Source organism: Hemicordylus capensis, chromosome 2 (genome assembly GCF_027244095.1).
Source record: "Hemicordylus capensis ecotype Gifberg chromosome 2, rHemCap1.1.pri, whole genome shotgun sequence".
NCBI classification, from domain to species: Eukaryota; Metazoa; Chordata; class Lepidosauria; order Squamata; family Cordylidae; genus Hemicordylus; species Hemicordylus capensis.
In genome coordinates this window covers 135628943-135773121 of record NC_069658.1, presented here as the reverse complement: position 1 = coordinate 135773121, position 144179 = coordinate 135628943, and the positions used below count along the sequence as shown (strand labels likewise).

The following is a 144179-nucleotide window of genomic DNA, read 5'->3' as shown; positions in this document are numbered from 1 at the left end:
GGGACAAACCCTAATGTTTGGAGTGTACCAAATACTGGATAAGAAGTTCCGTGGGTGGGGGCCATTCCTGACCCACTCCTACCTGCTCCCTAAAGTCCCGGAAAGCCCTGCACTGCCTACTATATGTGGCCCGGGTGCTCGGAGCCAAAGAGGCCAGGATGGTGTTATGTGCTTCTAGGCGACAAGGCTCCACAGCCAACGTTACCTGTCGGGTAACATCTCTGCCTCCAGTACCAGCTGATGAAAGTGGTGCAACAAGACAGGGCATCCGCCAAGCTGATCTGAACCCCCGGCACGTGACGGGACACAAACAAGATGTTATTAGTCAGGCATGCCATCATGAACACCCTCACCAGTGTCATAACCCTAGGGGACTCTGATGTTGGTTAATGACATGCACTGGTGGCCTGGTTATCACACCAGAAATGCATGGTTGCATCCCGGAACAGGTCAGCCCAGAGGTGGACAGCCACCACTATAGGGAAGAACTCAAGGAAAATGCGGTCCTTAGTCTCCCATGCTTCTGGCCACTTCTTGGAGCACCAGCACCCTCAAAAGTATATCCCAAAACCTAGTCCCCCAGCGGTATCCAACTGGACCTGAAACTTGGTCTCTAACAGCTGAGAGTACTGCCAGAAGGACACCCCATTATAGGAGTCCATAAAGGCTGTCCATAGCCCCTAATCAGCCCGCATGGGGGCTGTGACCTCAATGTGATGATGGGCTTCCTTAACGCCTATGGTGGCATCACAGAGGCATCTCAAGAATGGCCGCCCTGGGGCAACTACCCTACATGCAAAATTAAGGTGACCTATAAGCTTTTGCAGCTGATGAAGCGTGACCCTGAATGCCTGAGTGCATTCTGCCAAGAGGCCCCTCAACACTGCCAACTTAGCCTTGAAGAGTCTGGAACATCCCAACTATGTATCCAGTTCAATATCCAAAAATGTGAGGACGAGGGCAGAATTCTCAGTCTTATCCTGCACCAGGGGAACACCCAACTGAGAACACAAAACCTGAAAAGACTCTAACAGGTACATGCACTGACCAGACCCTGCCCTTCCTGCAAAAAGGAAGTCATCTAGGAGTGAGCCATTGTCTAAAGCCCCACCCTGTACCAAAGCACCCACTCCAACATGGAGCTGAATGCCTCGAAGGCAGTGCAGGAAACCAAGCAACCCATGGGCAAGGCACTATTGATGTAATATCGGCCCTGGAAGGCGAAGCTGAGAACGTTAAAATCGTCTGGGCGCACTGGCAGTAAGCAGAATGCGGACTCAATGTCATACTTCGCAAAAAGTGCACTCAGCCCTCACAAGCAGACCATGTGGATTGCCTCATCAAACTAGGTGTACCAAACTGAGCAGAGCTCAGCCGGAATTCCATCATTCACTGAAGACCCATGGGGGAAAGACAGATGGTGTATAAGTCAAGTCAGCAAGTCAAGTTTATTTATAGTCAAAGACCAGAAATCATGTGCATTAGTCTGTATCCCCAGGGGCCTTCTTGACACCACCCCCACAGGGAAGATCCGTAAGTTGGGTATAGGCAGTTCCTCGAATGGGCCAAGCACCCACCCAGAGCCACCTCCTTCTGGATCTTCTTTAGCATCACACCTTCCATGCCCAGGATGGAACTCAAATTAGGGGCTGAACAATGCTTTCTTGGAATGGAACAAGGAATACGAAACCCATAACTGAAACCCACCCATAAGTGCCCTGCCTGATCTTTGCAAGGGTAGCCATCCAAATAGTGTGCCAGCACCGGGAGCCTAATTGGGCTGGGACCCTTTCCCAGCAGCGTTCCCTTGCTGTGCGCCTCCACCTTTTCCACCACCTGACTGTTTGTCCTTAAAGCCCCCCTGGAATCCCCTGGCCCTTTGACAGTACGCTCTGGCATGTTTTCACTACAGAACCCACATTCATGCCGAAAATGGTAGGGTGAATGATTACATTTCCCCCCATCGTTGAACTCTCAGCACAGCAGGGGACTTTGAACACCCAGCTACAGGAGTTTTAGAAATCATATGGCTGCTATTGGAATGTTCACCTTGAATGGGTCTGGATGGTGTCATAATAACAAGCCACAACTCCTGATACTATTTATCCCACAATTCAGGGAAGCCCTGAGGCGAAAGGAATGGTTTTAGGCTCCCGGGTGTTCCCCATGAAGTCCATATAGCCCCTGTGAATTATATCCAGATATTTAACAAGAGCAGGGCCCTTGGAGGGGTGTACCTGAAGAACAACGCCCATATATACGGTATAAGCAGACAACCAATTAGTCCAATTGTGCTCTATAAGTTTGTGCTTAGATTTTTCTTCCTCCCTTTTTTGCTCCCCTTCTTTGACTACTGGCTCAGGCTCCTGGAAGAGCAACTTGAAAATATCAACAAACTCCCACTGCCAGATACGCTCCTTCACTGCCCGCAGTAAATGGTCCCCTAATGGGAGAAAAGTGTTGCCTGGAGGATACAGGTCCTGGGGCAGTGGCATAGCTGCCACCGGGGAAAGCACAGCTGGGTTCCCAGGCAATGTAGCTGTACCCGTGCCAGATGTGTGTGCTTACACCATAGGGGGTAGTCTGTCCATAAGGGCCTGGTTGCCACCCATAGGGGCCATACAGGGATCTGAAGGTGGGCCATGCAGTCTGTGCCAACTCACCTTGCCCAGCACTGTCCAACTCATGACTGTCACCCCCCGATGTGCCTGGCGTAGGCATGGACCCCGTCTTGTCTGTAGGGTTTTTTGTAGGGTTTTTTGTAAGTTTTTCTGTAGGGTTTTTTGTAGTCTTGTCTGTAGTCTGTAGGTGGACCCTGTCTTGTCTGTGGTCTGTAGGTTTTTTCATCTCCAGTGTGTCTAGCCTGTCAGACAGTGATTGAATTAATTTTGCTTTCTTAGCACCTCTGGTGAGCTTCTTGGGCCCAGCCGGAACCCCCAAAGGCCCACCCTTATCTTTCCCCTCAGAAGCCACTTGCTTTTTCTTTTCAAGAGCATCTATGAGTGCTCTAATGGTGCCCAAATTGTTGTCCTCATGAGAAGATTAGTCAGTCACAGGAGCAGGCCTCCTGGGGGGGGGGAGTCTAACAGGCTTACCACCTGACTTCCCTTTGGCCTTCTTGGGCCCCATGGTCAAGCCTCAATGCCCCTACTGTCCAAGGAAGAAGCCACTCAGACAACCAGCCACAGCCCAGAGATTCCCAATGTGCCGCCCCCAGGGAGTAACCCCCAGAAAACCCTGGGCCACAGGCCCCATGCACTCCTCCCATGCCCCCAACCTATTGGGGGAGCAGAGCCCGACCAGAAGACATGCCCTCCCCCAGGGCCTGACAAGCCTGCTCCAAACCATGGGTTGTTGTTGTTTTGTCAAACTGCCCCCAACTCTCACCGCCCCCGGGATCGCCGCCGCCACCTCCAAGGTGGGAAACCCTGCCACCCAGAACACCACCGCAACCCGGAAAGAGGAGGCCAAAGCCTCCCAACTCAGCTCCATTGTTGCCGGCTGCAGCCCTGACCTCCACGTCCACTCCTGCTGCCTGCTAAGAACGGATTGAGGAGGTCGGACACAGAAGCCAGCCGCGCAGCCATAGCCATGCCCCCGCATGGGCTGGGCAGCCAATAGACTTTGCCTGAGCCTCATGCCTCTTGGGAGGGGGCTGGGGCAAACAGGCTGTGCCCCCCATTTAGGCGGCGAACAGCCTGATTTCAGTAAACAGCGAGGCTCAGTTACATATCCATCCCACAGCTTGGTAAAATCAATGGATCTTTGTGTCTGCAATTCTCTTAAAAACTATTTACATATATTTAGTTTTATATTCTGCTGTAATGAGCAAAACAATTCCTTTTCAGCAGAAGACATTTAAAGGCAATCATGATGTGCAAAATCGCTTAATGAGAAAGTCATTATATAAATGAATATAATCGGCACTGCAGATTCAGCGTGGAAAATGAACAAAATAATTATGCTCCCTATTTTAAACTTAACAATCTCTGAGGAGTGTGTGGTCTTATGCTATTAATAACACACCATGTAGAAGGAAACAGAATAAATCATAACTGCTGATTTAGTAGTTGTCTTCTATAGTGCAGAACCCATTTCTAAGGGCAGACCTCCCCTTTCCCCCTTGAGAATTGCTGTTTCCAAAAGCTTAGACATATATGAGTCAGTAGTCATTGTTGTTCTTCCTTTGTACATGACATTCATTTGATGCCAATCTTTTGGGTGTCAGACCCAGTACTGTGAAATTCAGGCAGGGCAGAGGGGCAACACAGCAAAGACAGTCTCTAGTCAGTAAGAGCAGGTCTCCTCATTGCTTGGAGTAGGGGTTCCCAAATGGTGTTGGACTATGACTCCCATCATCCCTGGCCACAATATTTCATTCATTCATTCATTCATTCATTCGATTTTTATACCTCCCTTCCAAAGAGGCTCAGGGATTTGTTTTACAATTAAAACAATGGTTTTGTTTTACAATTAAAACAAAACCATTAAAAACAATAACAGTTAAAAAAATATATAAACAATATAAAACACCAATTAACAATTAAAACATCATATAAAACAATTAAACAACCAGAACAATTAAAACCCTCTGAAAACCAGGTTATAGCATTAAAACAATTAAAACTAATTAAAAACCCTGGAAGGCCAGGCCAAACAGATAGGTTTTAAGGGCTCTCCTGAAGGACAGCAATGATCTCAAATTATGAATTTCTGCTGGGAGTGCACTCCACAGCCCAGGAGCAGCTACAGAGAAGGCCCGCCTCTGAGTTGCCACCAAAGAAACTGGTGGTAACTGGAGACGGACCTCCTCAAATGACCTTAACGTGCAGTAGGGATCATGTAGAAGAAGGCGCTCTCTAAGATAACTTGGACCCAAGCCATTCAGGGCATTAAAGGTAATAAACAGCACTTTGTATTTTGCCTGGAAACATATCGGCAGCCAGTGTAACTGTTTCAAAACAGGCATGATATGGTCTCTCTGGGTTGCCCCAGAGACCAGTCTGGCTGCTGCATTCTGAACTAACTGAAGTTCTGGACTACGTGCAAAGGCAGCCCCACGTAGAGCACATTGCAGTAGTCAAGGAGGGAGGTTACCAGCTGATGTACCACTGTTTTGAGGTCATCCTCTTCAAGGAATATCAATTGTGGCTGGGGATGGGAATTGTAGTCCAATACCACCTGGGGACCTAAGGTTGGGAATGCTTGGCTTAGAACAGGGCTGCTCAACTTCAGCCCTCCTGCAGATGTTGGCCTACAATTTCCATAATCCCTGGCTATTGGCCACTGTGACTGGGGATTATAGCAGTTGTAGTCCCAAAAGAGATCGCAGGCCTAAATTTAGCAGGCCTGTCTTAGACCATCAAACAAACCTGACCTGGAGGCTTTTACAGCAATCAGGAAGTCTTCATTGACTGCAACCTATGGGTGCAGCCACAAAGTTTCCTTGACTCACCTATCTGAAGTTTGCTTCTGTGGCCAGAATAAGGTGAAGATGCATGGGATAAATCCCTGCCTATACATAAGATCACCATTTGAAGATCCACTGTAAGCTTGAGTGTTTTTGTTCAGCAACTGTTCATATAGGGTAGCTCAGTAGTTTTTATTCTTCGTAAATAGTAATCATGTCAATCACCCACATAGTGTTTATGCACTTCTGTAGCTCTATTCTTGATCTACATATGTTACTTTTTTTATCACTCCATCATCCATGACCATCTTTCTTTTAGACTATGATAATCTGCCTCCATATATTCTGAGCCCTTTTTCATGAGCAAAAGTTGTTATGCATGATAAATGACCAAACCAGAGATTTCTGCACTGTCTGTATGTGTGTGTCAAGTATTTAATAGAAGACAAGTAGAACTGTGTAAAAATGATGACACTAAAATGATAGCAATAAACCCTCAAGTATATAGCAGCAAATCACCATCTACAGAGAGTTAGGATAAGAATGTTGTACAGTGATTTTGGAATATTATTTGGATTCCAGAGCACCATTCATTTCTATAACTGTGCAGAACCCTACTTTGATATAGGTGCCATAAAATAACAGTAGACCGATTAGTTCTTTCACCCCACTCTCGCTTTGGGATCTTAAAGGAAGTTCACTTGCCTTTCCAGTAAGCATTTTCTGATGCTTACTCCATGGACTGGATGACTGAAAAAAAACCCTGTTCTGGATAGGGTCAAACTCCCCTGTAGGGACCTCTGTCCTGTCCTTACCAGGTGTATAGCATGGGGGGGTTCTACTGGATCTCTTAGGCGGTCCAGGCACTGGGCCTCTATGATAGGGATGTGCACAGAACCAGCGGTTCTGCCAGTTCAAAGGCAGCGGGGGGTCTCCCTTTAAGAGTGAGGGAAGAGTGCACTTACCCCTCCCTCTGCTTTCCCCCCATTGGCGTCAGTTTTTTAAAAAGCCCATCAAGGGGCTCCCTGCCTCCCCGTTGCCCTCATCTTCCAGATATGTCCAGAAGTCACCAGCATGCCTGCATGCACCGGGCACGGGCACGCGTGCATGTGTGACATGCGCGCGCCCATGAGCAATGAGCATGCAGGTGTGTCAGCGACTTCCAGTCATATTTGGAAGACACGGGCAACTGGGCAGCAGGGACTTACTCTATAACACCCCCCCTGCTCCTAAAGGAGCACCCAGTCTGGACTCTCTGCTCACAGGAGGGTCCAGGAATAAGACAGTGGCTGCATTCACACATTACACAAAACCATAGGTGAAGGGACCTCCAGTTTTGGAAACTGTACATCCAAATGAGGCAACCGCAGCTCCATCAACAAATGGACCTACAGTTTCCCTCCCTGGACTGTGCTTTGTACCTTCAGTTTTCAGTGAGGTCTACCGCCTTGACTTCTAGTTCTGCAGTGTCAGCATTACATCTGAATGCTGGCATCGCAGTCTAGTTGCTCTACAATCAGAGTTGAGGGAACAAACTTCTCCCTCGATCTGGCTGCTATTGTAGATGGTGATTTGTAGCCAGCAATACTGTAGAGAGGGAACTCTCTGTTTCATCCAAATTTGGATGGGTGAGCGGGGGGTGGGGGTGGATCCATGGGTCCATTGGACCCATGGTTCTGCATTATGTCTGAAGGCATCCAGAGCTTATCACTGTACATAGGAGCATCACAGGGAGACCAGTGAAGGAAGGAACATAGGAACATAGGAAACTGCCATATACTGAGTCAGACCATTGGTCTATCTAGCTCAGTATTGTCTTCACAGACTGGCAGCGGCTTCTCCAAGGTTGCAGGCAGGAATCTCTCTCAGCCCTTTCTTGGAGATGTTGCCAGGGAGGGAACTTGGAACCTTCTGCTCTTCCCAGAGCAGCTCTGTCCCCTAAGGGGAATATCTTGTAGTGCTCACACACCAAGTCTCCCATTCAGATGCAACCAGGGCAGACCCTGCTTAGCTATGGGGACAAGTCATGCTTGCTACCACAAGGAGCTTCATAGCAGCTCACTGCTTTATAGGAGCCTGAACTGGGCGCTTGGAAAACCCCAAATGGGCTTCCTATATGGGGACTCTAGCACTCCTGAGACACCAAGGCTAGGCAGTCATGACTTACCCCTTACCTAGTCATATCACTGCCCTCCTGACCTCTGCACTGATGTCAGCTCAGTCACGTCTTTTGAATAATCCGAAATCCCCAAAGTTAATATCCAGCAACCATCTCATGAAATCCCATCAGTCCAGAGAAGCCCATTTCCAGCATGCAGCCCTCACTGCACAAAGCATCTTTCACTCTATTAAAATAGCTAGCAAAAACCTCTCCAACTTTCACTAGGGATGCGCAAAGAGGTTCGATGGTTTGGGGTCGAACTGAACCAGCCCCCGTTCAGTCTGTCCCCAAACTGAACACCTCCTGACTGTGTTTTTGGGGGGTCACAGACTGGTTTATTTTAATTTATTTTTTTTAACTTACCCCCTTTGGGGGAGTTATTGGAGGTGGCGGGGGAGGGGTCCACGGAGGTTCTGCCTCCCCCTGCCCGCCTCCTTTTTCACTGCCACTGGCCATTCGGCCAGCTCTTTGGCTCATTCGGGCCTTCCCCCTCTGGTGCGGTGGCCATTTTGGAGGCCACCGCACCTGCAGAATTGGCCTCTGCATGGCCTGGGTCAAAGAGCCGATAATGTGGCCAAGTTTTGCTTAATAACTAGCAAAATTCATTTAGAGTTTAATAAGAAATAAACATTTTAACGCCTGTATGTATGTATGTTGTGTCCACTGGTTGGATATGATTTTGTCTTACATATCATAGAATACAAAATTTTATGAGATTTGTCGGGATGCCATGTTACTTGGTCGCTTGGGTGGCCCTGTGGAGGCTGGAGAAGGACATGACATCCCTCCTCTAAGGCTTTTGTTCCCTTTAGGGGGCAGTGGGGATGAGAAGGGCCCCGGCTGGTTGGATCCCAGTAGGATTGAGAGAGCAAGGCAGGGAGAGCTGCAGGAAACAGCTCCAGAGAGTCAGCTAGGTTGGGTGTGGCAGGAAAGAGGAAGCAAAGTCAGGAAGGGGGAGGGGCTGGAAGCAGACTTTAAGCCCTATCAGCTCTGCACTGGGGTATTTAAAGACAAGGCCCCTGATGAGGAGGAGCTGCTTCTGAGTATGGGAGCCAGGAGTTCTCTTGGAGAGGGAAGTGGCTGGATGCAGCAAGCCAGGAGGAGGACTCGGGTGACAAGCTAACCGCCTCCCCTGGCTGTTCCTGAAGTTGACCTTTTCGGAGGTGCTCCAGTGTTTCTGGAGTTCAATAAAAGCTAGGAGCCCACCTCGTCCCCTGGGAGTCTGACAGATCTAACATCGTTCTGTATCAGGCACATAATTTTGATATCTTTCCACCTTTATACTCAGTATCATTCTGACCCTAGTGTTGATTAATATTATATAGTTTCTGCTCATAGTCTTAACTTTTAGTTTGCTTTCACTGTATTATGTTTTAGGTAACTTATAGAGATCCCTTGTAGGATACTAGATAGGATAGTAGTAGGATAGAGATACTTGTAGGAGTAGGTTGTCTTAATTGTTTCATGTTTATTTTGCTGTTATGCTGGTCATAGACCGAAATAAAGTCTTGACTTGACTACCCTGATTCCACTTTCTGGTTCCCAGCAAACTCCTGTAATTAGCATCAGCCTGCCCTCACTGGCTCCCCACTTTCCTCAGAGACCAAGGCACAGAGGTAGGGCTCAGTCCTTGCCTCACATTCCACTGGAGTGAAGCTGTCACCCCTTCAATCAAGTAAGGAGCCATTTTCCTCCCTGCTTGCTGTTTTTTCTCCTCAGCATCAAAATGCAGAATGAATTGATCACCGTCTACTGTTTCCCTTTCCCCTCTCTGTTTGCAATAGCCACAACCTTCTATTCATACTTATAGCAGAGGTAAAGCGCAGTGGGGAAATTACGTGATTATCAAGCCAGAGGTTGTCGATTCGAATCCCCACTGGTATGTTTCCCAGATTATGGGAAACACCTATATCAGGCAGCAGCGATATAGTAGATGCTGAAAGGCACCATCTCATACTGCGTGGGAGGAGGCAATGGTAAACCCCTCCAAAGACAACCACAGGGCTCTGTGGTCACCAGGAGTCAACACTGAGTCAAGGGCACACTTTACTTTACTAAAGCATTAAGATCAGACACACTTCCATCACAGTGGCTGAGTCACATGGAAAGTCCCTCTTTAGCATTGTAGACAAGCCTCTTATTTTGTACTGTATTCAATAAAGAAACATTTCTATTTGAATTTAAGTCTGTGGTTGTGACTTCCTTGGGAAACCGCCTTGTTTTATAACTGCACTCAAAGGTCCCACGTGTGAGGTAAGGGTTCCCCATGTAACAGATCCATCATTGCTCCTGGATCCCCAAGTGGCCAGTATAACCCAGAGTGCCTTTTATCTGGTTTGTCAGCTAGGTCCGCTGCTGCAAGATGAAAATCTAGTCACTGTCATTCAGTGTCATGACAGGGACTTGGCCACTAGCATCACTTTCATTTTGACTTCCAGATTAGAATCTCTGTGGGGTTGACTATGAAGGTTATACAATTCAGCTAGAGTAGAATGTGGTAGTCCACTTGTTAAAAGGTGTTGGCAAACACACCGGTGCGCGTGCGCGCGTGCGCACACACACACACACACACACACCATTTTGAAACATCTGCAATATCTGCTAGTTAGTTTCTGGACTCCATTCAAAGTGTTGATTCTTACCTTTAAAGCCCTGATCAACTTGGGTACTGATTGTTTCAAGGAATGTCTCTTCCTATATGGGCTTCCCCAGCAATTAAGTTCACCAGACAAGGCATGTGCACAAACTGCGGAGAAACTTCTCTTCTTTTATAAAAACCCATTTGGTTTCTCTTGAAAATGGGCAATTTTGGGAAGTTTTGTAAAAATGGCTTAAAATGGTGAAATCTGGCTTGTTTTGAGCCAGATCTTTACAAAAACATCTGAAACTGAGTACCTTCCTTGTATCGTCATTTCACCAGCATGTGAAGGAATCTGTCCTTTGCCTTCATCAAAAGGGATGCCCCCTTTGCCCCCCCTTTATATTTCTGTAATTGATTGGAATATGGTTATGAAATCTGGCACACATGAAGTCCACATTGGCAGGACTCTGTCAATTATTTCTTGGACTCTGTGTTATTCCTTTCAAAGCTATGGGTCATTACCCTGATCTTTGGGGTATTTTTGAAAATTCTCTTTAAAATGGCTAAAAATTGTGTAATCTGTCTTGTTTCAAGCTAGAACTTCACAAGAGGTTCTGGATCTGAAGCCCCTCTTTGGGCCATCATTCCACCTCCATGTGGAGGAAAAATGATATTCCTTTGATTTTATATTATGTTTTTCTTCCCCATTGCAGGAATAGGCATACCTTTTAAAAGGGATTTAAAAACTTCACACCTTTTAATCCCTTAATGGCTGGAATGGAAAGTGAGGAATTCTTTCTAACCACAGAAGAAGAAACATTAAAATACTTTGACTTTTACTGACTGAGTGCTTCTGCAATGAGGAAAACAAAAATTAATATAAAATCAAAGGATTTCCTCCACATAGGGATGGAATAATGGTCATACGGAGGGCATCAAATTCAGAACATTTCATAAAGTTCTGGCTTGAAACAAGCCAGTTTTAGCTCTTTTCCTATTTTTCTTCTTCCCCAGTTTCCCCCAAATTCAGATGACTTACGCATAGCTGGGGCAGGGGCACAATATCCTGTGAATGTGGACTTCATTTGTGCCAGATTTCATAATGATATGCTGTCCATTGCGGGGGGGGGGGGGGCGGGGAGGCAAAGGAGCATGCTGTTATCCCTGTTCATGAAGGCAAAAGTCAGATTCCTTCACATGATGTTGGAATTATGGCCCAAGGGGAGTGTCCAGTTTCAGGAGTTTTTGTAAGGTTTTGGCTTGAAACAAGCCAGATTTTGCAATTTTTAGCCATTTCCCCCCAAACATTCAAAAATCCACTGACAATCAGGTGATTGACCAATTGTTGTAACATTCACTACAGCAGGCTATGACCTCCTTCCTCACATGTGTGGCATATTTCAAAGTTCTAGGACCAACCAATAAGTTTTGGTGATATTTTAAATATTTCCCCATTCACCTCTATGGGGAAAAATTCTGTTCCATTTTGCTAATTCCAAAATTGTAAAGTATTTTCAAAATTAATTTCAATATTTCAGAATTAATTCCAACTTTATGGATCTGATTTATTTATTTTTAAGTATCTGGATTTTTACTGATTTGGGGCAATTTCAGATAAAATCTGAATTTTCAAATCTGAATTTGCACACGCCTCTGCTCCAACACAGCATTGGTCATGTGTAGGCCCAACTGATTTCAGTAAGATTTAAACACATGTAACAGTACTGGACTGTAATCATTAACTCATAAACCACCTACGGAGATTCTCAGATAATTCTCTTTTTCCTTAAGCATATTTTTAGCTTTGAATATATTTTGAATTTCAAATAAATATACTTTGCTAAAAGTGATTTTTCTGTCAAGTCCAGAAACAAAATGACTGGATATTCAACAATCAATTTTAATATTCATGTACTTTGGCATTAAGTGCATCTCTAGAGTAAAAGATTATTCAAGAGCTAATTTTACTATGTGCAATATTCTTGTCTTGCAGAGATATCTGATATTAATTGCCCTAATTTGAAAACTACAACAAAAATCAATTAGATGTTTCTTGTTAAATTAAAGCTCCTTGAGAATACTTGATGAATTCCATATTGCATTAATTAATTTAAATCTGCTCTCTTTGCAGTTTGGAGGAATAATGAGCCACACAGCCCTTAACTCATAGCAAAGAGAGTACTAATGTACATCCAAGAAAGACTGAGCACGTGTATGTGTGTGTGTAGATAGATATTGACATACACACCAACATACACATTCTACTAGAGTATTACTACTTATGTATGAATAAATGTTGGGGGTGATACTCTCAAGGATCTTCATGGATTCCTACACCCTCATTTAGGGTGTTTCTAGACAGCAGAAAAAAGAACTGGAACATGTAGTAAAGTGTATTTAACATAACTATGGGAACTAAAAGTTTAATAGTTGTAGGACAGGCTTCTATTACCAGAGGTGTCTGGAAAGAACTTCCTGATTGGTATGTGTGTGTGAGCTACAAGATGGCCGAAAAGGATCAGAAGCTCCTGTTCTATATATGTATTCTTTAGTCTGTTAAATAAACACCTCTAACTTAATCTCAGCAGAAGAAAGTTTTGTTCAATGGTGAGAGTTACAGGAACTGGAAATTCAGTTACAACAGAACACCGCTTTTGCAGGCATGGTTTTACTCATTTTCCACATGCACCACAGCAGATTTTCATTGTCCAAGTGTGCATGAATCAACATTTTGTCCAAGTGGCCACAAGGCTCCTAGTGCAATTTTCTCAGTGTTGCATGCTGGCCAGCCCTTCCACTCTGTGAAGAACCACAATTTGCCTTCATGGGATGCAAGAGCTTGCCAGCAGATGGTGCTGAGAAAATCACACCAGGAACCTGCTGTCCATCTGGAGAAAGCATCGATTTGCACAGGCTCTGGCAATGAAAGCCTGCGTGTGTGTGTGTGAAAGCAAGTAAAATCACTCTTGCAAAAGTGCTGTTCCAGTGCTTTCTCCTAGTCTCAAAATACCAAATAAGTAGATCATACTGAGACTTCAGAGGGTAAGGTGACTAGGGGTGCTGTAGGGGATTAAAGCCTTTGTCTCAGAGCAAGCCCACGAGAGGGGAAGAACAATGCTGAATCATTCCCTCTACGCTTTCTGAGCAAGACTTTTCCTTAAACTTTTGTGTATTTCTTGTATTTTCAAAAATGGCTGCCACCACCAGCCCACTTTTTCTCAGAGTTTGACCTTCCCTGGGCTTGGGGTGGAAATCCCTGGGGGAAACTCTGTTTATGTTGCTTTAAACTAAATGCATAAACCTTCCACTTGCAAGCCTACATGTGGTGAGGAAACTGATCCAGGTGGACCAAGACTGAGGCGTGTTTGTACCAAAGTAAAATCCCCTTTTATGCCCCCCTCCTCCTGAGCCAAAAATGCTCTCAGAGAGGCTTGTAAAATGCAAATAACAAAAAAGGTGGGGGAAAGCTTTATTCAAATGCTACAGACTGCTTCCATCTGAAGCTCTCTCAGCTTTTAGTTGCAGGTAAAAAATACTCAATGCTTACAAGAATACTTCAAAAAGCACCTCAGATGATGTTGCTGCAGCACACATTAAAAATCGTGGTTACCCAGTTGCAAGGAACAGGTATGTAGGAAAATACAAAAGCACCTTTAAAAGCTTACAGTCTTTTGCCACGACCTGGCTGGATGGGTGAAGGCTAGTGGTTATTAGTTTAGTTATGTTACAGGTAAATAATAATAGACCAGTATCAGGAATATACAAAGCGCATGAAAGAAAACCAAAGTCTAGTGCCAAATCTGACAAAATTAACTTTTAACTAGACTACTACCCAAAGCCAAAAGCCCTGGCTTCCTTTTCTTCTTGAACTCACCAAACAGTGGTAGAGGATTCAAGCTTCTTGCCCTCCTGACTTCCCCAGGGCCTGCCCAAGGGACATTTCCCTGCAGCCTTAATGGCCACATGTCCTCCTATGCACTCCCAGCCAGCTTCTTCTAACAAAGAAACTCTCCTTCCTCCCACATCTCTCTCAGTCCCACCCACCTGGTGTGCTGATTGGCTGAGCTCTGGAGTTCACTAGCCTGTCAGTCAGGACATGGTTCACTTTCGGTTAATTCTTTAGGGCAGGGTGGCTGGTCATGACAGGTGACATCCTACACTTCAGGTGAGAAGGACACAAAGAGATATCAGTGGAAGGAAACCAGAGTCATAGCACTTGTTGAAGGCATGTTCTTTGATGTATCCAAAACAAAATTTCAAAAAGCAGCCATCATAGGAATCATATGTGCATAGAGGTAGATTTTTTACAAAGGGTGATTTTTCAGGCCAAGCCAGCACTTGGCTCTGTGCCTGCATAGCTCCATCAAAACAAGCTGTAATTGCACTGGGCAGCTGTTTGGGAAGGAAATAAAAGTATCCTAAGAACAATTATTATGGTTACTTTTTATTAGGCCTGTGCATGGCAAAATATATTGGATCAATTTTGATCCGACCCAACAGAGAAATATTGAGAGTACTGACATGCCCCACCAAACCCTATCCTGTTGGATTGGGATAGACATTTCTCGGACATTGTCAGATCCTGCCTCTCACCCCAACTGCCCTCTCCACATCCCTCTCCCCTCTCCTATCTTCTCCCACCTTTCTTCTTAAACACCTTAGAAATGTGTGTTTTAAAACTGAAGTCATGGAAAGAGGCAATTAACCAGGCAGCTAGCTCCGGCCTCCAGAGGATGACAGCATGCCGTGTTCCTCAGATGTAGGTAAGGTAGGGGAATGGGAGAGGGCAGTGGAAAGGAGGGTCTTTGCAGTCTTCATGGCTGAGCAGGAGTTTGGACTTGAGTCATCTGTATACCCTTGTATCCCTGAGTCTAAACACCTGACATACAAATTTTGGCCTCAAATTTGGGGGTAGCAAACAAAAGGAGGGGAGATGCTAAACCTGCAGTGATTTGGAGGGGCATGAAGACATTCTGAGAAAATTGAGGGGGTAGCTTATCATTGGTTGGTGGTAGGCAGATGCTCTTTATTCCTTAAATGTTTTCTAAGTGATGACAGCAACAGTACTGTGGATCTCTCCTTGGCAGCTAGCTGTCATGAATTCCCCCTCCACAGAAGGCTTTGCAGATGATGCTAATCATGATGTAGTCTGCAGTGTGATTCCAAGGGGGCCTACTGGGAGAAATTGGCAACCTTCAGTGGGTTGAGAAAGTCTCAGTTGAGAAATGTCTCAGCTCCACAAAATTTGCCAAAATGACCCCCCCCCCATTTTTTCTGAAACGAGACCATTGGGGCATTCTAAATCAGCACTGCAGTATTCAAGCTACTGCCGTATTGGCTCCTATTTAAACACATATATACTTATTTATTTATTATTATTTTATTATTTATCTCATACATTTCTATACCACCCCAAACCAAAGTCTCGGGGCGGTTCACAATAATAAAACAATACAAAAGCACAAAACATTAAAATCAATTAAAACTCCAAAAAGCTGCCTAGAAACAAAAACACTTTACAACATTTAAAATTACAGAAGTTAAAAGGCCTGGTTAAAAAGATGAGTCTTCAAAGCTCTTTTAAAAACTGCTTAAAATGCACTTATATCATATAGGGATGTGCACAAACTGGTTCGTGCACTCCAGGGAGGTGAGAGGGTCTTTATCTGCCCCACTGCCTCCACCCCGCCAGTGCTCTCCCCCAAAGTGTTGGCGTGGGGCTGCAGTGCACCTCCCTGCAGCCCTGGTCAGCGTTGTGCCAGAAATGGCTGATGCATGTGCGCACGCCCGCTGGCCACTTCTGGTACAACACTGACCGGGGCTGCAGGGAGGTACACTGCAGCCCCACGCCAACACTTTGGGGGAGAGCACCAGTGGGGGAGAAGCAGGGGGGCAGGTAAGGGCACTCTTCCTGCCCCTTAAAGGAACCCCACCTACAAACCAGCTTGAACACCGGACTTTCGAACCAGTTCAGTGCTCTAGAAGAGGCGTGCCAACACATCCCTAATTTGGTCCTCTTATGCAAACTGAAATGAACAAATGAATGAGACAGAACATGCATTTTTTTTTCGGGGTTTAATCAGCTTTTTCTTAAGAGATGAATGCTTTTGCACCATACAAATTTTTGAACCACATGCACTACAACTCCTGGACAATGGGTCTTCCCTCTTTACTGCAGTGGAAGTGGAACTGCATGACATACACACGACTGTTCCTCCCATTGAAGCAAACAGAAAACGTTCGGTGGGTGGCACACCTCTACATGTGCCCTGGAGCTCCTGCAAGGTGCTTGTTATATGAGGAAAAGTGTGTCTAGTACAATGCAAGGGAAAGGATGCCAATCAAACTTAACAATAAATAGAGCTGTTTTGGCAAGGGAAGCGGAGAAAATATGCAGTCAGTGGACCCTGATGATTGAAAGAATGTTTTCTGAGGGTTATGTCTGTATCTTTAAGCCTATGAAAATACCCTCGGAAACTGACAAGATGTCTGTTGATCATGATGTCTGTTGATCATGTTACAGCACCTACTCTCAGATAAGAACAAGATCTTGTCATTATCCATTTTTTCACAAAGTCTTCTGGAATTTCACTTAGGCCTTGACAAATGATGGAAACAAAATCTATTACTGTTTGTAAACTTGGGGATTTTGCTACTAAAGTGGTGATGCTCTGTACGCTGAAAATAAGCACCGTTGGTTTCAGTGGGACCTATTTCTGAGTAAATATGTATAGACTGAGACTAAAAACCTGCAAAAAGCAAGGGCTGATTCATATCAAGTGAGAATTTGACTGTGGGGGGAGAATCTGCAAGCATCTGTAGGAATTCCAATAGCAGTTAAAATAATTTTGGAAAGGTTAGTGAAAGTTCATAGAGACATTTGCACATTTCTTATTTTCCATCAAATTTCTTATTTCACTATATACATAAAAATAGAAATATAGAGTTAAGAGCGGCATTAAAACAGAGACACTGACAATGTTCAACAAAATATGTCAACATCAACAATGGCAAAACGTTTGTCTTCATCAATTAACAACTTGCATATGATAACACCTTGCACCTTATCAGCATCCACATATGGACCTATGATTTATATAAATATCTCTTTCTTTTCATGCTATATAAATGTTAGACCTAATTTAGCAGCAAAAATGGTTTGTGTGTGTAGTGGGCAGCCAGCCAGCCAGAACTGATAGAGTTAACTGGGAAAATGTAGTTGACCTTGATTGATAGACTGGAGACCCTAAGTCATGACCAAATCGGTTAACTAGTGGGCAGGACTAAAGGGCTCCTGAGGGTCTTCTGGGGAGAAGTGTGCACCCAGGTGAGAGAGGAGCAATGGAGTCTTGCCAGATTATCACAGGGTGGATTCTGCAAATCCATGAGGGTCAGAGATTTCAGGGATTGGTCTGACCTAGGTCCTGGTGAGGTCCAAGGGAAGGAAGTCAAGGCTTATAGTTTCAGAAGGTTAGACTTATTGTTTTAGTAAGTGTTTAGTAAGTGTTTTAGTAAGACTTGCATTAGAAGTTATTTTCTTTTGTGTGTTGCTTTACATCCCCAATAATCTGCATTTGCAATTACCTATCTTCAACTTCAGTCTAGTAATGAATAGGGATGTGCATGGTCCGGAGCAGTCCAGACCGGCACCGAAGGGGGGGCCTTCCTTTTAGGGCGGGGAGGGCTTGCTTACCCCTCCCACCTCTTTGCCCCCGCCAGAGGCCATATTTCACAGAGTAATGGGGGCGCTGGAAACCAGCCGCCCCCGCCCCCGCCGCCCCCCCGCCGCGAGCAGATTAAGGCAAAAGCTACCGCTACCACTGCCGCTGTCGCCCGCCAGCCCTCCCTCCCTCCCTCCCAGCCACCCGCCCGCCCGAGTCCTCACCCGATGCTGTTGTAAACAAAGAGAGGAGCTACCGAACAGAGCTCCTCTCGCTTTGAAGTGCTGGAGGCTACTGAGGCTTTGCGCGTGCGCATGCGCACACCGCAAAGGACGCCGATCGCCGGAGGCCCGGTCTACCCGGCCTTTTCCCGGCGGGTAGACCGGGCCTCTGGCGATCGGCATCCTTTGCGGTGCACGCATGCACACGCGCAAAGCCTCAGTAGCCTCCAGCACTTCAAAGCGAGAGGAGCTCTGTTCGGTAGCTCCTCTCTTTGTTTACAGCAGCATTGGGTGAGGACTCGGGTGGGCGGGTGGGTGGCTGGGAGGGAGGGAGGGAGGGCTGGCGGGCGACGGCAGCAGTGGTAGCGGTAGCTTTTGCCTTAATCTGCTAGCAGCGGGGGGGCGGCGGGGGGGGCAGGGGGGCTGGTTTCCAGCGCACCCATTACTCTGTGAAATACGGCCTCTGGCGGGGGCAAAGAGGCAGGAGGAGTAAGCAAGCCCTCCCCGCCCTTAAAGAAATACCCCCCACCCGGACCCGAACCAGCCAGGTCCGAACCGGTCCGGCAGTTCGGAGGCCTTTAGAATGGCCTCCGGACCGGTTCGGACACACCCCTAGTAATGAACAAGTTAAGCACCACCTGAGAACATCTGGGCATTTTGAATACACTTGTAACCACTAAGCTAATATGTAAAGATGAGACTGGAAGTTTTATCGCTCTCTTCTAGTTAGGAAAAATTACTAAGGTGCAATTGGTGGCAGTGATACAATCTACCAGAGATTCTTCTTTTTTTTAAAATTAATTTTAAACCCAGTTAGCTCACCAGGTAACAGGGAGGGGTGACTCAGCGATTATACCTCTCACGTGAGTTGGTTGGCTGAGTCTGTTTCTTACAGTGTGAGTCAATATATATTCTATAATAAGAGCTCATATGCTGTATGAAAGTTTTCCAGGACCAATCAAGCATTAAGCAGGGCATGTGCTTAAGGCTACCATGCCACCTTGCTATAGCCACCTTGCTAAGCAGATCTGGGTCTGGTCAGTGCCTGGATAGATGACTGCTTAGGAAGCCTATGTATGGCCTCTTGAGCTCCATAATGGAGCAAAGGGGGGATATAAAGGTAATAAACACTAGCCGACCCACACAGAGCATCTGTGCGCTCTTTGGGGTGGCTGTTCCCCCCTCCCTCCTGCCCCATTCTCCCTCCCCCTCCCTCCCTCCTGCCCCACTTTCTTGCCCCTCTTCCCCTCCCTCCCACCCAATTTTCTCTTGCCCTCGCTCCCACCCAGTTATCTATTGCCCTCCCTCCCCCTCCCAATTCTCTCTTACCCTCCCCTCCCCCTCCCACCCAATTCTCCTGCCCTTCCTTTCCCCTCCTGGCCCACTCTCTCCTGCCCTCCCTCCCTTCTCCCTGCCCCATCTCTCCTGCCCTCCCTCCCCTCCCCCTGCCCCACTCTCTCTTGTCCTCCACCCTCCCCCTGACCAACTCTCTCTTGCCGTCCCCCCGCCCCACTCTCTCTTGTCCTCCACCCTCCCCCTGACCAACTCTCTCTTGCCCTCCCCCGCCCCACTCTCTCTTGCCCCCTCCCCCTTGCTCTCCCTTCCCCCCTCCCCCTCCCTCTTGCCCATCCCTTCCCCTTGCCACCCCCCCTCCCTGAGTACCTTACCTCCAGTGCCACAGGCCAGGCCCTCCTTACCAGGTGGAGGGTGGCCAAAAAGGCCCCCGCTGCCATTCCTCCTCCTGGGTGGCAAACAGGGAAGCTCCGCCACCCAGTTCCCTCCTGCCCCGGCCTCCCACAGGCACCTTGGGTGGCTCCGTGGCCAGCCTGCCCGCTACCTCACCTCTTCAACCTGGCCCGCAGGCCTGCTGCCAGGCCGAGTACCGGCTCCGCAGCCCGCTGCTTGCCTCCCAGTGCCAGCTATTTCCAGCGGGCCGGCCCACCGCTGCCTCCGCAGCTGAGTACCGGTTCTGCGGCCTGCTGCTGGCCTCCGCAGCCACTGCTTGCCTCCCAGTCACAGTGCCAGCCAGTCCCAGCAGGCCGGCCCACCACCGCCATTGGCCTGCACCCCAGCCAATCAGTTGGCTTGCCAGGACTTCATGGCACATCCAGGAGAAATAAATATATATATTACACATTGAGAAGCAGCCACTCAAATGGTCCCATATGTTCAGCTGTCTATATGGGGCCTCTGCTCAGGCATTCAAAAATGTGTGAAGAGTAGGGGCAGAGCCCGCCATCCACATTTACTGAATGCATGGATAACATCGGAATAGGACTTGGGTCTACCAGATTCAGGTCTACTGGGCCACTAGGGTAGCTTGTTTACCTGCAGTAGCTAATCACTTTGGTTTGTTTTCTAATATATGCTGATTTATATACATGATGACCTTGACAATAAAGAGACAATTTGCACACTGAGTAGATCAGCAAGGAGAGAAAGCCAATTTCACTTAAAAGGTTACAAGCTTTCAGACAGAATGATTTGGAGTCACTACAGATTTACACAGTGTATGTAATCACCGATATACATCTTGGGAGAAAACGTCAAGAAGCATATGTCCAGCAAACATGGAACACCGTTATGTAATAAATTATTGGAAATTTATTGCTAGAATGATGAATTAAAAACTGAAGGTCCTTTGACTAAAGAAATGCATTGACTGAAGCAGTAATCACACTGACAGGCAAATAGCATTATTCTAAATGCTTGAACAGGCGCGTAACAACGATCGGGCAAGGGGAGACAGTTGTCTGGGGGCCCCACTGCCTGGAGGGCCCCCCCAGAGGCACCTCACGTGACTCCCCATTGCCCCCTGCCCAGCCCCAAGGCCCCTCAGCCACTTGCCCTGTTCGCCGTCTCTCCAGCTTGTTCTCCTGGCCGGCAATCCAGGCAGCAGACAAGCTGCAAAGAGCTCCTTTTGTCCCGCCTCTCAGCTGATCGGTGGCTGGGCGGGGCTTCCAGGGAGGCCTCGTGTAGGCCTCTGTGAAGCCTGAACTCCAGTAGGGCCCAAGCCAGCCAGGAAGGAGGAGGCAGCCAGAGTGGCCACCACTGGTCTCTGCAGCAGAAGACCCCTTGCTGCCAGGTAGAGTGTGAACTCCTTTTTGTGGTTACCTCCCCCCCCCCCCCGCCCTGGATATATAGGCATCTGCTTGCCATAGAGCTTTGATATGGCGGGGGGGAGGGACTGAGAAGTCTCTGAATATTTATTTTTAAACAGCTTGGAAAATTTGCTGGCTTAAAAAAAACTATCTAAAAAGTCCTATAAGTGGCTTGTTTCATGGCAAAAAATTACAAAAACTTCTGGAAGAAATAGTATTATATTTATTTTATTCATTCATTTATAAATGCACTTATGTTCAAGTTGTTTTGCAACCCAGAAGGTCTGAGTGAGAACTGTGAAGCATGTCTTGTGCTTTTATTTTATTTTATTTTTCTTGTGTGTGAACTGCTCCCCAATAACTCGCAGGGACCTCAGGGTAAATCTGGCCAACCTGTGAATGCAGCACCTCCATTCCAGAGGAGATGTGTGTTAAAGGGCTTTAAAAGCCTCCTGTGAAAAATCTCCTGGAATCGAACTTGACTGAATTTGTTCAGAATTCTGAGAAAACAAACATAGGCTCACCCTGCATGGTTGAAAGTCTCCTTTGCTAATCTGCAGCGAGGGGCCCATTTTAATCATTCATCTTTCTAGTGTGTTCTAGGCATTAAAAGTAAAACAAATGTATAGTACTCAATGTATATCACTATATATTGTGACGTGTGCGTGTGTGTATTCAGTGAAATGTATTTCCAGGCAGCATACTTATTTTGGAATATCAGACTTAAATCCTTGGGGGCCTGGGGTGTGCGGAGGCCCTGGACTTTGAGTGGGGGGGGGCATTTTAAAATCTTGTCTCTGGGCCCACTCCAACCTTGCTACGCCCCTGTGCTTGAATGAGTAGACCATTAGAAATATTCCTCAGGACTAATTAAAAAATGATAGATTAGGTGCTCCCCTTGGCTTCTAGTTAGGTTTTCCATGTCTCCTGAAGTTCAGATCCAGAGACAAGGAGGAAAGCCTGAGTGATCAGGTGGAGGACCTGTCAGGGCAGCAATGGAATCTTGGTGTGTCTAGTAGAGCCAAGTGGTTGAAGCAAGTGAACCAGCTGGATGAGGTGAGAAGTGTGTGATGGGTCATGGGTAGAATCGGATGGACAATGAGGTGGAGCCAAAAGCGAAAGCTTGAGCCAAGATGCTGTACACAATTCTTACCCTCACTGTTTATGGTGGGGAAGTCGCATGAAGATGGGCTCTGAGGGAAACAGTCTGCCCTGTTGCTTTTGGGCCCTCACCCTGAGTTTTATGCTTTGCCTGGAACCTCCTCAAAAGAGGCCATAACTCTAAATGTTTGGAGCAAGCTATGAGATTTAGAAACCCTCCTCCCTTTCTCCAGGACTCTTCTATATGGGGATTTAGTTCCCGCTATGATGATGCTCCTTAGAAGTTCAAAACAAGGATGCAACAGATATCTGGGACATTAGTTTTAGGATGCAAACTTTGTATATACTGTATTGGTGAGGTGGGGGTGGGAGTTCCCTGAATATAGCCGGAGGTTTTGGAGCAGAAATCAGGAAGCTGTGAAAATCATTTTTAAGAAGTGGAAGATGCCAGTTTCACAGAATGGGGTAGGGTACCCCAAAGACCAGCATAATAGCAAGCTGGTCAGATTACTTAATGGTGATGAGAAACAGCTTGATATTGTATGCAACAGCAAAACAATCATCAGCTTGAATAGAGATTGAAGGGAGCAAGAGCCCAGAAAAGTCACATTATAATGAGAAACAAGAATTAATCTCCCAATTTTTAACCTCAGCAGATATTTAGCTAAACAAGAAGGCCTTTAAAACAAGGATTCAGCTCTAGAGGATGGCTAGTGATGCTCTGAAAGCTTTCAAAGTTTGACTGGAGGAAGGGCCATAGCTTGGTAGTAGACAACATGATTTGTTTGAATGTCTAAGGCTCTAAGACAGCCCATTGAGGTCACTTGAGGAGATCCGTCTCCAGTTGCCGCCATCCCGTTTGGTGGCTACACAGAGACGGGCCTTCTCAGCTGCTGCCCCGAGATTGTGGAATGCGCTCGCTACTAAGATATGAGCCTCCCCATCTCTGGCAATTTTTAAAGAAACTTCTGAAAACACATCTCTTCAACCAAGCTTTCTCAGCTTTTAAAAACTTATTTTTAAATTGTTGTGGCTATTTAATTGGTGTTTTATGATGTTTTAATTGTTAATTATTATTTTATGCCGTTTTATAATTTCTGTTTTAATTGTTAATTGATTTTAATGGTGTTTTAATGTAAACCACCCTGAGCCTTTTGGAAGGGTGGTATAAAATTTTTAATAATAAATAATAAATAATTGGGAAAGACCTTAGCCTGAGATGTCAGCTGACCACATGAGCAATAGCAAACTTCTGATAAGCCCTATTCAGACATTAAGGTCATTCTCATGACTGTTCTGGGAAGCGCTGGGGAGGGCGGGGGGAAGTCAGGACACAACCTACCCTCCCCCACATGATCCACAGTGCTATATGATCACTCGTGCTGCTGCCCACACTAGGGCATGAGCAATCACCAGCCTGCTGCATCCCACAATGCACTGTGCGAGAAGCGTGATGCATTGGGGGATTTCCCCACTGCCAGATGCTCTAGCCACCAGGCTCTGTGGCTGCTCAGACTGTAGACAGCCCAAACATCCACATGACAAGGAACTGGGGTAGAAAGGCACACCCTTCTACCTCAGTAAAATCCTGGGGATAAAATCTGGGCTACCTGGCAGTGCAGGGCCAGGATCAGGTGAGATCCCAGCACTCACACAAGCAGCCCTACCTGGGTAGGGCTGTGCAAGCCCAGGTACAGCTACTTGTGTGTGCAGCTCCATTATGTTGTACCTATGATCAGATGCCCATACACTCATACAAGTTTCTGTGTGTATGACTGTACCTGCACTCATTTTAAAAGTGAACCTGGGTAGCAGTCTCTCAAATGCAGGGTGCAGATAGAGACTGCATTCAACATAGCATGTGGGTTATGAATAGCAGTATCTGTTTGCTTATCTGTACCTGTAAACCCTATACACAGTTTGCAGTAGTGTTATGTAACATAATGTTTCATTCTAGCACTGCATTTGCTGAGTCATGCAGTGTAATACAGGAGACCTTTGTTTTTCACGGGTTCTCCCATGGTTTCTGCTCTTCGCAGTTGGACTATAGACCAGGCACTCAATTTCCATTATTGTGGGTGTGATTTTCAGTTACGCACAGTTCCTGTATGCATGTTTCACTCTTCCAGTGTCATTTCCAGCTTGGAGGCAGCATGGAGCCATGTTGGGGCTCCCCCCCCCCCACCGCACAGTATTTAGAGGATGTCTTGATGAGGGTTTTTTGGCAAAATTGAGAGGATTTGGGGGTTTGAGGGTCCATTGCTGGAGAGCTGGATGGTCCACAGTACTGTGCTGCATTCCTCTTATTTCTGCTTCCCTTCCTTTTTGGTTATTTTTAGCACTTAAAAATGGGCTGAGGAACCTAACCTCAAGATTCCCATAGGTACAGAAGCTATTCACATGGACAGGGGAAACTGGGCTAAGGAAGCCCAGCCCAGTTTTGCCTGCATGTGTGTACTGCCGGAATTATGCCTGAACCTGACAGCACCTTGGTGGCAAATCTGCCTCTGGAGCTACCTTCTTAAACAGGGTTAGGAGGACAAGCGTCTCCTAACCTCGTTTTACTGATCATCTGCCAGCCCAGAGGAGGGGAGGGGGATTCCCACAATACACCGGACACTTGCGCGGTGCATTATGGAAGTTCCAGGGAGGAGGGCAATGTGGGGCCATGCATCCTGGCAGCCCGAGCTACTGGCAGAAGCCGGCAATCATCTGGGCAATTGATCCAGCCACCTAGCAAGAAGAGGATCGTCTAAGGGGGAGCTAAGCTTTGGGGGGCTTGCTTCTCTTTCCCCTTTGAACCCTTCTCATGGATCATGAGAAATAGCTCACAAGGTTTCCAATATTGTGGTTTTGCCATTTGTTGTTGTAGGCAAAATCCCTGCAAAAAATGTAATCCCTGTGAAAAAAATGAAGGCCTCCTTTATCTCTGCTTTAAAACTTGCTCCCAAAAGCATTCCAGCTGGGAAGGGCTTGATACAATTCTACTGATTCCGCTTCCCACAAGCAATGTTCCTTCTGAGGCCCCTGTTGTGTTGTTGCATCTTGATTTGAAGCATGTATCCTCACTCTTGTTCCCTGACAGAAATACAAGAGCCAAGGTGCATTGCAGTGGAAGAACAGCTTTGTGCTTACGCCCTCTGTCAGAAGGTTCTGCTAGCACTAGTTGGGAAACTAAAAGGTTGAAGGCCACTAAGGTCCAGTGTGTTCTGAACTGGAAGGCAATGGAGATTGGGTTCTGATGAGGTTTTCCCAGGCAGATGAAGAAACTACAAAAGCTTCATTCAAACCCATTGAATTCTACAAAGAGGCCGAAAACCAATACAGATGCAAAAACTGACCCCGAGGTTTCTGACCCCGAGGTTTCTCCTTTGTGATGTTCATGATATGCCAACTGCCAAATGTCTCTTTAAATTTGACAAACACTTTGAAGAAGCAGCCTTTGTGCAAGTTCAGAGTCACAGTTTGCTTTCACGGAGATGTATCATTTCGTCGTCACAGTTGACACTTCCATAAAAGTTTCCATCACTCTGTGTGATGCCTCCCTTGAAAATGCAGCAACTCAAACAACATTTGAACAAAAGAACTCACACTGTTCATGAAACCAGTCTGAATTAAGATGGGTCCTATCATGAATAAGTGACTCAGTGTAAACTGGAAGTAGCTATATCGTAATGTGGCTGGTGCCAACGCTTTCCACTGGTGTTTGACATTCGCCCAACATAGTTATGAGAAGATGATTTTACCCATTCCTCCTCTAAAGAATGCAATGAAGCAATGGGGCTACATTGGCTAGTCATCACAAGACAATCACCAATGGGAAGGGGCATGGTGAGAATACTGACTGAATGCACTCACACCTTCCCCATAGCCTCTGTGCTGGGTAAAGTTACCTCTTGCCCATCCACTTGATTTATTGCAGTGTAAGCTTAACTGGGCATCATAGGGGGCAAGCAGCATATTTTGCTTATGTCCCTAACTGGCCACAGGAAGTGATGGTTTACCTGATCTGCACTGATAGTCAAGTGGGTGTTAAAGAATTGTTTGCTGGTAAGGTTGTGTCTAGATTGCAACAGACAAAGAGTGAGTAGGTGGAGAAGTACATAATCCATGGTAAACACTTTGAGACACAGTAGTGAAGGGAGACTTAGGTTAACCAACCTCTCACATCTTTCCAGCTCAAAGGGAACTGGGAAGAGGGTCACCCTCAGACACTGACAAGATACCTCACTAAACCCAGTATCATCTGGATCTGATGATACTGCCAAGAGCTTTTTTGGAATACTTTTAGGTGGTCCAGAAATGAGGAACAAAGGTCAACTTCAGGACATCTGAGGCCTTCAGCCAGGGGTCACCAAGCAAGACAGACAGCAGAAGATTCCAATTCCTAGCTCTCACCCTAAAACTAGGTGCCTTTAATGAGGGAGAGGTGAAAGAAATTATCTACCATATTTGTTTACCACCTTTTCACAAAAAAATACACCAAAGGTAGTTCACTTAGCCTGAAAAGGGGGTGAAATCTTTCACAAAAAGTGCCCTTCTATTTCTGAACCAGCCCTAAAAGTGTATTCATAAATGGTCACTTGTGTTTCATTCTGCATTGACTTTGGTTGTCAGGAGGATAAGTTGAGATCTACACAGAACTGGCACAAAATTAAGGCTGGAGGTGAGACGTTATCCAGTTTGTGGGCTGAAGGAACTTACCCAGGTTGGCAGTGCCAGCAACATCATTTGCCATTTTATTTGCTGTGTATCTTTGGATGGCAGAGTTATAGCACTGTAAGCACTGGTTGACTTGACTCCCAGTGGTTCCTCCACCTAGCTACCATTTAGTTTCCCCTGAATGCTCCAGGAATGCCACTATATTGTGATTCTTGAAGAACTTTGACCCATCCCCAAAATTCCCAAATGAGCCACCGCCCCCTTTTCACTTTTCACAGCCAAGTGAAAATGTCGTGTGTGTGCGCGCACACACACGCCGGGGGGCTCATTTGGCAATTTTTACTAATCTAAGTTCTCAATGATTTCTAATTATATCAGTTAAGCCACTGTGCTATCACCTCAGTTACAGCATCCATCCTTGCTACATAATGTACGTAGAAATAAGACATGGCACTTCACTTCATATTCCATCACATTCTCTTATACATGCTGCAGCATAAGCTTTTCCATCATGATTGTCCTGTTTATCATACAAAGGAGGGAAATGACAGTTGCTCAAGGAGCTCTGCTAATCAAGTTATTTCAGGAAATGCATTTCTGTTATAATATATATATGTATTTAGAGTAATCCAGATTTACAATGTGCCTGCTTATATGGCCACTTGGGGTGTTCCCCCCTACAAGCATTTAATTATATGACAAGTTTTCTTTATGAAAACGACTATTTATATATTGTAATTAGCATGTATATCTTCACAAGCAGTGTTTTCCCCTCTACTTTATAATCAGTCTGTTGGGGATTACATTTGATTTAAACAACCACTTAGACTGTGTACTTTGTGGTAGCTAATAAGCATATGCAACAGATAACATAACATGCATACACAATGGACTACATCCATATACATGTTACAAAAGGAAACAAGTCGTTCTGGTAAGAACTAATCTGCCTACTTTCCTTTCACTATAATGTTAATTGATAATTTCCATTCTCCCAAGAAGTTAGTCCTCTTCAGCCTTAAACATTCACACATCCACCATCTTGAACTGGGGTGGATGACATCATCACAAACGATGCCATTGAGGTGTCCCTATGTGTCACTCACCACAACTGTTCCAAATTTGGTTCAAATCAGTTAGGTGGTTCACAAGTTAGTCCAATTGTGCCTTAAACACTCATGCATCCACCATCTTGAAATGAGGTGGATGACATCATCACAAACTATGCCATTGAGGTGTCCTTATGTTTCACTCATTACAACTGTTCCAAATTTGGTTCAAATCAGTTATGTGGTTCACAAGTTAGTCCACTTGTGCCTCAAACGTTTACGTGTCTGCCATCTTGAATCAGAGTGGATAACATCATGGCAAACCACACCATTGAGGTGTCCCTGCAACTGTACCCAATTTGGTTCATATTGGTCCAGGCATTGCAAAGTTGATAGGGGACACATGCACACGTGCGCGTGCACACACACACACACAGAGAATGCTCATAAGTTTACTTTCCTTAAGTAAAGTAGGCTAAAAAGTAAGATGTTTACATTCATAAATGTTACATATAAAAAGGACAGTGTAGGTCTCTGGCAGCAGGATGTATTAGCCTTATGTTTAGTACTATCCAGTGCCATCTAGATGATGACCAGAGAAGGCACTGGTGCTCTTCAGCCATGTCATATCAGGTGAACAGGGGAACCAATAGGGGCCTGGCTGATATTTCAGTCTGATCGACCTTTTGGTGTAGTATGAGGAGCCACACAGTCACCTAGGTTTCAACTCATCTCTCCTTCTTCTCCTTCTCCCAGACTGCCATCTTTGGGAGCCCAACTGCTTGCCTGACCTTGATGACATACATTCCAGAACTCTGTTCAATGTAGTGGACTTTATCTTTTCTCTGACCTTCAGCTCCTTTGATTCCTGCCTGCCTGCTCCAGAATATGATGATGATGATGATGATGATGATGATGTCGAATCGGTTCCGTTTGACTGTTCAGGGTCAAACTGAACCACCCCCAGTCCAACCCTGGACTTAAACCCCGCTCCCAGCCAGTTCGGGGGGACTGCAAGCTTAAATTTTTTTAACCCTCCCAAAAAACTTACCCCCTCCAAAGTTGTCCGAGGCAGTGGGGTGTGTGTCCGTGGAGGTTCTGCCTCCCCCACTGGCCTCCCTTAGTAAAGAAATCAGCCATTCTGCAGCCAGTTTTCAGGCTCCCCCCACCCCTGGTGTGTTGGCCATTTTGGAGGCCACCACTCCTGCACAATGGATGGCCTGGCATGACCCAGGCTATGCAGAGGCCCATTGCGCAGGCACAGCGGCCTCCAAAATGGCCAACGCACTGGGGGGAGGCAGAAAACTGGCTGCAGAATGACCGATTTTTTTTACTAAGGGAGGCCAGCGGGGGTGGGGAGGGGGAACCTCCACAGACACACACCCCACCACCTTGGAAAACTCCCTCAGAGGGGATAAGTTTTGGGGGGGGGGATTTAAAAATAAGCTCGCAAACCCTCCCAGACCAAACTTGGGGGTGGGTGGGTTTTGATGTGGTGCCCGACCGAACTGGCCCGGTCCGTTTTGGGTTTAGTTTGGACTCAAACCAGACCAGACCAGTACACCCCTATCCAGAACTTGGCCTGACCCTTGTGGAGCCTTGCAGTAAAATGCTGTGTCAAGAGGGGAATGTGTTAAACTTCCTCACCAGGCCAAGAAATGTCACTTAGTCTGGTTCCCTCAAAATTCCTCAGATGTTTTTGTCTGAGCAGGAACTCCCAAATTAGCTTCAAATGTCATTGGTGAAAGGCAAATGTTTGAAGTAATTCTAGATGTCATGTCCAGCTATGACAGTACACCATAAACTAGGAAGAGTTACGGTTATCCTTTCTACTAGAATGCCTTGCCCCATAAGAAAAAAATGCTGTATGTTAACCCTTTCTATCACAAAACTGAGCAGAAGTTCCTAGGATATGTTGCCCAAATGCACCTCAAATTCTACTTAAGGTGAAATATGCCACGTAAAAGGGCACAATTGGTAGATTCAGTGTAGATTAGTAGAGTTCACAGGTGAGTACCTCAAGTGGTAAGAGGAAGCTTACTCACACTAGCCTCTCTAATTTATTGACTTGAGGAGATTGGGCACAGAAAGCTATCCTTGGGCCTTGACATACTTAAAGGTAAAGTGTGCTGTCGAATTGGTGTCGACTTCTGGCAACCACAGAGCCTAAAACTCACCAGCTGGAAGGCTATTGATGCTGCCAGGTCCTGTTTAGTCTATCTTTGGTGTGTGAAGAACAAAGAACAATTATATTACTGGTCCAGTCTTCAGAGATCAGTGGTATCCTCCAAACCAAGTAGGCAGCAGGTGATGTTTACAGGTCGAGAATCCTTTGTCTGGACTGCTTGGGACCAGAGGTCTTCTGGATTTTGGATTTTTCCGGATTTTGGAATATTTTCATAAATGAGATATCTTGGGCATGAAAGGCTACTGGTTGTTTTTTTTTATAAAGGTTTTATTTAAAGTATATAATCAAATAAGCATTGAATTTACTCAAACATGGCATTTTAGGTGGAAATGAAACTCAGATGAAAATAATCTCATCATCATGAGAAGGAACATCAGAAGCAGTTGAGGGACCAGATAGTGGGTCCTCTAGGGATGAGAAGTCATTCTGCTGGGTGGCTTTTTTGAACGTTTCCTGTTGGAAGCGAAGCTTGAGAGGCAGTAAACAAAAGGCAGATAGCAAAGCCTGAGGGGAAGAACTAAAAGGGGAGCTAACGAGCTGAGGAAGCAACAACAGCGAGTTTAGGGGGCGTAAGCAATCGCTCCTGCAAACTGCGCATCCCGCCCAATCCCAGACCCAATGCTTCCCAGCCGATTATAGAGCCACCACTCCAGCTAGGGAGTTCGTCAGAGCTCTGGATCGGCCACTTTCAGTCCTGTCTCCATTCAGTCCGGTCTCCGTTCGCCATTGTAGACAAAGCCCTGGGTGCTGCTTTGTCTCTCTGGCCCCTGCCCTGCCTGCAAGTGCCTTGAAATGTGCCCGTCCATGTGGGAAGGGAGGAGGAGCTGAGGCTGGGGAGGGGGCTGGGCAACTGCCACTGCAGACGGGACCGCGGAGCTCCACCATTGCAGATGGAGCTGCTTTGATGTTCTCTCTGTGAGTTGCGGGCTTTTTGCTGCTTTGTTATACAGTACTATATATACTCTGTTAGCTGCTGAGTTGGGAGCAGGATTAGTTTGAGGGCTGAGGGGGGTTTTTTGGTGAGAGAGAGGTTGATGCTACAAGCATTTTTTCCCCCCTCTCGGTGTGGTGTCTGGATTTTGGAGCTTTACGGATTTGGGGAGTCTGGATAAAGGATTCCCAACCTGTTGCTTGGATAGCAAGTATGCCTATACTAAGACAGAGAGAAGCAAGCAGTTATTAGTGGACTACATTGCAGATCAGATATGGACTTAAAGTTGTGGCCAATTGTAAATCAATGTATTGCATTGTGCTTTCAATTTATTGTGCCTTCATACCCAGGCATGGGGGCAAATGTATTTTAGGGCATCGCCTATGTTCTTTACACCCTTGTGTAAAGAAAGCTTGGAATCCAGTTACTGCTGTCTTGTTTGACCAATACTTCATACTGAAGCTGGGGCGGGGGGGGGAATCATAAGAGAACTGTGAGTCAGCCCTCTTGAATAGCAGTATTGACATGCTCTCCATTCTCAAAGTTGTTGTGAACTTAACCCATTTATCTCTTGTTTTATCATCTATCTATATAATTAATTCTCTTCACCTGCATGCGTGTCCAGGATTTGGCAACAGAACTCTCATGACACGCTGTGAGAGTTCCAGCGAGAGGCCCGGCTGAGAGAGGAGGGAGGAGGAGAGGGGGAAGAAAGTGGTGGCGGGGTGGGCGGAGGAGTGGGGGAGTGAAAAGCGGGGATGGGGATGGCGGCGGGAGAAGAGAAAAGCGGTGGTGGGCGGGCGGAGGGGGGAGAGAAAAGAGGCAGTGGTGGCGGGCAGATGGGAGGGAGAAAAAAACAGCGTAGGCGGGTGGGCGACGGGGCCATTTTTGGTCGGCCTCCGCCAGATGAGGCTCTGTGTGGGGTGAGGAACAGGAGGGGGGCTGGAGAGCACGGGGCTGGAGGGAAGGGGAAGAGAGGAGAGACCAGGGCATGAGGGAGAGGGAGGGGGAAACAGCTGGCCCCAAAGTGCCGCACAGATGCTCTGTGCAGGGTCGACTATTATATATATATAATACACTAAGGTCGTATGTGGCAAGTCCTGCCCCCACCGCAGCCACAACCAATGAAAATGTGGGGGCAGGGATTGCACATACAACCTTTGTCCGAGGCAGGAATGGTGGTGGAGATGGCGACGACAGGGCCTGGCACTGGAGGTGGAGGGGGCTGTGAAAGCTGCTTCCATACACCCACATCTCTGAGATAGCCCCGAAATGCACTGTGAACGTCCCAACCTGTCATTTGGGCAGCAGATGGGCCCATGAAAGGAGCTTTTGCCACCATCTCTGCCGTGAGCACTCCATTGTTGCCTGTGCTCTTTGCTGCAGTGGGGCGGATTAAGGCAGGGGGAGGTAGGGCAGGGGGTTGAATCTGCTGGTGGGGAACCAGAAGCAGGTTTCACCACCTCCACTGCCATCCCGGATGGCAGGGGGTGGCTGGGGAACGTGGAAGGCAGCACAAGGAGCCAGATCAGCAGTGGGGAGGAGAAAGACAGGGAGAACTGTTGCGCAGATGCTCCTCACTGGGCCAGCTAGTATTGCAATAAATTAGTAATGTGACTCTGCATATTTAAAACTAAACAGGAAGCCACAGTGGAGGGCAGGAGATCAGGCTTGGGAACATGGTTCTCTGTGAGTGTCTATTTAACTCTTTCCTAATGTAACATGGACCCAGTAAAAATCATACCTCCAAAACTGCTGTTAACCCTGGGAGGGAACTTTCCCCTTTCTGGGGCTAATGGCAACTTCAGAGTGAAGTTTTCACCAGGGACATGGTGGGAAGAGATTATATATATATATATATATATATATGCCAATCCTGCCCCTGTGTGCTGCATTCCTGGTGCTGATCAGATGCCAATGCTTCTATTTATTTATTTATTTATTTATTTAAAAACATGTAAGCCCAAATTACAAATTTATCATAACAAAGGACTAGTTTAAAAAAAGAATTGCACTCACAGACTAACTGAAAGGATTATAAAATGGTTTGATATTGCATAAGCTTTCATGGGTGACAAGCCACTTTGTCAGATGCTGAGTTGAACGATCTGTACCCGAAACGGCTGATTTCGGGTGATTCGGATCCGAACCGAATCACCCTTGAAGCCCCCCAAAATTATTCGGATCCGAAACAAATCACCCCTGTTTTGGATCTGAAATATTTGTTGTTTCGGCCCTCCATTTTGTGGCCAATAAATGGCTTCTTCTTCCCCCTCCATTTTAAGCAATGACATCAATTTGAATTTCCCGCCTTTTTGCCTCCCATTGACTTCAATGCAAAAAGGTCTGATGTGATGTCTACTCGAATTTTGGGTCCCAGGGCCAAAAGAGTGGGGTGGGGTGGTAGTGCCTAATGGGTGGAGGCTACCACCCCAATTGCAGAGGGATTGGGCAGAGGGCTGATTTTTGGTGAATTTCTCAAGTTTTAGTGTCTTCCGAGCAGATTGGGGGCATAATGTGGGATCTGGGGCAGAAGAGTGGGGTGGGGTGGTAGTGCCCAATGGGTGGAGGCTACCACCCCAATTGCAGAGTGATTGGGCAAAGGGCTGATTTTTGGTGAATTGTTGAAGTTTATGTGTCTTTAAGGTTTTTCCCCATTAGGTATAATAGAGGGTGTATTGCTTCACATCGGGGGGAAAGGGGTGGCCCAGAGTTGTGTGGGGTTGGTGGTAGTACAAGATAGGGGCAAGGAAGCTACCAGATTTTTTTCAAAGGATTTGGGCAGAAGGCTGATTTTTGGTGAATTGTTGAAGTTTACACGTCTTTAAGGTTTTTCCTCATAAGGTATAATGGAGGTTTCAGCAGCCCCATAAGTGCTCTTGGGGGCTGCTGGGGTGGCCCAGAGTGAGTGGTGGTGTAGTGCACATAGGGTGCCAACCACCCTCATGGGTTTCTAACCCATGGGGTACAGGGTTCTGTTGTTTCTTAGATGTTCTGAGTGTAGATTCTATGATAGCAAATGAGAATGGATTCATAGTGTCTCATTGAAAATCTCATTTGCTATCATTTGCTATCATGCTCAGAACACCTCAGAAGCAACAATAAAGTCACCAAAAATCAGCTCTCTGCCCAAATCCTTTGGAAAAAATTCAGGTATCTTCCTTGCCCCTACCCTGCACTACCACCAACCCCACACAGCTCTAGGCCACCCCTTTCCCCCCGACCTGAAGCAATACACCCTCCATTATACCTAATGGGGGAAAACCTTAAAAATGCTTAAACTTCAGAAATTCACCAAAAATTGGGGTGGTAGCCTCCACACATTGGGCACTACCACCCCACCCCACTCTTTTGGCCCAGATCCCACGTTATGCCCCCAATCTGCCCCAAAGACACTAAAACTTCAAAAATTCACCAAAAATCAGCCCTTTGGCCAATCCCTCTGCAATCTGGGTGGTAGCTTCCACCCATTAGGCACTACCACCTCACCCCACTCTTTTGGCCCCAGGACCCGTTTTTTAATCCAAATCGATTTGTTTTTGGATTCTGATTAATTCGGATCCGAATCGAATCGGGGTGATTCGGATGGGCCAGATTCAGATACAAAACAGAACAGGGGTGTTTCGATTCAGATCCAAATCGAAACACCGAAAATCCGAATTGCACACCCCTATTATGGCCTTTGTGGAAAATCCTATTCTTGCTTTATTTTATTTTGGACCATTTTAACCAAAATATTTGCCTTTCATCTTTATTGTTTTGAAGTCATTATTGCTTTGAAATGACAATAACTTGGAAAGACTACAAATGTGTTGACTCAGAATCATATGTATAGGCTTATATTTAAGAATAAAATACAATATGAATTCAGCAAAAAGAGGAGTTTTGGCACAGAAGCAGTTGACAGCTTCGACAATGCCTGTGGTAGAGCCAGCCTAATTGAGAAATTGCAGTGACACCCTCTGCAAAAAAACCTGTTTGAGTCAGTACTCTGCAGTGACAGTGTGCGGGTTTCCAGAGAGAATCCCTAAGGTACAGTGACCTAAAACCTTCTGGCACTGGTCAATGACAATAAAAGTGAGTCTGGAATCTTATGGATGAATTTGTACATGGAAATAGAATTAACTAGATCTGTAAGGGGCGGGGGCAAGTATATTCGCATAATCGGGGTTGGGTGAACCCTCTGTTTAAACAAATAAAGTTAGGAATATAGGAAGCTGCCTTCTATCAAGTCAGACCATTGGTCCATCTCTCTCAGTTTTGCCTACACAGACTGGCAGCAGCTTCTCCAAGGTTGCAGGCAAGAGTCTCTCTCAGCCCTATCTTGGAGATGCCAAGGAGGGAACTTGGAATCTTCTGCATGCAAGCATGTAGGTGCTCATCCCAGAGTGGCCCCATCACTTAAGGCTGGGGTGGGCAAACTGGGCCCCCCAGGTGTTGTTGACCTACAACTCCCATCATCCCCAGCCACCCTAGCCCTAAGGAGAATATCCTACAGTGCTCATAGATGTAGTTTCCCACTCAAATGTAAACCAGGGTGGCCCCTGCTTAGCAAAGAGGACAAATAATGCTTGCTTCCACAAGACCCAGACCAACTGAGGCAGTTCTAATTCACTGCTAGGAAATCTGAACTTGTAACTTGAACAGAGGGAGTGTGGAGTTATTATACCGGACATGTACCAGTTTCCCTTATACAGGAGAACCTAGTTAATCATGGGTTCAGGACCCATGGTTCTGTGTATCCACAGTCAGATAATGGACACCCTACCTCGGTATATGCAAGAAAAAATGGGGGGGGGGGTGTTAAACCAATGTATCTGTGGGTCAGGGATGGCTGGAAATGACCTTGGAGGTCATTTCTGGCCGCCATCTTGTGTTCAGGAGCCCATTTTTTAAAATGGGAAAATACCAGGTGATTTCTGCCCAAATTCCGGCACTGTTTGGATTCTTATTCAACTTGCAAAGGACAGAGGTGCATGATAGGGCACTGTATTTGGCCTGTTTACTGATTTGAAGGGTAGTTTGGGGGCAATTTTGGGCAGTCCGGGAACCTACCCCCCTGATTCCAATAGCCCTAATGCATAGCCCATAATCCACAGATTCACTATCCACCCCCCACCCCCATGGAACAGAATCCCCAGGAATAACAGGGTTCTTCTGTACATACTGGACAGTCCATTGTGATTTATGTGCACTTTGCTCATCTGATGGAATGATGATCCCCTCTCATGGATACAGAAACTCTCCAAACTACCTTCCTCTGTGCCAGGAGGTAGCAAAAATCTGGGGCTTTGGAGAAGGGCCTATCGTTCAGCAGTAGAACACATTTTTGCATGCAGGAAGAATCAAGTTCCATGCCAAGCATCTCTAAAGAAAGATCAGGTAGTAGGACTGGGGTAGGCTTCTGCTTGGGACTGGAGAGCTATTGCCAATCAGACTAGATTGCACTGGGTCAGATGGATCAAAGCTCAGACTTAGGATAAGGCAGCTTCATATGTTCTTATTAAATGGAATATTTCTGGAAGGATGTTTCAAAGGAGTACAACTGATATTCTTCCTCATCAAAGCTGCCCAGGTTTGTGCAGCTGAAAGTACAGTGCAATATAACAGTTGTGCCCAAATGCTGCATGGTTTGCCATATCATACCTAGTAATACAAAGAATGCCCATTCTTCTGTTTGTTAGTGACTAACAGTCCCATTATTTTCTCAGCTTCTTTTTGTCATGATGCTTGTTTTCTCTCATTCTGTGAAATTAGGAACGTTTCGATACCAAAGTAGTGCTTCAGGAGTCTCTTAAGAGTGAGCAGGTAGGAAGATGATGATAGATGGTGTTGGAGAAAATACTTCCCTTCTTCAGCACCTAGAATTGCAAGATATTCCTCTCAGGGGATGAAACCGCTCTGGGAAGAGCAGAAGGTTTCAAGTTCCCTCCCTGGCTTCTCCAAGATAGGGCTGAGAGAGATTCCTGCCTGCAACCTTGGAGAAGCCGCTGCCAGTCTGTGAAGACAATACTGGCTAGATAGACCACTGGTCTGACTCAGCATAAGGCAGCTTCCTATGTTCCTATGTTCCTAAAGGTGATAGATTTGCCAGTCTTCCAGTTAGCAAAACATTTATGGACTGCATTCATTCATTGCTAGTATATTTATTATTTTTAATATATATATATGCTTCTACAGCAACACTTTGTTAATGTGCAGCTTCTGGGAATATGTGTCAGAAATCTACAATATCTCTTCATCCCATCAGATGCTTTCTTTAAGACAAGTCTTTTTATAGACAAACCAAGAGCTTCTGAAAATTTGTACAGGTGTATCTAGAGATTATGGTCCTAAAAGACAAATTCCAGAAGATCAACCATGTTAACCTGTTGCAGCAAAAACAACAAACTGTTTTGTAATACCCCGAAACTGAACAGAGCTATGGATAAAAGTAGTAGGATTCTGTGTTGGTCTATTGGCGGGGAGGGGGAGAAGCTCAAGATTATATGGCTTTAATAAGGTTTTAGAAGATTATGCCTTTTTGATTTACTGATTTCTGTCTATTGATCTATCTGTGATCTCTTTCTATGATCTATGTACATACATACATCAGGAGTGCTCCCAGTTCTCTTACCCTGACTTGCCACTCCTCCTACCCAGATCAGGATCTTGTGAACAAGCCTATTGTGTGTGAAACAAATGGTGTATATAAATTAGCATTTATCAAGTATACAGTATGAGTATACTATAAAGGGAAAGTTGTGCCGTCGGGTCCTGGCAACCACAGAGCCCTGTGGTTGTCTTTGGTAGAATACAGGAGGGGTTTACCACTGCCATCTCCACACAGTATGAGATGATGCCTTTCAGCATCTTCCTATATCACTGCTGCCTGATATATGTGTTTCCCATAGTCTGGGAAATATACCAGCAGGGATTCGAACCAGCAATCTCTTGCTCCCTAGCCAAGTCTCTTCCCCGCTGCACCATTAGGTGGCTATTACCTATATATCCTATACATATAACCATGTGGTAGGTCAGATATCTGTAATGTCCTGTGAAGTGATAAATATTAACTTTTCCACTCCTCCATTTTCCTAGGCTTCAGGTGCAGATACGCAGTAACACCTTCCTTTCCACTTAGCAGGATAATACTGATTAATATCAACAGTTGGATGTGTGCATACTGGCTGACGTTCTGCACAGTGGAACACCAGTGTTAGGGATCTGCTGAAGCTGCTGTGCACATGGGAGGCAGGCAGCCCCAATGGTGTTGCACAACAGGACATTTGCAGAATGCCTTAAAACAGCATCCACACGGTTGCACAGAACTAATTCCATTGGAAACACTGTTGTTGTTTTCTAAATTGTTGCTGTGGATGATGGGAGTTGTAATTTAGCAACATCTGGAGTACCACAGGTTGGGAACCCCTGGTTTAAGGCACAACTGCCTGGTTGTGCAATGCTGTCAGGGCCATCTGCCATGTGCACAGCAGCCCTGTTAGCAGAGGAACTCTTCCCCCTGGACTTCGGGGCCAAAGTCCAGGGCTCCACAGCCCCTGGGGCCCCTCAAACCCTGCTTAGTCTCTCCCGGGTGGTGTGGTTGTCCAGCCGAGCATGATAATGCTTAATTTGCAGGGGAGTGGGGGCCTCGAAAGGCCTTTAGGTCCAGGCTCCAAAATTGCCTTGGTGCACCTCTGCCCGTTAGGTCCCTGACCCTGACATTCCACTGTAGGAATGTGCACAGACCGGTTCGGAGGCCATTCTAAAGGCCTCCAGACCGGTCCGGTCACTGGGTGGTTTTGGTTCGGGTGGGGAGTTTGGGGGCTTCCATTAAGGGCGGGGGGGGGGCTTTACTTACCCCTCCCGCGCTTTCCACACACTGCTGCCGTAATTATTGAAGAAATTGCTCCTCCGATGGCTGTTCCTATTTTAAAAAATGGCTGCCCCCTTGAAGCCCTGGCCCCCTGCTGCTGCCTTGAAGCCCCCTCCCACCCCCTTAAATCTCGCCCCGGGCCCTTAAATCATGCCCCGATAACATTAAGAGGCGGCGCGCGCGCAGAAGCCTTCCTAAAGTCTTTTGCAGCCTAGCAGGGAAGGGGGCGGGAGGACATCTCCCCGCCGCCCGCCTCTTAATGTTATCGGGGCATGATTTAAGGGCCCGGGGCGAGATTTAAGGGGGTGGGAGGGGGCTTCAAGGCAGCAGCAGGGGGCCAGGGCTTCAAGGGGGCAGCCATTTTTTAAAATAGGAACAGCCATCGGAGGAGCAATTTCTTCAATAATTACGGCGGCAGTGTGTGGAAAGCGCGGGAGGGGTAAGTAAAGCCCCCCCCCCGCCCTTAATGGAACCCCCCACCCCAGTGCCGGACCGCAGCTCCGCGGTTCCGTGCACACCCCTATTCCACTGCACGGAATGTCACCCACTGTTTTAAGTCACTAGTTGGTAAACAGATGCTGAGGCGCTGCACATGATCCGTGTGAAGCGCCTTACCGGGCTCTGCGAGGAGAGCGGGCTTAGCCTGCTCTCCCTGCAGACGATTCTGCCCGGAGCCCTGGGCAGCTGGATTGGCCACCCACACGACTACTGGTTCTGTCACAGAACCGTGAGAGCTACGGGGATTGGGGGCCGCCTGGCCCCTGGAAGCAAGTGTGCAGGGCATCCTAGAGAGAACCCAGGGGCCGGGAGGCTTATTTTAGCATCCCGGCGGGGGTCTTCTCGTGTGTGCAGCAGCACACAATAAACTAAACGGGGTTAGCAGAGCACTTGCTCCGTTAACCTCGTTTAAGGGGAGGGGTAGTTTTGGTAGTTTGCTTCCAGGAGCCACACAGCTCCCATGCAGGGGCGTATCTAGAGTGGGGCAGGTAGGGCATGTGCCCCGGGCACCACTTGAAGGGGCGCCATTATTAAAAATTAAAACATTTTAGAAAATGGCCACCACACATGCTCAAATGGCCTCTGTGAGGCCCTACGCCATGCCAGGCCTCACAGAGACCATTTGAGTATGCATGGCGGCCATTTTGTTTTCAGCGGCCATTTTTTAAAAAAAATATTAGAAAATGGCCACCTCACATGCTCAAATGGTCCCTGTGAGTCCCTAGATGCCACATAGTATTTGGGTATTTAATGAGCCCCAGCATACTGAAATTTGTAGTTTTCCAGCATTTTTTTGGTCTGGCTACGGCCACTGCTAAATAGTTTTTGAAAGATTAAAAGATTAATGAGCTTGACTTGTATTTCTGAGCTGATATTATGGTAAAGTTATCTGAAAGATGGGTGTCAGATGTTTCGATAGGGGGTGCAATTTCAGTGCTTCCCCTAGGCGCTATTTTCCCTAGATACGCCTCTGTTTTCAGAGCTCAGCTCTGTGCAAATTCATATGCCCATTGATTAGGCTTAGGCACATGATTAGATTTCAGGCTGAAAATTGTTCTTGATCTGATTAATAATTTTGTATGCCACTATGAGATTATGCAGGCTGAGCACTGTGATATATGCATATAAAAACAAATGAAAGCCCTTTGAACAGGAAGCATGTCTTCTGTGAAGATTATATATTAGATGGAGCTGGTGAATTTGCACACATTATTTTAAAATCACATTTTATTCTGGTTGCACAACCTTATCCTTTTTTGTTGTTGGGTCTGGAGACTTGGAAATAGGCTTAATCTGGGGGGAAAACTGCTTAGTCACATTGAAACCACTTGAATGAACATCCTGTTTCTAAATGTATACATAGATTTAAGTCCCACTGAATTCAGTAGGACTGATTTTCAAGTAACTGTTTAAGTGCATAAACCCCACTGGCTTTCAGATAATTCAGGAGGTTTACATTTCCCTGGATTTCATCCATTATGGGTGTAAAAGTGAAAAGAAAGATAGTACAGAGAGTTTCCTTTCTTCTGCTCCATGCCATTAGTGACTACTGGTGAAAGTCAAAGAAACTTACTACATGATGCTCTCACTTAATATGGTGAATTTTGCTTCATATTAGAGCCAGGGCTGGAAAGCCCACCACCACAGAGATGCTGTTTTTAGGGGCATCTTTGAAGTGAGAATAACAGGGAGATCAGCTCTGAGTATCACAAGGAGATTTGAGAATTTTACTACCCACATGCTCTTTGCTATCTGAAACATTAGCAGATGCTGTACTGCTCAAATATTTTAAGGCTTTTCTCTGCAAAAATTGAAGAGACACTCTATTTATCTTAAATGAAAGCTCAGATTGTTCTATTTATTGTTGATAGCAGTATCCAGCATACAATCAAGACAGGACAGCTTTCACTACCCTGGATATCAGCCAGGAAGTGTTCCAAGATCATCCTGAACTCTTCATTTGAATGAACAGGAACAGAACCTTAGCATAATGATCAATAATGCTGAGAAGTAAACACTTCTGAATGTAGACTGCATAAACAATGCTCATGATCATAGTATAAAAGTTTGGATTTTTACCTGAGATTGTGGACAACAGGACCAAGGTCCCATTCTCTTTCCAGTGGGCATCATCTATTCCTTCATAAAAACAGGCAGCCCCTTGGTTGCACCAGAAAGGTTCAGGCACATTAGGCCAGAGATGTGGAAATGTGCAGTTTCCTAGTTGGAAGAGTTCATACCACTCCATTGTATAGTTCTTCCCAGTTAAGGAGCTCTTGAAACCAACAGAATCATGCATGATTTTCTGAAAGAGAGAAACAACCAAACTGGTTTAGGCAATGGTGAAATCATAAGAAGAGCCTGGCTGGCTCAGACCAAAGACTTATCTAGCCCAGCATCTTATAGAGTAGAGTGGCTAGGACATTAGCCACAGTGGCTGGCCAAATGCTTCTGGGAAGCTCACAATGGGGGTTTTGGTCACACTGGCTTAAACTGATTATGTACGTTAACTTTGAAAACAGGATATTGCTGCTAAAATAATGAAGAGTGAATATAGTATATATGATTTAGAAAGCTGCACAAAGTTATGGTGTTTCACTAAGTGGAGCAACCAGGAATGTTTTCTTTTTTTCTGGACGTGTACAAAATTGCGTGGTGTGTTGCATAGCCGGTTGTCAACATCTCCTGCTAGCTCAAGGACTAGTCTGGAACACACATTCCCTTTTTTTGTGCTAAGTGCTAGTGCTAGCACAACCCCATCACACTAATGCATGTCCAGAGCTCTCTTGGATGTATTTGCATGTACTGTTTCAAACAACAGTAGATTCCTCAAAAATGTTGCTCTCCCAATTAAGTGAGGAGTAAACTGCTGCTGTTCTCCACTGTTTTATCCCCAGAGCAGCAGTGGCTGTCCCTTGCAATAAGGAAAGGAGGGTGAAAGAGTCTGGGAGGGCAGAACTAGCTACACTCCACTCTTGTGTTGTCTTTCAAGCATCTCATGGGGAACAGAAGTAAGCTAATTTTATATACATGATGACTTTTGCTCATCAGCTGTCACTCCTGTGTTGGTAAGAGACATCCAGCAGTAATTCGGGGTCAATCGTCAGTGCAAATGCACCCATTGTTTACGTGATCATGTATACAGGATGAAAGAGAGGTGCATCATGAGCCTATGTTGTTGCTTGGGCTTGTGGATTCTCTCAGCTTGCTTTTGAGAGATTCTCTCTCTTCAGTCTCTGATTTGCTACTTGAATGTCTACACAGAGGCTGAAGTGAATGTAGAGATTGTTAGCCCAGGATGAGACATCAGGAGGAGAGCTGGTCTTGTGGTACTAAGCATGAATTGTCCTCTTTGCTAAGCAGGATCTGCCCTGGTTTGCATTTGAATGAGAGGCTACATGTGTGAGCACTGTAAGATATTTCCCTTAGGGCATGGGGCCACTCTGGGAAGAGCACTTGCATGCAGAAAGTTCCAAGTTCTCTCCCTGGCTTCTCCAAGATAAGGCTGAGAGAGACTCCTGCCTGCAACTTGGAGAAGCCACTGCCAGTCTGGGTAGACAATCCTGAGCAAGATTGACCCATGGTCTGACTCTGTATAAGGCAGGTTCTTATGTTCCTATGACATCCAATAAGACTGAAGTGGCTGTCATGCAGATTTATTCCTTCCTTCCTTCCTCATTTTGGAAAGCTTCCCGAACATTGCCAGAAAAGCCCAGAATTGTTAAACAAGAGTATATATTTTATATTCTGAGAAAAATTAACTAATCCTTTAGTATGAAATGCTTGGGAAGGTTCCTGTATAATCATCCTCTTTTTACAACTAGTGGTTCTAGCTGTGTTTCCATGTTTAAGCACACAGTAAGCAAGCCCCACTAAATTCTATGGCATTTACTTCTTAGTAAATATGCATTAGATATAATGTTCTGAAACCTAGGGAATGTGTATGTTATCTGGTCATTGCATATGAGGATTAAGCATGAAGGCCAAATAGTGCCCACTAAAATATCTATTTTGGGGACTGAAAGAAACCTACAAAAGCATTATTTATAGAGAAACTGAGACCTGACATTAATGCTCAGGAGCCATGAAGTTTGTTAACCTCTGAGAAAAATCAGGTGTTCCCCTTCTCTCCCCACCCATTATCTCTCCACCAGTCAGGAAACTGTGTTATCATGTCTAAGGAATTCAACATGCTCATTTGTTTTAACTTAACTGAGGCTGGTGTGTCACACCAAAATGTCTTATGGTTTTATGTTTACCAAGTTTTTGTTTTTCTTTGCACAGTAAAAGGTCTTTTTGTTGAGAGTTTGAAGTTAATATGCACATTGCATTGCTGAGATATCGACTGATTAATAAAAATTAAATTGGAAAACAAAATCTTCATCCCTTCCCTGTTCACCACTTTACCCTGATTAAGTGTTACATTCTCATAGACCAGTTCAGACAATCTTCCTAACCATGGTTTGGAGGTTAGTCCTAACCATGGTAGTGGTTAGAGGCAATGAGGAAATGGAATAGAGGAAGGAAACCTGTAGCATGTTTTGAACCGCTAAATGTTAGTTTGGAGTACTGTTTTATTGAGGCAAGGCGGATGTAATTTTAACCATGGATAGCACTAAAAAGGAAAGGAAGGTGAACTCATGTTTTGATTTATTATCATAGCAAGGGTAAATTTTATAGTTGTGTCAAAGAAATGTGAGCGGGAAGTCCTCCTTTTTTGTGTGTATTTTTAATGAATGATAATATTGTTATTGTTAAAATCAATAAAAATTGAATTTGAAAAAAAAAGGAAAGGAAGGAAGAGTGTGAGTAGGAGAGATGAAAGGGAAGGGTTATGTAAAGCTGAAGGCATTCCTATTATCTTAGCTATGGCTAAAGTGAGTGTGATTTAATGCAGAATTGCAAATGGGCAGTGTGTACTTTTAGAAAATTGTAAAAATAATTATTTAATTATTTTAAAAAGTCTAAAGTCCCTTAGACTTTTAAGATCTTTACTGACTATTATGAAGAAATGTTATGGTTCTTGTAAGAGATCCAAGAGCCACACATGGTTTTCTGCACATGCAAGGGTTGCCTCCAGAGTCAGGAAATATTGTAGAATGGCATTCTATTAGGCACTACTGGATTCTGCAACCAACCAATCGGAAAGTCTTTCATGCATGTGTCTTGCTAAATCCTGGCCATGGTCAAAATCTATTCTGTCTTTCACTATGTATTGTAGAGATCACCAGTTGTCCAAGGGCCATACTAGCAGCTCCCAATTCCTACTCACTGCTTGCCTCCTAGTAGACATGGTCTCAGGTAGCATCTCAGTTCCAGACAGTCCTGGATGAATTTGATTACTTAGATCCTTTCCAGTCTGTCTTCTGATCTGGACACACAATGGAAACTGCCTTGGTCGCCCTGGTGGATGATCTACAACGCAAGATAAACAGAGGGAGTGTGACTCTGTTGATTCTCCTGGATCTCTCAGCAGCTGCTGATACCATCAACCATGGTTGGGAGCATGGTTATATGGTGGCTCTGCTCCTACCTGGAGGGTTGTATTCAAAAGTGGTGCTGGGAAATGCCTATTCCACCCCTTGGCCTTTAGCATGTGGGGTGCCACAGGGATCTATTCTGTGGTGTTTCCCTATCCCTATGATGTTTTACATCTACAGAATCCTGGGAGAGGTCATCCGTGGGTGTGGGCTGAAGTGCCATCAATACACTGATGACACCCAGCTCTACCTATCTTTTAAATCAGTAGACACCAGGGAGGCAGTGGATGCTCTGAACCAGGGCTTGGAGGCTATTCTGCTATGGATGGGGGCAAACAAGCTGAAACTTTATTCAGGTAAGACGGAAGTGCTCTGGGTTTGTAAAACCGACCATCCGAGTAGTGAAGTAAATCTGGTATTGGATGGGGTAACACTTCCTCTGAAAGACAAAGTCCTCAGCTTGGGGGTGTTTCTGGACCCAACGAAACTGGTACGCCAGCTGCAACCCTACTTGGAGAAGTTGGACCTGACCTCAGTCACTCATGCTTTAGTAACGTCCAGATTGCGCTCTACTGTATGTGGGGCTGCCATTGAAGACAGTTCAGAAGCTTCAGCTGGTCCAGAATGCTGCTGTGGCTGCTGTAAGATTATGTAAACTCAGTGGAGTGCTGTGGTTGCTGCCTGTGCTCTCGCTCAGTGGGAGACAGGTGGGCTACTGCTGCCTCAATACGTTTTGAAGGCATTATTGTGATGTAGTAATATCTTTGGGTTTGAGTCAGTCCAGGATCAAACCCTTGCTCAGCTGTGAATCAGTGCCCTCAGTGCCCTCTCAGTGCCCCCAGTCCGGCCCTTATGGCACGACCTTCTTCTCCCCCTCCAAATATTCAAATCTCTAGCTTATGTGTTTGGGGTTTGTGTTTTTCAGTAAGCAATCAATACCTTTGGAAAATCCATGAAGCTTGGTCAAGCAGTAGAAATTAGTCCAAGTGTTTTTACAGAACAGCTCACAAGCTGTGATAGGATATCACAAGCTGCTTCAGCTGATTCCTTGCTGCTATCCACCTTAAAAGCTTCCCCGTCCAACTCCCTGGGTGCTGGGCTACCATGCAATGCATCGAGTGTTCTGGCCCCCTGAGAGGCTGGAGCTCTTGCTCCACCTTCATAAATAAGTGTGCGAATAAGTGTGAGAATAAGATTAAACAATAGCTTTTGCTCAAAGTTAGAAGGAAAGAACATCTTGAAAATTTATTTTCATTCTTTATTACAACCCATCAGAACCAAACATTCCTTCCAAAATAAACATGTCCTTAATGCATAGACCAAATTACTAATCTAAAGTAAAGATAAAGTGTGCCGTCAAGTCGGTGTCAACTCCTGGGGACAGTTGCTAATTGCAACTAGAAAAGGGCATCTGTTGCTTAAGAGCAGTCAGGCAGTATTTTGAACTCTAGTGTCACATTGTAGCCATCTGTACATTCTCATCCTCACTCCTATCCCAGCACTCCCAATGCAGACACTAACTACACAAACGAGCGTAGCCAGAGAGAGGGGTGAACACAGGCCACTTAGGAGTTAGGGAGATAATGAAGAAGATAAGGAGGTGGAGGTGGGAGGCCCTCAGGAGTGTGAGGGTCTGGGTTCTTTGAACCCACCCACTCAATTATAGCTACACCCCTGCACACAAATGCATTTTCTGAAGGTGTCTAGATCTTTTAAGATGCCCTGTTGGGTCTCCTCAAGGAATCTTCTCATTCAGAAGGAATGCAGTAGAGCAAGAAAAACAGTATTTCAACAGAACACATCCCCAAGCAGGAAAGCACTACTATTTGAGAACAAAAAGAAACAATAACACAATCCTGTAACCTACCACTTTTGTCAGTTTAATTGACAAAACATGAACAGGTGTTAAATCTTGTTAATAATTAACAGACTGCAATTATTTTGAAAGCAAAGTTGTCATGAGATTCTGGCAGTGTGAAATGTACAAAAAGTTGGTCATGAACTAATTGTTTCCAGAACATATTAACTCTTGTCTGGGAATATGATATATTATTCCATTCACACACCTGACAAACTCTTATTTATCTTGAGCTATTCTCTCTCAAGTTTTGAAGATTTTTAGTCCTATCTTCTTGCCATGGTTGGGGAGAGAAAGGAAAACTATCTAACATTAATATTTCATGTTTTTCTACAAAGACATCTGCATTAGTGCTTTCCCAAAGGTTTAGAGATGGCACTATTCCTGCAATATCCCTAGTACTGTTAGGATTGCTCTTCTATGGCATCACATCCAATATAGTCACTCTGAAAGATTCAGCACTAAAGCACTCCAAGGAGTCAGTTGAGTAGAGCAATTATGGTTCTGGATTCAGAGAATCCAAAAATTATTCTGAAGAGGAAGAACTTGCTTCACATCTTTATCAAAACTTAATTCCCTCAACCCTGCCCCTTTATTCACTGCAGTGGAATATGGTCAAGCCATTCCTAGCTTGAAAAGCAGACACTGTATAGGGATGTGCACTGAACCAGCTGGCCTGGTTTAGTTCAAGTCCAGACCGGACTCAAACCCGACCATACCAGTTCAGTCCAGCACCCCGTTGAAACCCCCCTTGTTTGGTTGGGGGGGGGCATTGTGAATGTTATACTGTCTTTAAAAAATATTTTTTACCTTTACTCCCCTCTGGGGAATTTCTGGAAGCGGGAGTCTGTGGAGGTTCCCCCCCTCCCGCCGGCCTTCAACATGCCCCCCTCTGGCCGGTTCAGCCAGCTTTTCGCCTGTCAGGTGCTATTTGGCTGGTTTTCGGCCTTCTCCTGGTGTCGCAGCTGCCATTTTGGAGGCCACGCGCCTGGGCACTGAGCCTCTGTGTGTCCCGGGCCACACATGCCCTTGTGACATTGCCCTTGACAGTTGGGTCACAGAGACAAGCCAGGACATACTCCTCCCGGTCACCCAACTCATTGACCAGTCTGTTGACAACCCCAGTCCTCAACCTTCCAGCCAGAGCACACCCCTCTGTGGCCAGCAAGGTCTGGAGTTCACCCATCAGCTTCTCCAGGAGAAGAGCCGTGGACAGGGTCTGACTCAGAAGAGTGCTGTTGCCACACAAGCTCTTCATGGCAAACAGGAAGGGCTCGAGTGCCAACACCATCTCGGACATGAGCTTCCATTTCACATTGGATAAGTCACACACGCCCAAGGACCCGTCCCTTGCCAGGTTATTGAGGGCTGCCTCCTCCTGCAGCAGGCACTGGAACAAGAGGAAGGTGCAGTTCAACTGGGTATCCACATCTGTGGGCATGGGATGTTTTGGAAGCCCATGGATGCGCTGTCACTGGCAGAGCAGGAGGCGCCTGGACTTCTCACTCTGGTGGAAATGGGCTGCAATCTTGTGGGACTTCTCCATAAGTGCAGCCATGGGGGCAGCAACAGCACCTACCATGGGGAGGCCCTGTCCCCTGGATGCCTTCACCTGGGTGCCCCTGAAAGCCAGGAGGAGTGTTTGTGCCATGCAGTGGAAGTTCACACACTCCAACACCGACTCTACTGATGCCATTACATTGGAGCCATTGTCTGTCACAATGAAGCCCCTTCTGAGGTGTGGGAACCTGATTATACACTCCTCAATTTGGTGGCCAAGTACAGCTGCCACACCCACCTTGTTGTGCTTGATATCCAAGTTCTCCATGTGCAAGACAGCCCACCTGTGCAGAAATGTGGTGTGGGATGCACTGGAGCCAGAGGCAGCACCGTAGGTCCCCCCTCCCTCCGGAACCCACTAGTGAGCAGTCAGGGCCAGGAAAGCAGCATTCATTCCACTCACACTGTTCCACAGATCAGTGGTGAAATGTACTCTGGTGCCAGCCGGTGCTGCATGCAGCATGGCTGACACGAACTCCCTGCATCTCATGTACAGGGGGGCGGGAACCATGTTCTGGCTGAATGTGGTCCTTGAGGGGATGGTTTAGTTGGGTGTTAGCGCCTGGAGTAACCAGTGAAAGTCGGCGTTCTCAACCAACTGAAATGGTTCGTCATCAGTCACCATGATATCCCCTATGAGGAGGATAAGGAGACATGGGTCCACGTGATAGGGGCACTTCTTGCCTGATGACTGCATCCACCACTTGGCTGGCAGCATGCCCTGCTTTATGGAAGCCTTTGCACAGCCCATGTCAATGCTAGTCACAGGCACACTAGGTGGAGTCAAGGAGATCCGGGTGACGCTGTCACATGTGTCGCCACATGGAGATCATCCCCAGATGCTTCGCATCCTTGCCCTGACTGACCTGTGCCCTGCAGTGGACACAGCAAACAGTGGTTGGGGCATCTTGAGGGATCTCAAAATGCCTCCAAACATCATTGCTCTGGGTGGCCTCTGACGTCCTGGGTGCTGTCTTGGGCCTTTTGGTGACAGTGGACCTAGAGTGTGCACTGGTCACCCACCACCATCACCCACGCCCCTTCCACTCTTCATGGATGATCCCTGGCTTGGCAGCAACAGGCTCCTCCAGATAGGAGAAACTTGGTGCCACTGCCTCACCTGGGCCAAAGAATTCACTGATGGGGATCTGCGGGACACCATAGGAAAATAGGAATCTGCCATATACTGAGTCAGACCATTAGTCTATCTAGCTTATTATTGTCTGCACAGACTGGCAGCAACTTCTCCAAAGTTGCAGGCAGGAATCTCTCTCAGCCCTGGCTTGGAGATGTCAGGGAGGAAACTTGAAAGCTTCTGCTTTTCCTAGAGCAGCTCCATCCTCTGAAGGGAATATCTTACAGAGCTGCTCATACTTGTAATCTCCCTTCCATATGCAACCAGGGAAGACCCTGCTTAGGTAAGGGGACAAGTCAAGCTTGCTACCACAAGACCAGCTCTCCTAGGCAAGCACACAGACCTCAGGGTAGTCCTGGGACTTAGGCTGTCCCAGGGGAAAGGATCATGCCTGCGTATTCACTTTCCCCCACCCCGGCATCTCACACCAGCTTGGGGACCCCCTCCCACCTCTGCCTGTCACACTGCTGGGAGCTTTGCTTGCCACAAGGTGCTCAGATATTCCCAAAGACCCCAGGGGCCTTTTTTAAAAAATATATAAAAAAAATTAAAAGACGAGGTTTTGTTGTTGTTGTTTAAAAAAACCCTATTTGGGATGAGGGAAAACCCTATTTAAAACAAACCTACCCACCTACTCCACGCAAAGTGGCAGAGCAAAGTGGCCCAAAGGCAAAGCGGCCCAAAGGCGAGGCCAGGCTGCAAGGCAAGGCGTCAGAGGCTGCGAGGCCAGGCTGCAGGGCGAGGCGTCAGAGGCTGCGAGGCCAGGCTGCAGGGCGAGGCGTCAGAGGCTGCGAGGCCAGGCTGCAGGGCGAGGCGTCAGAGGCTGCGAGGCCAGGCAGGGCGTCAGAGGCTGCGAGGCCAGGCAGGGCGTCAGGCTGCGAGGCCAGGCAGGGCGTCAGGCTGCGAGGCAAGGCAGGGCGTCAGGCTGCGAGGCAAGGCAGGGCGTCAGGCTGCGAGGCAAGGCAAGGCGTCAGGCTGCGAGGCAAAGACTAAAAGGAATAGGCTAACGGCAAGGCAAAGTGGCATAGGCCTAGGTGGCCAGATTTGGCTTTTAAAAAGCCAAATTCTGGCATGGCCCATTTCACTCACGAGTATACCCCTTAGGTTCTGGCAACCCTGGAATAGGCTAGCGGCAAGGCAAAGCGGCGTAGGCTAGCGGCAAGGCAAAGCGGCGTAGGCTAGCGGCAAGGCAAAGCGGCGTAGGCTAGCGGCAAGGCAAAGAGGCGTAGGCTAAAACTCTGTTGCCAGAAACTAAGGGGTATACTCCTGGGTCAAACGGGTTGAAACCTAAAGTTTGGCTTAGAATGAGCCTAATGTGCCAACCCTGGAAATCAGCATAGGCTAAAAGGCAGATGCTGCAAGGCAGGGCACGGTGAGGCGTGGCGTCAGAGGCGGGAAGGCAGGGCACGGCGAGGCGTGGCGTCAGAGGCGGCGAGGCGAGGCGTCAGGGGCGGCCGGGCCGGGGGCGGGCCAGGCGTCAGGGGCGGCCGGGCCGGGGGCGGGCCAGGCGTCAGGGGCGGCCGGGCCGGGGGCGGGCCAGGCGTCAGGGGCGGCCGGGCCGGGGGCGGGCCAGGCGTCAGGGGCGGCCGGGACGGGGGCGGGCCAGGCGTCAGGGGCGGCCGGGCCGGGGGCGGGCCAGGCGTCAGGGGCGGCCGGGACGGGGGCGGGCCAGGCGTCAGGGGCGGCCGGGCCGGGGGCGGGCCAGGCGTCAGGGGCGGCCGGGCCGGGGGCGGGCCAGGCATCAGGGGCTGCTGGGCCGGGGGCGGGCCAGGCGTCAGGGGCTGCCGGGCAAGGACGGGCATCAGGGGCTGCAGGGCTAGATAGGACATGGGACCTGCGCCAGTCCTGAACAGTGAGTTCCTGGGTCGGTCACAAGCTCATGTGCAGCTTCAGGGCAAAAGGTGCCTCTGAGAGAGTGTGGGCCCCAGTAGTTAGGCTGCATCCAGGTATCTCAGATAAATGTGACTGGAATTGGAAGGTCCCAGGTCCAGTATATGAAATCATTCTCCCTTCTCCTCACAATGAAAGTCATTTTGTAGTGGGAGAAGCGGATGAGCCAAATGGCATTTGGATGGAGGTTGGGAGCCTGTGGAAAACTTGGCCCAGAGCACCACCCCCACTAACCTGTAAACATGCCATAAGAGAAAATCAGTGGGTAAATATTGGGGAGAGAATTGGTTGGATTGGAATGGCAATCTTCACTGGTAGAGGGGGTGCGACCTCTTTCACTAACTCTTCTGCCTGTGTTAGACGGATTGGCGGAAGGGGCAGCCAGCACTGGAGGATGAGCCTGGCGAATCATACAACCTCCCTGGAGTGGCCTCCAATGCTTGTCTATGAGTATGAGATGAGCCTTGCCCATCCAACCCAATGGATTTTTAACTGGTCTGCCCCTATCAAGGGATTACAAAAATTGGAAGCAGAGCTTGCCCAATTGGAGGAAATAGGGCAAGGCCTCCAAAAGGTGATCATAGAATTTAATGAACTAGAACATACCTATGAGGTTACCCTAAAAGCCGCCAAGGCATGTACAGTGACTGATTTCCTTAGTTTTATTTACAATATCAAGAAAAACAATCATTACTATGTGTTAGGCCTGAGTATTGCCTGTCTTAGTTTATTGTTTTAAATAGCAGGTCTATGTTGCATGTGCAGGAGAAGGAGGAAGGCCACAGCGGTCCTAGTTATGCCACCCGACCTTCCTCCTCCTTCCCCACCCTCAAATCCAGTCCACTGAAGGTATGCATATCCAAATTTGCCTAGGGCAAAATATGAATATGAGAGGGAGAATATGTTGGGGACCCCAACATTCAACCCAGAGCTACCAACCCAGAACTATATGGATTCAGGCCTGTGTCTAGTTTCATTTTATTAAGACAGGAATTAATGCCTGGACTCAGGGTGAATTGACACCCAGATCTGCTTGGGTAATGCTTGGTAAATGATTTATAAAGGCAGGGGTAATCTAGCATTGTTTATCAGTGTTTGTGGAACTCACAAGAGACGCAATGGGTCAGGCTTAATTACCAGTCTCACACTGCTGAAATTAGCCTGCTGTCCAGTAATCCCCTTACCTCACTGACAGGATGCTTCTGCCTTAGTCAAATGTGTTGATTAACTCTCCTCACACATGTACCCCTTTTGAAGTTACTTTAAATATTCTTTTGTTATAATTAATTTAATTGCTGTCTCACGCAAATAGAACTCTTTCACTGACTTTTAACAGTGACTTTTAACAGGCTAGCAAATCTGGTACAAGAGAAGGGGCCCATTTGCAATTCAGAGATGCAGATTTGCTTTGGGCAATGTCCCCTCCTCAAGATAGCAGCTAACAGAAGATGAGATTAAGATCTCTCTGGACTGGCTGAATAATTAAAAGACATTATCCAGAAGGTAACAGCACTGTAACCCTTTTGGGGACCCAGGAAAAGATGAGGAGATTTGAATAGACTCTATGAGAGATCAAAGGAAAATACAACTATAAAGAACAGGCTTACTGGACAGAGAACTAACAATCTTGTGCCTACAAGCAAGATCTGCTCACAAGCAATCCCAGAGTTTACTGCTAAGCCATGGGGCAACAAGCAGGAACTCTGTCCATGGACAGGAGCTGTCTGTGACTTCCACTGTGCAGTGAGAAGTCTAGACTTCCCCAGCCATGGGACCTTCACTCTCTGGCTCGCTCTGAGCAAACTGTCTGCTTGACCACCAGAAGCCAGACCACCGCTCCCAGGTTGCTGTTCCTAGCTAAAGGGCCAATGCTAGCTGGTGGGCTCCGCTTTTAGCTTCCATATTCACTCATATAGACCGAACAACAAATATGCCCAATGGCTGGGGACAAGCAATTGTTGTTCCAATTCACAAAAAGGCCCGTCTGATGACCCGTCGAATTATAGACCCAAAGGTCTATTAAGCGTAATTGGTAAGCTATACGCTAAACATCTAAACTCCAAATTGTTGGACTGGATGGAGAAAGAAAACATTCTAGAACAAGAACAAGCAGGGTTCAGAAAAGGTAGATCTGTGATGGATCACTGTTTGGTCCTCCAGAGTTTAATAGAGAAATACGTTGAGGGCAGAAAGGCGCCGTTATATGTCGCCTTTATAGACTTTAAGAGTGCCTTTGACTCAATATCCAGGGATGCTCTGTGGGAGAAATTTGCAAACTCTTCTATTGACAAGAGATTGCTATCTCTAATATATAAACTCTACGAGAACACGAGTCTGAGAGTAAAATGCAACCACAATGGCCAATTATCCAGAGAGATCCCTGTAGAAAGGGGGGTCCGGCAGGGATGCATACTAGCCCCAGCTCTTTTCAATTTCTATGTAAACGGTCTAATCACCCGTCTACGGCAAGTTGAAACTCATGCGCCAAAGATAGGGGACAGGTGTTTACCTACCCTGATGTATGCAGATGACACAGCCTTATTGTCACAGACCAGAGTTGGTCTAAAAAGAGCGTTAGAATGCTTGAGTCTGTTCTGCAATGAGGAATTTTTGGAAATCAACTACATCAAAACTAAAATCGTGAGATTTGCAAAGAAGCAACGGGTTTTTAGATGGTCCATAGGTGGTGCCAGAGTAGAGCAGGTGAAGTCTTACCGATACCTGGGGGTGGTGTTTCAGTTTAATGGAGGTACCTCTATGTACACCAGTGCCGCTAAATTGAATGCCACTCGATCTTCCATGGCAATCAGGAACTTTTTCTGGGCACAAGGTGGTGGCTATATTCCAGCAGCTAATAAAGCCTTTCAGGCTAAAGTGATACCTCAGCTGCTATATGGGATTCAGGTTAGACCGCCAAAAGACTTACAAGCTTTAGAAAAAATACAGTCGGGCTTTCTGAGATCACTATTGGGGGTACCAAAATGCGTCCCGAACTCCTTAATATGGCTGGAGACTGGGCTATGGAAATTGGAGACCAGGGCCTGGCTGCTCATTATCCTGTATTGGATTAAGACTTATCTTTACCCGGCAGGACTTATACCTCATCTCCTTGCCTCTACCCCACAATCCCGTTGGTGTATGATGGTTGAGGAAAGACTCCGGAAGATGGCCTTCTGCCCAGCACAATTGTTAGAACAGGGCGAGTCAACAGCAAGATCACTAGTTAAACAAAGGCTTAGGGTCATAAATTTCCAGGAGGAAAGGGCCTCTGTAAATAGGCCGCTACAATTCCTAAGCACCAAGAAAGACTGGGTCACAGCCTCTTATTTCTATACAATCTATTCACCAAAGCTGCGCTGGGCGTTTACAAGAGCTCGCTTGAATGCTTTACCCTCGGCAATGCTAGTAGGGAAATTTGAGAGTGTTCTGCTTTCAGCTCAGTTAGATTGATGTTGTTATACTTTTATACCCAATAAAGCCCATTGAATCATTTAGGATTGGTTTGATCTCCTTTCTTCCTTGCACCCAGATCCTACATGGTCACCATATTAAAGAACTTGGTCACTTGGTGAAACTATGAGACAGGCCTAATTTTCTATGCTGGCTAATGAGCATATATTTAGTATATAAATCAGGCCGGGACCACAACAGCCAGGCGGCAGGGGCTGCGGGGCGGGGCGGGGCAAGGCTTGGCGGCAGGGGCTGCGGGGCGGGGCAAGGCAGGGCGGCAGGGGCTGCGGGGCGGGGCAAGGCAGGGCGGCAGGGGCTGCGGGGCGGGGCAAGGCAGGGTGGCAGGGGCTGCGGGGCGGGGCAAGGCAGGGCAGGGCGGCAGGGGCTGTGGGGCGGGGCAGGGCAGGGCAGGGCGGCAGGGGCTGCGGGGCGGGGCAAGGCAGGGCGGCAGGGGCTGCGGGGCGGGGCAAGGCGGCAGGGGCTAAAACTCTGTTGTCAGAAACTAAGGGATATACTTGTGGGTCAAATGGGCTGCAACCTAAAGTTTGGCAAACAAGGAGCCTAACATGCCAACCCTGGAAAGCGGCATAGGCTGCAAGGCAAGGCCCAGGCTCAAAGGCTGAGCGGCCCAGGCGGCCCAGGCTCAAAGGCTGAGCGGCCCAGGCGGCCCAGGCTCAAAGGCTGAGCGGCCCAGGCTCGCCCAGGCTCAAAGGCTGAGCGGCCCAGGCTCGCCCAGGCTCAAAGGCTGAGCGGCCCAGGCGGCCCAGGCTCAAAGGCTGAGCGGCCCAGGCGGCCCAGGCTCAAAGGCTGAGCGGCCCAGGCGGCCCAGGCTCAAAGGCTGAGCGCCACAGGCTCAAAGGCTCGGCACTGTTGGAAGTTCTCTGTGGTGAGATAATCCCTTTCTCATTGTAGCAGAGTGCACAGAGGCACAACACAGCGGATTTAGTTAGGCATGCGTGTATGCTGAGGGTAAAGTAACTTGGAGCCAATTCATAGTTTCAAATCAATACAAAAGGCATTTATTAAGGAACTCCATTCTAGATAGGAAAGTGAGGAGTTAGGATCTCTAATCTATCTATCTAAATGGATGCAGATGGATTCACCATCTTCTCTGCACACATGGTGCAGGGAGAGGAGCTTGCCATGTTGCAAGGTAGAAGGGCGGGTAGGGAAGAGAGAGAGGAAGGAAGTTAATCCCTAAGTGTACCAATCTACATTTCAAAGGGGTAGTGTCAGAGCAGTGGAAAAGGGGTGACCAATGTCTTGACCCTCTAGCCCTCTGACTGACTAGTCTGTCCTGGGACAAGAGACAGCGCAAAGTCCTTTAACTTGCGACAGGCGCCACAGGCTCAAAGGCTAACCCTTTGAGCCTTTGAGCCTGTGGCGCCAAGCCTTTGAGCCTTTGAGCCTGTGGCGCCGAGCCTTTGAGCCTGTGGCGCCTGACGGAAGGTAAAGGACTTTGTGCTGTCTCTTGTCCCAGAGGAGGACTCTGTTACTGTTACTGAGGAGGACTCCCCTGCAGATGGAACCACAGCTGCTGAGAAGACTGCCAAAGAAAAATGGCTACTCAAGGGTTCTAAAGCTGGAGCTTTGATCGCAGCTTCTGTGAGTAAAATTTATCTTTACACTATATTTGATCTTGGAACCTCAAGGGAAATGCTAAACAAGCTAGATTCCTTGCATATGAAGAAGGGATGGGCATACACCTTTAACTTAAGAAAATGCAGGATCTCCAGTATAAAGATGGGGACTGTTTTGCCACATTTATGGGATTTCTGGAAGATTTCTTTTTTTCAATTTAAAGAGGCAGGGGAGGAATTTATAGAAAGTCAGAAGCTGGAAGCTCTGTTCCTAAGCATGCCCCCCAGCTATAGCAATATAATCGGCCAATTGGAAACCCACACCAAACTAAGCTTTGAGAAAGCAGTGGAAATGTTATCTTCTGAAGCAAACAGAAGAAAAGTTTTGAATTCTCGCTATGAAAGTGAATTGGCAAGTAACTTTGCTCTTAAAGCAACAATTGATCATTCCAGAGGAAACCCAGGGTGGGGAGGGAATGCTGCAAGAGGAAATCGCATGGGCCCGTCACATTTACATAGAAAGAGGTCTGGCTTCATTGCCAAGGAAACTCAGTCCAGAGAGAGAGGTCACATGATCGCCAGCAGGGAGACTGCTCCAGAAATCAGGCCAAGTGGGACTAATGCCTTTAGATGCTTTCTGTGTAAAACGTTTGGCCATAAGGTGTCGAACTGTCCCAAGAATCAGACAAGAAGGATTGATTTTACTGAGAGAAATTTGATTGATTTTAAGCATAGAGAAAGATATTCGAACAAGAATTTTAATGGTTTCCGGATGCAAATCGATGAAAAGTTCATTTTTGATACTGGTTCTTCAGTCCATATTTCAAATAATTTAGGTTTCTATACTGAACTGTTTAATATTCCTGAAGAGACTGTTTATTTGGGCAATAATACTACAATTAAAGCCAAGAAGAAAGGCAGAGGAATTTTGTATTGCAAATTGCTGGATGGATCTGTTAAACCATTTTTTTCTTAAAGATGTTTTGTATATCCCAGACTTCTCAAGCTCCTTGATTTCAATATCCAAGCTAGAGAAACAAGGCTTTGAACTGTATGTTTAAAATGGACAAGGTGTTGTTACCCAGAATGGAGAAGTTTGCCTTGTAGGCTCTAAATGAAAAGGCCTTTATAGTGTGCAGGAGCAACCTGTATCAAAGACAGACAGAGAAAGACCAGCCCAGTCTAAACCTGAGGCATAACAGCTTAGTGAAGTGAACCTTGCTAAGTCATGCCTGCATGAAAACTGCTTGCAACTGTGGCATAGACGCCTAGGACACAGGAGCTATGAGTCAATCCAGAACATGAAGGAAAAGGGATTAGCTAATGGCATTGATTTTGTACCATGTGACATTGTAACTAACCGTGTTTGTTGTCTTGAGTCCAAAGCAGTTAACAAGCCATTTCCTAAGCAGAGTGAAAGGAAGACCAGAAGACCCCTGGAGCTGATCCACAGCGATATATCTGGACCACTACAAGCAACCATAGGTAATCAAAAATATTTTTTCACAATCACAGATGATTTCTCATGATATTCAGTTGTGTTTCTACTAAAGGAGAAATCACAGATGCAAGAGAAACTCCAGGACTACGTGGCCATGGCAAGCAACAAATTTGGCTGGAAGCCAAAGATCCTGAGCACAGACAATGGAGGAGAATATACGTCCAGCGCCACACAGCAGTACCTGAGAGAACATGGAATCGTGCATCAAACCACGGTAGCTTTCAGCCCATCCTAAAATGGATTCTCAGAAAGAAAGAACAGAAGTCTACTGGATATGGTAAGATGCATGCTTGATGACACACACTTCCCACAGAAACTCTGGGGAGAAGGCACCATGACTGCTGCATACATACAAAACAGAATGCACACAAAGCCTGTAGGAACAACACCATATGAACTTTGGCATGGTCATAAGCCGTCCATGACGCATCTGCGTGTTTTTGGAAGCACGACTTACTCATACATCCCAAAGGGATCCAACCACAGACGACACAGAGACCCCCAGCGATCCACCAGATGCACCTGAGATAATGAGAGAGACGACAGAGGGTGAGGTGAGGCGATCAACGCGCTCAAACAGAGGTGTTCCAGCTCCGAGACTGTCCTACCTCGCAAGAACGGCGGAACAACCAGAACCTTCATCATAGGAGGAAATATCCCAGCTACCACAACCAGAAGCCCAGAAGCAGAAACAAGCTGCAATTGAAGAGCTTGAGGCTCTACAGAAAAACAAGACCTGGACTCTTACTAAGTTACCTCAAGGAAGGAAAGTTATAGGCTGCAAATGGGTTTTCAAACTCAAACATGATGCTGATGGTGAGATTCAGCGCTACAAAGCCAGATTAGTAGCAAAAGAATATTCACAGGAATATGGAGAAGATTATGATGAAACCTTTGCACCAGTGGTTAAACATACCACAGTAAGGACTCTGTTAAGTATTGCTGCTAGCAAAGGAATGCATGTTGAACACCTAGATGTGAAAACTGCATTCTTGCTTGGCACACTGGAAGAGGACATTTACATGCAACAACCACCAGGTTTCTTAGAGAAAGGCAAAGAGGACTATGTATGCAAACTGCAAAAGAGCATTTACGGTTTAAAGCAGGCTGCCAGAGTATGGAACATAAAACTAAATGATATGCTGCTTCAAGCAAACTCCAAAAGAAGCAACACGGGTCCCTGCCTGTACACGAGGTGCATAGATGGCAAGTGGACCTACATTTTGGCGTATGTTGATGATTTGATTCTTGCCTATGAAAATCCAGATGACAGCAAGGAAATAATGCATCATCTGAACAGAGATGTGGAAGTCAAGCGACTTGGCAACATTGCACACTACTTGGGCATTCAAGTACAAAGAGAGAAAGATGGAAGTTTCCTGATCAACCAAGAACAGAAAATTAAAGTCTTGATAAACCTGCTCAGACTGGAAAATGAGAATCCTACACCAACTCCAATGGAAGTGAACTACATAAAGCAAGAAGATCAAACTGAGCCACTATCTGACAACCATAGATATCGTGAAGCATTGGGTAAGCTTTTATACATTAGTATACTCACTAGGCCAGATATTAGTACAGCAGTTGGCTTACTTTGCAGAAAGACTGCATCACCAACAGTCAAGGACTGGAATGCAATTAAGAGACTTGTTAGGTACCTAAAGGGTACTGCACACTTTAAGCTCAAGCTACCAGCTAACAGTCAACCAAAACTAGAAGCATACGTAGATGCAGACTGGGGTGGAGACCTAACAGAAAGGAAATCCACCAGCGGTCACATTATTTTCTATGGAGATGGAGCCATAAGCTGGTCAAGCACAAAGCAAGACATAGTAGCATCATCAACCACTGAAGTGGAATATGTATCAGCTGCACAGGGCTGTCACGAGATACAATGGCTGTGTCGACGACTGAAGGACCTAGGTACAGATGTACCACAGCCCATACCAGTGTATGAAGACAACCAAAGCTGCATTCAACTCTCTAAACAAGAAGATGTAAAGGGGCGTACCAAACATATTGATGTGAAGTACCATGCAGTGAGAAGTCTGCAGAAGGAAGGACTAATCAAGCTGATCTACTGCCCAACAAATGAAATGCTTGCAGACATACGCACTAAGCCATTACCAAGACCCCGCTTTGAAAAGCTGAGAGAGAAAATGAATCTTGTGAACTGAGTCACGAGACATCGAGAGGGGGTGTTGGAAGTTAAAGGACTTTGCACTGTCTCTTGTCTCAGACAGTGGAGGACAGACTAGTAAGTCAGAGGGCTAGAGGGTCAAGACATTGGTCACCCCTTCTCCACTGCTCTGACACTATCCCTTTGGATATGTAGATTGCTAATCTCAGGGATTAACTTCCTTCCTCTCTCTCTTCCCTACCCGCCCTTCTACCTTGCAACATAGCAAGCTCCTCTCTCTGCACCATGTGTGTAGAGAAGATTCAGAATACATCTGCATCCAGCCCGATATATAGATTAGAGATCCTAGCTCCTCACTTTCCTATCTAGAATGGAGTTCCTTAATAAATGCCTTATATATTGATTTGAAACTATGAATTGGCTCCAAGTTACTTTACCCTCAGCATACACGCATGCCTAACTAAATCTGCTGTGTTGTGCCTCTGTGCACTCTGCTACAATGAGAAAGGGATTCTCGCACCACAGAGAATTTCCAACAGCCATGATGACTATGGGCCTATCCCAAGTGGTCTTGGAGCCGACGCAAATTGCTGGTCACACGCTTGATTTGGTCTTTCACTCTGATCAGGGTGCTGTTCTGTGGGTGGGGAATCCTGTGGTTTCCCCATTGTCATGGATGGACCACCATCTGGTTAAGGTTGGACTCACAATCGCTTCCCACCTTCACAGGGTCGAGTAACCTATTAGGATGATCCGCCTGAGAACATTATTTGATCCAACAGGATTTCAAGAAGCCTTGGCGGGATTTAGTGTTGGCTCTGCTGGTGATCCTGTTTATGCCCTAGTGGAGAATTGGAACAACAAATTCACTGGGGCAATAGACATGATTCCTCCTAAGCGTCTTCTCTGACCTGCTTCAAAACTGGCCCCTTGGTATACAGAAGAACTACGGGCAGAGGAGTAACCAGGGGGAGGCAAGCAACTGCAGGGGGCACCAAATGGCTGCCATGCCCCACCCCCAAGCACCACCACACACATGCAAATATATTTTTAATTTTTTTTTATTCTCCTTCTTCAATCTCATTGGGCGCCACCAGGCAGGTGGCTGCCACCGCTGTCCTCACCCCCTACTCCCCAGGCACGAGTTGCAAGATCTGAGTCCGGGCAGCGGGCAGGCGCTCTCCCACTGATTGGCTGGAGAGCGTGTGCTACGCCCCCACCCCGGAATCAGTCCTAACCAGCCTGCGCACAGGGGACAACCATGTGGGTTGGATGAAGAGAGACCAGCATCACTACTCACTATACAGATTATTGTGACATGAGCTTTTTAGTGCACAGGAAGGTTTTTGCCGGAGTGAATCAGTCGCCCCTCTCTTTCTAATAATGAAAGTTGCTGTTAAAGAAGCAAGGGGGCGGGGGAGGTAGAGAGAGAGAGAGAGAACGAGAACTGTTTCTCATTTCAGACTCAGTAATAAATGACCTATCAGATTTTTTTTTAAAAAAAAGAAACCAGAGCAAAAGAAAGAAAGACATTCCTGCTCTTCAAAGTCCACCCTCTTTTTCACACTCACGCACTTAGGAGAGCGTCTACTCTGGTTGTACGAAAATTGAGTTTGGGAGCAGGGCTGTAAATGATAATCTTGGGCTGGGTGGGAAAGAACATGCATTCCTGAGCACAACTCTTAAATGACCATGTTTAAGCTAAATATGAACATTCTGGGACAATGTGAAATAGAATCAGAGACACTGGACCACCTCTTTTTGGTGTAGGAGTGTGTAAGCTGTCCAGTTACACAGAGTGCTTCAAAAAGTAGACTGGGGAGGCATTGCTATCAAAAGCAATGCTTTACCCACCAACTAGAACAGTCCCTTTCATCATGACACTCAAATAGCATCATCCTTACAGGAAGAAAATGGCACCCAAAGAAATAAAAAGAGAATAACTGGTTGGTTTTAAATATATTAAAATGTGGGTTGCTTTAAGAAAGACACTTGTTGCAGAGATACTAAAAAACACTTAATACAAGGAAGACTACACTGACTTGAAGGAAATGTGATTAGAATTGGGATCATAGAGTTCTGTCATTGCATATGAAGTATTCTTGATCCACTGCTAGAATGATTTAAAAAAATGAAATATATCTCTGTGTGTGATTTGTAAAAAGAAAAAGCATTGACCTGATTCAGTAGTTTATACATATGATCTCTCTCTCTCTCTCTCTCTCTCTCTCTCTCTCTCTCTCTCTCTCTCTCTGTGTGGCGTAAAAGTCAAGCTAAATCAGGGTTAAAGTACCCTGCAAACAAAGAATTGCTTCCTGTAAACTATAACAGTAAAGGCTTAAAATACAGCCAAGAACATACTTTACCTAGAAGCAGGGGTATAACTATGGGGGGGGGGAGCAGGCAGGGCACGTGCCCTGGGCGCCACTTGGTAGGGAGTGCCAAAAAGTGCCCCCGCCGATCCCCTGCCTTGGCCCTTTCCCAAAAATTTTCCAAAAAAACTTTTTTTTGAGCTGCTGCAGCAGCAGTCCACGGCGCAAAGAGCAGTCTGCACAGACCGCGTGTGGCGCACCCTCCCCCGGTCCAAGCACCCCCCCCCATTGCTCGGCTCCAGCGCTGGGCGCCACGGGCGCCTAAAGTCAGTGCCTGCCAGTGCTTGAGATCTCAAGTCTGGGTGCATGGTTGTTGCAGCCCTGCGGGGCTGGCGCCAGCGATACACCCCATGTGGCCAGGAGCAATAGCCGAGAGAGGAGGAGACAAAGTCCAGGATGCAGCAGCAGGAGCCCGAAGTGCCGTTGCGGCTGCTTCCAGTGGGGCTGACTGAGTTGGGAGACTGAGCCGAGAGTGAGTGGAGCTGATTGTGCAAGCACCTGAATGAGTCAGTACGGTATATAGCTTCACCGCTTGCAAGTACTAAGAAAGAATGGAGTGGAAAGCGTGGCGGGGGGTGTCTTAAAGGGGGAGGCGAGTGTGATTTGTTTGGTGGCCAGAGCCAATAGAGCGCTTAGACTGATAGCAAAGCCAGCCTGAGCTCCTTCCTTGCAAAGCCAGGCACCGCACAGATGCTTGTCGCTTTGGCTTTTCCTCCCGCCCCTTCCCCAGTCGCCAATCTTCTGAGCAGGAGACTGCTGCAAGGAGGCTGGCTAATTTCTCAGGTTGGTGCTTGGTTTGTTTCTCCTGGGGTGAAGTGGAAGAGGAGCGTCCTTTTCCCTTGCTCTGCACACGGAGGTTTTCCCTCCTGCCCCTTCCCCAATCTCCAGTCTTCCGTGCAGGGATCTGGAGGCTGGCTTCTTTTGCGGGCTGGTGCTTAGTTTGTTTCTCACCCCAGGGGTGGAGTGGAAGAGGAACCGTTTCCCTTGCTTTGCACACAGAGGCTTTTCCTCCCGCCCCTTCCCCTATCGCCAGTCTTCTGAGCAGGGGACTGCAAGGAGGCTGGCTGCTTTCTCAGGCTGGTACTTGGTTTGTTTCCCCTGGGGTGGAATTGGAGGAACCTCCTTTTCCCTTGCTCTGCACACAAAGGCTTTCCCTCGTGCCCCTTCCCCAGTCTCCAATCTTCTGAGCAGGATGCAATCCACCCAAGTCCTTGAATGAGCAAAAAGGGAAGAAATAATACAACTACAGCAGCAGGCAGGGTGTGGCTGAAGAGAACAGCCTGCCCACCCCCCCTTTCCCTACTAAGTTGGTGCCATGCAAGGTTCCTCCTCCCCTATTAAACTACTGAAATTGTACCCATCATTCATCCTCATCTCGAAAGGCACCACTTGCTACTTTTCTTCTGTTGTCAAAAGCACAAAGACAGAGCTGGGCAAAACAGTGGAATATATATGTCTGCAATAGAGTTGAGAGAGGTACTGACATACATGTGTGTGTGCGCTTGCTCCTGCTCTCTATTTCTCACACACAGAGTATTAATTGAGAACTAGGGGGGAAATCCAAACAATTTCTGAACCGAGCACACTCAGAAGCCTTGCTGAATTCTAACAATTTTAATCTAAATGCACAGTTAGCAAATACTTACATAAGTTAAGTATAGTTAGATCTGCATCCTGCATCAGAGTCACAAGTCCAGATCAGGCCCTATAATCTAACCACGTTTTAACTGCAGGGATTGAAAATGTTAAGGGAGGGGAAGATGGGTGTGTGTGTGGAACCTTGCTATGCAATGCATGCTAATTTAATTATGTGCCATCATCAAAATGGATTAGCTGTTTCAGCCCATCAGGAAAGTCTAAACCTTCTTAGTGATTACTTAAACATAGTGCTGCCAAGCAGTTTGTAAATAAAACTAGCAGCCCTTGGAAATTAATTGTAGGATGGGGCAGGGGGAGAAAGTATATACTTCTAAGTATATACCTGCCTGCTGCTGTAGTTGTATTTAGAAGCCGCCCAGAGATGTAAGTTTGGGCGGGGTATAAATTTAATTAATAATAATAATAATAATAAACATTTAGAGGATCAAGTGAGTACTTTTATGTTCACTAAAAAAAAATTGCAAATACAAAAAGGGAAATTTCCTTACAATTATGAATTATGATTCCATGTGGTTTCTTCCATGATGTGGAAGAAACCACATAAAATCGTAATTCATAATTGTAAGGAAATTTACTTTGAGTTGCTTGCATAGATAGGAACAGCTTAGTAAAAGCTAATCATGCTGGATGAGAAAGCTGAGTTACATGCTTGGATGGAGAGCCAGCATGGTGTAGTGGTTAGAGTGCTGGACTAGGACCAGGGAGACCCGAGTTCAAATCCCCATTCAGCCAGGATACTTGCTGGGTGACTCTGGGCCAGTCACTTCTCTCTCAGCCTAACCTACTTCACAGGGTTGTTGTGAGAAGAAACTTAAGTATGGAGTACACCGCTCTGGGCTCCTTGGAGGAAGAGCGGGATATAAAATGTAATAAATTAATAAAATAATAAATGGAGAGAGTGCAGTCAGTATGTGTGTGCTGGTATGCAGGAATTGATTAACCTATCAATCCCACCCACCACCCACCCCCTCTACTATTTGCTGAGTAACAATAACAACTGAATAACGAATTATATTTCCTACCAAACAAAAAAGTTAAAATGCCATTATTCATATCGTTGAATCTACTCACACAGGCAGACTGAAGGTTAAACAGGTCAGCTCAACATTACCATCACATAGCAAAATGTTTTTGTGAAAGCAACCCCACATGACATTTTCAAGGGCATAATAACCCATATTACATTGCCAAGTTGTTTCATGAGGCACATTTATTGTGTTAATGATGGGTCAACTCCTGGAAACACCTGTGCTTCAAATGTGGTCAAATCAGTCCCCAGTTATTCAAAATATTAAGTCTATAACTGAAATAAAGAGTTAAAAAATACTGATGAACTACAGTTAAATCCAAATACTTAACGGTTTAACTCCATGATCTTCTCTCTCACACAGAGTGTGGTTTGGAGAAAATAAGAACACATCATCACAACTTTTTCTTTTTAATACAAACAGCAGCAACGCATGAGAGAGAAGATTCCACCTCTCCCGTAACTCAAACTAGCTAAACTTTCCCATGTGTGGTATAAAATCTGATCCTTAATGAGACAACTGATGCCATGCAATCATCACATGTTTCATCTCTTGGGGGTGGGGGGCGCAATGTCAGTGCTTGCCCTAGGCGCCATTTCCCCCAGTTACACCTCTGCATAGAAGTGTGTGTGTGTGAGCGGGGGGGGGGGGGGGTTGTGGAGAGGATTGCAAGAGGATGTGTTCTTGCAGTGTGAAATTGGAGCATGTAAGTTGCTGACAATGCTTTGCACTGTCAAAGGCCATTTGAAATGTGAAGGTTTTTAATATTAGACCTGAACAAAAGCTGGTTGCAACATCAAAATAATATGCACATCTAGAGAGATGCTATTGTTTTGTGTTTCCTTTTCAGCCACTGGCTGTGATTTTAATTGTGCTGGAGGATCTTCATTAGAGCCAGTGTGGTGTAGTGGTTAAAGTGCTGGACTAGGACTGAGCAGACCTGAGTTCAAATCCCCATTCAGCCATGATACTTGCGGGGTGACTCTGGGCCAGTCACTTCTCTTTCAGCCTAACCTACCTCACAGGGTTGTTGTGAAGATAAACTTAAGTATGTAGTACTCCGCTCTGGGCTCCTTGAAGGAAGAGTGGGATATAAATGTAGTAGTAGTAGTAATAATAATAATAATAAATAGCACATGGAGAGATTTCACAAAGCTGCTTCATGGGGCGGCGGGGGGTGGGGACTTGGCAGACTACATCTTTTTGCATGCAATGAGAATGTCAGCCTTACAATTTCAGCCAACATTAATAATAATGTTGGGGGTAAGTTGAGAACAGTCAATTAGTTATCTGAAAGATGGGTGTCAGATGTGTGTGGGGGGGGCACAATTTCAGTGCTTGCCCCAGGCGCTATTTTCCCTAGATACGCCTCTGCTCCCATGGCATCAGACGACCAGGAGAGACTGGGCTAGGCTCCCTTAGCTCAACCTCTCCTAGTCGAGGGAACAGCTTCACTGTATTCACTTCTAAAGGGAATGGGTTTATTGTTGCCTTCTATCTAATCAAAGTTTGTGACAAGTGGAACCTCAAAAGTTAAACTGTGAATCAAGAGGCATGTTGATTTAGACAGGTAATACGTTCAGCAAACATCGCCAGACATAGAGCCAGGAAGACAAATGAGGTGAAAACTGGAACATTAAACAGGAATGAAGATAAAAGAGGGCTCAAAAGTGAAGCATACTTCAAATTCAAAATAGATGCCATTTGCGATAGATGCCGTTTGGGACAGAGCACTATCAATCTGCTCCATCTCCTTTTATAAGTTGATATGAGGCTGCCCCCCTCCTCTCACACACCTTGAAAAGCTTGCAGGACGCATAAGAAGATCAGGCTGGCAACCTTCTCTCCTCCTTGCCTGCACACCACTTCCAATACTTGCCAAGCATCAGTTCTGATGCTCCTCACCAAAGGACTGAGATAAGGCAGCATTTGGCACCTCACTTTGGCTGCTGCAATTCCACCCCGCCCATCTCTGTAGGAGATGGCCAGGAAGAAGGCTACCCTCTTCCAATGATCTGCTTCCATATATATGCTTTCATACACGGTCAGCTTCCATACATACGTTGTGAAGCCACAGGTGTTTGACTTTCACAGCAGCAGCCCTAATAATCAGTGAGGCATTCCGGTATTTCATTTTAAAATTAGCTTTATTCTAAAGCTAGCTGTGTGTGAAGCTCTGCTAAACATATCAATAGTTCCATTGCATCCCAGTCCAGGAGGCTATTCACACGATGAGACAAAATCGGGCTAGCCTCTGCTAGCCCGATTTCGTCCCACCGTGGGAACCACCGGGCTCGGCTGCGAGCCCGGTGGTTCCTGAACAGGTAACCCGCTCAAGTAGCCCTCCCCTTAAACCAGTTTTGCAGACTGAGCGCTCTGCAAACCCGGTTTTGGGGATTGTGAGTAGCCGCAGAGTGGCTCTGTGCCCCAGATACTCACGAGTAGACCCCCGGCAGGAGGCTGAAAAGCAGCCTCCCAGCTTGGGGGTCTCTCCTGTATGCCCTGTGTGCTCACTCAGGGCATACTGGAGCTTCTGGAGGCCACGCGGCCCCTGAACTCCCCAGCCCCTGCCGGCTCTATCATGGAGCTGGCAGTCGTGTGGGTGGCCGATCCAGCCACCCAGGCAAGTCTGCCCGATCGTCTGCGGGGAGATCAGGCTTAGCCGCAGGGTTTTTGCCGCAAACCCGGCAAAAGCCAGATCTCTTTTGAAATTATATTTAATAATCCATGAAGCTATTCTCACAACCAGGGGAAATCGGGCTAAGGGAGCCTAGCCCAATTGCCCCAGTCGTCTGCTGCCATCGGAGCAGCGCAGCTCCCGGCAGCAAACTGCAGAAACCACCCCTCCCCTTAAATGAGGTTAGCAGAGCGAGCGCTCTGCTTACCCTGTTTTGTTGATCGTGTGCTGCTGCAGCGTAGATCCACGCTGTGGCAACACATGAGGAAACCCCCGCTGGGAGGCTGAAACAAGCCGCCCGGCCATGGGGGGTCTCTCCAAGATGCCCTGCGCACTTGCCGGCTGGCCCCCAATCCCCACTGCCCCTGCCAGCTCCATGATCAAGCCAGCAGTCATGTGGGCGGCCAATCCAGCCACCCAGGGACGGCTCCTTGCACTACCCCAAACGGCGCTTCACACTGATTGTGTGAAGCTCCTCCAAGAATAGTCTCTTTTAGGAAAGAGATTGGCCATACTTGGCCATTCAGGTCTAGTTTCCAAGTTATGTTTGCTCTAGCATTTGCTGGCAGAGAGGGCCTTCTCTGAGAGGAACTTTCCAGGAAGTTCGATCTGACTCCTTACCTTGTGATGTTTTGGTGTAAGTTCAGTACCTTTGTTTTTCACTGGGCTTTTTGATGTGCTTATTTCTCTCTCTCTTCCTTGGTCTGGTAATGGATTTTAGCTGTGGTGTATTGTTTTTATACTTAGGGGTTTTTTTGTTTTTTTAAAAAATGATGCTATTTTGCTATATTTAATTGCTTTGCTTTGCTGTAAGCTGCCTTGGGCATCTTTGGATGGAAGGGCAGGATACTAAAACCAATCAGTCATTCAGATTCATATTGCAAATGCTGCTAAACACTATGGCCAGTGCAGGGTTGCTGATTCATGTATAAATATAACATGTAGCCTGAGTTACTGTATCCCATGTTTATAATTCTGTGGGGCTGTGTTAAGTCTTAAAGATTCTTCCCACCATCACCAAAAAGGTTGCCCTCAATGACTTATAGATTCTTCTTCTTCTTAATATGTATATATTGTTTTTCAATAAAAAAGAAATCTCAAGTTCTCATTTGAGATATACCAATATATCAAATGTAGGTAGACCTGCTTTTTCGTGACATAATTTGTAAGCTGAATTGAGAGGCCTGTGAGTGATAAGGCAGGATCAAATAATAAAATGATAAACAAATAATAAAAATAACACATCAATCTATTCTCTTCTAGCTTGCTGATCTGTGTAATATAACCCCAGCAGTGTTCCATTTACTTGCATTTCACACTGTCTGGGTTATTATTATTTTTTAAGCCGTACCAGCATGGATTTTGCACACTTGCTATTCAGCAGATGGATGCGAGAGGGATTTCAGGGTCACAAGGCAGACCTCCTGCTTCTTATGGGGTTTCATGGTCCAGCAGGCTGTTTATATTAGAGCTGTAGGGTGCCCTTTCAACATGCAAGATTCTGCACTTGAGCTGCGGAGTGAACAACATGGGAAAATGATGGAGCAACCCAGTCCTAGGCGTCTACAAAAAAGAGATGGAAAGAAAGATCCACTTATTATTTGCTATCATTTTACAGTCACAGCCAGGAGCCGCATATGATATTGTGCCTGTTGTATAACAGACAGAACGGGTTAGAAGACCATCATTAAAACAGACAAAGAGTGAAAAGGGAAATAGAGAACAAGAAATAGACAATAGCAGAGCCAGAATGAGTTTTCTGACTCATCTGCTAGTCTAGTCATGTCATAATCCAACAAAATGCCACAGAAGGCAGCCAGCAATTGGACCATGTGGTATACACAGAAGTAGAATGTTTGCAGTATCACAGCGCTGGAAGGGGCATATAGCAATATAGGAAGGGGCATAGTTGGAAGAGGCATAGCAACATAGGAAGGGGCATAGTTGGAAGAGGCATAGCAACATAGGAAGCTGCCATATACCAAGTCAGTCCATTGGTCCATCTAGCTCAGTATAGTCTACACAGACTGGCAGTGGCTTCTCCAAGGTTGCAGGCAGGAGTCTCTCTCAGCCCTATCTTGGAGATGTCAGGGAGGGAACTTGGAAGCTTCTGCCTACAAGCATGCAGTTCCATTCGTCCCAGAGTGGTCCCCTCCCCTAAGGGGAATATCTCACAGTGCACATAGATGTAGTTTCCCATTCAAATGCAACCAGGGCAGATCTTGCTTAGCAAAGGGGACAATTCATGCTTGCTCCCACAAGATCAGCTCTCCTCTCTTCCTTGGAGGTTTTCTAGTCCAACTCCCTGCTCAGAACAGGAAACCGCTGCAGCATCCCTGACAGATGGCCAACCAGTGTCTGTTTGGAAACCTCAAAAGAGTAATGGGATTTCAATCAGTGGCTTGGCAATATGTCAAGGCAGGAGCAGAAAATTGCTCTGCAGCTTGTTGCTGTCTCTTCTGGGTCTGCCAATATGACAGCTTTACAACAGTGTGATAGCTACTCACACTGCTTAGATTCAGAGGTGCACCTAAGTAATTTTGGAGCCTGGACCTAAAGGCCTTTGGAGCCCCCCCCCCCCAAGTTAAGCATCATCCCCCTACACACACACACACACACACACACCATGACACATGCAATATTTTTTAACATGTGAGTTCTTAAGGGCACAAACAGCAACTGAACACACAAGAACGTAAGAATATAAAACAGGTATACTGATGCAAATTTGCATTAGCAGAAACATTTCAACATGCAACTTGACATATTCCCACCCCACATATTTCTTTCCCTGCCTCCGCCCCACCCCCCCACCCCCGACTCTAAAGCAGAGGCTGTGCTCTGCTGCTCAGCACAGGTCACAGTCACGCTCGGCCAGCAGCATGGTGTCCACACCATCTGGGACAGCCTCAAGAGGATTTGGGGACCCCAGGGGGTGTGAAGGCCGTGGACGTCCACCCAGAGGTCCAGAGGGAAGAGCACCTCTGTTTAGACTACATGGGGTAGCAAAAGCGGGTGGGGTGTGTGTGACAGAACACTTGGCAGGCCATAATACATGAATGGTGTCCTTGCATCCATGTGTTTAACACTGTCAGATATGCGAAAAATGAGCACAGGGACAAGAAGGGAACAAACCAGATGATAACTGAGCTTACAAACATGCACAAGGCTAGCTTGGCCAAGAGAAAAATCATTACGGCCATGATTAAAGGATGACAGATTGCCAGCAATTTCCTGGGTGTTTCTTAAGTGTCACTTCACATCCCCTGTGAACCTTCATCATCCTCGTCCTCGTCACCAGCTGCAGCACCTCATTCACTCCAGTGACAGCTGCTCTTTCCTGAGCAGACAAATAGATGGATCTTGCCCACCCCCTGCCCACAAAGCTGTCAGAAGGCGGCAAATATCTCCATTTTGGCAGAACTGGGTAAGAACTCCTATAGTCAGAGTGAGCTAGATTACCAAATAGGGCTGAATGGAAAGCAGAGGCCAAATGGAGAAAGGGTGACTGCTGCAAGGAAGAGATTATCACATAAGGCCAGAATAAATAAACCTCACAAAGAAATCAGGAATGGTTTAGAGTAGGGGCATCTCTATGATGAAGCAAGGCATTTTTATGATAAAGTGGAGTTCCACCACTTCAATAATCACAAATAGTGGATTTGGGGGGCATGGGGGGGGCAGCAGAATGAACCCCTGCCTCCCTGTTGCTGCCATAGCAAACTTATCTGTGCTGCCAGAGACCCTGCTGGCTGCTCTCTCAGACAGAGGCACTCTCACCCCTGGACTTCTGGGCTGAAATCCAGGGCTCCAAAGCCCCAGCTCCCCCCCCCCCACCACCAATCCTCTTTAGTCTTTCCTGGGTTGTGTGGTTGCCCAGCCAAGCATGATGATGCTTAATTTTCAGGGGAATGGGGGCCTCCAAAGGTCCAGGCTCCAAAATCACCTAGGTGCACCTCTGCTCTCAGAGTGTGCTGACCAGTGCCAGCTCCTCTCACTCCTTTAATATTGAGGGTGGAGTGATCAGTGCCAGCAGCAAAAGAATTGAAAGCAAAGCAGCGGAGGAGGCTGAGCATTCTTCCAGTTCCTCTCCTCTACTTCCTGCAGCCTCCCAGCAGCAGCTGCTGCCACATATTGGCTCGCCTCCTCTCAGTTCCAACTGTTAGAGGTTATTAATTTTTACCCCAATGGGTAAAACAGCAGAGCACTAAGGAATGGGCACACACTCCAGTTACAGAGTGGGTAGCAGAGGATGGCTTAGTTGTTGCAGCTATTTAAAGAAAATACACCTGGAGATCCGTATAGAACTAAATACTAAGTATTTATTAGTTAAGTACACATGGATAGGAAAGACCTGAAACTAATCTAAAGGACTACATAATGAATAGATACGGAGAGAGAGAGGGGGGGGGGTTTCCATCTGCTCTCTAGGAGGAAGGGAAGGCTTGTGACTCAGCACAGGAAGTGAAGAAGGGTCAGATCAGGGGTCATAGAGTAGAGACAGGTAGAACAGACAGGGAGACCCTTACTCCCAGTGCCCTCAGTGGTCATTAGGATAGTTGGTGCAAAAGGTCGATGCGCTGGAAGTCCATCTCCAACAATTTCTTCTACTTCCTGCAGCCTCCCAGCAGTAGCTGCTGCCCCATATAGGCTCGCCTCCTCTCAGTTCCAACTTTGTGCTCAGAATCTGAATGCAATTGGAGAATGGGGAAGCTATCAACTGGATGGAAAGCAGTAGCTGGCTATGGTGCTGTTTCCCCTTAGGGAAAGGGGGAAAAGAACTAATCTCTCATGAGAGAGAGAGGTGAATGTGTGGATGTGTACACAAACAAGCAGATACAGAGGCTGTTCACAGCCCTACCTGGGTAGGGCTGCTCATGTGATACGCCAGGATCGAGGTTGATCCTGGCACTGCTTTCTCAGACAGCCCAGGATTTTTACCCACCCTTTTACTTGGGGAAAAGTGCCCTTTTGCTCAGGTACTGGGGCAGGGGGTTGTGTGTATGCTCGAGCTGCACGCAGCCCTAGCAGACACAGAACTGGGCACCTAGAGCATCTGGCTTGAGGGGAAATCCCTCAAGACACTACGCACCGAGCTCCCATTTAGAAATACTTGGGGGCTTCATTTTCCCAGCCTCCAGAGATCTGTGCTATTCTGGAGAAGCTCGGGTCATGTGGACACATGAGCCACGTGCTACATAGAAGATGACTGCTCATCTGGGTTCACAATTCTGTCTTCAGGGTGGGAAAGTGCACAATCCTAGATTAATGGTTTCTTGGTGCCAAATTGGTCTCCCCATTGCATTCTCTCTCTCCTACATTTGATACCATATGGGTTTCTATGGGGGTGGAGTCAATCCTTGATTAATTATTTGCTGGTTTTAACCTAGTCTGACTGGAGTTTTTGCCTTTTGTGTCTTTGCTTTGTTGTTATTGACATGTGTAGATTTACCACTTTTCAACAAAAATGTTCACACATCAGTTTGCATAGATATAAGAAAATGTTTCTCTACCCCCAAAATGTGTCTCTCCATAAGAGATGGTAGCATTTTAGCCTCCTTTCCAGTAGACTTATGAGATCAGCTGGCATTCAGTGTGTGTGTCTGTCCCCACCATTAACTTCACAATGCCTGGACCAATATGAACCAAATCGGGTACAGTTGTAGAGACACACAGGGACACCTCAATGGCATAGTCTGTGATGATGTCATCCACCCCAGTTCAAGATGGTGGATGCATAAATGTTTGAAGTGCTCTGCAAGTGGGCTAACTTGTGAACAAGTGGGCTAACTTGTGGGCTAACTTCTCCAACCTGCAGCCCTCCAGATTTTGCTGAACTACAACTTCCAGCATCCCAAGCCATAATTTATTGGAATTATTATGACTGGAAACATCCTATACAGAAAAATCAACCAGCCAGACATCTATAATCAACATGTATAAACAATAAATTACAATACACATGTAAATACACATGTAAAATGTAACACATGTAAACACATGTAAAATGTAAATGTAAATGTAAGTGCTAAAGACGTTTAATTGTAAAACCCCTTAGAGACTCCCTTTGATATTGTAAACTCCCTTTGATATTGACCAGGTATTTCTATTATGCATGGAATCATTGTTTAACTTTACATCTTTGATTGCAATTATTGTTAATACAGTAATGGAGTCTGATGGAAAATGCTCTTGAGGAAGCATTCAGCGAAACAGCTATCTATCCCGGGGTGGCCGTAGTGCTTTCCCAAGTTCTCCTAGTTTTCAGCCAGCAGACATAACAACGTGTGTCGTTTTCCCTTCTCTGGTCCTGAGGTTTTGAGCAGAACTGAATGTATCTACAATCACCATTCTCAGTTAGCAGACATAACAACGTGTGTTGTCTTCCCTTCTCCGTTTCTGAGGTCTCTGAGCAGAACTGTATGTATGTACAAACACTGACGAGATATCTAGAGATCATCATTGAATTGTTGGCATCCCTCTGAATTATCCTGGACTTGGTCCTTATAGAAGAGCTGCAGTTGGGAACTTTGAGCCACTTTGTAGCTATATATTGTGGCCAATTTTGGCTGTTGGAGTTATCTCCTTGCCTCTAAAAGACCTTGGGATCTCTAAGGGAGTTTACAATTAAATGTCTTTACATGTGTATTGTAATTTATTGTTTATACATGTTGGTTACAGATGTCTGGCTGGTTGATTTTTCTGTATAGGATGTTTCCAGTCATACAGTTTACTGCATGTGTACTGGTTTTTGGTTACACAGTGGTTGTTTCGATTAAACTTTATATTAAGTTTAGTATATAGTTCAATGTTACTTTTATTACTAATTTAGAGTGGAGAGCATTTTGTTCACAGGTTGGGCTTGTTTTTCTCCTTCATAGTTCCGTGAATTCTCCCTTCTCTTTGGGAGTTGCAGTTCAGCAACATTTGGAAGGCTGAAGGTTAGGGAAGCTGATTTGAACCAAATTTGCTACAGCTGAAGAGACACATAGGGATGCCTCAATGGTGTAGTTTGTGATAATGACACCCACCCCGATTCAAAATGGTGGACACGTGAACATTTGAGGCACAAGAGGGCTAACTTGTGGACCGCTGAACTAAATTTGAACCTAATTTGGTACAATTGTAGTGAGTGACACACAGGGACACCTCAACATTGTGGTTTGTGATGATGTCATCCACCTCAATTCAAGATGGAGGACACATGAACATTTGAGGAGCAATTGGGCTAACTTGTGATCCACCTATTTGATTTAAACCACATTGGCTACAGCTATAGAGACACATAGGGATGGCTCATGGGCTTAGTTTGTAATGATGTCATCCACCTGTTTCAAGATGGCAGACATGTGAACATCTGAGGTGCAAGTGGGAACCAATTTGGACCAAATTTGGTAGTTGTAGGGACACATAGAGACATCTCAAACACATAGTTTGTGATGATATCATTCACCCCAATTCAAGATGGTGAAAGCATCAACATTTGAAGTACAAGTGGGCTAACTTGTGAGCTTCCTAACCAATTTGGACCAAATTTAGTCCAGTTTTAGGGATAGTGAAAGGAAAGAAGGAAGATTAGTCCTTACTAGAACAACTTGTTTTATTTTGTTCTATGCTTCTAATAGCAGCTTGTACATATATCATTTACATACAATCTGTTTTAGAAGCTTTCCGTGAAATAAAAAACCCACAAAGTGTTGAAAGTTATTTCACTCTCTGCAAAAGGATACAGACTGCGAAAATGATAACTAAGCATTCCTCACTCCTCCACCTAAAATACATGCTTTTGTTATCTGTTCTTATACACTTGCATCAAAATAACATTTGGGATGGTTTTAAAAGCTGCCTTTCTCCTCTGTCCTTGAAGTGTTTGATTAAATTTTTTTTAAATGGGTAGTTTCTTTCTGCTGTCTGGTTTGAAATCAAATTGGTGATATATGTATTTGTCTAGATTGCTTGCAAGTTGGTGGCTTTTTCGATTGATCTTTTGGCAAGGTAATTTTTACATACTTTTTTAAAAAAAAAGGTATATTTGCCCACTCGTCCAAAAAAGAACGTGAATTTATTGAGAATACAACTGCCTCTGAACATGTAGGATCCATATAGCCATCAAGACTAACAGCCAGTGACAGCTCTCTCTTCCTCTATGAATTTGTTTAAATTCTCTTCTGGAAACCCCCCTTTGGGGGTATTTGCTTTGCTTTGTATGAGCACTAACTGGTGGCCAAGACTTGGACTAAAAATAGATTAAAGCTAAACGCTACTCTTTGTGAATATTGCATTTTACATTCTGAGTGGAAGATGAATGTCTGAGGGAAATAATATTTGATTCATATTGCATCAAAATGTGTTTTGAAACTTATCTCACTTGCACAGACATACACCTACAAACATGATCTAGCCTCTCCCATGCAATTTTCACTTTTTAAAATCATGCATAGTTTTTAATCTTACAGCATTAATATTTTTTAATGTTACAGTAATTATAGTAACATTACATGCTATGGTTTTAGCAACTTTATAGATCCTTATTCACTTTTTACACACATTAATAGTTTTTAATCTTATAATAATTTCATCGGAGCCTTACAATCTTGATGCTAATAGGCACAGAAGCTATTCACACGAGCAGAAAGCAGGGTGACCCCATGCATAGAACTTTAACCCTATTTCAAGCCTCACAGCAAACACACGTGCATTTGGTGAAGCCTCAGCAGTGAATATGAGAGACTGACGATCAACTTTCACAAGGTTCTTTTCAAGCAGTCAGCCACAGCTTGCAATGTCGGTCCTCCAGCGCCCTGAGTGGCTAGGGGGATCACATAACCCAAGGAGACCACTCAGAGGGCTCCAAGCTACAGTCCCACTTTGTAGCTCTCTGATTGGTAGCCTCAGTTAACCCTTTCCTGGCAACTGCAGCACTGTCAAAGGAACTGAACTCCGTCCTGATGCCCAAAAGGAGAGAGAAGAGAGCAGCTGTAGCTGCCAACCAGCCCCAAAGGAAGAGTCACACACACACCCAATGCACTCCCTAGATCCAGGAGGGACACAGCAGATGCCCCCTGGAGCAATTGCCAGATGCCCCCATAAGTAGCCCAGGTACAAGGCACACTCCGTAAACCATACAGCAGCATGGTTTGGGAAGGCAGAAGGGGGATCTTCCGCTTGCCCGCAGCAGGCGCTCACCCTCCCCGCAGCTGTGGCCTCCGTGGCACCCCACCACCCCACTGCATAGTGTGTGTAGAAGGTAAAAGGGAGAACCTTTTTACCCCCCACTGCCACCATAGCCAAGTGGCGATTCTGCCTCCCCATCAATCCGCCACTGCCACCCCTTGCTAGCCTCTCTGGGTGTAGGAGGGTGGGCATGTGGGGGAGGGTGTCCCTATCACCACCTGCCCTGATGCTGCCACTTGCCACTCTTGCAGTGCCAGCAGGGTGGGATATTGAGTGACAACGTGTCGCCCACACCTGCCCACCCTTGTCGGCATTGCTACCCTCTACATCTTGATGATGGTGCAGATGGTGGGCAGGTGGGTGCAGTGTCACACACAGGCAAATTGGGCACCTGGACTGCTCCCGCTGTGAGGCCCTCCGCCACTGCTGTGAGCCCCCTGCTGCCACCGCGAGCCCCCCTCCCACTGCCATTGCCGCCTTGAGGCCGAACCAGTGATCCTTGCGCGGACAGTCATTCCAGCGGTCACTCCCACTCCACCCGCCACCACCACAGGGGCCTGCCCCAATCCTGCCCCTGGCCGCACACATGGTGGCTAGAATACTTCTAGCGTTGGGGGCCATGAGCAAGGGCCCCATAGTCCGGGGCTAAGAGCAGCTCTGGGTGGGTGGGTGATGCTGAACATCTGCCCACTCACCCCGTCCATTGGCCATATGCTACAGGCCCCACATTTTCGAGGGCCCCGCACTCTTCCCGTACGGAGTGCATCCTTGCATCCCCTTGCAAGGGTGCGAAGGGCTCCCTCTCGTGAAGCTGTGAGGTGGGGGGGCGGGAGTTTACTCAGGAAGGAGAGCCCCATCCTCCAGCAGCCAGGGGTGCCACAGAACGGCCCTTGTCAGCAGCGCCCAGTTCTGTTGCCACCGCCGCAGTCTACCAGCCCAGCCTGGAAGCGAGCGCGACAGCAGGCCAGACCGCTGGGAACCTCTGGAGGTGGGATGCACGGCGGGGCCCATTGCGCTTTGGGAAAGGGCTCTGCTGCCTGTGGGAAGGTCGGCCGGCTGTCCCACTCGCTCCCTGCCTGTTGGAGACCTTGTCGGACCCACCAGGAGAAGCTGACGAGGCCACCAGGAGAAGCTGGCAAAACTCCTGCTGCTCCCTGCCCTGCCTTTCCCCGGATTCTGAGCATGGCAGATGCTTGATTCTTGGGCTGCTCCTTCAGCGCCTTTGCTGAGTGCCTCTCTAGCCCTGTTCCTTTTGAACTGGCTCCCAGCAGCAGCTACAGCAGCAGCACTCCCCCCACCACTGGCACCAGGAAAGGCAGAGCAGCAGCCCCATCACCGGTGCAGTTTCCACCTGGAAAGGGCAAGGGTGCTGCTGCCCTTGCCTTTGCGGTCTGCGGTGGTTGGGGTGGGTGGGTCGGGAAGCATCTCCTCTGAGGCAACAGATGGAAGGAGGAAGCGGCGGAGCCCAGAGCGGTGTACTACATACTCAAGTTCCTCCTCACAACAACCCTGTGAAGTAGGTTAGGCTGAGAGAGAAGTGGCTGTTCCAGAGTCACCCAGCAAGTCTCAAGGCTGAATGGGGATTTGAACTTGGGTCTCCCCAGTCCTAGTCCAGCACTCTAACCACTACACCATGCTGCAGTCAAAGGCAGCTTCAGGCAAGAGCAGGGACACTCCTGCTCTTGTCCAGTGACTTGCAGGGGACAGGACGGAGCACAAAAATCCCCATTCAGCCATGATACTTGCTGGGTGACTCTGGGCCAGTCACTTTACTCTCAGCCTAACTACTTCACAGGGTTGTTGTGAGGAGGAACTTGAGTATGTAGTATGAGCTCTGGGCTCCTTGGAGGAAGAGGGAATATTCTATATTATTAATTCTTCAAGACGGGCCATGCATGGGGACGTGCGAGAAAGGAGGCAATTGGCTGACAGAGGGGGAGAGAGTTCCGGAGCAGCAGGGAGTTTTGCGGGGTGTCTGGAAAGCAGTTTGATAGTTGGCTCAGGGGCGCTGTGAAGCAGCAGGGAGCTTGGAGGCTGGGGGCAGCTTCGGGAGCTGGACCGTTGGCTCTGGGGGCTGCGGGTGGCAGGCGGTTGGCTGAGCTGTGCCATGAAGCGACAGGGAGCAGGGAGCTCGGAGGCTGTCAGGAGGCGAGAGAGTTGCGGGCGCCGATGAGAGAGTTGTGGGGGCGGCGAGAGCGAGCGAGAGTGTTGCAGGGGTGCGATGCCACAGGTGAGCTCCCTGCCTGGCATCTCCAGGTCGGGCTGAGCGGGAATCCTGCCTGAGAGCCTCAGGAAGCCACTGCCAGTCTGTGTAGACAGTACTAAGCTGGATGGACCAATGGTCTGACTCAGTGGAAGACAGCTTCCTATGTTCATATTTTCCCTTGGGCTCATTTGCAAGGTGCCTGCCACTTTAAGAAAGTTAGAGTGAGTGCTGCTGAGAGCTGTGGCTGACCAGGCTTTCCAACATTCTGCTTGCTTTTCAGGGCACTCTGGTATCCAGGCTCTATCGTATCCCACTGAAGAGGAGGGGAGGGAGCCTCAAGCCGCATCCCACAGCGTTCCGTGGCTCCACACAAGCACTGGGAGGGGGTAGGCAACCTCCCCTGCTTGCTGAACCTGGTTTTAGAGGAGGGGCTGGGAACTGGGTGACCCTCTTTTGACAGAGCCCTGTTTGAGAGCTTGCCGAGGTTTTACACGGGAGTGCTAACCCCGCCTTCAGACCTCAAGCCCTGTTTTTACTTGTCGTGAGAATAGCCTCACAGATTCGCTTTCGTCTGCTTTTAAGAGATTTTAATATCACTGGTTACATGCTTCTTTTACCTTGTGGTGGTCTGACATTGTAATGAAGATTGCTTGATTGCTTGCTTGCTTGCTTGACTTTTTTAATTTTACCAGAGTGGCATGGTACAGAGCCACATGTGAGCAGCAACCAGTAATGTAATAATGGGGCCTGTGTCTCTCTTTACATAAGATAGCACTTTGCTGCTATACCAGAAGATGGGGATAAATGTGCACAGTGTGGAGAGAGTAGCTAAAGATAAATTATTCTTCCTCTATCACAACACTAGAACCAGGGGTCATCCTATGAAACTGATTGCCAGGAAATTTAGGACTGACAAAAGAAAGTACTTTTTCACACAGCACATAATTAATCTGTAGAATTCTCTGCCATGGAACATGGTGATGACCACCAGCTTGGATGGCTTTAAAAGTGGCTTAGACAAATTCATGGAGGACAGGTTTATAAATGGCTACTAGTCTTTATGGCTATAGGCCACCTCCAGGCTCAGAGACAAGATACTTCTGAATACAAATTTCAGGGGAGCAACAGCAGGAAAGGGGGCATGCCTTCATCCCTTGTCTGTTGGCTTCCTGGAGGCATCTGATGGGCCACTGTGGGAAACAGGATAATGGACTAGATAGGCCTTGGGCCTAATCCAGCAGGGCTATTCTTATGTTCTTATGGTTCTGCTATTTAGGAAGATGTATTTAGGAAGATGTCTAGAAATTTAGGACTGGTTTGTTATATTGCAAAAATTCATCCTAGGTGCCACAATACTGTTTTTGTATTGTGATAGACAGCCAGCATATCCTTATTTTCATCAATGAAATGGTGGAAGGTATGGTACATACCGTAGGAAGCCACCTTCTACTGAATCAAAGCATTGGTCTATAATCCAGCTCAGCATTGTCTGCACTGACTGGTAACCATTCTCCAGTAATTCAGGCAGTTATCTTTCACAGTCAGGGACTGAAACTGGGACTGTGTGTATAGTTTTTAATTAATGGGGGTAGGGACCCTAGATTGATTTAGTTTCTTAAAACTTGACATATTTGTGCTTTTAAAATGGGGGGGGGGATCCCTAAACATAACTTGTACACATCTGCTAGCAGTAACAGGAGGCTCTTGACTTGCAGAAGCCCAGCAACACAGCAGTGCTGTGGCCAGTAAAACATTTCTGCAATTTCAGACTGGGATAGGGTTCCATGTGTGCCTTGAGGTTTGGGGGAGAGGAATAATAAGACAAAATGAGAAGTTTCCACCTCTGCACATTAAAAAAAAATGGCGAGCCCTTTCTTATGTGCAGTGAGAAGGGCTTGAGGTAGGGTTGTGCATTTTAGTTTTTTTCTGTTTTGTTTTTGGCCTGAATCCAAAACACCCCCATTTTGTTCTTTGTTCAAAATCAGCAAATCTGAAACACCCCAATTTTGTTCTTTGTTCGAAATTGCAAAATCCGAATCCGCAACGTTTTGGATTTTAAAAAATGCCCTCGGGGCAAAACTAGTGGGTGGGGTTGGTAGTGCCCAATGGGTAGAAGCTACCACCCACATTTCAGAGGAATTGGGCAAAGGGCTGATTTTTGGTGAATTTTTGAAGTTTAAGATTTTCCCATAGGGAATAATGGAGGTTTCAGCAAAAGTATAGTTTCACATCAGGGGGAAAGGGGGTGGCCCAGAGCAGAGTAGGGTGGCTGGTAGTGCCCAGTGGGGGCAAGGAAGCTGGCAGAATTATTTCAAAGGAATTGGGCAGAGGGCTGATTTTTAGAGATTTAATGGATTTTACGTTTCTTTAAGGCTCTTCCCCATAGAGAATGATGGAGGTTTCAGCAGCCCCATAACTGCAATTGTGGGGCACCAGGGAGGCCCAGAGTGAGTGGTGGTGTAGAGCACTTAGGGTGCCAACCACCCCCATGGGTGGCTAACCCATGGGGTGCTGGGTTCTGTTGTTTCTGAGGTGTTTTGAGTGTAGATTCTCTGGTAGCATATGAGGTGGGTTCATGCTTTGTCATTGAAAATCTCATATGCTGCATTTCACTGCATTTAAGAAAGTGTAAAACCATGGATCATGGTTACAAGAAAGAGAGAAGCAACTAAGATTCCTGGGGATGTCAATAGATTGACAGGGGTATCCCCCACCTCCTTTTGTCTCCTGTAGTCCCATGTGGATGACCTGTCCCTGCAATGGCAAAAGTTGTGAACCACATCATGTCCCACTAAGTTACATTTTGGCCTAAATTACATTAGACTGCTCAACTTGGGCAACAAAACTTAGACACCACTATAACTCATAAAAATCAGAAGAAGAAGAAAAAAGCTCTTCAAAAGACTCCTGAACAAGTCAAGAGATTCTTTCTAAACCTTGGAAAGAAAAACCTGTGTAATTTCAGAACTTTCCTAATCAGCTTTTGGAAAAGCTTCTCCACGGAATTTATACCATGGCTTTTAGCAAGAGCTTTGGAATTGCATTCAGCTCTCAAAGATATTTGGGTATTTCTGTCTTAAAATGCTTTCTTCCAAATCCCTTTGCAAGGTCAGTTTGCATTTCAATCACACTGAATACAACACATACTTAACTGAACCATTCATGCCCAACAGGGAAGCTCTGCCAGCTTTTTGCATATCTTATCTTCTGCTAATCACTCAGTGCCTCAACTGGAGTCACTGAGTCAGAGAAGACAATTTCAATTTCAATGCTTTCCCGAAGAACAAAGCATTTGGGTCCGAAACAGAGTCATTTTGATTTGGAAACAAAAATCTGTTTTTTAATTCTTGATTTCATTTTTTGCAATTTTCGGGTACAAAACGTTTTGTACCTGAATCGAAATGCACAAGCCTAGCTTGAGGGCGGGCTGCGGGGAAGGCAGGTTCAACCTCCCTTCCCCACAGACAATCAATCCAGCGTTGCTGGGCACGCTCCCCATGCACCCAGACGATTCCCCGATGGTCCAGGCAGCTGGGAGAGTTGGGGGCTGGGATGAGCCATCCCAGCCCCCGGAATGCTAATAATGCACTACACACGTGCTCAGTGCATCATGGGGATCCCCCTCCCCTCCCTGAACTCTCCACAGTCTGCCTGTAATGGCTGCAAGCAGCAGCGGCTGACACACAAGCACAAAAATGAGGTTAAGGGAGTGCTTGCTCCCTTAACCTCATTTTCAAGGGGGGCTCCACAAGCCCCCATGGTGGGAGTTTGCCACCATGGTGCTGCTGGGATCAGATGCAATCCGGGAGGTTCACATGCCCATGCAAAACCAGGCTGGGCTTCCTCAGCCCAGTTTTGCCCGCATGTATGAATAGCCGTGGCATGTCAGGAACGAATACTGAGCTGAATTTCTTTCCTTGACACACTACTTTTCTATGTGCAGGAATATTTTTAGATGGGGAGAAAATCCTTAAGTGGTGAACTCCTGGATAGCCTGTATAATCTGGCCCCTAGAGTTGGTGGAATTGGGAGGGGCGGCCCGATTGCCCTTTGCTTCAAGTAGCAGAATGGCTTCCCTCCTCACCTCCGCTTTAGTGTCTAAGCCTGCAATTCTATGCATTTTGAGTAATCCCATTTTGCTTATTAGGATTTTCTTCCATTTAGATGTGCATATGATTAAGTTATACCACTTACAACATTTGACTGCCTTGTAAAAGTCATATTTCATAAGTTTGCCTTATTGAAAACCATTTAATAAGAGTTTTGGGTTGTGATAGCAGCAGCTTGGACATTAACAGCAGCTTGGACAGAGAGGGGTGGGGTTAGGGGAGCCAGTGGCACAGACTGCCCAGGCAGTGGGCCAGGGTCCTGACACTGGTAGTCAGTCAGAGAATTCCAAACTGGTCATGCCAGTGCCTGTAAGCCCTGAACCAGATGCTACCAAGTAGCACTGACCTCACACTTCACAGAACACATGCACCAATGCAGAGAAGCTGCCCAGCAAGAGAGGCCAAGGAATACCTGCCTCTTTTTAGGCTCTTCAGTCCTAAGTAAGAGAAAGGAGTCCTTCAGATCCTTCAGGAGGCCTTCAGATTGTAGCCTGGCTTTTAGTGTTATTTAAATGCTCACACAGAGCCTAAACCGGGCTAAGGACGCCCAGCCCGGGATAGGCTGTGCATGAGAACCGCCAGGATCAGGTCCGATCCTGGCAGGCCAGCACCAGCTAACCCCATTGTGAAACCTGCCTCTTAAATGAGGTTAAGGGATCAAAGCATTCCTTTTGATTGTAATTTTAATCTGCTTTTAATTCATTTTTGATTTTAATTATTGTGTATTATGGAGTTTAGTGTAAACCACCCTGAGCCACTTTACGAAGGGCGGTATATAAATTGAATAAAAAATAATAAATGTGTCTTGACTGCCCTTTCAAAAGTTGTAAGAGATGGGGAGGCTCTTATTTCAGCAGGAGGTGTGTTCCAAAGCCTCGGGGCAGCAATGGAGAAGGCCCGTCCCTGAGTAGCCACTAGACGAGCCAGTGGCAACTGCAGACGAACCTCTCCCGATGATCTCAATGGGTGGTGTGGTTCATAGTGAAGAAATCGTTCTCTTAAATACCTAGGGCCCAAACTGTTTAGGGCTTTATAGGTTATAACCAAAACTTTGTACTCTACCCGGAAACTTACCGGCAGCCAGTGTAGATGTTTTAAGATAGGAGTGATATGTTCTCTCTGAGATGACCCAGAGACCAATCTGGCCATTGCATTCTGGTCTAACTGCAGTTTCCAGACTATGTACAAAGGTAGCCTCATATAGAGCACATTGCAGTAGTCATGTCTGGAGGTGACCAGCAGATGTACTACTGTTCTGAGATCATTGATCTCAAGAAATGGAGGCAGCTGGCATATCAGCCAAAGCTGATAAAAGGCACCTCTGGCCACTGCCTCAGTCTGGGACACCAGGGAGAGTTTTGTGTCCAGAAGCACCCCCAGACTGCGTACCTGTTCCTTTTGGGGAAGTGTGACCCCATACAGAACAGGCAGATCAAAATAATCTCCTGAGTTCCGACCTTGCACAATAAGTACCTCCGTCTTATCTGGATTCAGTCTCAGCTTGTTACCTCTCATCCAGCCCGTCACTGCCTACAGGGAGGTTATGCCTTCTCCTGATGACATTGACATGGAGAAATAGATTTGGGTGTCATCAGCATACTGATAACACCCTGCACCAAATCTCCTGATGATCTCTCCCAGCGGTTTCATGTAGATGTTAAACAACATCGGAGACAATATGGATCCCTGAGGGACATCATGCCGAAGTTCAGTTTTTGAAGAACAACAGTCCCTGAGAGACACCATCTGGAATCTGCCCAAGAGGCAGGAGTGGAACCACCACAAAGCAGTGCCTCCCACCCCCAACCCCCTCACACGCTCCAGAAGGATACTATGGTCAATAGGACCGAAAGCCGCCGAGAGATCCAAAAGGACCAACAGAGTCACACTTCCTCTGTCAATTCCCAATTGGAGATCATCCATCAGGTCGACCAAGGCAGTCTCCACCCCATACCCCACCTGAAAGCCAGTCTGAAATTGCTCTAAATAATAAGTTTCCTCCAAGACCGCCTGGAGTTGGGAGGCCACCACTTTCTCAGTCACCTTGCCCAGCCACGGAAGGTTGGAGACAGGACTATAGTTGCTCAACTCTGAGGAATCCAGGGCAGGCTTCTTCTGAAGTGGTCTAATAATTGCCTCCTTAAGGCAAGGAGGCATTCTGCCCTCCCTCAGAGAAGCATTTATGATCTCTACCAGTCCTTCTACAACAACCTCTCTGCCAGATAGTATTAGCCACGTTGGGCAAGGATCAAGAGAACAGGTGGTAGGCCGCATCACTCCAATCAGCTTGTCCACATCCTCACGAGTCACAAACTGAAACTGATCCAGCCTACCCACATAAGAGGAGTCGCTGGACATCTCTGATTCAGACACTGCAGTAATTGTAGAGTTTGAATCCAAGTCGACCGCAATATGAGAGATTTTATCCACAAATAAATCATTAAACATATCACAGGAGGTAATAGATGGTTCCAAATTCTGATTCAAGGGAGGAGGGGCACTCACAAGCCCTCTCACAACCCTGGACAACTCTGCCGGACATGAACTTGTGGATACAATACAGGCCGAAAAGAATAGCTTCTTTGCCACCCGTACTGCCAGAGCATAGATCTTCAAATGTGCTCTATGTTGTAATCTGTCAGATTCCAGTTGAGTCTTCCTCCACTTGCACTCCAGTTGTCTACCTCGCTGCTTCCGTAGTTCTTCTGTATACCAAGGGGCCAATTTTGAAGAGGGTCCGAGAGGACGCTTAGGTGTGATCATGTCTACTGCCCTGGTGAGCTTGATGTTCCAGTTCTCCACCAGGGCATCAGCAGGATCACTGGCAGAGCCAACACTAAATCCCTCCAAGGGATTCTGGTCCTTCTCGGGCAGACCATTCTAATGGGCCCCTCACCCCTGCAAAGGTGGGGTGTGACTGTGAGTCCAACCTTAGCCAGATGGTGGTCCGTCCATGACAATGGGGAAATCACAGGAGTCCCCACCCACGGAACACCACCCTGATCACAGTGAAAGACCAAATCAAGCGTGTTACCTGCAATGTGTGTTGGTCCCGAGACCCTTTAGGATAGACCCATTGTTGTCATGGCTGCTATGAACTCCTGAGTCACCCCAGACAAATGGGTCCCATAGTGGACACTGAAGTCCCCCAGCACCACAAGCCTGGGAGACTCCAACGCCACACCCAAGACCAAATCCGTCAGCTCAGTTAGGGACTCCACTGGGCAGTGGGGCGATGGGTACACCAAGAGAAGTCCCAGTCTATATTCTTTGAGTAAATATGCAACCTCTGCCTGTTGGGTTCCTGCTCCAGATCTGCTTCGATCAAACCCCGCTGTGAGCTCTGCCTTGCAAGGGTCTAGTAAAAAAAAACCCAAAGAAAGTGATGCATCAAGGATGTTTAACTTGGTAAATTGGGTGCCTAATTACCATTCCTGCTGGTCTGATTTACTCATATTCTACAGACAGATATCTTTGGTCCTGTCACCCTCCTCATCAACTTAATATTGCAGATTCTCTGTCAAATGCAATGATGTACACTATGTGGACCACACATTTGCCCCCACTTGTCAGATCAGTAGTTCCTGACCTAATACTGTTTGACTCTTAATAAGCACAGGCCACATTCTGGCCACTCTTTTGTTTTCAGCCTGTCTGCACTTCTGAGTCCACTTTGAATGCCTTGTATTATAATTTGATGATACTCAGTGGTGAATCAAGAACATGATTGTAGTTTGTGCCCACAGTTCAAGATTATTAGCCCTCCCAAAGTATTGTATATGCATGCATCCCCATTAATCAGTTCAGTAGTTCTGAATGGCTTCCAGTTGTTTTATTGCCGCCTCCTACTTTGAAGAAAAAGGCTGTTCAGGCAAAATGTACAGTTTCAGCATTTAATTAGAACTTGCACATGTCTACCAGGAATGTTGTTTGCATGCAGAAATTTGTTGAAAATGAATGAACTTCTTTAGAATCAGCCACTATAGGCCATTGATCTAAGCTAGGCAGGGTGGCCTGCTGGTTATATGCAGTTTATAAAACAATATTTTGTCTCACTGTGACCCAATCCAATTATAAACAAAATGCAGAAAAAGCTGAGCTGACCGCAGCTTGACTTGTCAGGAAAATGCCCCGTCCCTTAGCCTAGTGCAGGGGGGTGGATCTTTTGTCCCACCCCGCTTGCCTGACAGCCCCAAGAGCTTGGGTGTATGGCCGAGGGTGGTGGTTGGGGGCAGGGTTAGCTTGCCATGCAGCAGATCCCCACCTCAGCATCTCAGTTCTGGCGTTTTCAGTGTCAGGAGAAGAGGTCACTTTAGTGCGTCCTCTCCCTTCTTGGCTTCTGCGCCGCGGCGGCGTTTTCTTTTAAGTGGTGCTAGCGGTGAGGACGACAGAAGGAGCATTGGTCAAAAGTGGTGGTTTGGAGGCAAAGACCAGGACGAGGAGGCACTGGGACAGTGTTTGGGCAGCAGTCAGCCCTGCCTGGTGGTGGTGGGGTGCTGGGGAGCTTCTTGGGGCTGTGGCATTGGGGATGGCCCTACCCAGGGACTATATTTGGCCACGGGTAATTGCAGGAGTGCAGTTGGGAGGTCGTCTGGCAGCTTGGGGAGTGCAGGCAGCATTGTTTGAAGCCCCCCATCTCCTTTTGTCCCTTCTATACTGGGGCAGGTATTTGTGGGGGTTTGCGGCTTTTACCGCTTGAGTTTTTTCTCTTTCCCTCCGCCCCTTCATATTTGATGTGGGGCTGCTGTAACAGGGGATGGTTATAATGTGCTTTAGGCATTTTGGGGTTCCTTATTCAGGCTTTTAAGTGCATGTGGGATTATAGACCATCCTGTCACCAAAAAAGATGAAGGGAAAGACAGGGAGATGCCCTGTTTGCTCCCTCCAGATGGCCGGACCCCCAATCCTCCTCCTCGGGTGAGGATACTGATATGGTGCAAATTAAGGCTTTGATTGGGAGATTGGAGGCATTGGAACGTGCTAAGAAGGTCCCATCTGATAAAGGAGCTGACCTATTGGGTATCCCCCCACCCCATAAGAAGCATACTAGGAATGCAGTCAGAGCGTAATTGCGGAAATCTTTGTCTGCTAGGTTGGCTTCCTTGGAAAATGATACTGCGTCAGAGGCGCCCACCCCAGTCAAGCCTTCTGGTCCTGCTCATCCTGCACGTGTGGTGCTGTTGCCTGTGGATCCTCCTGTGCTGTCACCAGCTGAACCTGTGCCAGTGGACCTTGTTCCTGTGGAGCTGCCTACACCTTTCCCATCAGGTGACCTGGACACAAACACACCGAAGGAGGGTACTGGCCAGTGGCCTTCATACCCCTGGCCAATATCGGATTTTGGTGGCTGGGGCTGCAGCCCCTTCTGGCCGGCACCTGTGCAGCCATGGGCATTCGGAGCCTTTTCAGGCATGCCAATGGGCTCCCTTACACAGCAGGGTTTGGTGGAGCCAGTTTGGAAGGAGTTCACACCTCAGGGCACTGCAACCTTGCCCACTGGGGAGGGGAGTAGCTATCCCATGGGGGTGGTTCATTCCCAGCCCTGGATTAACCATAAGGCAAAACAAGCACGTGCTTAGGGCATCAAGAGAAGGGGGGCACCACAGAGTTTCCCCCGTAGCTATCATGCACTTAACTCTTTCACTGAACATAAGAACAACCCTGCTCTATCAGGCCCAAGGCCCATCTAGTCCAGCATCCTGTTTCACACAGTGGCCCACCAGATGCTGCTGGAAGCCTACAGGCAGGAGTTGAGGGCATGCCCTCTCTCCTGCTGTTACTCCCCTGCAACTGGTACTCAGAAGCATCCTGCCTCTGAGGCTGGAGGTTGCCTATAGCCCTCAGACTAGTAGCCATTGAAAGACCTCTCCAACATGAAGTTACCCAAACCCCTCTTAAAGCTATCCAGGATGGTGGCTGTTACCATATCCTGTGGGAGAGAATTCCACAAGTTTATTATGCATTGTGTGAAAAAGTACTTCCTTTTGTTGAGGACTTTCCAGTCCTCTGGTACAGAGCCTGATTGCTGGGATAAGTTACATACTTTGGCAAGGAGGTCGGCAATTTTACATTTGAGTTCTTTGAGGACTTTTGGTTGGATGCCATCTGGTCCTGGCAATTTGTTAGTTTTCAGTTTTTCCAGACAGTTTAGAACATCATCTCTTGTCACTTCTATCTGACTCGGTTCTTTAGCCTCCATCCCTGAAAAGTCTGGTTCAGGAACAGGCATATGCTCTGTATCCTCTGCCATGAAGACGGACACAAAGAACTCATTGAGCTTCTCTGCAACCTCCATATCCTCCTTAATAATCCCTTTCACACTCACTCATTGTCTAATGGTCCAACAGCCTCCCTGGCAGGTTTCCTGCTTCTGATGTATTTAAAGAAGTTTTTATTATTCCCCTTGATACTTTTAGCTAAATGTTCCTCAAATTCTCTTTTCCCCTCCCTTATTGTTACCTTGCATTTCCTTTGCCACCTTGCATTTCACTGCCACACTCAACTTTAGTCGATTTTTTATAATTGTTTTTATCTGCCATCTTCGACTTTACTCTGCTAGTGTTACAAAAACATTTTCTTTGGCTCGGTGAGTGACTAAAGTTTTGAGAAACTACTAAACTATGTATCTGAAGTAAAAAGTCATTGATTTGCAAAAGATTACTGTAAAGAGCAGTACAAAATATAAATAAAACTTCACGGAAAAGATTGCTGTATGTTATGATGTCTGACCTTGAAGATGAAATATTTTCCTCAATCATTCATTCTGTTGCGGCTGTTTATAAGAAATTATAGGCAGTGGAACTGTTTTGTTTTACCTTAAAAATCTAGAAGAAAACTTTTAAAAATTTAAATAATTATTAAGGTATAAGTAAATAATTTGTTTGAGTCTTAATGTCTTGTCAGTTAAGCAATGGAGGGGGCAGGGGGGCACCATTGATGGGCTGTGCTTAGGGCATCAGTTGCCCTTAATCCGGCCCTGTTCCTTCCCCTCATGGGGCTTTGGGTCTTCCCCTTGGTGATCACCTCTTGCCGGCTACAAAAGAGAAACATTTAAAAGGCGAATATGTTGACATCTTTAGTCTTCAATGACCCATAGGTTAAACAGAAGGAGGATGAGGCCAACAAAGAGCAGGAGGCTCCCAAGAGAAAACTGGTGGAGTGCAAGTGGAATAACTAGTTGTCCAGCTTCAGCATTTATACGGAGGTCATACTTAAGGCACAACTGGTGAGGGGTCCCACATTGGTCAAATACTTAGACATTATACACCAGGCAATGATGGATTTTGCAGTCATGCCATGGGCTAGGTACGACAAAAAGTTTCGGATGCACACAGCTCTTGACCCCACCCTTCTGTGGAACATGCCTCTTAACAAACTCTGGCCGTTGATCATGTCGCCTTCACAGCCAGTAGAGGGGGATAGGGCTGATAGTGTGCACCTGCTGTCCAGGAATTCAGCATCTAACAGTGCTTCTAGTACAAGCCAACAGTGGGTTCAACCCCACCTGGTATGCTGGGACTTTAATAACAGGGGGCACTGTTTAAGGCATGTGTGTGGCTTTTGTGGGGCCAAGCACCTGAGCTCAGCTTGCATCAGGGAGAAGGGCTGGTCCGCAGGAGATAAACACTGCCAGCCTAACCAGAAGAAGGGAAATCTTCCCTCTCCATCTCTGGAGACCCAGCCCAATTAGGTTGGGGTTTTTGCGTCAGCTGCTGGTTAATTATCCTGACCACCAGGCAGCTAGCTATTTAGAACAAGTGTTCGGTGATGATTTTCAGATCCCCTCAGCTTCCAGTAGGGTAGATTTTATCACATACAGTCTCCCTTCTGTGCTCGGGGAAGAAGAAGTCATGGTTAGGAAGATTACTAAGGAAGTTTCTGCAGGTAGAGTAATGGGCCCCTTCGACACTCCTCCTTTCCCTAATCTTTGTGTTTTATCACTGGGTGTGGTTCCCAAGAAGACCCCAGGAAAATTTAGCCTCATTCATCATCTTTCTTATCTTAAGGGGGTCTTCTGTCAACAATGGCATATCTGAGCACCTGTATTTGGTGTATTACACCTCATTTGATCAAGCAGTGAAGATGGTTAGGCAGTGTGGCCCAGGGGCCCTGAGCGCCAAGTGTGACATCGAGTCTGCCTTCCGCCTGCTGCCCATACTTCCTTTGCTGGCAAATTTAACTTTGACAGTGCGCTCCCTAAGTGGTGCTCCATCTCTTGTGCAGCCTTTGAGGTGTTTAACACATTTTTGGAGTGGGGATTGAGGGGAAGGGCAGGCTATGAGTCCACGGTGCATTTTCTGGGCAACTTTCTTTTTTCTGGGCCAGGAGTTTCCACTGTGTGTCATTATCTTCTTCACTGCTTCATACAGCTGACTACGGAATTAGGAATGCCACTAGCGAAGGATAAGAAAAGGGGGCCAGTTACTCAGTTGTTCATCTTAGGCATTGAATTGGACACTGTTGATGGCTTGCATAAGTTGGTGTGAGAAGTTGGAATTGCTGGGAGGGTTTATACGTGCGGTGGGGCTAACTAAGAAAACGATCCCCAGGGAGCTGCAGGTAGTTTGGGGCCACCTTAACTTTGCTTGTAGGGTCATGGTTCCTGGCAGGGTCTTTCTGAGGAGTCTCTGTGATGCTATGTTTGGGGTATGGTTGCCTCATCATAGGATAAGGATAATAGAGGGCATGCGGACTGACCTAGCTGTTTGTGAATCGTTCCTGCAAGATTTTAACTGGGTGTCTTTTTAGAGATCAGAAAAGCTTCTCAAAGCCAAATTGCAGGTACACTCTGATGCCGCAGGCGGCATAGGCTTTAGAGTCTTTTTTAGGGGTAGGTGGTGCTTTGCACATTGGCCACTGGGCTAGGCTGAGTGGGGGGTTACTAGGGATCTCACATTCCTGGAATTTTTTCCTATAGTTGTGGCTGTGCACCTGTGGGCGGGGGAGTTTCGTGACTCCACTGTCAACTTTTGGTGTGACAACCAGGCGGTAGTACAGGTTGTGAATTCTCAGACCTCCCGTTAACCAGGCGTGAAGGGCTTGCTTTGCTCCTTTGTACTCTAATACCTCAGGTTTAACATCCTTTTTGTTGCTAGGCATGTCCCTGGGCTTCAGGATGACATCACTGATGCCCTATCTCATTTTCAGGCAGCCAGGTTCAGGGAGCTGGTCCCAGAGGCCAATGTGGATCCAGATACCATACTGGATGCCCTGTGGCAGCTTGGTAAGTCAAAGCCCAGCTTTGGCTGCTGGTACGAGGGCTAGTTATGCATGCAAGGCAGCCTCATTTAGTGCTTTTTGCCTGAGCGGGGTGGGGGTGGGGACCTGGGGAATTGCTGGCCTATTCTGCCTGACCACCTTATGCAGTTATCCTTATGCAAGGTATCCTTGCATGCTTCCTCGTGCTCTGTTTCCACCATGTCAGGTTATCTGGAGGCCCTGTCATTCAAGGTGCAGGCTAGGGGCATCCCTGATTCCACAAAGGACTGCAGGGTGCAGCATATGCTTGAGGTTTGGTTGAGGGAGCAACCCAGGGTCCCTAATCAGAGGCGGCCACTGATGGTAGAACTGGTGTCTGCATTGCTTGTCCAGCTCCAAGCTTGGTGTAATTCCCCTTGGGAGCTCGCCCTTTACAAGGCAGCGAGGCAATGGCTTTCTTTGGGGCCTTTTGCCCAGGCGAGGTTCTCCCTTACAGTGCCCATGCTCCCAGGTGCTTACAATTTGCAACCTCTCCTTTACAGAGTTGGAGGTGCAGTTGCTCCTCCACCAGTCTAAGACTGATCAGCAGGGCAGGTGGCAACTAGTACATCCGTCTCCAGTGGGGGTTGCTTCCTTTTACCCTGTCACCACATTACAATGCTACATGGCCCTCCGGCCTGCTTCCACACAGTGCTTATTTGTACATTCTGATGGTATGCCCCGACCCAATACCAATTCTGGGCAGTGCTGAAGAAGGCTCTTTCACAGTTGGGTGAGCCAGTTCATTTGCTTAGCTTGCATTCCTTTCACATTGGTGTTGCAACTGCCACTAGTCGGCTGGGCCTGGAAGATCCGGTCATTCGGCTGATTGGATGCTGAAAATCTAAAGTATTTTTACGCTATGTACACTGAGGCGAAGTTATATGGCCTGTCTGCTACTGATTGTTCACTTTTGTTGTTTTCTTAGCAGGTGCTGGTGTGGCAGCGGCTTCTGTATGGGTGTTAATCTGTGGCCACTCCCTAGTTTCCTGGGCCTTCAAATGTGCCAGCAATTCCTCCTTTGGTACCCAACATGGTTTGGGGGCGCTCGCCAGCATGTGCTGGTTGGACATGAGAAGAATGCTGTGGAGCCAGCTGCTTGCGTGAGTATTTAGTGGTTAGTCGTCCCCCCCGCCCGGTTCTGGTTATCCATTTGGGTGAGAATAATTTGGGCAAGTGAGCTGGGCTCTCCTTGGTGCAGCAAGTCACTTCTGATTTTGACAGTATTCTGAGTTGGATTCCTGGGGTTGTCATTATTTGGGTTGAATGGCTTCAGCAAAGGGTTTGGAGGGGGGTATAAAATGTATGTGGGATCACACAGGCCAGGCGGAAGCTCACTGTGGCTTTGGGTAAGCATGCAGTAGCACGAGGTGGTGTGGTTATTTTGAAGCTTGACATTGAGCATTCGCTGCCTCACCTTTTCTGTCCAGATGATATCTTGGTCTTTATTTGGCCAATATCCAGAGTGGGCCTGCTGCGCTTTTGGGGGGTCTGGGGGCAGATATGCCAAGCTAGCTGACCTCCCTTTGTGGCAGGTACAGTGCAGGATGGGTGATGGTTTAGTTGGGTTGCAAATCGGTGATCACCCTGGGGCAGGTAAAAGGGTCAATCACTCCCTAGTGGCTGTGAGGCACAGGGACCTGATTCACCATGAAGCCTGCTTCGGGGCTTCACAAACCTCAATGGCTGTGCTGTTAGGGATGTGTGAAATATTTGATGTAGCCCTGGCCCTATAGGGATTGACTATGGAGGGGGGAAAGTGGGTTTATCTTGCTTCTACCCTGAGTCAGGATGTGTCGCCCATTTAAGGCATGGGAGAGCATAGTAATGTTGTATCCCTGCCTTGGTTAGGCCCACACTGTTGGTGGGTGGAATTTATTCTCTTTCAACCAGGTTCACTTGCTCAATTTGATTAATAAAGTTGTGGCCCCTTTTTCTTCCAAACTGTTGTTGGCTGTGTCTTTCTTGGGGTTGGGGCGTGGGGACAAGAACAATAGGTCCAAACTGAAACAAAATCAGGATATTCTACACTTGCATTCACTCTCATTCACTTCCTACATTCTCATTTGGAATTTGTATGTGATGTGTATAATATATAAACTATGGTTCTTAGCATGGGGTCCGCTCGATGTTGTTGAACTAAAACTTCCAGCATTCCCAGCCAAAATTTATTGTAGCTGGGGATGCTGGGAGTTGTAGTTGGCAGGTGCTGCTGGCAGACTCCACATTAAGAACCACTGATATAAAAGTATGTAAATTATGTATACTATGATAAACCCTGAATGAATACCCTTGTAACATGTAAGTCTTTTCTGCTAGATGGTTTCAGCTTCATTATGGAGCATGATACCATGAACCTCTCATGAGTTTTTTAGCAAAACAACTGAGTCATCCTGCAAAACAGAGTAGCCATTCATGATACAGAAGTTGGCAATCTTTGATCTAATCTACTGTTATTGGATATGAGGTTGGCATCTCTATGGTGAATCAGAAGGTTGCTAGGTATTCAAAATCCAGACACCATATCTAGTAATTCCTTCATTAGGACCAACCAAAATGGTACAAAGTCTTAAGCAAAGTCTTATTTATTCATTATTTCTCTACGTAAACTGCTTTGGAAACTTTTGTTGAATAGCGATCTATGAATATTTGTTGTTGTTAAGCAAGCTTCCACATTACCCAGGGATGAGGGGTAATGGGAATGTCACCAGAGCCAAAAGGTCTGTGGTTCAACAGTCTTAAAATGGAGATCAGGAGGAAACCAGGTTCTAGACTTCAGGTACATGCCAAGAATAATAGTTCTCCCCTTTTAGAAACACAGATTCCCCCCTACACCCCCCCGCCAAAGTACTGAGTGGAAAAACAGAGGGCCAACAGTAGCCACACTCAACACTACAAACAAACAAACCTGAGGGACTTCTAGGACCAACAGCAAGCGGTGGGGAGGAGGAAGATGTACTGTGTGATTCCACAGCAGCTGACCAGCCTAAATTTAAAAAAAAAAAAAAAAAACCAAACCAAAAGCCTGGGGGCTTTTAGAGACAACACTGGGGCAAGAGATGGGGGGTGGAAGAGGGGACACTGGGCAAGAGAGAGGGGGAAGGCAGGGGCAAGAGGTGGGGGGGGGGAAAGTAGTTTGATTCTTCAGCAGCTGACCTGCCTGCCTAAAAAAAAAAAAAGACAAACCGGGGGGCTTTTTGGGACAACACTGGGGCAAGAGGGAGGGGGATGGAAACCAAAACACTGGACTGTGAGGGACAATAATAGCCAGTCTGACTACCACCACCACACCAAAAGAGGGAGAGAGAGAGCGAAGAAGAAGATTATAGGGTCAACAGTAGCCACACTCCCCACAAAAATAAATAATAACTAGCTACTACCTGACCCTGCACAGAGCATCTGTGTGCTCTTTAGGGCCACCAGTTCCCCCTCCCCTCAGCTTCTGCCACAGTCTCTCTCCTGCCCTCCCCCTCACCTCCCCCAGTGTCTCTCCAGCCCTCCCCCCAAGAGAGGCACACCCAGGAGAATTAATATAATAGATAGATAGAAGATTGATAGAAACTTAAACAATTGGGGGGGGGCCTTGAGAGCACCAGCCTATGAGGGCCATCAGCTGCAAGAATCCCCCCCCCATAAAAAAGGGAAAACCTGAGATTTGATGAAGTCTGGAGAACGCACAGTGTATATTCTGATATGGCATAACCTTACTCCAAAAATGTAGGGCGAACAAGATCATTTGAAGGAGAGCAATAAAAGAAAATATTGCATTGCCTACAATGCAAAAAAAAAAAAAAGGAAAGAGAAAATGAATCTGCAGAAGAAGCAGAGACAAGAAAAAAAGAAAGAAATCAAAGGGACAGAAAGTGAAAAGCAAAAAAGGGGAAAAAACCCACACAGACGACAGAAAGAAAAATGCCTTCAAAGACAACACAAGCACAACATGTTACAGACATGTTACAGACAGAGGCTAACAAAGAAAATGCAAACAACGAACAGAAAAGACTAAGCAAAAATCAAAGGCAAAAAAGGAGACGAATGGATGAGAGTTTGGAATCCAGAGAACATTGTCTAAACATAAAAAGAGAAACAGAATGATGTAAATTAGTAGACCATCAAAACAACACCACAAGAAAAAGAAGAAGATAGCATTGAAGAACATAACTGTGGAACTCTGACTGAAAGCTGCCATTACTGTGGTACACTTTATTGGTTAGATGAACTCAATTGTGCAAAAAAATTACACGAATGCTGTCATGATGGAAAAGTAACACTCAAATAATTTAATGAAGCACCAGACTTACCCAAAGAACTGCTTCTCATACAACCAACAGAGGCAAAAAAATTACAGACAGCCTATCAGAGAATACAATGGTGCTTTGGCTTTTGCTTCAGTGGGAGCTGAAATCAACGCACCTCAGAGGACCATACTGCTGCCGTATTCATGGACAAATCTACCATAAGGTATCTCCACTTTACCCAAGCGAACAACACAATTCAGGGTATGGCCAACTGTACATATTCGATAGGGGAGAAGAAACAAAACAACGCTTACAGAACAACTCGGCCTGCTTAGCAACAGTAATGGAAAGTCTAGATTCCCTTCTAAGAAACATCAACCCATTTGCAAAGTCATATGAACAAATGCATAGAATGACAGAATTTGTTGGTGAGGATAGTGAACCACCCAGTAATCGAGACATCTGCATTTGTCCAATCAGAGAAACTTGCCAAACCATCTCACCTATGAACTGCAACACAGACCCAATGGTATATCCTCTGCTTTTCCCACATGGCAAGTTTGGATGGCATATTGGAATGGCCCATGTTGAAGAAGGGCGCTCAGCTAAGCGAGTGAAGGTTATGCAGCTGCAGTGCTTTGCCTATCAACTCGCAATATGGAGAAGCTTCAGTCTCCTACATAGCAGCGGCAAATTATACCAGCAATACATTGTTGAAGCCTATGTCAGAACTGAGGGATCAAGATTGAACTACCTAAGACTAAATCAGAGAGATTTACACGTAGAGCAATACCGTGGACTCTTAGATGCTCTGGAAACCCATGCCAAAAATGAACACCTGAAAACAGGGAAGATGATAATATTGCCATCAACCTTCCAAGGCTTAATATATGCAACAAAACTATCAAGAAGCCATGGCCATAGTCAGAAGACTTGGACATCCAGATTTGTTTGTAACCTTCACTTGCAACCCAACTTGGCCAGAAATAAGTAATGCCATGCAAGCCACTCAAAGACCAGAGCACCGGCCAGACATTATCGTCCGTGTTTTCAAATTGAAATTAACAGTGCTTTTGGACGATATCTTGAAAAACCAAATCTTTGGGCAGGTCATCGCATACATCTACGTCATTGAGTTTCAAAAGCTAGGTCTGCTGCATGCTCACATCCTGCTTACCTTAGAGTCAAAAAACAGAATCAGAACCAAAGATGATATAGACAGGTATGTGCATGCAGAGATACCCTCCAAAAATACCAGCCCCAAACTCTACGAAACTGTAACAAAGCACATGATTCATGGACCTTGTGGCACACTAAATCCACACGCACCTTGCATGAAAGATGGCACATGCTCCAAGAACCTTCCCAAGGACCTCCAGAACACCACAGAGGAGAATGTGAACAGATACCATCTCTACAGAAGGCAAACAACAGCCCCAGTCAGGGTTGGAAAATATGATGTTGATAATCGCTGGGTGGTCCCATATAATCCCTGGATCTTGAAAAAATAGAACGCACATATCAACGTTGAAGTTTGTGCCTCTGTAAAGAGTGTCAGTACCTTTACAAGTGTGTGTACAAAGGGCATGCTGCTGCGTCAATCAAGCTACAGCAAGAAAACCAAACTGGCGTACTTGAACATGATGAAATAACAACATTGCTGGACGGAAGATATGTTAGTGCCCCAGAGGCAATGTGGCGAATCAATGAGTTTACACTAACAGAAAAGTCACACACCATAATCTGCTTACCGGTTCATTTGCCAGAACACCAGCAACTGATATATCATGAAGGCCAATAAGAACAGGACATTGCCATGGCATCTGCCCAAAAAACCATGCTTACGCCTGGTTCACACTGAATCAAGAACACCAACATGCAAACAAGTTGACTTACACTGACATCCCCAAATACTATGTCTTCAACAAGATCCTCACAAAATGGAAGAAGCGACATTGCAGGGGGGAAGGAGTTATTGGAAGAATGCCAGTAGTTAGCATTAAAGATTCAGAACAGTACTATCTGCACATGCTACTCACCCGAACCAAAGGTGGCACTGGATTTGACAGTTTGAGAACTGTCCATGGGGTACTCTATGATAGTTACCTAGAAACCTGCAGAGCACACAACTTCTAGAAGGAGATAGAAACTGGCATGAAACACTTAATGAGGCAGAACAGAGTCAGATGCCGCATTCCCTTAGAATGCTCTTTGCTATAATCTGTGCTTTTGGAAAAGCAGAAGATGTGGGTGAACTTTGGAACTAACACAAACATGCCATGTGTGAAGATTTAGTACTTAAATATTCAGAGGCTACTGGCCCACAATATGCACTTGCTGAAATTGAAACACAGTTAAGAACTTATGGTTTGACTTTGAAAAACCTTAATTTGCCAGTTCTGCATCTACCAGATGCTATTCAAAAACAGGACACCTTAGACTTTCTGGAAGAGCAAGAACAGGTCAAAATACATACCAACAAGCTAAACAAAGAACAACAAAGAGCTGTCACCACAGTACTACAAGCTATATATGACACTCCAAATGACAAGCCACACTGCTTTTTCCTAGATGGACCCACAGGAACAGGGAAGACATTTGTCTATACAACACTCATACACACTATCTGAGGCAAAGGAGACCAGGCTACAGCAGTTGCCTCAACGGGAATAGCGGAGGGGGGGGGAATGCAGAAACCTGTGGACAAAGAATGATAATGAATGATAAATGGAAATAAATAAGTGCTAAATGAATAAATGACCAGCTCTCAACACACATGAAAACAATCAAACACATCTGTATAGCACATATAGACATACAATAACATAATACCAAATAGAACTACAACATGCAATTGAAAAGTAAAAAACCAATATGTGCAGGTATCCAAACAAGGTGAACCCTGAGGCTTAACATGCTTGGCTAAATTCGTTTGAGCAGTATGCTTTTTTACTTTTGTCCTGTACTAATGGGAAATTGTCTCTGATAAAGCTTTTGGCAAAACAGCTCCTTATCCCGGGGTGGCTGTCTAGTTTTTCCCTGGTATGATTTGTCTTCCAACATCAGTCATTATCAGTCATCACAGAGTATGTTGCTTGCTTTCTTTGAATGAAGGATTCATGATTTGAACTACATGCATTTGCAGCATCTCCCTGAGTACATCGTTTTCTCCTTTTAGATTTGAGAATTCATCATCTGCATTGTATGTACTCTTTACAATCTCATTTTGAAGACATCTCGGACCTTGTTTGGATACCTGCACATATTGGTTTTTTTTACTTTTCAATTGCATGTTGTAATTCTATTTGGTATCATGTTATTGTACGTCTGTATGTGTTATACAGAAGTGTTTGATTGTTTTCATGTGTGTTGAGAGCTGGTCATTTATTCATTTAGCACTTTTTTATTTCCATTTACCATTCATTATCATTCTTTGTCCACAGGTTTCTGCATTTCCCCCCCTCCTCCATTCTGTGGACCCCGGTTTTTTCTTTGTCAACGGGAATAGCAGCTATACTATTACCAGGAGGTAGAACTGCACACTCAGTGTTCAAGAATCCACTGATCCTGGATGCAAACTCAACCTGTGACATAAAGCCAAACACAATGGCAGCAAAACACCTCATAGACACGAAATTGATAGTCTGAGATGAGGCACCAATGGCACATACACATGCCTTCCTGGCTGTAGACAGACTCCTCAAAGATCTCACAAAATGCACACACCCATTTGGAGGCAAAACCATCTTGCTGGTTGGATATTTTCAACAAATCCTCCCTGTCATCATTAGAGGTTCAAGATCCTTAACCGTAGCCAGCTTCTTAAAAAAACACCACCTCTGGAAACACATTCATGTAATCAAACTCACCAAAAACATGTGTGCTCTGCACAATGAAAAAGACTTTGCAACATGGTTCTTAGCAGTAGGTGACAGAAGGAAAGGAGAGACAACACATTTACCAAATAACTGCTACCCAATTATACTGGATCCTGTGGAACAATTATATGGTGATATCAATTTCACCACAGTCACACCACAGCAACTAAAAGGAAGAGCAATACTGACTGTGACAAACCACATGTCCCTAGAACTCAATAACCGTGTCCTTGAACGTGTGCCAGGAGAGGAAGTCATATATGAAAGCAGAGACATCATAGAAAGTGAGCAAGAAGATCGCCTGGCATACCCAGAGGAATTCTTAAACAGCCTTACACCATCAGGCATGCCACCACACCAACTGCATCTTAAACCTGGAGCAGTCATCATGCTGCTGAGGAACTTAGCTCCCACAAGAAGACTATGTAATGGAACATGTCTCACAGTCATACGCCTTCAACCCAACATTACTGAAGCAAAAGCCATAACACACACAGAAAACACTGAGATTGCTCTCATCCCAAGAATTCCAATAATACCCTCTGACACAAATATACCTTTCAAATTCAAAAGAAGGCAGTTCCCAGTAAGATTGTCCTTTGTAATGACCATCAACAAATCACAAGGACAAACCTTTGACAGAATATGCCTTTACCTAAAAGATCCAGTGTTCAGCCATGGACAATTATATGTTGCCCTATCTCGAGTCAGATCATTTGACTCATTAACTGTCGTGTCAACACAACAAGACATCCAAAACTGCGTCTACACAGAAATATTTGACAATAACCAGAAAGAAACAGACAAAGAAACACAGGACAGTAGAACAACAAACACGCTTACACCTTTGGACCAGGAACAACAAAATAACCCCAGCAAAAACACAAACTGCGTGTGCCACAAGTAACAAAAACAATCCCACACTTCCACAAAACTGCTCTGCAAAGAGAAATAAATAAAAGTAACACAGACACAAGAACAAAATGAAGACTACTCAAACAAGACCACAACAAACAAACAAACAAACACATACTAAATAACATTGAAAACCCAGCATAAAACACCAAACAAGCAGGAAGAGCAACACCTTTGCCCAAACAAAAACAAACAAACAAAAAAACAAACATGAAAATGTTTAGACGACCTGACCACCCACACATACTAGATACACCTTGTCCAGCAATGAAGAAATTACTGCAGAGAACACAGACAAGAAAAGCACAAAAAACGAAGAACAGCAAATCACACCCACAATGACTATATACTAACAAGCAAAGACATACCAAAACCCAAGCCAAAAACAACTAAGAGGGGGAGGAAAAAACCCACAAAACAGCAGTGACAAAAAAACTCCTGACCAAATACTTGAAACACCAGCCCTGCCCCCCAAAAAACATCCAAGAACAAAGTGCACTGGTGCACAGAAAGAACTGCAAAAAGACAACGAAGACACATCGAAAACTAAAGAAACAACTGAACAAGCAACCACATTCTCACAACAAAACTCCAAAAAGTAAGTAAACTACCGCACAGATGCTCTGTGCGGGTTCAGCTAGTTACTTATTATTGTGCACATTGTGTGGAGAGTTTATGTACCAGTCCTGGGCTCCCCAGATAAAATCCAGGACTGGTGAGAATTGGGCAGGAGCCGTAACACAGCTTGAATACGAATCTGCACCTGTGTCTTCTTTGGGTTCCATACAAGGGACATGTAAAACTCACCTGAGAAATGTTGCTAGATTTATCAACACTCATTTTGTTTCCCCTGGATGTTTTGTCCAATCCAGGAACCTCCAGTTCTCCCAGAAATTTCATTTTAGACACCATTTGGTGGCAACTCGACCTTGTTTACACATTTAAGCCTGCAAGTCTGTTGCTATGGCCTGGTGACTCTCTCTCTCTCCCCTGCCCCTTTTACTTGCTGAACAATTAGGAATGTTACAATACTGATTTTACCTATGCAAAGTTGATCAAATGTTAAAATTAAAAAGTGTTAAAATAGCAAAGAGCTGCTTTATATAAATTAGTTATGAACACATTACATGGAATAAATGACCCTATTCAATCTGAAAACAATGTTCTTCAGATGGCTGTTGCTGCTCTCCCTTGCCATTGATTGACTGATGATTGATTGATTGATTGATTGAGTGAGTGAGACTGCGAGCCCTCAGGGATAATTTACATATTATTATCTTCTTATATTTACTATGTGGACCACTTGAAGAACTTTTCTGTCGAAAAGAGTATATAAATAATTATTGTTCAGCCTCTTTGATTTTAGTATAACTAACTTCCACATATTCAGGCTAACCCAGAGCCCTGTGTGTGCCATAATGTGCACACAGAGCTCCTATACCCACAAAGACATTCTCGTTAATTTCAGAGAAAGGGGCAGTTCCATGCAGGTGCCCCTTTGTGGAAGGAGTTTTGAGCAGCTGCTTGTGGACACAGGAGTCCCAGTGTCCGTCCCCCCCACACACACACACTCCTCCAGACCTGGGCAAATGTTTGGATCCAGGGACACTTGGCACTTTCAGATGTCATAATTCAAGTATTATTTTAGATTTGGCAAGCTTTGAGATTAGAATTATCACATCTATTCTGGAAAATATATTTAACATTGAAAATTGTGAAATGCTACTCTTTAAGGAATTCAAATTCTTGGGATATCAAGATTGGTACTATTTTGTATTCTTAACATTTTAAGAAATTGGAATTCCATAGAATGGAATCATTAAAAGTGGTAGGATTGTATTTATTTGTGAAATCAAATATTTGTGATTTGCATAATTTCAGATTGGTAGTAGCCATATCTATATCCTATGGGTTGACTGCAACCTTTCATGTGTCAAAAATGAAGAAGCTTTTCAAAGACATGAAGCGCTGTTGGACAAGTAATTTCCATTGCTAACACACAAGAATATTACCCCTACTTCCATTATTATATTGCAGCTTGTCAAATTACTATGAATAAGGACAGATATTTTACACTCTATAATAGGAAACTGTCAGCTTGAAAAGCTACCAGTTATAATTGCAAACTTCTAGCAAAGATTTTTTTATGTTCCGCTTTCCAAATTATTCACTTGGCAAGCTAGAATGTTCCCATGGTGGGTTTTTTTAAAGGAGCTGAAAGTGCTTTCTTTCATTGGAAAATGTGCCTTTTCATCATATTTTATATCCAAATAAAAAGCTTTGTATGTTGAAGTAGTATTTATTTTGTTCATTTAGTAGTGATGCTATGGATGAGGTGTGGGGGAGCAGAACTGCATTATCAAGACCTTTTTCTGTGAAACATGCATACAAATGCTAAACAAAACTCTTTTTTAGTAGGCCAGTTACCGTATATCATATTTCATATTTGCTATTTACAATTATATGCACTGAATCTTAAATTCTCTTCCAAAATATAGGTGTATATAACTTTTTATGCCTTTTGATATCCCCCTATTCTATCAGGGATTCAATGAATAAAAAATAATAAATAAAAATGAGTTTCAAACAATTGCATTCAATATTTTATGATACCCATGAAGCAGACAACAATAGCTGGATAAAAATAGTGAAACTCATTCCAAGTAGATTTGTTGAAAATGTTCATGCCATGATTAGTGGATTACTAGATCCTTCTCAACCTGTCATGCAAGAGGCTGTGGAGACAGGCAATAAGTTTTTTCGAATGTCGAATGACGCATTCGAGTGTCCAATGTGCTGTGATAAAGGATTGCCTCTGCTATGTACACATACCCCACTGTCACCTCTGGAGTGAATGTTTCCAAAACCTGATAGCCTTATAGCACCAGACATCACAGTGGAACAGAAAACAATGTTTATGTGGACCATGGAAAGTGATGTGCCTTTCAGCCCTCTTAAATATTGTATAGGAAAGAATAAAAAGACCTTGGCGAAACCTTCAATGGGTTCAGTAGCTGGCAGCTGCAACCTGTCAATAATTAGGCTGGCTAACTCTCCCTTCAGTCAGCATCTGCCTTGGCACAAGGCAATCACCAGTGATGTAGCCCAGAAGTATTGGCAACACCGCTTCCTTGCTCTTTGAAAAGGGTTCAGTTGCCATCCAAACTTCCCTGGAGCAAACAGAGTAGCTCATGCTCCCAGTCTCCACTATCTAAGAATTACTATATATGTGCCCCTTAAATGCTTCTGTTAGTTACCTACAATAATAACTTTGGACAGCAGACATCCCACCCTATGTCATAATATAAACTGCATTGACAAGTCCCCTCACTTTCAGTTTTAGTTTGCCATGTGGCATTGGGCTTGGCTGTTTAAGAAATGGGAGTCCAGAGCTTTCTTTTCAACAATGAGAAGCTCCAAAAGCAATTGGCTGATGTAGGAGCAGAACTTTTGAGCACATCTTGCCAGCGTTATGCCAGATTCAATGGTTTCCCGTGCACTCCTAGACACTACCCAGAGTACTGGTCTTGATCAATAGGGCTTGGGTCCAAAGTATCTCATGGACTGCTTGTTCCTGTATGAAGCTGCTAATTTTCTGAGATCATCTGAAAAGTTTTTTCTCTGGGTGTCCCCACCTGGAGGGTTAATGGGGATCAGGCCTTTTCAACATCAGTGCCCCAGCCTTGGAATGCCCTCTCCAAGGTTGTGTGCCTGGCATCCATTCTAGTGAGTTTTAGGCAACAGGTGGTGAAAATGCTTTTATTTGCAAGTGCCTTTGCCCCTAAACCTATGAAGACACAAGGTGAAATACCTGGAAGAAAATAGCAACACTTTTATTTCAAAACAGCCAAATAAGGCAAGCAATGGAACTGGGCTGTCTACCCCTTCAAGTGTGGGAGCAAGCAACTTAGCTCCAAGAAGCTTTCTCTCAAATTGCTGGGCAATTACATCCCTGGGCGCTTTCCAGATTACAGTCTACAACCTCCGTAAAATGCTTCGGCTTGGCAGGATCAAATTGACAATGTAATTAAAGGATTTTGCGCAAATCCACCAGCAGAGAGAGCAGTCTTTTCAAATTTGCCCCAAACTCCCTAAAACAGAAAAAATACAGCTATTTTTCAAAATGCTGTAGGACTGTAACACAACAATAAAAACCGAAAGGCGGCATCGGAAATGTGAATGACACCTTGCTGATAGTGCAGGGACTGCGATGTCGATGCATAGGCAATACAGAAGCACACTTTGCAGATCTGTAGTGACACTGTGGTAAAGGATAATTTGGAAAGCGCCCTGCTCAGAGTGGGATCACACCCTTAAGGCTGATCCCCACTCCTTGAGATAGTCAAAATGGGCTGATATCCCTTTAAGAAGCATCAAGCACCAAGCTATTCAGCCCTTAGGGTTGGAAATGCCTTTACGAGAGAAATTAGAGTAGGCACTCCTCAAGCCACCAGAACTCTAGGGAATGACCTCCACTTCTCAGTACACCAAACACATGCCTTGAGATGCTCACCATTATGCATCCTATGTTCCCTGATTCCCACACTGTAACTTCCAGTTGTGACCAGCTGAACCGAACTACGGAGATTAGTGCAAGGGTGGCAAAAAGACAGCACATCACAGGCCAGTCAGACTGAAAGCCAAAAATTTCTACCCAGCCCCCAAAAGGATGATGAACTAATGCCTGCATTGCTTCCTAGGATGAGTATGAGGAATGTCTCCAAAAAGCCAAGTGAGTGGCCAGGTGGGTAAATGCACTAATGCCCCTTGTGCTTTATAAGAGAAGTGGCAAAAATGTGCCACACCTGAGACAAGCTCAAGTGAGCAGTGATTTTTAGATTGTGCCGTTCTGTTTCTGCTGATGTCATTGGGCATTTTTAAAATAGCTGCTTTATGCTATTCTATTGTTTTGCTTATTTGATTTTATTATTCATTTTGTAGTAAGCCATCTTGAAAATACCTAATGGAAAACTGGAGAAGAAATATTTAAATGAATAAAGAAGGCACGGAGGGCTGCTCTAAAGAAAAAGGGTAAACATTTTTTTAAAAACCCACAGGGCTGACCCAACCCCTTGGACAAATCCCATTCAATCCTGGCCTGTATAGCAAAGTTGTCTTTATATCTGGCAAGAAAGATGACTTTTATAGTAGACTTCTGTGTACTGTTTGAAACTTGGTGGGTTGAGTCACACAGACATTTAGGTGGAAGGTTTGTTTTCAAAATGGTTTGATCATTGGGAGAAATCAAATTTGCTTTGTCCTTGATAAAATGCATGAGCTTCCAATGTACTGTACAAAAATCAATGCTGCGCATGCCACCTTTTTGTGCAAACGATATGAAATTAATCGGATCATGTGACAACCTATTCATGGCATCAGATTCCACCCAGTTTGGAAAAGAAGCTCAAACTTTGACATGTGAACTGACCCTCACTCTATGCTACCTCTTTTACAAGGACATTAGTAATCAACCAGAAACTACAGCAAGTGTCCATTATTTATTTCGACTTGGAAATAGATGGAATTCAGATGACGAGGGGAAGACATTCTGAACTTCAATTGTAGGGGAGACATTAATAAAGCATTTCTTTAATTATCCTGGCTTTGTTTTGTTCTGAGGTTATAGGGTAAATTCTGTTCCAGTAGTGAACAGCAATAGCTTTAGGATGTTCTTTGCCTTAGACAAAGTGAGAGATGTCCATCGCAGAGAGCCAGGGGCCACTTTTAAATTCAACTGTCATTCAAAAATGTTGCTGCGCTTCATATTCTTTTGCTTCAATTCAGGCAGCCTGCTTAAGTTCCCTGTGGAGCTGATACAGAAAAATACAGAATGGTCCAGGAATTAGGCTAGGTGTGGATGAGTGGAGGGCAAGTTAAGAGCACTGTCCAGAAGAATAAGTGGCCGTAAAAGATTGCAGTGAACCAACTTAGAAACATGTTTTTCAGGGATGCGTATGTGTTACTTAGAAGGCTGTCTGACACATTTAACTGAAGTTAGTATCATCATTCCACACACTGTGCATGTAGAACACTGCCCTGTGTTCAGGGGCACAGTGTAAAGGCATGGTTGCCCCCACTCCTTGGTGTTTGAAACTACAAGTGATTATTGCATAGGGATATCTGTTTTTCTGGTTATTGTGAAGCATAAAAAAGTAATTAGGACAAATACTTAAAAAAATATTTTTTTCACATCAGAACCTGAATTTGTGTCCCCAACTGAAAGCATGGATCTCTGTGTGCACTTTGGAGAACTATGGGACTTTGGCTTATGGTCGAGATGTCCATATTTTGTGTATTAGACTTGTAATTTTTCGTTTCTTTCTCCAGCTGGTACCAAGGACAGACTTTCTGGGGTTGGCTTATATCCGAAGAAAATGTATTTGAATCTTATGGCCTCATGATAGAAATCTGTTCTTACCGAGGATTGATATGATAATACCCACACCAGGGGCAAAGCCATCATTGACCGAACAGGTTCAAAGAGCCCAGGCCGCCAATGAAAAGGGCAGCTGGAGACCCCTTTGTGTGTGATGTTACGTGCAAAGGGGGGGGGTGTGGGCTGGTTGCCTGAAGGCAATCCTCCCCCACTAGTTTCTAGGCAACGCTTGCTGCCTGACAGCATTTCTTTCCCTTCCTTGCCCTCCAGAGAGGGAGAAGAAGGGAAATAAATGCTGTCAGGCAGCAAATGTTGCCTGAAATGAGACAGAGACAGCTCGCTTGGGCGATTCCAAATCCAGGTCATGCCCCCTTTGTGTGTGATGTCATATGCACAGGGGCGGGCTCGGGCTTGGGATAGTGCTAGCAAGCTCTCCCCATCTTATTTCAGGCAGCGTTTGCTGCCTGACAGCATTTATGTCCTGTTCTCTCCCTTGCTGGATGGCGAGGAAAGGAAAGAAATGCTGTCAGGCAGCAAATGATGCCTGAAATGAGACAGGAAGAGCTCACTCGGGACTTTCCGGAGCCCGTGCATGGGGCATCCCTGGCTGGGCTGCCAGGTGGGCCGAACACAGGCTGCCATTCAGCTGGCTCTGCCCCGACCCACACATTTAATCTAATCCATCTCTTTAATATGGTATCTATATACAAACATACATTCGCTTGATAGAAATTGAATAGAATCTATTGCAAGTATTTTAATATGAATTACAAACAGGATCACATCAGAACTGTTATAACTATAATCACTATAAACATAACAAATGATTGCTTAATAAATATTGGGCCTGTAGTGAATGTAAGATGGTTGTCCCAGTTAGTTTATATCTTTAATGCAATAATTTGCAAGTCAAACCATCTCAAATGTGGTTGTAGACGTTAATTTGATCCAATAAGAACTGCTGAAGCATTCTTCAGTTTTAATCTTGGGAGTCCAAAGAGAACTGTACTGTATGTACAACTGCCAACCAGGGACATGCTAAGCTTACCAGAGTTATTGCCTGTCTTGAGTAGCCAAAAGGAGGGGAGCTCAAACACCTGGCAGGTCACCATACATGTCTGGTAGGCAGCATTTCACTGGGTAGCTCACAAGCAGTGCAACAGACTAATATCCATCAATGTGTCCTTAAAAAAATTAGGGGAGCTTTAAACTAAACTGTGTGACCTTTAGGCATTTCTTTTCACTGTTGATGTAAACAGCAGAGGAGAGGTGAAAAATGTGATGCTTTAGTAGCTTTCTCATGATACAGGGCCAGGAATTATGCTGTTTTCACTCCATTGCCCTCGGTGGATTTCTGCCAACTGAAAATTAGTTTCATCGAATCCAGAGGAAATTGTGTCCTAGCTGGTATTTTCTTTTGATAGCTGTAATTTGAGCTCATACAACCATCTCTGGATCCAAAGAAGGTTCATCTTTGGATCTAAGATTTAAAATCTAGCCTAGTCAGTGTTCACCAACTTCTGGGTTCTGCCCAGGAAAAAAGTTGGCCTTTGCCAAATATGAATTTCAGTTAATACACTAGCTGACAGAAGTGTGAACATAATGCTGCCAGGCAGTTTAGTTGCTCAGCAGTTTGGGACTGCTAAGTACTAAGTCCTTACTGGCAGTTATCCAGGTATTTGCTGAACACGGTCTAATTATTTTCTCGGATGTTCCCTGATAGAAACATTTCCCAGCAAAATAAGTTGCCTGAGGATGACTTCACATAGTAGCAACGTGGACACCTGATGGAGCCATGTTCCCTCCTTTATGCTTCCAGAGCAAGACAGGAAATGAAAACTTTTATTTGCACCCGGACAAAGACAAGAGACATAAATATGGATTAAAAATAGGACCACAACTTTATTAAATGAGAATGAAACGAGAGAGGATTGGTGCTCCACCCCGCAGCAGTGCAGTCCAGAAGACTCGCTGCTTACATGGGAGCCAACAGGCATAACATCTAGGGCAAGACACCTCCACTCTAAGCAGCATCAGGCCTAAGGCCACCTGCTGCCCATCTTAGCCCAGCTAATGTGCAGGCACCTGCTGTAGGATTCACAATCCCCATGCCAAAAAGCCTTGATTCCTTTAGCAGGTTGAAGTAAGCCTTCAGTCAGCATTCCCTGAGTCAGGAAGCCTCTAGGGACTGGCAATGACTTCTCCTTACACCAAATGCGTGCCTGAAAGGTGCTCACTAGAACTCAATTGTCCAAGAAACCACACTGTACCTGCCATGAGAAGTGGTTAGCCTAGCTTGACCCCTTCACCACCCACCATCCCTCAAGACTGCCACCAATCCTCTCTGCAAATCTGCTAAAAATATATCAGAACCACAGGGGGTCAAATGTGCACCATCCGCCTAAAACAGCTCAGGATGTGATGCTACAATTTTAAGGTGAGGGATAAACACCCCACCCTGGCCCACATATTTGTTGATTTTAGACTATCCTGCCTGGAAACTGAACTCCCCACCACACCCTTCACTGCAGCAAATCAGACCAAACAAACACCACCCCCAGCACCCACCTGCGAATGGTCTCAAGATCCCTCCTAACCTGATGGGAATGGCTAACCTTGTCCTATGAACTAAATCATTCCCACCCAAATGGAATATCAGGAGGCAAATTGGCCTCCAAAAAATTCAACACTGTCGGCAAGAGTTGCTGGAGCACCATGCCCCTCCTACTGATCCAACAGATAGAAGCCCACTAGCTCATCCTGAGCTGGGTCCCAAATTCTGTCTCCCATGCCCTCTTGTGAGCCCATAAAACTACTGAATGGCCCACAATGATAACCCTGGCCTTTTGACAGGGCATCCTGGGACCAGTCAGAAAAAGAATAACAGCATTAACCAATTACAAGCACATGTAATGCTTATACATGTAAGCCTGAGATCACCATCGCCCAATCCACATGACAGCTCCTTCAGGGAAAGCCAGCTTCGCAGCCTCAGATGCAGCTCCAATCCTGAAAGAATGAAGACAGAAAGCCCTGAGGCGCCAACCTCTCCATTCCAAAGCCTGTCTGACCACAGCCCAGAACCGATACTGCATCAAGAGAGCACCATCACCATGCTTGAAAAGGCAACCTTGCCTATCACCCAATAGTGCAAGGCAGTGCTCTAAAGCCTATATGGGGCACAAAGTGGACAACGTGGACCTGTACAGCAAAACTGTTTGGCCCCTACCCCTTTGGTTAGTCTTAGAGTATTGCAACTTAATACAAACTTTATTAGGATGTAGCAGCACTGATGACTGCTGTATCACCCTGTCTGAAGGGCATGCCTTTCCTCTAGGCAAAGGTTCAGAGGCCCGAATGGCACCAAAAAAACATGACAATGGCTACTGCAGAAAACAATGCCATCTCATAAGGAGATGAGCACAGTACCTTATTGAAACCCAAAACAGAGTCCAGCATCTCAGGAGTGATTGGCTGTTTGGAATCTTGCTGAGGAAGGCACTCCCGCAACCAGCCTTCCACCATCTGCCGTATGCAGAAATCCTGGGTGGAATCCTCAAGGCCTTGAGCCTTAGAATAGAACACCAGGGCTGCCAAATGCCCGGCCAAAAAATTGGAGGAAAGGTCAGTGGAATGCAAGTGCACCAGATACTACATAAGATGTTCAACCTGGACAAGTGAAACACCTATGACCCCACCCTGAATGACTGGAAGGCCCTAATCTTCCTGCTGTACACGGTCCTGGTGCTTGGAGCAAGCAATGCCCACACAACCGACTGGGCTTCTACTCGCCAAGGCTCCATAACCACGGTGGCATTCTGTCTGGGTCCTGCCTCACCCCTGGGGCTGGCATGCAAACATGCATCTCCTGTGAATGAGAAAGCGCACCGGCTAAACCATTAAGCAACCCATGGACGTGTCTTGCAATGAAAAGTATACTGCGCCTCAGACATTGTAAAACAAATGACTGCACTAAAACCTAGTGGACTTGGACATTTGAGCATTGATGACCTGGACAGTGGCCTGGATATCACACCAAAACCTAACTGTGGAATTGGCAAAGGAAGGGACCCATATGTGCACTGCTTAGGGATGTTCTTGCACAGTACCGGGCGGGGGTGGCTCGAGGGGGTGGGGGGTTCTTGCTTTACGGGTAGGGAAGGGTGCACTTACCCCTCCCCCGTTTTTTCCCAGCTGGTGCTCGGTTTTGGTAAAAGCCTTCGGGGTGGCAGTGTACCTCCCTGCCGCCCCTTCCTCCTCTTTGGCCGGAAGTGGCTGCAAGTATCAGGTGTGCGTGCAATCACACACATCAGACGTGTGTGTGTGCGATCATGACGTGCATGCGCCCAATACTTCCTGTCACTTCCGGCCGAAGAGGAGGAAGGGGCGGCAGGGAGGTACACTGCCTGCCCAAAGGCTTTTACCAAAACCGAGCACCGGCGGGGAGGGAGCATGGGGAAGGGTGTGAACCCTCCCCCTCCCTTAAAACGAGACCCCCCTGCCTTCGAAACTTGAACCCACACAGTGTTTGAACCTGTTTGGAGGCCTGTAAAAGGGCCTCCAAACAGGTTCGTTCACACCCCTAGCACTGCTACCACAATGGAGGGGAATCCAATTTTTTAAGGTAAGGTCCCTGGAAAGGCAAAGTCCCTGGTGAAACTTTTCTCTACCCATTCCACAGGCCATTGCTTAGTGCACCAACACCTCCTAAAATAAACCCCCAAACCGGAGCCACCTGCTGCGTCTGAGTGAACCTGAAGTTCAGCCTCCAAGAGACACTCAAAACGCCAGAAGCAAAGCCCATTAAAAGGGTCTAAGAAACCATCCCACACCCGGAGGTCCTTCCACATCTGTGCTGAGACCCGGAGCCTGTGGTGCAGGGCCCTAAGCCCGATAGTGGCATATCAGAGGCACCGCAGGAAAGCCCTGCCAGGCGCAATCACTCTGCAGGCGAAGTAAAGATGTCCTAGAAAACTCTGAAGCGGTCTAAAGGAAACTTTCACTACTGACACACAGTCTTTTATTATGGACCTCAACACCTGCAGCTTGTCAGCCGGCAACCTGGCACAGGCTGCCACAGAATCTATCTCAATGCCCAGATAAGTGAGCCACACCATTGGATCCTCCATTTTTTCTATCGCCAAAAGTACCCCAAGGCCCTTGCACAGATCCATAAAGGAACTGAGTAGGAATGAACATTGCCCTGAGGCAGCTGGCCCAACCACCAAAAAATTGTCAAGGCAATGTGCCGTGCCACCTGGGATAGGCTCATAGTTGTCATGGCTGAACTCCTGAGCTGCCCTGGACAAATTGGTCCCAAAGTGAACACTGAAGTCCCCCAGCACCACAAGCCTGGGATGCTGGCGCCAAGCCCGAGACCAAGTCTATCAGCTCAGTTAGGGACTCTGTTGAGCAGCGGGGCGATCGGTACACCAACAAAAGTCCCAGTCTATCCCTGGTCCCCAGACTTAAGTACACACATTCAATATGGTCAGACACTTCCACAGGGATCCTGGCAAGGGAGATATTGTTCTTATAGACCACAGCCACACCACCTCCCTGCCCACTTCCCCTCCCCTGCTAGTGGGCGGCCATACCTCTGGGAAGCCCCCAAATAAGGATGTGCCTGAATTGGCCATGTTAGTAATGACATGGCATGTTCAGTGGCCATGTGCGCACATGGCCTTTTGAAAAGTGAGTGCCATGCCCAGAAAAGTGGCGGGGGGTGGAAGAGCAGGTAAGGGCCTACTTACCTGCTTTTTAGAGGTACCAATCCCCATCCCACCAAACTGGTTTGGATGTAGGCACCCAAGCTGGTTCGGTGTTTCCCTAAGGAGGTGCTGTACCAGTTTGGGCACATCCCTATCCCCACCCAGGGTATGAAGACAGAACCTGCCCCTAATGTTTACCTGCAGTGCAGGATGTGCACAAAACTGGAAAATCTGGTTCGGTTTGAGTAGAACTGGACTCAAACTGAACTGATTCCAGTCTGGTTTTGTGCACACTCGAGCTGGGCCTGGTCCAGCTTGTGTCCAAACATGTTCGGACCCGGCTCAGTGTGGGGGGAAACTTTTTTAAAAACATGGTGGACTTACCACCATTGTGGGGCTTTGGGAGGGTTCTGCTCAGGATGCAGAGGTTCCCCCTCCCCTCGCCAGCCTTCCCCAGTCTCAAATGGTTCGGGCCGTTTTCAGCCTGTTCCAGTCCTCTCTGCGCTGGCAGTGGCCATTTTGGAGCTACTATACATGCACACTTGCCATTTGAGGGGAAGGGGGAACCTCTGGAGAACCCCTGCAGCTGCGGCAGCACCACTGAAGCCCCACAATGGTGGCAATTCCACCATTGTCTTTGTTTAAAAAAAAAAAAAACCAAACCAGCCCCTGAGCTGAATCAGGCCCAGGTGAGCCCTCGAGCCAGGCCAGTTTGAGTGCAAGCCTGCTCGACCTTGAGCCAGCTCGCATATCCTTACCTACAGTTGTCGTCTGAATTGTATTAGGTTTAACTGTATTGACCTGATGTGTCAGTGATTTCACCTGATAGTAGGAGGCCAAATAACTGTATGGCCTGGATTAACAGAGTGTTTTTTGCATGTGTAGCAAGTCATTAGGAAAGCTGCATCTGCTCAGTGTCTGACCTGAAGTACTAAGCTCCATTGATTACAATGAGAGATGTTATAGGATGTGCTTACTTTTCTCATTTAAATGTAAAGGTTGTATCCAAAGAAAGTTAGTCAGGGCTAAGTCTCACTGAAATTGATGGGTTAGTCATTATTAACTTCTCTCATTGATTTCAGTGGTGCACTTAATCATGATTAACTTTCTTTGGCTAATCATGCTCATGACTAACTTAATGAGTTTTCATTATAAATTACTTTGAAGGAGATCAGAACAAGTTTTAGGTAATTTTATCTTTGCCAGCGTAATGGTGCCAAAAAGGTAAGATACTTATCCACAAGGACTCTTTACTACTTAACCATGCATGTATTCCACAGTGTTCATACACTTGTAAAACCCAGAAGTATTCTACTACACACAGCTGAAGCAACAAACCAAAGCTTAAGCAACAGCTGTTCCTCTGAACTCATTACAAAATAGACATGTATATGGAAAGATGGACAGAATACAAATTATTCTGTATCTGTTATGCAAGTATGCATACCATTTTAATTACAGATGTTCAGAAATTGGCAGAGTGACCTATGACAAACTCTGATACTTTATTATCATCAGAACTCTTGGGCTGAGATCCAAAATGGAAACAGGGATTCATGAACTATGCTCACTACGAGATTCTTTTTCCTTTTTGTTCCTGCTGAAGCAGTTCCTAATGCCAAAGAAACAAGCTGCTTGTAGGTTTAAGAAAGACTTGTCTCTTTGACAGTGGTGGCTGCTGCAGAGAAAAGAAAGCCCCAGATGGATGCCTGGTTCTCCTCTGAGTGCATGCATTCATGCAATTTAATTTGCCCAAATCTTTCTGAGATCACTGGTACACACAGCACGGGCTGGATGTTCTGGCTGGATGTCTTAATTGTTTCATAAAGAATACAATTCAATATTAAAATATACCAAAAAAAATTAAATACACAAATAACCTACACTTCATATTTTGCAGTCTTCAGGTATCTGAAGGGCTGCCACATAGAAGAAGCAACAATGGATGTTCTCTGTTGCTCTAGAGGACAGAACTAGAAACAGTGGGTTGAAATTATAAGGAGACAGATTCAGGCTAGACATTAGGAAGAATTTCCTAACTGTAAGAGCTGATCGACACTAGAACAGTCCAGGGGTGCAGACAGATGGAAAGCTCAAGGAGCAAATCCCTAAAAATTTGGTGAGAGGGGAGGAAGACCATTTATTCAGGGGGGATATGGGTTATTAGGTATGGTGAAGAGTTCAGTAAAATGGGGCAGGGGGAACTCCTCAAATGCATAAGGGAGGACACTCTTGGAACAGACTGCCTTGACTGCCTTGTGCAGTAGTAAGCTCTCCTTCACTGGAGAAGATTGTGTTTGAATAACTGTACATGCATACAGATCTGTTTCAGGAATGCTATAGCAGTTTCCTGCAGTGAGCAGGCGGTTGGACTAGAAGACCTCCAAGGTCCCTTCCAACTCTAATATTTGATAATATTTGAAAAAGGTTTCAGTCTAACTGTTTATTCTGCAGGGCGCGCATACACACACACACAAACACACACACCTTCATGTACACATTTTCCCCGATGCATTTTGACTGAGTTTTCTTGCATGGCTAAATCCTCTGTCTGCTCCAGAACTCAGCAAGATGAGGCAGGTTATTCTTCCAAATATAAACCTAAATATATAACATCATAAGCCGTGAACCTATCCAACATAAGGATGCTCCCTTTAAAAATATTCCCTGCAAACCCTAAAAACTTCACAGTCCTTGCACAGTCATTTATTGTGTACAGGGGACCCTTTCTCAGGATTCTGTGAAAGGGCTACTGGGCGGCAGGGAAGGCTGTTGAAACGTACCTTCCCTTCAGACAATTGTTCAGTCCTTGCTGGGTGCATGGTCACCAGTTGCCCTAGGCAGCGCAGAGGTTTGGGTCCTGGCCCCCGGAAACCCCACAATGTACCCTGTGAGTGTGCGGTGCATCGTGGGGATCCCCACGGTGGCAGGTGGGTGCCCATCAGCATTACAGCACTGACTAAACACAGCCGGTGCTGCATATGGTCAGGGAAATGGGGCTAAGGGAGTGCTCGCTCCCTTAGCCTCATTTGGGAGGCGGGCTCCCTAGGCGGGTTTGCCACCAAGGCACCATGAAAAGGAGGTCGGCTCCCACAAGTTCCCATGAGCAGCCAAGCCTGGGCTTGACTGCCCTAGCCCAGTCTTGGCTACTCGCGAGAACAGCCTCAGGGTAAATCTAGACTCTCATGGTACAACATTTTACAACTATAACCCTATTCAGGCATCCAGTAACAATGTGTAGTGTAATCACTGGTTGTGCCTAATTGCTGGAAGATTATCTTTCCAGGTACAGTGTTTGTCTCTTCAAGCAAACACTGAACTTGTGGTTGCAGGGTGGGACTATATAGCACATCAACTGGCATTGTAACCAGGTGCCCTGTGCCTCAATAGGCTCTTTGTACAACCCTATGATACACTCATGAAACAAATGGCCATTGTTCAGCCTTAGTTTACATTTCTGAAATGAAAGTAATAGTAGTAGTTAATGTATTACGGTCCTTAGACCAGCTTAACACTTAATACATTTATAATTTACAAAATATTTAGATTGCTAATATAAGCTCTACGAAGTTTGGATGCAACAAAACAAAACTTGGCAAAGTAATAGTAATTTGCCTTATAGGGATGCTTTAAGGATTAGGATAATTAAATGTGGTTTCTCTGAAGCACAAGATAAGTCATTCATAGACCTTTTCTAAAAACACAATATAATTCCTTCACTGGAAAAGAAAAATAGTGAGGCTATACTAGCAAGCGTGATTTCATTGGTTGTGACAGCACCAACCAATGATCACGTAGCAGGCAAGTTCTGTTAAGTAAAAGAAGTAAACCTGGCCAGATGTGTAAGCTGGGACTTACAACTCTAGTTGGAACTGACATGTTCCGTCTAATTTTCCCACCCAGGTAAAGATGGAAATTCTATTTATAGTTCCGGAAAAAAGGAATAGACACTGATCAGCCATATCAATGCAGTGTGCTGTTGATCCTGCTTATTCTTGATGTATAAACAATACTTTCCAGTTTCAAGCAACACAGGGGAAAATCAGATTCCTATTAAGGTTGCCACATATTATAAATTATTCTATCCATCTACTCTTTGATATCAAAAGGAAGATGGCCATATTGAATTACATTCTGCAACTACTGAGAGCTAAATTGCTGAAATATGACAGATACCAGGACTTCTTTTTTTGTTCAGATGACATGAATTCTATTAATGCATAAGTGTCCCTGGTTATTGCTTTATTATTACTTTATTATTGGAATGGAGAAGAGAGACGTTCAGCTAAGTGAGTGCAAGTCACACAGCTGCAATACTTTGCATATAGCCTCACTGCACGTAGAGGTTTCAGTCTCCTACATAACAGCGGCAAATTATACCAGCAATATGTTGTTGACACATATGTCAGAACAGAAGGAGCACGATTGAACTACCTGCGACTTGATCAATGAGATTTACGCATAGAGCAATACCGTGGACTCTTAGATGCACTTGAAACTCACGCAAAGAACGAACACCTGACAACGGGGAAAATGTTAATATTACCATCAACATTCCAAGGCAGCAAAATTATATACAGCAAAATTATCAAGATGCCATGGCCATAGTCAGAAAATTTGGACGCCCAGATTTGTTTGTCACCTTCACTTGCAACCCAACTTGGCCAGAAATAAAAAACGCCATGCAAGGCACTCAAAGACCAGAGCACAGGCCAGACATAATCGTCTGAGTTTTTAAAATGAAATTGTCAGCACTCTTGGATGATATCTTGAAACTTCAAATTTTTGGGCATGTCATTGCATACATCTATGTCATCAAATTCCAGAAGTGAGGCCTACCGCATGCTCACATCCTGCCGATCTTGGATTCAAAATCCAGAATCTGGAACACAGATGATATAGACAGATTTGTCTGTGCAGAAATATCATCCAAGGATGCCAGGCCCAAACTCTACGAATTTGTAACAAAGCACATGATTCATGACCTTGAGGCACCATAAACCCATACGCACCTTCCATGAAGGATGGAACATGCTCCAAGAACTATCCCAAAGAGCTCAAAAATAGCACAGAGGAGAATGTGAGTGGATATCCTCTTCACAGAAGGTGTACAACAGCCCCAGTCAGGGTTGGAAAATATGATGTAGATAATCGCTGGGTAATCCCATATAATCCCTGGATCTTGAGAAAATAGAACGCACATATCAATGTAGAAGTATGTGCCTCTGTCAAGAGTGTCAAGTACCTCCACAAATATGTGTACAAAGGGCATGATGCTGTGTCAATCAAGCTACAACAAGAAAATTAAACTGGCGTGCTCGAGCATGATGGAATAACAACATTTCTGGATGGTAGATATGTAAGTGCCCCAGAGGCAATGTGGTGAATCAGTGAGTTCACCCTGACAGAAAAGTCACACACAATAATCCGCTTACCAGTTCATTTGCTAGAACACCAGCAATTGATTTATCATGAAGGCCAAGAAGAGCAGGCCATTGCAATGGCATCTACCCAACAAACCATGCTAACTGCCTGGTTCACACTCAATCAAGAAGACAAACTAGCAAACAACTGTACTTACACTAACATCCCCAAGTATTATGTCTTCGATAAGATCCACACAAAATGGAACAGGTGACATCGTGGAGGGGAAGGAGTTATTGGAAGAATGCCAGCAGTTAGTATCAAAGATTCAGAATGGTCCTTTCTGTGCATGCTCCTCACCCGAACCAAGGGTGCCACTGGATTTGACAATCTGAGGACTGTCAAAGCGGTACTCTGTGAGAGTTTCCAAGAAACCTGCAGAGCACTAGGACTTCTAGAAGGAGATAGAAACTGGCATGAAACACTTACTGAGGCAGAATAGATACAGATGCTGCATTCCCTAAGAATACTCTTTGCAATAATCTGTGCTTTTGGAGAAGCAGAAAATGTAGCTGTGCTTTGGAATCAACAGAAACACACCCTGTGTGAAGATTTAGTCCTTAAGTATTCAGAGACCACTGGGCCACAATATGCACTTGCTGAAATTGAAACACAGTTTAGAACTTATGGATTGAGTCCTAAAAACCTTCATTTGCCAGTTCTGCATCTACCAGGTGCTGTTCAAAACCAGTGCTCCTTTGACATTCTGGAAGAGTAAGAAAAGGCCAAAATACATACCGGCAAACTGAACAAAGAACAACAAAGAGTACACCACAGTACTTGAAGCTATATATGACACTCAAAATGTCAAACCACACTGCATTTTCCTAAATTGACCCGAAGGAACAGGGAAAACATTTGTCTATACAACACTTTTACACACTATCCGAGGTAAAGGAGACCATGCTACATATGTTGCTTCAATCAGAATAGCAGCTACTCTACTACCAGGAGGTAGAACTGCACACTCAGTTTTCAAAATACCACTGATCCTGAATGCAAGCTCAACTTGTGATATAAAGCCAAACACAATTGCAGCAAAAAACCTCTCCAACACAAAACTGATAGTCTGGGATGAAGCACCGATGACACATGCACACGTCTTCCTGGCTGTAGACAGACTCCTCAAAGATCTCACAAAATGCTCACAACCATTTGGAGGCAAAACCATCTTGCTGGGTGGTGATTTCCGACAAATCCTCCCTGTCATCGTGAGAGGATCAAGATCCCTGACCGTGGCCAGCTGCTTAAAAAAACACCACCTTGGGAAACACATTGATGTAATAAAACTCACACAAAACATGATTGCTCTGCACAATGAGAAAAACTTTGTAACATGGCTCTTAGCGGTAGGCAACGGCAGGAACGGAGAAACAATACACTAACCAAAGAAATGCTACCCAACTAAACAGGCCCCAGTAGAACAATTATATAGGGACACAGATTTCACAACAGTCACCCCACAGCAACTTAAAAGGAAGAGCAGTTCTCACTGTAACATACCATATGTCCCTAGAAATCAACAACCGTGTCCTGGAACGTATGCAAGGAGAGGAAGTAATATATGAAAGTATAGACACCATTGAAAGTGAGCATGAAGAAGATCACCTGGAGTACCCAGAAGAATTCTTGAATAGCCTTACCCCAACTGTCATACCACCACACCAATTGCGACTAAAACCAGGAGCAATCATCATGCTACTGAGGAACTTAGCTCCCACAAGAAGACTGTGCAATGGAATACGTCTCAATCATATGCCTAAACCCAACATTATTGAAGCAAAAGCCATACCAGACACGGAAAACTGAGAACGCACTCATCCCTAGAATCCCACTTATACCCTCAGACATCAAATATTCCTTTCAAATTCAAAAGAAGGCAGTTCCCAGTAAGATTGTCTTTTGCAATGACCATCAACAAATCGCAAGGACAATCCTTTGACAGAATATGCCTTTACTTACAAGATCTAGTATTCAGCCATGGACAATTATATGTTGCCCTATCTCGAATCAGATCATTCAACTCACTAACCGTTGTGTCACCACAAGACATCCAAAACTGCGTCTACACAGAAATATATGACAATGACCAGAAAGAAACAGACTAAGACACACAGGAACGCCAGATTAAACCAGCAAAAGGACAAACACACCAACACCTTTGGACCAGGAAAAATACAACAACCCCAGCACAATCACACAGTGCATGTACCACAAAAAATAAAAACAACCCCACACTTCCAAGGAAGTTCTGTGCAAAGAGAACTGCACAAAACCAACACAGACACAGGCACAAAATGAAGAACAGCTAAACAAAGCCACAAAAACCATACATTCACAGACTAAATCACAAAGAACACCAACATAGGCGGAACTGGGGGGGGGGAGGCAGGGCATGTGCCCTAGGCGCCATTGAGGTGGGGGCGCCATGCCAGTTCCTGCCACCCCCACCCCCACCCCACTGCCCACCTGCCCAGCCCCAGGGCCCCTCAGCCACTTGCCTCCAGCTCCGGCTGATCGGCGAGGCCTAGGATCTGCAAGGCCTGCAAACTGCAGAGCTCTTCTCTCCCCGCCTCTCAGCTGATCGGTGGGTGGGCGGAGCTTCCAGAGACGCCTCCGAGTAGGCCTCCCTGAAGCCTGTACTCAGCAGGCCAAGCAAGCCAGGAAGGAAGAAGCAAGCAGAGTTCTCTGCAGCAGCAGACCCTCTGCCCAGACCATCCAGCACGGCTTTTGCCAGGTAGGCTGTGAATTCCTTTTTATGGTCCCCCCATCCCTAAAGGAATCTGCTTGCCATAGGGCTTTGATATGGGGGGTGGGGTGAGACTGAGAAGTCTCTGATTATTTAATTTAAAACAGACTGAAAAATGTGCTGGCTTTAAAAACAAAAACTATCTAAAAAGGCCTATAAGTGGCTTGTTTCAGGGCAGAAAATTACAAACACTTCTGGAACAAGTATATTTATTTATTTGCATTCATTCATTCATAAATGCACTTATGTTCAAGTTGTTTTGCAACCCAGAAGGTCTGAGTGAGAACTGTGAAGCATGTGTTGTGCTTTTATTTTATTTTATTTCTCTTGTGTGTGAACTGCTCCCCAATAACTTGCAGGGACTTCAGGGTAAATCTGGCCAACATGTGAATGCAGCACCTCCATTCCAGAGGAGATGTGTGTTAAAGGGCTTTAAAAGCCTCGTGTGAAAAACCTCCTGGAATCAAACTTTACTGAATTTGTTCAGAATTCTGAGAAAACAAACATAGGCTCACCCTGCATGGTTGAAAGTCTACTTTGCTAATCTGCAGCAAGGGGGCCATTTTAATAATTAGCATTGCTACACTGTGTTCTAGGCATTAAAAGTAGCACAAATATATAGTACTCAATGTATATCACTATATACTGTGAAGTGTGCATGTGTCTATTCAGTGAAATGTATTTCCAGGCAGCATACTTATTTTGAAATATCAGACTTAAATCCTTGGGGGCCTGGGGTGTGTGGAGGCCCTAGACTTTGAGGGGCTGGGGGCCCATTTTAAAATCTTATCTTGGCCCATTCCAACCTTGCTATGCCCCTGGCGGTCACTACACATGGATTTCCGCACAACACCTGCACAGAAGAAACTTCCATGTAGAAAATGTGTCTCTTGTAAATTGACCCTGAGTTTTCCATCCATGACTGGGATATCTGAGAGTTAGAGTCAATAATAAAAGAACAGCACACTACTTGTGACAGGAAGGGGCAAATTACAATGATTTCTTAGTCTGACAGGGGCTGGTTTTGGCCCTGGCAGAACTTGGCTGTCTGCTCCTGTTGCAAATTCCTCTGTCTAGTGTGGCAAACTAATGTATCCTCCTCCCTCTTGGTGTCAAGTAAGCACTAGTGTGGTGAATGCACATATACCCCATCATGAGCCACCAGTCATAAGACGAAGGCTGGCAGGAATCATTCACTGGTTTATAGACACACACACACCCCACCACCACCTTCTTCTTCCCCTATTTTGCTAGTGGCTAATTGGGCAGGTGATCCTCTAGGACAAAGTCGTGTTTTTTAAAGAATGAGATGAGACAGAGAAAATGACACTTGGAATCCTCGCATAACTCCTGACTGTTGTTCTAAGACTTTTACAGAGATGGATCATGTTTTCAGGTTTTGATCAACAACCATGTCTAGATGGTACAGTGTTCCTTTTAACAGGGATTTCCAGATATTGTTGACTACAAGTCCCATCATTCCTGTTTGGACAGGGGCGCAATTTCAGTGCTTGCCCTAGGTGCTATTTTCCCTAGTTACGCCTCTGAACACCCAGCATAAATAATCAAACAAGCAGAAAGAGCAACACCTTTGCCCCGGGGGGGGGGGGGGGAGACCCTGTGAAAATGCTTTTAGTGCCTGACACAAAAGTCTAAAATAACCCACACATACTAGAGACACTGGGCCCAGCAATGTAGAAATGAGTGCAAAATAATCAGGCAAACAGAACAACAAAAGGAAGAGCAGCCAAACAAGGCCTCACTGGCTATACACTAACAAGCTAAGACACAGAAAAACCCAAGCCAAAATCAGCTATAAGAAAAAAAACACCAACTTCAATGGACCAGCAATGACAAAAAAAAACCCTATGCAAAGACTTGATGCACCTGCCCCCGCCACCTAACAAAACAAGAAAACCTAGAACAAAGTGTACTGATGCAAAGAAAGAACTGCAGAAGAACATCAGATATACAGAGGAAATGGAAGAAACAACCAATCGCAGTCTCCCAACTAAACCCCAAAAAGTAAGTAAACTACTGCACAGATGCTCTGTGCAGGTTCAGCTAGTTTGAGGTATTGCTCAACAAAGTGTCCTCCCTTTCTACATGGGTGAGACCTTCTAAGGTTGATAAGCTAGTAGCAGTGGGTGTATCTTGCCTTCTCGTTGTTTTCTAGTGCTCCCTTTAGCACCAGGCAGCTTCCCCTTCTTTATGTTTTTTTTTTAATTTAGTGTTATTGTTTCTGTGGTGGTAGGGGCAGTGATGAAGGAAGTGGAGTTCTTGCTGACTTCTGGACTTTATTTCCCCACAAAACTCCCAATGTAGCAGCATTCTAGGGCACTGTAGGAAAACCAAGATGGCACCACAGTAGCAAATGTAAAATTAAAAAGAAAAAAGAAAAGGGTGGAGCTTCGTGGTGCATGGAAAAATGCTGAAAAGAGTGGGCCAAGGACACTAAGGGCAGGTGTCAGATTAGATTTTTGCCATGTTTTATCAAGATATCCATGCACCATTCTGAAATCAATTTGAGAATTTATTCTAATTAAACTGAAATACAGGACATGTTGAACACAAGTCAGGGTGAACCAGAAGAAGAATAAAGGTACAGAATGGGAGATATCCTCTTCATCCAACTCCTAGTTCATCTCCATGTCATGTCCTAGTTCATGTCCATTCAATATTGGTGTCTTGATTCTGATATTTTGAGAACAATATTTTGGACCTGATATTTCTGGTGGAGAATAAGCACAGGTTTTTGGTTTTTTGTTTTAATGGCCTACATGCAAAGTAACAGCTTGGGCAGGGAATGCTTCTATGTAACTTCAGAAATGAGGGGAGATTTTTAGTAATCCTATATAATAAAACCCTAAGGTACCTGCGTCCGTGTCTCTTGCAGGGGTTCTGCGCATGCATAGCATGCGCATACGCAGCAACGACCCTAAGGTACACCCAGATGCACAATTCACTTTTACAACACACACACTTACAGAGCTCTCTCTTTCACACAGGCAGAGTTCTCTCCTACACAATACACTTCGCAAGCTCCTTTCCTCGCAGATGCACACATTCTCCTACACACAACACCTCAGAGATAATTCTCTGGCAACACACGCGCGCCTCTCCGCTCCCCCTCAACCACAATCCTCAGTCCCGTCCCGTCCCGTCCCTCCCCATCCCCATCCCCGCCGCTGCTGCTGCTCAGTCTTCCTAGCCACCCCCTGGCTCCCCGTGCACGCGCAAGGCGCGTGCGTCGCCCTCCCCACCCCCCAGCCAGCGCCGCCGAACTGCAGCCTTTGCAAAAGGAGAGAGGCAACAATACTGACCGCTCTTGTCGCGGCAGAAGCTGCTGGGCTGACCCCAGAGCGGGAAGTCACACGGCACACCTCCTTCCTCCAGCCTGCTATAGTAATCCCCTCTCGCGGCTGCCTGACGTGCTGGGAGAAGACCAGACGCAACGGCGACCGAGGGTTGCTTGCAATTCCCTTCCCAGCTAGCACTGCAGTCTGAGGGGAAGGAAAAGCCTTGCTGGAGCCCAGCCCGCCCTTCGCTTTCCTCCTGGGCTCTCCCGACAGCTCCACAGACAGACAGCCACGTTGAGGGCAAACTTTGCTGACAAACCTTGCCAAGTGTGTGCGTGTGTGTTGCCACTAAAGAACGCGGTAAAAGAAGCATCTCTCTCTAGACTACATTCAGCTAAAGGCAGATCGCTGAGGTGTTTCCCCAAGAAGCAAAAGGGGTTTTAGACAACCCCCTCCCCCACCTCACCTATTTTTCTACCTGCAGATAATGAAACTGGGTATCTAAGACCCAATTGTGAATATAGGCAAAAATGAAGATATGGAGTCAGCAGATAATAAGAGCTTCCTGTATAAGGAATAGCTGATGTACAATGAATTGCTTATTTGAAACTGGTTTGAGTATTCTGTTCTACCATCATGGAAAATATGGACAAATGCTACTTGCTCCCAAGACATATGCATGAGAAAGAGAAGAGAGAAGCTTATTTGCGTACTCTATGTGTGATGGAAAGAGAACTGTAGTAGACTGGGGTGGGTATAGAGTCTAAAAGGAGAAGCTTTTTTTTTCTACCTGAAAAACTTAAAGGAACATTAACTTGCAAAATTAAACATACATGAACTTGCAAAATTAAAGCGTCCGTGTCTCTTGCGGGTGTTCTGCGCAAGGTAACTGCTTCCATGTCTCTTCAAGGTGTTCTTCGCATACGTGGCGTGCACGTATGCAGCAACGGTAACTACGCAAACAACTGCGTGCGCACGTAGTTACCGTATCTGCGTCGTAGGTAGGGGTGTGCAATTTGGGTTTTCGGGTGATTCGGCTCAGACCCGAACCGAATCACCCCTGTTCTGTTTTGTGCCCAAATCTGGGTCACCCGAATCACCCTTGATTCGGTTCAGATTCGGATTTAATCCAAATCCGAATCGATTCGGGGGTAAAAAGGGGACCAGGGGCAAAATTTTGGGGTGGGGTGGTAGTGCCCAATGGGTAGAGTCTACCACCCCAATTTCAGGGGGATTGGGCAACGTCCTGATTTTTGGTGAATTTTTGAATTTTTAGTGACTTTGGGGTAGTTCGGGGGCATAGCATGGGATCTGGACAAAAGGAGTGGGGTGGGGCGGTAGTGCCTAATGGGTGCAGGTGACCATCCCAATTTCAGGGGGATTGGGCAAAGGGCTGATTTTTGGTAAATTTCTGAAATTTTCATGTCTTTGGGGCAGATTGGGGCAGAAAGTGGGGCCTGGGGCAGAATAGTGGGGTGGGGTGGTAGTGCCTAATGGGTGGAGGCTACCACCCCAATTTCAGGGGGTTTGGACAAAGGGGTGATTTTTTGAGAATTTTTGAAGTTTTAGTGACTTTGGGGCAGTTTGGGGGCAGAAAGTGGATCTGCCCCAAAAGAGTGGGGTGGGGTGGTAGTGCCTAATGGGTGGATGCTACCACCCCAATTTCAGGGGGATTGGGCAGAGGCCTGATATTTGGGGAATATTTGAAGTTTGGGTGTCTTTGGGGCAGATTGGGGGCAGAAAGTGGATCTGCCCCAAAGGAGTGGGGTGGGGTGGTAGATAGTGCCTAATGGGTGGAGGCTACCACCCATCCCCAATTTAAGAGTGATTGGGCAGAGGGGTGAATTTATATTTATGAGGTTTGTCTTCATAAGGTGAAGTGTGCTAAATTGATTACTTCCTCATATTATTCATAGTAATAGAGAGTGGGGAAAAGTGAAAGTGGGGTCATGAGAGTTGTCTAATTGAAAAAAAATCTCATTTGCTATGATACAATGAGAATTCACACCTCAGAAAAAACTTCTGAGGTGTGAATTCTCATTCTATCATAGCAAATGAGATTTTTTTTCAATTAGACAACTCTCATGACCCCACTTTCACTTTTTCCCACTCTCTATTACTATGAATAATATGAGGAAGTAATCAATTTAGCACACTTCACCTTATTAAGTCAAACCTCATAAAAATAAATTCACCAAAATTCACCCCTCTGCCCAATCACTCTTAAATTGGGGATGGGTGGTAGCCTCCACCCATTAGGCACTATCTACCACCCCACCCCACTCTTTTGGGGCAGATCCACTTTCTGCCCCCAAACTGCCCCAAAGTCACTAAAACTTCAAAAATTCTCAAAAAAATCACCCCTTTGTCTAAACCCCCTGAAATTGGGGTGGTAGCCTCCACCCATTAGGCACTACCACACCACCCCACTATTCTGCCCCAGTCCCCACTTTCTGCCCCAATCTGCCCCAAAGACATGAAAATTTCAGAAATTTACCAAAAATCAGCCCTTTGCCCAATCCCCCTGAAATTGGGGTGGTCGCCTGCACCCATTAGGCACTACCACCCCACCCCACTCCTTTTGCCCAGATCCCATGCTATGCCCCCGAACTGCCCCAAAGTCACTAAAACTTCAAAAAATCGCCAAAAATCAACCATGAACCGAATCACCCGAATTTTTCGGGTCCAAAATTTGGGTGATTCGGCTCGTGCCTGAAAAATATCGGGGGACATCGGGGGTGATTCGGTTTGGCCCCGAATCACCCGAAATTGTTCGTTTCAGGCACAGATCATTCTGTGCCCGAAATTTTTTGCACATCCCTAGTCGTAGGTCCACGTAGCAACCTGTAAAACCTGAAAAAGTAAGACAAATGACCTGCCAAACACGTATATTAAAAGAAACATCTACCTAAAAAACTTAAAGGAACATTAACTTGCAAAATTAAACATACATGAACTTGAAAAATTAAAGAAACATACACCTGCGCAATTAACCAAACATGCCCCCCAAAAAACAGCTAGAGGTCAAGAAGACAAAGGCCAAAAGACAAAGACAACAAAATAGATACAAGCAACATATAGAGGAAGAGCGGTCAGCTCACCACGTAGAGTTGAACAGGAGAAAGGCCCAAAGAGAAAGACAAAGACGAGCAAATAGATCTATTGAACTACAGGAAAATGAACATCACAAAAACGCACAAAGACACAGAGATAGGAGAGCAAGTCTGACTCGGGAGGAACGACAATTACAGCGATAGCAACACGCCGAAAAAGAGAGAGCCAGGATAAGAGATCTGGCTTCTGATAAACGACAATTACAATGACAGCAAGTGGCCCAGAGGAAAAGAGTCCGAACCCAAGAATCAAGGGCCGCAATACAAGCAACGGCAGTTCTTAATGACATTGTGAATATTAAAGAGGACGACATCAAACCCCACACATGTGGATATTTAGATCACATATGCGACTTTTGTAATGCAAAACATTTCGAAGCAGAAAGACCTTCTGATCGGAAATTTTCAAAATGTTGCTCAAAAGGAAAAGTAAATCTTCCCCCAGTTACAACGGATCCGTTCATCCAGCAGCTCATGACAGGTCAGCATCAGTACAGCAGGAATTTCATGGATAATATAAGATCCATAAATAGTACCCTAGCATTTGCCTCCATGGGAGCAAACAGTGCTCCACCTCCTGGCTATGGGCCATACTCTTTCCGGAGCCACGGTTCAATTTGTCACAGAGCAGGCACGCTGCACCCGCAACAGGGCCAAAACAGACAGTTTGCACAATTATACATTTTAGATCCCTCTGAAGCTGCTGAGCAAAGAATGCAAATTTCAGCCAACTCAGGAATAAATCCTCAGCTTATGCAAACACTAAGCACACTTATGGCGCAATACAATCCATTTGCCGAGGCCTGCAAAATGTTGCACCAGGTTGAAAAAGAATATCAAGAGGATGCCGCCAGAACAGGCAATGTTATTAAGGAAGTATCCATGACAATAATGCGAGATCGCAGAAATGACCCAAGGAGGTATAACGCACCAAAACATAATGAGGTTGCATTTATTTTTCTAAATGATGACGGAGAACCACCACTTGAAAGTGATCTTCTTATACACTGCAAACCAAGTGCAGGCGATCCAAACCAAAGGAGAACACAAAGAGTTAGTGTCCTGGATCCCAATCTGGAACCAATGGTTAACCCATTGCTGTTCCCCTATGGGGATCAAAGCTGGGGAATTGACATACCTTTGCAACACAGACCACAAGCCTTATTAGGCTTAACAAATCAGTCACGAACTCCTAGAGTGAGGGTAAGCCAAATGCAATACTATGGCTACCGTCTTTCCATCAGAGACGTATATAACCCCTTCTTAAATGCTGGCCGGCTAACACAGCAATATATAGTTGACACATATGTCAAAACAGAAGCCAACAGACTCAATTATGTCCGCCAAAATCAACCAAAATTGCGAGTAGAAAAATACTCTGGATTAATGGACCATTTAAATAATGAAGCCAATGAGGCAGGCCTGATTCCTGGAAAAACCTATATTTTGCCTTCCTCATTTGCAGGTAGCCCCAGAAACATGCTACAAAATTATCAAGATGCAATGGCAATTGTCAGAAAATATGGTAAACCTGATCTTTTTATTACAATGACGTGCAACCCCAAATGGGAAGAGATTGTTAATAACCTACAACATGGTCAAACTGTTGATGCACGACCAGATTTAGTTGCAAGAGTATTTCACCTAAAACTGAAAGCTCTAATCGATGACATCTGTAAAAAACAGGTTTTTGGGGGACCAAAAGCCATTGTGTATGTGAGAGAATTTCAAAAGAGGGGTTTACCACATGCTCACATACTACTCATTCTGAAATACCTTTTCAAATATGTGTACAAAGGCCACGATTGTGCTAATGTTCTGATTCAAGAACAAGGCACTTTGAATCACGATGAAATTAAGACCTTTATGGATTCAAGGTATGTCAGAGCTCCAGAAGCAGCATGGCATCTGAATGGGTTTGAAATGCATTATCAATCCCATACTATCCATAGGTTAGCGGTGCATCTGCCTGACGAACAACTGGTATTTTTCAACCCCAATGACATTAGCACAGCGGCCCAAAGAGCTTCAAACCGCGATACTCATTTGACGGCTTGGTTCAAATTAAATCAACAGGAAGAGGAAGCAAGGAGCATATTATACTCTGACATTCCTTTTCACTATGTCTTTGACTCTGCTAATTGTACTTGGAAATTACGTCAACGTGGTGCTGAAAAAGTGATTGGACGAATGTATTCTGTCAACTTACCATCGGATCCAGAACGCTACTGTCTTCGCCTCCTATTGCTCCATGTTTTGGGTGCAGTATCCTTTGAAGATCTGAGGAGTGTAAATGGAAATCTCTATCCCACTTTCCTAGAGGCTGCAAAAATAAGAGGCCTCATTAACGATCATCAAGTGTGGGGGAGCATGCTGGAAGATGCTGTCCAATACAGCATGCCTAAACAACTCAGGGAGCTATTTGCATATATTTGTGTATTTGCCTCCCTACAAAATATGAATGAACTTTTTCTAAAATATGAGCAATACCTCATTGAAGATTTTGTTCGCACACATATCCGCCACAATGATGATTGCACAGTATGCTGTAACATCGCACTAAAAGAAATATCAAACATCCTGACACTCCATGGGAAGAAGTGTGAAGATTTTGGATTGACGTCCACACTGCCAAATACTGACCTACTTAGGAATACCTACGACCAGGCCTTTGAAAAACAAACAGCTGAAGAAATGGCGAATACCTTCAACAAAGAGCAAAAAACAGCTTTAGAAGAAATATTGTCTGCAAGCCAAAATGACAACCTTTGCCACCGTTGTTTCTTCTTGGACGGCCCAGGAGGGAGTGGTAAAACCTACCTTTACAAGACCCTTCTCAGCACAGTTCGTGGACAAGGTAATATTGCACTCCCTGTAGCCTCCACAGGTATAGCAGCCAATCTTCTTGAGGGTGGCAGAACATACCACTCCCAGTTCAAATTACCTGTGCCTATACTTGATAACTCAATATCAAATATGCGCCTCAATTCTGCTGATGCTGAAAATTTGAGGTCAGGTAAGGCACTGATTTGAGACGAGTCTACTATGACCCCCTCATTAGCTCTTTCAGTGGTCGACAAACTGATGAAAGAAATAACGGATAACAACAAACCCTTTGGAGGAAAAGTTTTCCTGCTTGGTGGAGATTTCCGTCAAACACTTCCCGTGGTGCCTCACGGTGACCAGACACAAATTGTAGAGGCCTGTATAAAGTATAACAAGCTGTGGCCCAAATTCAAAGTCCTCAACCTTCATAACAATGTCTGATCAGTCGACACTGAATTCAGCAATTGGCTGATCAAAGTTGGCAATGGTGATACGCCACGCATTGACGGTCTTCCTGAAGACATCATTGAAATCCCTTCCAAAATTTATGCACAGGGGATATCGTCAAAGACATTTTTGGAGAAAAAATTCCTGTTGCTGATGTTCCAAAATTAGCAAATAAATCTATCCTTTGCCCAAAGAACTCCAATGTTGATGCCATAAATGAACAGGTGCTCAACATTTTGGAAGGAGATAATGTTACATACCTCAGCTCAGACTCAATTGATGACTCAAGTGAGGAGGATATGCAAAACTATCCAATTGAATTCCTCAATGAGCTAACTCCAACAGGTATGCCTAGGCATTATCTCAACCTTAAAAAAGGAACAATAATTATGCTCCTTAGAAATCTCAACACCAAAAACGGATTGTGCAATGGCACCCGCCTTATCGTAAAATACTTGAAGAGCAACCTCATCATTGCTCAAGTAATAACAAGTTCAGCTGAAGGGGACATAGTCTTTATTCCCCGTATTGATTTGGCTCCATCCTCCACAGATTTACCCTTTACCTTACGAAGGCGACAATTTCCAGTTAAATTAGCCTTTGCCATGACAATTAATAAAGCTCAGGGGCAAACCTTGGAAAAAGTTGGCATTTATTTGCCAGAAACAGTATTCAGCCACGGTCAGTTATATGTGGCATTATCAAGAGTTAGGAGTTTTTCTGACATCATAGTGAAGGTTATAGAAGGCCCTGACCAAGGCAAACTATTGGCAAACTCAGAAAGAAAATTCACAAGGAATGTTGTCTATAAGGAAATTTTATAGAAATATTACATGAACTAAAACAAGAAACAATATTTTTAAAAACTCTTCTTCAGATATTATATATTTAAGATTGTTAAAAAGGTTTATACTAAGCCAATAGTATTTACCCTCACTGTATTGTCATAGACTGTTCTTGCAAACATTTCTACACAACTCTTCTAGCACCCGTTAATGTAACGGGCTTAATGCCTAGTAAATAAATAAAATAATAATAATAACAATATGGAGTTTGGACACGACAAGTGTGTTGCATTAATAATGAACAGAGGGAAAATAAGAAAAACAGAAGAAATAGAACTGCCCAATGGAAGCAACATCAAGAACCTGGAAGAGAAAGAACATTACAAATACTTGGGCATTCTCCAGGCTGATAACATAGCACACACTAAAATTGGAAGTGAATACATCAGGAGAGTTAGAAAAATCCTCAAGTCCAAACTCAATGGTGGGAATACCATACATGCCATAAACACCTGGGCTATACCTGTTATCAGATACACTGCAGGAATAATAGACTGGGCCCAGGCAGAGCTAGAGACTCTAGATCATAAGACCAAGAAAATCATGACCATCAATCATGCTCTGCACCCCCGCAGTGATGTAGATAGGCTATACCTCCCTCGCAGCTCAGGTGGAAGAGAAATGCTGCAAGTCCATCAAACAGTAGAGGAGGAGAGAAAAGGCCTTGAAGAATATATCAAGGACAGTGAAGATGATGCACTTCAAATGGTCAATAATGAGAAACTATTCAACACCAATGAAACAAAGCAGGCCTACAAGAAAGAACAAGTCAAGAACTGAGCAGAAACATGGAAAAATAAGCCACCACATGGTCAATATTTGCACAATATAATTGGAAAATCAAACATCACCAAGACATGGCAATGGCTTAAGAATGACAACTTGAAGAAAGAAACAGAGGGTTTAATATTGGCTGCACAAGAACAGGCACTAAGAACAAATGCAATAAGAGCAAAAGTAGAAAAATCAACCACAAACAGCAAGTGCCGCCTTTGTAAAGAAGCAGATGAAACAGTGGACCACCTAATCAGGTGTTGTTAAAAGATCGCACAGTCTGACTACAAACAAAGGCATGACAAAGTAGCAGGGATGATACACTGGAACATCTGCAAAAAAAACAAGCTCCCTGTAGCCAAAAATTGGTGGGACCATAAAGGTGAAAAGGTTGTAGAAAATGAAGATGCAAAAACATTGTGGTACTTCCGACTACAGACAAACATCTGCCACACAATACACCAGATATAACTGTAGAAGAGAAGAAAGAAAAACAAATTAAAATAATCGACATATCAATAGCACTTACATTTACATTTACATATCAATAGCACTTACATTTACATTTACAATACCAGGGGATAGCAGAATAGAAGAAAAAGAAATAGAAAAAATCACAAAATACAAAGATCTACAAATTGAAATTGAAAGGCTGTGGCAGAAGAAGACCAAAATAATCCCAGTGGTAATTGGCGCCCTCGGTGCAATTCCAAAACACCTTGAAGAGCACCTCAACACCATAGGGGCCACAGAAATCACCATCAGCCAATTATAAACAACAAGTTTACTGGGAACAGCCTATATTCTGTGACGATATCTATAATAATAACAGTAACAATACTGATAATAAAATTCAGCCATCCCAGGTCCTTGGGAAGGACTCGATGTCTGGATACAACAAACCAGTCAGTAACACCTGTCTGGCTGTATAAACAATAATAATATATTACTAATATTAATAAATATAGTACAGGTTGAGTATCCCTTATCCAGACATCCGAAATCCAGAATGCTACAGGTATGCTGCCACCCTGGGGGACTTTTAAAACATGGAGCACCGGTGGGGGGAAAGCAGAGGGAGGGTTAAGTGCACCTTCCCTCACCCGGTTCTGTGCACATCTCTAGTGAATAATTGAAAAATACTTTTTTAAATGTGAGCGGAAAACAATGTAAAAATCCTGTGAGGTAAATTCACCACCACCCCACCCAGCACACAGATTGTTCTCACATAATCTGGCACAGCATCTCACAGGGCATAGTATATTTAAGACACGAATTCCAGTAATCCCTCCTCTCCTAATTTGTAGAGTAATAAAGAGATAGTTACTGACATAAGGAGAAATATTATTTAAAATAATCTTATTGAAATTAAAAGGACATGTTAAGGAATGTCTAATTTCCTCTTAATTTCAAAGAGACTACTTTGAGTAATTTTCCTCATCCTATTGGCCATTAAGTGGAGCCCTGAGGCTTAAAGGAGAGAAATCTATTCTGTTTAAGAAGTTTTTTCTGAGGTGTGAATTCTCATTCTATCATAGCAAATGAGATTTTTTTCAATTAGACAACTCTCATGACCCCACTTCCCTTTTTCACACTCTCAATTACTATGAATATGAGGAAGTAATCAATTTAGCACACTTCACCTTATGAAGACAAACCTCAGAATTCACCAAAATTCACCCCTCTGCCCAATCACTCTGAAATTGGGGACGGGTGGTAGCCTCCACCCATTAGGCACTATCTACCAGCCCACCCCACTCTTTTGGGGCAGATCCACTTTCTGCCCCCAAACTGCCCCAAAGTCACTAAAAATTCAAAAATTCTCAAAAATCAGCCCTTTGTCCAATCTCCCTGAAATTGGGGTAGTAGCCTCCACCCATTAGGCACTACCACCCCACCCCACTATTCTGCCCCAGTCCCCGCTTTCTGCCCCAATATGCCCCAAGACATGAAAACTTCAGAAATTCCCCAAAAATCAGCCCTTTGCCCAATCCCCCTGAAATTGGGGTGGTAGCCTGCACCCATTAGGCACTACCACCCCACCCCACTATTTTTGCCCAGATCCCATGCTATGCCCCCGAACTGCCCCAAAGTCACTAAAACTTCAAAAAATCCCCCCAAATCAACCATGAACCGAATCACCCGAATTTTTCATGCCCAAAATTCGGGTGATTCGTCTCGGGCCCAAAAAATATCGGGGGACATCGGAGGTGATTCGGTTCGGCCCTGAATCACCCGAAATTGCTCGTTTCAGGCACAGATTGTTCTGTGCCCGAAATTTTTTGCACATCCCTAGGGCTAAGGCCTACTATTTCAGTCAGATTGGGTTAAGACCTACCACGATTTCAGGAGGCAGCTTTGCCGTTCAGACCATCCTGAAGGGAATTAAATCAAGCAGGGGAACTATAAGGTTTGTGAGAAATTTCTGGGAAGAAAATCCATGAGTCTAAAGCAGTTGTTATTTTTAATGATCATTGTTGTTTGTATGTGTGTTATTTTTTAAAGAGAAGAAAAAATGAAGTAAGGTTGAAAACAAACACAAATTACCTACTCTTGTTGTGTCCTTAGTCACTGCTGAATAATCATCACACTGCCACTATTACTGAATCCACTAATTTCATTTAACTGTGTTTTATTTGAGGGTGGGTGTGGAGGAATAGCTGCCTATGCCACCGCTTGTCACTATGTGTAGAGGATCGGCACCACTGCTAACATGTGACATGAATCTCCCTGACAAGTTCAAGGGAGTAACCACTACCACCAAGTAGATTTTTGTGCTCTAAGCTGAGTCTAGCAGAACAGCCTTTCAAACTTCTGTTGCAAAAACAAACTTTGGTAGAGTGGTAAGTCCTATTGGCGTGAGGTGGAATAAACAGAAGCTACATTTTTTCTATAAAGAAGAAATTTTACTTTGCAATTAGTTCAATCAAAAGTTGCTTCATGAGTTTAGTATATATAAAACAAAACCATCAACCCAAATTGCATAGGGAACAAACCAAATGTCGGCAAAAATGCATCCACTAACTTGACTCTCACTGAGTCCTAACTTAAGATTCTTCGATTAAAACCACCTTGGAATTGTTTTAATAAAAGACAGTATACAAACTTAACAATAAATAAAAATAAATAAAATAAAAGGTCTTTGATGATCACTTTTAGCAACTCTTATTTCTTTTTCCTTCTGCAGTTTCTTGACTTGGTCCTGGTCACAGTACAGGCCTGCAGTTCAATCCAGTCTGGTTCTTCCGTGATTTCCTTTCTTGCTACAGCCACAGCACTGATTCTCTCAGCCTAGGCTAGTAATTCTTCAGCTTTGACTGGCCTCAGCACATCCACATGGACTGGACTCAGTTCCTTCAGCTTTCCCAGCATTTACTTCTTCAACTCTGATTCTCCAACTGTGACTTTACAGAGATTGTCCTTCTATCTTTTTTCCAAAACTGCACACTGACTTTCTCCAGGGCTCCCCCTCCTTGATTCTTCTTGACTCTGTCTCTGTCTCTTTCTCCAGGACTCAAACTTCAGCTCTTGGATTCTCTTCTTCAACACTGACTAACTAACTCTCACTCCCCCTCTCCACATTTTTGCCCCAACAGTTTTTCTTAAACAATCCAATCCATATAACACAAAGTTCCCTCCATTTTCAAAATGCTTCTTCCCTCCAAAACCAAACTGACATTCTAAATATGAAATTAACATACAGCAGGCATGAACTCGTGACCCTGCCAGCATTCTTTGCAACATAGGGATTTGAAAGCATATTAACACAGAAATCCTATTTACAATAATGAAGAGGTTTGTGCATATTAATACAATTTACAATTCATATATAATACAAGGGTTTATTTTACAAAAACCAAGAGGTCTAGGCCTCAATCCTCCACAGTGGGAGAGTGTGATTTTATATTTGTTGAAGCTGTTAAAAAAAAATTGGTGTTCAGCATGAGGAATTTCTACCTTGTGGTTTGAGCTCTCATGATTAAATTATTTTGGTAGGCAATTTATAGAACTTAAATCAATACAGAACTTTGAAAACTTTACAATTTGGATCCTCATTAATTTGTTGGGCTGAGTGGAGTGTTGCCAAGTGTGCAGACTTTAAATATCCCTTCATATCTATGTGTTTTCAACAAAAGAAAAGAGATCTGTGCTACTAAAATGGGCATTGTATTATGTGAGTTTGAAGGTAAATTCTGTGCCCAGCCGAGTTACTGAAGCCTGTAATGCTATTAGTTTGGAGAGGCATGGGTAGTTACTTCTGTCAAATAAAGCTTTAGATACTACGGTACTGTTTTACAGCTGCTTCCCTCACAAAGTAATCATATAGATTTAACTAAGAGTTTATTCAGAAGCAACTCCATTTTCTCCTTCTTCTTTCCCTCCCTTTTCCTTTCTGAATCCACCCCTCCACCCCCACTGTACAGGATCCCCACTGGGGCAAACTTCAAAACAACAAAACATAAAATATCCTGAGCAGAATACAAGTACAGTATACCCTGCAAAGAATGCTGATCAAAATCAGCAGTTTTTCAACAGAAAGGGAAATTTATCCTCATTGCAGACCAAGCACCTATGCTGGAAAAAACTCCTACCAAAACATTAACTTATGTTACTGTTCTGCTAAAATAATTAAGATGGGGGAGTTGTTTCAGCATTCTAACATTAAAAAGCCCTGTATATTCTCTTGGTGATTAAATCTAAATTGTCTGCCCAATCTGCCTGAGAGTTTGCAAGCATTAACGAGGGGGCAAATCTGGTGCAGATCTAATGTAAAGCAGTTAAAATATTGACCCTTAAACTTGGGGAAATAAATGTTGTCTACTAGGTCTGTTCATTGGATGCTGCAATCCTAATGAGTCTGTAGCATATATCCACCATGGCCATCTCTCGTAGAAATCACATTCCTGGTGCTGGGAGGGCCTCTTCTGCTGGGAGGGCCTCTTCTGCAGGAAACAGAGCCATGTGACTGGCTGAGAATTCAAACACGGACATTGGGAAAGTGCATGGGGACATCTGGGAAGTGTACTTCCTCCCACCACTACTTGCATGGTTGTGGCAAAGTGGTGTATGAACTTGCGAGGGAATGCAAGCAGGTGGCAATGGGTTATGGAAGGGAACTCAAGGCAGGGTGAATGCTTATGAGGAGGAACAATCTGGTGGCAAGGTAACAGCTATACACGGCAGCGAGGGCAGGGTGGTGAAAGGACTTGTGAAGGCACATATGGCAGCAGTGAGGTGGCAACTGTACTTAATGGGGAATGCAAGGCAAAGGTGAGATGGCTGGGCCCTAAGGTGACATATAAAGTGGTGGCAGACTGCTTTTGAACACAGAGGTTTTACATCAGAGGTATACTGTCTGAGAATTTGAAGACTCCACTTAACCGGTATGAATAAGCTCTTCCCCATAGCGTCTAATCAAATTTTCCTTTTTAAAATGCTTGGAAATTCAGTCATAAAAAAATCTTCAGTTTAAGGTGAGAGTTAAGATGCTTTACATTTTTACTCATGCTCTAAAAACCATGGAAATTCCAAGTTAAGGTGTCTTCCGCACCATATAAGTTGCAAGGACTTTGTACAGTAGAGTTTATGATGATGGCTTTAGAAATGAGGCTCCATGCACTTTGCCTTGCTCTTTCAGTTGTACATTGGACAGGGGAGGGATGCATCAAGGCATACATCCAACAGATGCAGCTTACTCAATCACTTACTAGAGATACCACTGATGGATTTCTGGCTGATGCATCTCAGATCATGAGTGAAAATGTAAAGCATCCTAAATCTCATCTTAAACCAAAGATTTTTGGATTACAGAATTATTATGATGCTGGGAGAATATATGTGATATATTTACAAGTCTAAACAAATTAACAGTAATTAAGCAATGCTGCTTGGCAGGCGGTGTACTCCTGGGTGATTAGCTTGAGCCTCAGGGGGTATTAGAGCACACAAGGCTAAAAGGCCATAAATTAACCACCCAAGATGGGCAATAAAAATAATCCAAATATTCATTACCCTGAGGTGTTTGGCTGCTGTTATGGAATGGGAATCAGTGCATAAATAAGGAGCACAGTTGGACCCATGCATTTACTTGAGGTACTGAACACCACAGGATAATCTGTCTGACAGCCAATCAAAGGGTTCTGGCTGTGCTTTTTGGCTCCTAAGTCATTTCACAAGGACTTTTGCATTTAATTATATACCGGAGCCTGCATCTTGGTGAAGGCAACAATATTGCAAAAGTGGTGAATGACAAACATGCAATTTAAAACTGTAGGGCAATTTAACTGTCCTATCTTGCTCTTCTTCCAAAGAGCTCAAGTTGGCACACATGGGGCTATATCCAGGGTTTAAAGAACATGGGCCCCCAGTTCCTGATGGCCCTCCAGCTCCATCCCTCCCTATTTTCTTCATTATCTCCCTCACTCTGGAGAGCCACCAGAGAGAGGGATGAACACGGGCCCCCTCTCCCCTAGCTACGCCCCTGGCTATATCATTTAATCCTCACAGTAACTCTGTGAAGAAGACTAGGATGAGAGATACTGGTTTGTTGAAGGCCACCCAGGGAGCATGGCAGAGCAGGGATTTCGATCTGGTATTCCCTCTAGTCTAGTCCATCTCAAGATGGACTTTTCATTGGCCATGTCAGATCATTGCCCACATCCTTCCACTATTACATCTATAATTGGTGGTTGACAATACATTAAAGGTAGGATAAGAAATAATATTATCAGCCAACTGGCCACAACTGAAAATTGAACAAGAGTGTGTGATGGGAGAGTAGAAGCAAGTGCAAATACATACTAAATAAAAGTATCTATAGATGCAGGTTAACACATCAATCTCCACACTACTTCTCATAATTTAATCACTCGGATTAAATTAAATTACTTTCAGGTGAATTGACTTCCGTAATATGTTTTGTATTTTATGGTATGTGAGCTTTGATGTTTGATTGGTAATTGTTCATTCACACATACAGCATGAAAACATGAAATATTTGGAACTTGAATAAAGACAATTTTTAATTATAAGGAAACTTTGGGAAATACTGCTCATAGACTGAAGTACAGGGATTCAGTACAAAACGACATGTTACACTGAATATATAGTTTGGGTCTCCATGTGGTTACTTTTTCTTTACTTAAATAGCAGCCATGGTGGGGGAGAATGGGGATTGGTACTGGGACCATTGCATTCCTAAAGTGGGTATTTAACCTCTATGCTGTGGTCATAAAGAAAATTTGCCTCTACCACCCCCCGGCAAAGATGCTATTAGCTCTGACATGGAAGCTACCATTGGTAGAGTAGTAGAAGCATCCCTCTAGGACTAATAGTAATAGTAGTGCTGGAGATGCAATTTTCATTGTGACAGTGGCTCAGAGCCAAAGGTTTAAATGCTAGGGCTGTGTGAAACAGAATCACTTTGATTTAAGAACTTTGCAGGAGTCCATTTTGCTTCAACCTGAGTTGAAGCAGTTACTTCAACTAAAACCAAATGTTCTGTCCTGACAAGGGCTGCAGCCCTGGAAAAACATTAGAATTCCCAGAAACACCCACACCATTACCAGGACTCCAGGGGAATTAAAGAAAAGAAGAAGAAAATCAAGAGACAATTTTTTAAAAAGTAAAACTGTGCATGGATTGATGCTCCCTTGCCACTGGGTGTCTGGCAGCCTATCTCACGCCCCCTGCCTACCCTGGTAGGTACAGTGGTTGCAGTAAAGATTGGCCTCTTTATGGTTATTCAACTTAGAAAGAACAAGCACAACATGCAAGATTTAACATTTATTGAAATGTGTAGTTTTGTTCTCAGAATATTTTATCCAGTCTGCATGGAAATTTCTGAATCATGTGACTTTGACTCACAGCCATCAGAACACACATGAAATAAATAAATGACTGATTTAAATGAGATGCTTGGCCTTTTATTGGAACCTCTCAAATATGTTTCTTTTTTCAGTTGCAGAAGTGAGGGGTTTTGAAGACTTTTAAAACATAATGCTATAAAACCTCTCTGTTCCTATTTGCATAATAATGATGCAATCAAATTTTTAGCCATTAATGTGTGATTATGTTGTCCTTTCAAACAGTCATTTACATAATCAGTAACATCCTTTTTAGTTTGAAAGGGGGGGTTGTTTAGTTTCTTGAATATTTATGCATAAAATAAATAAATCTTGTTATCTTTAAACATCTACTCCTAAATAGCAGGAAAAGACACCCTTTAGGCCTGACACCCTTTTCGTATGGTGTAGAAGAATATAAATTGGATCACATTTCAGTCCTGTTACATTCAGTCCTGTTACAATAAATCTGTACTGTGGGTAATGATCAGGGGAAATATAATCATGCCATGATCCTTACTCAGGGATGGTTCACAAGTGACTTGGAAGAACACAGAGGCTGAGACTGAGCTTGTGGCTGAAGTACACTTGCATCAGCCAGCCAAATATACATGAGGTACTACAGACATCATGTACCACTCATATGGAGGAGGTACTAGCCAACATAAACTATCCCTCCATGCATATGTGCTCCAGCTATGGGATTGGCAGTAGCCCCAAATACTTCTCCAAAATGATTGCTTAGGCTGCCACCAGAAGCGACTCTAGAACAACTAGTCTGGGATAGCAAAGGGGTAGCAAAAAAAAAAAACAATTATCAGGGAACTAAGGATTTTGTTGTACTTTTAATTCTTATAGAGGTAAGGTAGGCAAGGTAAATTAATGAATCTCCTAACAACCTGGCTGTAGTGACCTCTGCTGCTTGTTCTGGGGTAGAAGAGTCAGTGAATAAAGCTTCTTTAAACAACAGAGGCTTTGCAAAATCAATGATTCAAGCTATAGGACCATAACAGGACTGTATTGTCTGGCACATTACTGTAAGGTTTGGGGGAGCAAAAGGGGGAGTGGGAAATGTTTTTGAGGGAGCACTCACTACCCCTTGCTACCTCTTGAAACCATCCCTGGCTGCCATCATGTGTGAGTCAGCCCAAAGGAATACATTCCATACTCCTGCCAAAAGGAAAATGATGCAATTGCCATATAGAACTGAAGACAGGTACCAAAACATACCTTAAAGTTCCAGTCAGGAAACCAGGGCCAGCCTTATTTGTCTCTAGGAAATGATATTTGGCACTTATCCATGAACAATTGGGTGCCAGATAGCTAGGAAAGCCACATATTCTGCCCTTCTTTTTTCCAGTGATTTCCTCTGTGATAAAATACATAAGAACTTACCATTCTTGAATAATCACAAATATGGTAGCTTCATTTTCTGTTCTGCTAATTATACAAATAAGACCATAATAAACTTATGGTCTTATAGACAAGTTCATGGAGGACAGGTCTATCTATGGCTACTAGTCTGGTGGCTATATGCCATCTCCAACCTCAGAGGCAAGATGCCTCTAAATACCAGTTGCAGGGGAGCAAGAGCAGGAGAACGGGCATGCCCACACCTATTGCCGGTGGGCTTTTCAGAAGCATCTGGTGGGCCAATGTGTGAAAAAGGATGCTGGACTAGATAGGTCTTGGGCCTGATCCAGCAGTGCTGTTCTTATGCTCTTAAATTAATTCCTCATTATCTTCTTTCTGTGGGGTAGGCCTTGTAAAAACTTCCAAGATGTTACCCATCCTTTAAAATCTGGCTCCTATGTTATACATTCAGATATTGTGGGCATCAACTTTAAATAAACATCTTTTAGGGCTGGGAGAGAGAAAAATCAAATAACCAACTCAAATTTTGCTTTTATAATTGTCTTCTAGATGTCTCAAATATCAATATTGCAGATATATTTAATTTATATAAAATTTGGCCAGTAATTTCAAAATTTAAAATCAATAAGATTTTAAAACAAGTGTTTTTAAAATGTATCCCTTAAAGCAAGATTTCTAAAGGGAAATTATTTCAATATTTCATATCCCAATTCACAAGTTCCTGTTAGTATTCAAATTTGTTCACAATTTTGCTTGAATTTTGCCCTGCTTAGCTTCAAGAAATAACTTACGCTCTGATATGTCCTGTGGTAAATCAATAAAGCATGAAGAGGAGAATTGTGTCTCCTAATTCTAGGAGCCAGGTGTCAGTTAATTGTGGATCTCTGATGCTTCTTGTGTCCATTGTATACTTAGAAGCAGACACATTACTAACTTATTTTGGGTGCGTTCAGATGAGTAGGTACAAGTGTCCTGCTTTCCCCTGTCTATGAGGAGAGTAGATGATAAGCTTTCTAACCAACTTTCTACCATAGTTTGTCATTGCGCCCAAATGCAGCAAACAATACATTGTTTATTATTACACCAAGGTTCATTCTAAGCTCCCCCCAGCAACAGCACAAGAAACCAGTGCACCCCCACCCTGCTCATCCCCAATCTTGAGCACCTCCCACATTTCTTCGAATTGGGAAAATAAGAATGGACAAAGAACTGAAGAGATGTGGAGAGAGAGTGGGTTGGAAAATAAAAGAAGTTAGTAAGTAGGTGCTTTGCAAAGAATGGTTGAGCTGATCTTCCTTCCCTAGTCAGGACTGAGACTCCCTTCCCACAAAGAGTCTAACTGAGGAGGTGATTATAATTTATCCTCTGTAGGATAATATATCCTGTATAACTGTGATGAGGGCTTGGCTGCAGCTGGCCCTCAGTCCAACTGATAGAGGCCGGTGTGGCACCTTTAAGCATAAATTAGAATGACTTCCACTCCGGCAGCACCTGCAAGCTGTTCTGAGCTGCAGTGCGCCTCCCAGCACTCCCTGCGGTGGGGGATTAGCTCCACCACTCACCTGGCTGCTGGCGGGGGAGCTGATCCCCCACCGCAGGGAGTGATGGGAGGCATGTGTCAGCTCAGAGAAGCTTGCCAGTACTGCCAAAGTGGAGTGTATGCTTAAAGGTGCCTCTTTCTGCCCCCTCCCCCCCGCCCGCCACCACTGAGTCTAACCATCCACTGCCACCAAAATAAGATCTCTAGCTTGTGTGACTGGTTCCATTCCCAGTCACTGAACCCTCAACCTTTCAAAAACAATAACAAAACTCAGTAGTGTGGTAAAAAAAAAAAAAGTGCAGGTAGGCGTGAGGTGGGACTAAAATAACAGACAGACACCAGTGAAATAGT

At 45.4% G+C, this 144179-nt stretch overlaps 2 protein-coding genes and 1 long non-coding RNA gene across 3 annotated transcripts in view; 2 read left to right on the top strand and 1 right to left on the bottom strand.

Annotated features, from left to right (window-relative positions):
- Positions 1 to 34620: 34620 nt before the first annotated feature.
- On the bottom strand, positions 34621 to 125817 carry LOC128346462 (uncharacterized). The gene is made up of 4 exons (XM_053299820.1): positions 125090 to 125817; positions 44692 to 44834; positions 41499 to 41724; positions 34621 to 36927 (listed from the first exon to the last, which is right to left on the bottom strand). Exons 1-4 carry the CDS (start codon positions 125436 to 125438, stop codon positions 36788 to 36790), a joined length of 858 nt encoding a protein of 285 aa, XP_053155795.1. The 5' UTR covers positions 125439 to 125817; the 3' UTR covers positions 34621 to 36787.
- Positions 125818 to 129145: 3328 nt separating this feature from the next.
- Positions 129146 to 130454, top strand: LOC128343664 (uncharacterized). The gene is made up of 3 exons (XM_053293091.1): positions 129146 to 129231; positions 129375 to 130055; positions 130445 to 130454. Exons 1-3 carry the CDS (start codon positions 129146 to 129148, stop codon positions 130452 to 130454), a joined length of 777 nt encoding a protein of 258 aa, XP_053149066.1.
- Positions 130455 to 143507: 13053 nt separating this feature from the next.
- Positions 143508 to 144179, top strand: part of LOC128346464 (uncharacterized) — an 11832-nt gene continuing 11160 nt past the window's right edge. The window contains exon 1 of the long non-coding RNA XR_008316979.1: positions 143508 to 143635. This is a non-coding gene — a long non-coding RNA (uncharacterized LOC128346464). The remainder of the gene's footprint in view (positions 143636 to 144179) is intronic.

What these genes read in the sequence shown, in the direction of transcription:
- LOC128346462 (XM_053299820.1), bottom strand. Translation starts at nt 125,438, where the DNA reads ATGCTTCTTTTACCGCGTTCTTTAGTGGCAACACACACGCACACACTT. An exon ending in CTTCTGCCGCGACAAGAGCG is followed by an intron (nt 44,835 to 125,089) that starts GTCAGTATTGTT and finishes CTTGCGTTGTAG; the next exon opens with ATCATCCACCAGGGCGACCA. An exon ending in TGTCTACTAGGAGGCAAGCA is followed by an intron (nt 41,725 to 44,691) that starts GTGAGTAGGAAT and finishes TCTCTCTTTCAG; the next exon opens with AAAATCATGCATGATTCTGT.
- LOC128343664 (XM_053293091.1), top strand. Translation starts at nt 129,146, where the DNA reads ATGACGGAGAACCACCACTTGAAAGTGATCTTCTTATACACTGCAAAC. An exon ending in ACCAAAGGAGAACACAAAGA is followed by an intron (nt 129,232 to 129,374) that starts GTTAGTGTCCTG and finishes ACGAACTCCTAG; the next exon opens with AGTGAGGGTAAGCCAAATGC.